Below are 144,179 nucleotides of genomic sequence, written 5' to 3'. Positions count from 1 at the left end.
AGGATCACATAGTTCCCATTGTCTTTCCTGAGAGCTGTGAAATTGAGTTTGGCTTTGTTGGAGTGGATCTCTGTAACATTTCATTAGGTGTGTTCTTTAGAAATAATATTCATGTTTTCATATTGCTGACAATGTACCTATCTGACACACATGTACCACTCAGTGGGCTTCCTGGTATAATTCTGGAGTGGAGAATAACAGTGCATTGCATTTTTTTTTTTAATTTTATTTATTTATTTATTTATGGCTGTGTTGGGTCTTCGTTTCCGTGCCAGGGCTTTCTCCAGTTGCGGCAAGTGGGGGCCACTCTTCATCGCGGTGCGCGGGCCTCTCACTATCGCGGCCTCTCTTGTTGCGGAGCACAGGCTCCAGACGCGCAGGCTCAGCAATTGTGGCTCATGGGCCTAGTCGCTCCGTGGCATGTGGGATCTTCCCAGACCAGGGCTCGAACCCGTGTCCCCTGCATTGGCAGGCAGATTCCCAACCACTGCGCCACCAGGGAAGCCCCATTGCATTTTCAGGTTATTTCACTTGCTACTTTTGATCCAGCAGTGAATTCTGCAGGAGGAAAGAAGAAATTTTCATTAACAATAAATGCCGTTTTCAATAAATATTTTTAGGACTCATTAAAGGCAAAACACTGAACTAAGAAAAGGAGATGGCAGAAAAATATTATTCACATAAAATAAATGTGCTAATTGGCAAGAGTGGTTCAACAGGACTTCTCTGCTCTCCAGACACTTTGAACTTTGCCCATTTTGTCCTTGGCAGTGCAGTATAAAAATGGATTCTGTGAGCCTCTCGATGACATTTTTTTAGATTCTAAGACATATTGCATTTAGATTTGTGATCTGCAAGAATTCCATCTGTACCATTCACTGGAGACAGTGCCACTGATGATGATTCCAAATGGTCTACTTTTATTATTTATTTACCTGGCTAATAAAAGCGAATTAAACTGAAAGAATAGTTTAACTTGATTTGGAGAATTCAGTCAGTTATTTTATGTCTTAGAGTGGTTTGTGTGGAACGAAAAATGGTCCACATTTTGTATAGAAATAGTTCATTTTTTTTTTCGTTCCTGAATCCACCTCAGAGATTTTTAAAGAAACTACTGCCAAAGGACCCTCTTACCAGGTGAGTGGTAGAGGTAAATAGCATAATAAAACCTACAATTATTTTAAATCAATTACTTTTTGCCTTTATCCTAACCCAAGTTAATAATGTCAATTAATTTAATGAGTCAACATTGTACCACTTTCTAGATGCTGGGATTCTTTGAGGGCTGGCCCCCATGAGAATGAAACACAAGTTGCTGGCTCAACCTTGGAGGACCAATTATGTAGATTCAGTTGGTGGCTATTGTCATGGCCACTTAAGTGTCAAGGCTTTTGATATCCATTTGTAACCATAACCTTACATTTAAAAACACTACTACTTTCTTTGGCAGCCATCCTAACCTAATTAGGAACTAACGCAGACTTGTACATTTCTTGTAAACACATCCCGGACCATAGCATCTGGCCAGGGCTAGAGCATGATTGGAGCTTGATTGAGGGGTTTATCTTTTTCCTCCTTCCTATAATGCTCTTACAGGTCTGGACTATATTCAGCAGAGCTGCTTTTCCTTTTATTTCCCAGTTTTGACATTTTAAATTGATTTACGCTCTTGTTCTCATTCTTTTGCTCTCAGTCCTCTTTGGCTTTGCTTCCCCGCCCCCCCCCGCCCCCCACTATTTTGTTTTGCTCTTTTTAAAAAATGTTACAATTTTATCTTTTAAATATTAACAGAAGAGCTAGTCTGACAGTGAGGAACAAGACTTAATGATGACATCAGGGATGATTGTATTTTTTAAAATGAGAATTGTATATTATAAGTTTGATAATTTTTTAAAAACTTATTTTGAGAGGAGGGCTGCTCTGTTTCCTGGATGGTTCTAGCAGTAGTTTGCCGTCCGATGAGCACACAGAGTAAGATACCTATTCTGATGTAAGCCGTGGTGAAATGAGCACTTTTGAGTCAGGGCATACAGTTCTACCCTAGAGATGAGTTTTGGTGGACCGTGTAAATATTTTACATATTGCAGATCATCAGTGATAAGGACATAGTCACCAATCTGGGTTGTAAAAAGTAGTAATAGTATTAATAGCTAATTTTATGTGTCCACTATGTGTCAGGTTCTGGGCCAAGTACTTGACCTATTTTTCATATAATCTTCACAACAATCCTATGGATATGAAAATCATTTTCATCACCATTTTGAGATGAAACTGAATCTCAAGGAAGTTATGTAGCTTTCATATAATCATGCAGCCAGTAAGTCTGATTTCAAAACCTATATTATCAGACACTACCTTTGACTGTCTCCCCATTAATTTGAATATAATTCTTTCTATAATCCTCTAGAAAAAGAGCATGAAAAATGGAATTGATAAGATAGAGATGAGCAAACATTATTCCTGGTAAATGTCTATCTGGACCTGGGCTAAGAAAAATCCTGTTGGGTACTGGTATTGTCTGTGCCTTGTATTACTCCCTGGGTGTACTAACAGGTTTTAGCAAATGCTAAGGGGCAATGTGGCTTTTCTTTCAAGATTTGTTACATTTCATCTGTAAAACTTGTTCTTTGAAACTAGTTCTTCTACCAACTTTGGAAACAGAGAAGTCTGTTCAGCACAGAAATGAGCATAACGTGCAAATAACACCATTTCCTGTGGCCCTTAATCTCTGGAGTGAGTTTTCAGCTAATTGGAGGTGATAAGTAATGGAGCTAAAATTATAACAGTTATTGAACTTCAAATGATGTTGAACTAGATGGTGTTGCTGTTGGCCAGATGATCTTCCAGGTTTTGGCTTTTAAGATGAAAATGCTAAAGAGTTGTTTAGAGATTTGATGTGAAAGTAATAAATGTGGAAAGTTAAAACCAGGGTTTTGTTGTTGTGATATTTACAGGATGAGATGCTCTAGTACAGATAATTAGGTATCTGGTCCTGCGTGCTGCTTGTGTGGCTTGGGAATGCCTGTGGGTACAAGGAACAAGTGGGGGCAAAGGAAAAAGCAGGAAAATAAGAGCTAAGAGAACAGAGCAGAAAAGGAAAGGATGGAAAGGGAAGGGTGACCTGGAAGGAAGTAAGATTGATGGAGTAACAGGAGACCAGTAGAAGAAAGCTGTGTTCATGGTGGGAATAATTAACTGTTGTCTCAGGCAGATGCCAATGTCATGGTCTATAGTTAAATTCCTCTAAACACTGGTATGGGAGAATTTATTCTATCATTGAATGACTTCCGTGTTGGGATAACAAACCCCTTGAAGAGCGATTCTTTTTTTTCCCCTTTTCTCTTTTATTAAACAAAAAGGAAGCATATGATACATGGCTGTTTGCCTCTTGCTTTTTACACTTCATCATATATCTTGGAGATTGTCTATCTCAGAACACTGAAGACCTCCTCAGTTTTTTTGTAAGTAACTTAGTATTCCTTTGGTGATATAGGCTGGTGCATATGATTAGTCCCCTGTGTTTTTTTTAATCTTTATCTTTTTCAAACAATGAGGCGATTACCAATATTGTACACACCATGCTGTGTGTGAGCAGGTTTATCTGTTGGACAAATTCCCAGACTCAGGATTACTAAGTTAACAAGTGAATGCCAAATTGACCTCCACTGAGTGTTACTATTTTGGGACTTCCAACAGCAGTGTATGACTATTCGGTAACCCACTGCATTAATACTGATGACAATAAACATTAAATGACTGCTTACTATTTGCCGTATTTTGTGCTAAGAGCTTTAAATGTATTATTGTATTTAATGTACCCTGAGTTAGGTAGTATTATCTCTATACATAAGGAAAATGAGACACAGAGAAACAAGTAACTTGAACAGAATTGAAGACATTTCAAACTCTGGTAGCCTGACCTCAGAACTTACATTCTCACTGTCACAATCTGCTATTCCACTGAAACTGGGCAGGTCACCAATGGCTATTTGTTTCCAAATCTAACAATTCTCAGTCCTTATCTTTATCTTTTTCAACTTCCTGGCTGCATTCAATGCAAGGGACTAAGTCTTTGAAGAGTTACTCCTTAATTACCCCTCGTTATGGGTGTTTTAGGCCTTTTCTACAAGTAAAAGAGAAAATAAAACATATGTCATTTCCAAAATTATTTAGGAAGAAAATGCCATATGTCAGTTCAGACTTGATGAAAACACCCTTGAATAAAAAATTGAAGTGTCAACAAGAGGTCTTAAAAAGGTTCTGCCATTTAATAATAATGTTAGAAATTTGTAAAAGTCTCTACTAAAGCTAAGATTTTAAAATTTGGAAATATCTTATTTTAATGATTTACATAGTTGGAGGAAATTTTCTTTAGCATTCTTAAATATTTATACTTTGTTGTTCATATAATTACTTAAGCAATATTTATTTGTAAGAGTAAAAATTTTGACACTATACATCAACTTTCTGGCCTGGCCTTGAGAATTCAGGGTAATAAGTAGGATAATAAATTACACTATCTCTGACCCTGATTTAGTCTTGGATAAAAGAGAATATGTGGATAAATACGCATATATTGATATTTTTTAGTTCCATGATTAGGTGGAAGGTAGAGGAAAGTAGAAAATCTAGTTCTCAGCTAAACCATATGTTAACTGGTAATTAAAAATTGCTCAACATCATTAATCATCGGCAAATCAAAACCACAATGAGATATCACCTCACACCAGTTAGAATTGCTATCATCAAAAAGACAAGAGATAACAAGTGTTGGTGAGGGTGTAGAGAAAAGGGAACACTTTTGTACTGTTCTTGGGGATCTAAATTGATATAGCCACTATGAAAAATAGTATGGAGGTTCCTCGAAAGATTAAAAACAGACCTACCATATGTTCCAGCAATCCCACTTCTGTGTATATCTCCAAAGAAATTGAAATCAGGATCTCACAGAGATATCTGCACTCCCATGTTCATTGCAGTGTTACTCACGATAGCCAAGATATAGAAACAACCTAAGTGTCTGTCAACAGATGGAACAAATCAAGATAATATGATACACACAGACACACGCACACGCATGCACAATGGAATTATTCAACCATAAGAAGGAAATCCTGCCACTTGTGACAACATGGATGGACTTTGAGGACATTATGCTAAGTAGAATAAGTCAGACAGAGAAGGACAAATACTGTATGATCTCATTTATGTGTGGAATCCAAAAAAAAACAAAGTCCTGGAAACAGAGAGTAGAGTGCTGGTTATCAGGGGTTATGGGGTGGGGAAAATGGGGAGATATTTGGTTAAAGGATATAGACTTCCAGCTATAAGATTAACAAGCTTGGGGATCTAATATACAGGATAGTGATTATAGCTAATAATACTGTACGAATGTTGCTAAGACAGTAGATCTTAGATGTTCTCACCAAAAAAAAAAAAAAAGATATGTGATAGAATGGAGGTGATATTTAATACCATGGTGGTAACTTGTAAATGTATAAGTGTAATTTATGTTGCAATTTATAAATGTATCAAATGAACGTGTTGTACACCTTAAACTTACACAATGCTTTGTGTCAGTTATATCTCAGTAAAGTCGGAAAATATATTTCCAGGAGAAAAAACCTAAAAACTTGACTGTAGTTTTGAACTAATTGTTCCTTTTCTTCATTTCTGAGAAGGCAATTGAACTCCTCTTGAAAATGTAAAATATGCTTTAGTTAGTTGCTGAGAGTATCTGACCTCTAAATTTCACCCCTGCCCTTCTCTATCCTCCTCTCCATTTTGGGGGCTGAAAGCCGGCACACCACTTTCCCTGGATTCCCTGGTCAGTTGCCTTCCTATTAAGTTCTGCTAATGGGAGACACTGGCAAGTGATTAGGAGTTGGGAAGAGGGCAGGAGCCATGTTCTTCCTCCTGGCATCTGGCAGGTGCGTCTGGCGGTAGATAGACGTCACTAGACAGCGTGGGCTCTGGATTCTTGCTCCAGTGGCAGCTACGGTGGGTGTTTGAAGAGGCACTGGCACCAGGAGCCCCAGTGGAGCATTGCTAGTAGGGGTTCTCAGCAGCCTCAGATGCCCACACTCTGGGTTCTGGTAATACCATTTCCTCTTTCACTCCTCTGGTCCTAGTGGCTCTTGCAGTTACTGATTTTGGAGTGAACTTCTCTCTTCTGGCTCATGGAGCTCTTCCAGCATTTTTGTGACTGGTTTCCTGTATTAAATTCTCTCTGTTTGAAATGCACAGAGTGGTTTCTCTTATCCTGACTGGACACTGACTGATACAGTTTATGAAAGTTTTTCTCTAGTCCAGAAACTAGAGCTTATTTCCTTTAAGGTGATGGTACCCAGATAGGATGGTGTCAAATTTTTATGGCAATGGAGATATTTATGGTACAACTACACGCACGCCAAAGCAAGTGACTGTAAAGCTAAAGTGAAAAGAATCACAGTCTTCTCGTGCTGTTCCTGTGTGTGTGCCAGTGCCCCGCTCCTGTCACTACATTCTTGGATTGAACTTCCAGCAATTGGTAAAATCTTTTATACTGCACAAATATGGAGTTCTTTTTTCCCCTTATCTGAAGGGCAATAAAGTTGGGAGAAAAAAAGACTATTAAGAGTCATATTAATTTCTACCTTTTGTGGCCACATGTCTTATTATAGGAGCTCATCAAAATTATTGTATAAAAGGATTGTCAGCCAGTTTGTAAATGTGTGTATATAAGAAGTTATTGATAAACTTTTAAGGCAGACTTTTGTCTCACTTTTGATTTTATTGTATTTTATGAAATAAGTGGTCCATTCCTGGGCTACAAACTATTATGTGTCCATTAGAAGATAAGACACATCAGAAGGCAAATCAAGTACATCATTAAGCATACAGAATTAGTTCACTAGTTATTATTACTGTAATAAGACTTTCCTGATGAAGGAAGCAGTGTATTGACTTATTTTAAGGAGCACTTCTCAAGAAGACTTTAATAAAAGGTTCAAATTTAGTGCTCCCTTCTCTATAGTTTCATATCATTTTGCATATACTGTGATATAGAATTTAAGGATAATATAATATATAATAATATGATAATATAAATAAGAATTAGTTGATTGTGACTTTGTCTTCCTAATTTATTATGGCATCTTTGAAGATTACCTGTGGCCTAATGATAACAATTTTTAAAAATTATTTATCTTTAGGAACCCTATTAGCATATTCTAAATACTTGTTAAATAAATGTTGCATGAACATATAAAGATAAGTTAGATTCTCATTGTTTTTGAGGGAGTGGAAAACTAGTTAAGGTATAAATAAGGGTAGGAGAATAAAACTAATGATTTCTATAAAGGACCACTCAAGGAGAGTTTATTTAAAAAATGAACTATTTACAAGGGATAGCACAGGGACTGAAGGCTAATATCAGCTCAATTCTTACCACTCATAGGCACAAAGAGATGAAGCAGAGAGCAGTTATTGGAATTAGAAAGAACCACAAAGGAGAGAGAATTATCTTGAGTTGTGTTGAGCAGACCAATGAACTTTGGTGGATGGGCAGGCCAATTCAAGGCAACCTAGCAGAAGGGAGGCAAAGGAATAAATATTTTGACCTAAATTTACCCCTTCCATTTGATTTCTTGGGTGCTCACCATTGATTGAGCCCAACCAGAACCCAGAGGATGGGGAAATTCTGTTGATGTGGTTGGTCCAGGTCAGACTCCAAAGTCACAGAGCAGGGTGCAGAAATATGGCGCGTGGAATGGAAGATTATATACAACTGTAGCTTTCTTTCAAAAGATTTCTCTTTTGGTCCACTGAAGGAAAGGATTTCTAAAAGACATACATGAAAAGAGAGACATAGGGTATTTATTTGAATGGAAATATCTCTCTCTATAGCATTGCCACCTATTCTGAGGCTACTTAACGATTTTTTCATTTTAAGAATTATTTCAGACCTATATAAGAAGGTTTATATAGAGAGCACGGTCATATACCTATCATCCAGCCTAATAAATAACACATTAAGAAAAACAGATGGAAGCCCCTTGGGTATTCTCCTCATTCACTTTCCCTTCCACCTCCACAGAGGTAACCAGCATCTGGAATCTGGTGGTTATCATTCTCATTCATGTCTAGAAATGTTACCATATATTTTTTACCTACCCCCAAATTTATAGAATTATTGTTGAATTGGTTTATAGTCTCAGTTATGCAGGATGAATAAGTTCTAGAGATCTGCTGTACAGCATAGTACCTACAGTTAACAAGACTGTATTGTGCACTTAGATATTTGTTAAGAGGGTAGATTTTGTGTTGTGTTCTTTCTTACCACAAAAGGAAGGAAGGAAGGCAGATGGAAACTTTTGAAAGTGGGGACATATCTATTACTTTGATGTGGTAATAGTTTCACAGGTGTGTGCATATGTCCAAACTCATTAAAATATACACATTAAATATGTGCAGCTTTTTGTTTTTGGCCTTGCCACGTGGCTTGTGGGATCTCAGTTCCCCCACCAGGGACTGAACCCAAGGCTGCAGCAGTCAAAGCCCGGAATCCTAACCACTAGGCAACCAGGGAACTCCCATGTGGAGCTTTTTATATAGCAATTATACCTCAATAAAGCTGTTAGAAAACTATAGAAATGATACCACACTGCATGTATCATTCTGCAACTTGATTTTTTCACTCAATATTTTTATTTTTGGGGATCTTCTCAGGTTGATACATTTAGCACTATTTCTTTTTCATTCACGTTCATTGTTCTACAGTATTCTATGACTTAATGACACAACTTCACTTTCTGTTTTCAACATTAGAATCCTATGATTTTAAAATTCAGAATCTTTACTGTAGCTATGCCTTTGTATTTTCTTAATATTAGTTCATTTCCTTCTCAGGTTGCATTCTGCAGTAGTGAAGATTAGTGAATCCCAGTAATTTTCTTTTTTTAAGTTACTCCATGACAGGGGAAGCCCTAGGTAGATTTTATCTTCCACTGTCTTTATCGTGACTTGCAACCTCAAATGTGTTAACCTGTGCAAAGTGCTTGGAAGGGAATGAGGCACAGAGTAAGTGCTGGAGAAGTATCATCTGAGGAGCTCTGGGAGCATTAGGGTAAGAAACCAGACTGTCTTGGTGTGAATCTCAACTGTGCTACTTGGTACCTGTATGTGACTTTGGGCAAGTTACTCAGCCTTTCTGTGCTTCAATTCCCTGATCTGTAAAATGGGGGTATAATAATAGTCCCTACCTCATAGGGCTGTCTTGAGGACTAAATGAATAAATGAGAATATGCAGAGAGCACAGAACATACCCAGCCAGTAGTAAGTTGTTTTTGTTATTTCAGGTTCCTCGTGCCCTCACTCCAGGCATTGTGCACTCTGGTCCCTGCACTCTCTTCCGTCTCCAAACCTGGATACTCCAGCTCTTGCCAAGGTGCTGGTGAGTTGCTACATCGCTCCTTTCAGAGGTATTGCCCTTTAAGACACTCATGCTGAATGAGCCTGATGGTGAGCGCACCTTCCTGGTGCCACACTTCTATTTCCATCTGGTCTAGACCATCTGCATCCATTCATCTTCCTTCGCAAGGTGTTATGACACAGAGACTTTCAAATATACATTGTTTTCCTTTCTACACGAATGTACATTTTTGTTGAAAAAGCTGCTAGGAGCTGAACTGGTGACATGACTTAAACTTTGAAAAGTATTTTTCCTTTCCTTTCAGCTTAATGCTTCTTACTCATGCCACGTTTCTTTCCTCTAGCTGGAGGTAGGGGGCGGGAACAATGGTCTGAGCCTTGTTTGGTAGGAAATCCAGTCTTTCTCACCTCATTGAGTTTTTCCCAAGAAGTCTGACAGGGTCTCACACATAATTAGAGCTGTGGCCTCTCCATCTGATGCTGTCTGCTTTTGCATTGCTGTTCCACGAACCTTTTGTTTCAGTGAGTCACTGATCTGCTGCCGCCCTCATTGCCCATTTACTGTTAATCTTTAGGCACTCTGCTCCCCTCCCGCTAGGCTCAGACCCAGGCATGGACCCAGATCGAACACAGTCCCTGGAACCCATCTTCCTTGAAGCTCAATCTGCCCACTTGGTCAGGCTGTTGTCTCCATTTGGGCAATTTTTGTTTTTGTTTTTGTTTTCAATGCTGGACTTTCTCTTCCCTCAGTCTGGTTTCTTTCAGGGAACCCTTGTACCATATAATGGGCACATGTCCAAACTCCAATTGCTGGTCAGGTTTCAGTTCTTTCCTACAGAGCTCCGGGGCCTATGCAGAGTAGGGTCCCTGGCCATTCCATGTCAGGAAACAGTCTGACCTGCTTGGAGCACACAGGAGGCATCTAGGGGTGGGGTGGCCTGCCTCTTCAAGTCATCCTGAAGGACCGCTCTTTGTACCCAAGATAATATCAGCTGCTTGAGTTTCTAGGTGGATATGGCAGTCACTTTATAAGCAGAAAGCCCAGAACCTGTAAAGCTTTAAAAAATGACAGTTATTTGAGTATTGAAATAAGAGTGTTCTTGTGAAACCACAAGAATGTAAAATATCAGCGATGGAAAAATTTTAAATCCTAGACAATGTTCTGTCTGTAGGGTATGAAAGGATTATGGGAGTCTTTATGATTGACAAGTACCTAAAGAAACTGATATAACACGGTTCCCTTCATAATGTTGCATATTAACCAAGTACTGTTTTGTACCACGAACATTGTTGAGACTAGAACTGCCCATTGCCAGGCTGTGTTCTGTAAAGCAGGCTACGGTGATGAACACAGGGAAGCTCCCTGCTCTCATGGAGCTTATGTTCTAGAAGTTTTGGATTTGATTAGACTTATATTCTAGGAGATTTGGGAATCTAGTCATTTTATATGCAGAAAAGGTGGCTCTTCCTAGTATGAAAGCATATACTATGAGAGACAGAACTGTCTGTTTGAGGATAAGGGGAAAAATGAATGTTCAGAAAATAGTGAAGACATCAGATGTGAGTATAATTAAAATATAATATGAAAAATGCTATGGTAGCATATAAACAAGATATACCTTAGAATAATGGGCATTAATCAGATTTCACAAGAGGGTAAATTTAGGCTTTAATAACAACCTAATAAACGAGTTTCAGGAAACAGCACCAAGCTGGACCAGACGAGAGACTTCCCTAGCTGAGAATCAAGGAGACATGCAGGAGGTAATTACAGGATAGCTCAGGACATCTGAAATACAAGAGAGGAGTCTCACGAGCAGATATGGGCAGACCTTTCTCCCTGAGGGTCAGAGGTGGAGGCAGGTCAGACAGCGGTTATAATATCTGGGGGAATGGTGGAGGCATGTCTAATATAATAAAATAGCCAGAAGCCCAGATTCATAGCTTGAGAAGCTCTGCTTTCTGGTTAGGCTTTGCATCATTGTGAAATAGAAATAACAGGTTATTAAAATAATTCAAATTCCTACTAAAAGGAAGTCTTAATAACAGAAATCTCTTGCAATTCAAAGTTTATTATATGAAAATTATACAGTAATTGGTAGGATAACATATGGTTCCTTTTCCCAATTTCCACTTAAGAAAAGGAACAGACTTTAGTCACGTTAGATGGGGTTAGAATAGGGCAGGAAAACTTTATTCTCCTCCAGAATACTCTCAATTTAGTTGTAATAATAATATGTCTTTCATATAGAAAGATGAAACTTTTGAACCACCATTAAGAGGGAATATCTTTCGAGGGTTCCCTTAACCACCCCCTCAAAGGTGAGGTAATTGGATTGGTGCCCTGGTCTCACCTGATCACTCAATAGCTAACATGCTGGCTACCAAATATATGTGTGCAAGGTACTAGGAACATAAAGAGGCATGAGATGTGATGTATATTCCCAACCTTCATAGAACTTAAAATCTTGAGAGAAAGACACAAGAAAAAGCAACACCAGGTAGGATAGCGTTAAGGTATAGACTAAGGTCTGGGATCAGAAACCAGCTGTGTTGCCCATACACAAACCTGGAACCTTGACAGAAGAAGAATGTGTAAGCAACTGAGGCTAGACATTTCTCCAAACAATTTCTCAGGACAATTCTCTAAAAATAAATTTCCAAAAAGTCAATATGTCGAAATTGATGAATTATGGACGATTTTTTTCAAAGTTTTAGTTTTGTTATAGTCTTTCCACCTTTTACTAAGGATATATCTGTCCAATTTAGCTGGATGCTAATTTCACACATATTTTACACTCCATATGCCTAGCATTTTTCAAATGCTTAATGCTTTATCTGTGAATGTGTGGTCTTTTAAAAAATATCCGGTTTATTGCTGGACTATTTAAGGCTCATCTGTTATTGGGACGTAAGGGTTTATTTTCTTTCAGATCCCTCCTATTCCTCTTGAGATCTAAGTAAAGAAAGGGGAAGCCCAAATGGGAAAGGGAAACCTATTTGAAGCCATGAAAACACAGACATTACTGAATTGTTTCAGCAATGTTTTATTGTCAGAAAAAGATTCAAAAGATAAATCAGTATGGGCTGCCTGGGGATTATGTTATGGGAATTTTCATTATCAAATAACTAAGATTTACTCCAAGAGGCATATTTGTAGTCATTCCTTGCTAGGGATAAAAGAGGGTGATGTAAGCTTCAAGAGTAAAGTAATGTGTGATATATTTTGGAAGAAGTAACTGGAAAAAAATAACAAGAACTTCTGGCTTGATGTTCCAGGAATACAGCTAAGCAGACCAAGATTTTATTAAAAAAGAAAAATTGCATATTACAGAAAGGAGAAGACAATGTTGCATGGGTAAAAAGGCACTGTGATGTTTTAAGCTGGATGAATAAAATAGAAGATGACAATGGAAATATGAATAGGAGGCATAGAAATGGGGGCTAGAAAAAGCCAGATGTACAAATATTTTTTCTGGGAGCAGAGAGAAGTTCATGTTGATAAATGAAACCACTGTGAACCTGCCTTATAATTGAACGTATGAATTTTGAGGAGTTGGTTGACTTTTGCTCACATGGTTAGAATACTGGGAAAGTTGCATTTAAAATTTTTTTTAAAATTTTATATCGTAGCGTAGTTGACTAAGAATGTTGTGTTAATTTCAGGTGTACAGCAAAGTGATTCAGTTATATATGTATACATGTATCCATTCTTTTTCAAATTGTTTTCCCATTTAGGTTATTACAGAATATTGAGTAGAGTTCCCTGTGCTATACAGTAGGTCCTTGTTGGTTATCTGTTTTAAATATAGTAATGTGTACATGTCAAGTCAGACAGGGAAAGTTGCATTTAATGAAGAGATAAAAAATCTTGATTTGAGGAGGAACATATTTTTTCTAGGCTTTTAACGTATTTGAATAGAAAACATAAGATAAAGAGAAGATGAAAAAATTAGAGGTAACCAGATTTGATCCTGCCTGTATTTTGTAGAAGCAGAGAAAAGATCTCTTGAGGGAAAAAGAAAATATTTTTATTAATTAAAGAGAGAACACTTATTCAGAGGGATTGGAGAACAGAAGGTATAGGAAAAAATTTCCCTGTGTGATGCATCAACCTGATTCTTATTTTGTGACCACTAACCTGTTAGAAGGTACTATCTGCTTAACATGCTTTTACTTTTTAATTTTATTTTTAGCTGTTAGAAGAACCAAAAGGACATTGCTATAATTCAACACTGCTGGCAACATTATGTTGGGACATAAATTCCAAGAACTGTATTATATAGAGTAAGGGCAAGATTGTATGAGAGTAAGATAAGATAGGGAAAGAAGAGAGGAATAATGAAAACGGACACCATAACCATGTTCAGAAGAGAACAATGAAAGTAGAGTGGAGCACTGGGGAAAGTGCTCTGGCTGAGGCCCAAATCGTCAGAGAAAGGCTTTCGAAAATTAGAGAATTCATAGAGAATGTGTCAAGTCTTATTTGATACCCCAATGTGTATCGGTCCGGTGGGGAGTAGAAAGTTGAAGCATCTTTGTATTTAGAGAGAAGAGCCCATGATCGTGTGCTTCCTGTCTAACTTCCTTCCCTTTAAGTGTGTCATTTTGTCCCCTTCAGTGTTATGTGGGATCCCAAGTCAGTAGGTCACAGATTCTGTAAGCCTGTGGGGAACAGTGCAGGCAAGAAAGGCAAACCCATATTAGGAATATGTGTGGATTTCAGTCTAGGTAAATTACTGCATTTTCCAGGGTGAAAAGAGTCTAGTGTAATCAACTTGACACCAAGTTGGTCTGGAGAGCTGGTGCTATATTGGCTGCTCAGAATTTGTCTCTGTTGCTGGCAGGTTTGGACGTTCAGCAGAACCAAAATTGAAATCAGCTCTGGAGAGTGGGAGCCCATGCAGTTAGGCTCATGCCCCTGTCCGGATCACCGTGGCTGTCCTGTTCATGTCCACATTGTGCCAAGACGGGACAGAGGCTGCTGATGGCCCCTGGCAGTCATTCTGTCTACTTCTTGTTTATTGTCTTCTCTGCGATAGGCGTTCTCTGATGGATAAAATGCAGTACATTTCCCCACTCTCACAGGTGCCTCCGTATATGCCTTTCCAGATATTTGTGTCTTCAATCTTACAATTTATTCTTTAAGCCGTATTTATTCTTGACTCAAACCCTTCTCTCTCCACACAAAGTGGATGGCCAGGTGGACTGCCTAAAGCCCTATGTATTGAGAGGATTTCCCTCCCTGCTTCCTTTCAGGGCTGCTCTGAATTGGGCTGTACAGCGGCAACCGTCTATTTTCGGCTTATACTCACATATGGAGTTGATCAGGCTGTGAAACAAACTTGGCCATTTCCCTCCTCCATTAGCTGATCATAGTGGACTCCCCATGGAGCCATAGATATGAGCTGGGAGAGAGGTACTGGTGTGATGGTGGTAGATAACACAAGGGTCTGGGGCAGCTGCTATGCAGCTTATTTACACCTGATCCCAAATGTACCATTTGCATCTTATGGGATGCTGCTGGGCCCACCCGACCTTATGGTTTGGTGGGTCTGGTAGAACTCAGCTTGTGGTGGACATACATGTCCCATATAGTCTGTCACATGTCTTCTGTGAGAGAAGAATCTCTTAATTCACTTAAGTTTCTGTAGTTGGGTCTTTTATCAGCAGCTGAATACAATTTCTAACTGACACAAAACTTTATATCTCACAACATGATACTCGAACTGTGTTATGTAAGCTACTGTCAGTCCCGGACTTTGCTAGCAGTGGCAATAAAATCAGAAACTAGCACCAGAATATAGACCAATTTCTTCACTAAACACACTGTTCAATTCAACTAATTTTTTGGGGGGGGGGTTGCAAGATGTTCTCAATCAATGAAGCAGTATGAGGATTTATTTTCTGGTGTAAGCCCTTTATCTCATGACGGACTGGTAGCAAAGAGTTTGTATACTGCCACCTTAAGAAGCACCGATCTAAGAGATACATCCCAAAGTGTAATTTTGAGACAGATGCACTGGGAGATAAACATTCAATTGTTGATTCCATTTTGAAATTAAACCTGTCATTATTGACTGGGACTATTGAGAAATCTTTTTTTTTTTTTTTATACATTTATTTATTTATATTTATTTTTGGCTGTGTTGGGTCTTCGTTTCTGTGCGAGGGCTTTCTCTAGTTGTGGCGAGCGGGGGCCACTCTTCATCGCGGTGCGCAGGTCTCTCACTGTCGTGGCCTCTCCCGTTCCGGAGCACAGGCTCCAGACGCGCAGGCTCAGTAGTTGTGGCTCACGGGCTTAGTCGCTCCGCGGCATGTGGGATCTTCCCAGACCAGGGCTCGAACCCGTGTTCCCTGCGTTGGCAGGCAGATTCTTAACCACTGCGCCACCAGGGAAGCCCGCGAAATCTTTTAAGGAATCCCTTAACTACCTCACTTGGAAGCATGATAGTGAAAAATTATTACACATGATTTGGTTTCACAGACTTCTGTAATCACAGCAGCGCCTGACATTTTGTTTACTTGAAAGCAAAATAAAAACTTTTCATTACATGCTTCTTAGTATGCCATTTGTCTGACAGCAAACTTTGCATACCATAAAGCAGTTGTTTTACACGTAGATTCGGCTTCACTTTCAGAGCGGAGATTGAATTACATGGTTTGCCAATACATGTAGTAAGTGCTAAATATATGGCAGCTATTATTCTTATTTGAACTTGGGTTAGTTCAACACTATTCGACCCCCATCCCCCAGATCCAACTGTGTTTATCAGAATGTATTTTGTATGGTTAGAAATAAATGGACAGACCTGTGTAAACCTTTAAGGACAGACTTTATTACTGCTAAAATTACTTAGCTAAGCCCCAACCTGAACCACTACACTTCTATCTTTATCTGTAGAAAATCATGGAATAAATACCAATAGCTACTCACTGCTCTAGATCCCATAACTCTTTCAACTTTCTAGTGAGGGTTAAAATGCTCTATTTCAAGATCATATTATTCTTGGGAAGCACTTATTCTGACTGTATGCACAACTTTTCTTTCCATATGAATTCAATTGGCATTAATTCCATTAGAAATTCTGCCATAGAAAATCTTTCCTCATTGCCAAATGATTGAATGGTATGATTCTTATCATCTTTTTAGTCTAATGAGGTCAGCTTTCTGGATATCGTAAGGATAATGCTTTCTTAACTACAGAACTCAATTTCCCTAGTCTGCCTTTCAAGGAAATGTACTCTTTGAAGAAATTCTATGGCCAAGTAGAAGACATTTCTAGCTAAGTCATCTGCAAATCAGCGGAGCATGCTCATATAAAGAGGGACAATAGCTAGAATTTCTACTTTTGAACAAAAATGGTCTGTGACAACTGGGTATGACCAGGTTAGCATCTTAAATTTTTATGAGATTAGAAAGGGAAGAAACTAATTTTTCTTCTCAACAGTGACTGAAACTGAAAAAACAAAAAAACAGGAAAGAGAGAAGGTCCAGGTGGGAGAGGGGTGTTGGAGAGGGTGGAATGCAACAGAGGAAAGCATCACCGGTGGGACTCGGAATGGCTCAGGTTTCCGAGGTCAGTCCTTGGGGGGTGAATTAGGTGCTCTCCTGTCTTGTGTTACTTCTCACTTTTCTTATTCTAAGGACTTAAAGTATTTGTATTTAATTCGACTTATAGGAGAAGAAATCATGCCACTGTTCTATGCTTTAATTACCTCATAAGCATATCTGATACTAAAAATATTTAACAACTGGTATGGCATGGGCACTGACCAATTAGAAAAAACACTGTAATCAATCAGAAGGTTCATGAGCCACAAGTAGAGAGGCCATATAATTAACTGTCCAAATCAGGACACGGTGGAGGGTGAAATGAGCATATTAAAAATTATGCCAGAATGAGAGGCATAAACAGGGGCCATCCCAAGCAAACTTGGATGTATGGTCACGCCAGTCATAAATAAAGAGTAATGTGTGTACTGGCTGAATAAAATTAAAAGTTTGGCTTGGAGTCTTTTTCAAATCTGTAACATTTTATGTATCCAGTGAACATATTTAGTCTTAAGAGTATTTGATACATTTGTCTAACACTGGTTTCTAGAGCACATTTCTAAAAGAATCCAGCCTACATGAGGGAGCAGCCTTTAGACACGCCTGCAGGAAGAGTGACAACCGGGTTTAGACTCTGCTAATACCCTAGGCAGATACACAGATTTACATGTAGCTATAGCTACAGATATAAACAGATACAGATATTCAAAACTATCATCATATTTTGTAATTTTTAAAAATTATTTGGTTGCACCGGGTCTTAGTTGTGGCAGGCGGGCTCCTTAGTTGTGGCATGCAAACTCTTAGTTTCGGTATGCATGTGGGATCTAGTTCCCTGACCAGGAATTGAACCTGAGCCCCCTGCATTGGGATCGCGGAGTATTAACCACTGCGTCACCAGGGAAGTCCCTATCACGTTTTGGAGTGTTTACTGTTAGCCAGGCTTTTTCAGTTTTAGATGAATGCTGAAATTGATGATGAAATTGAGGTCAATTCAGGAAGGTAAATGGTGTGACCCCCGGACTCATAACCTCTTATCACTTGTATGTGATGGGATCAGAGCTATGTGAGAGCACCTCCCACTACCAAAGGCCTCCCTTATTGCTGATACTTTGCTTCCTTGCTTAGGGTCTTGTAGAGCAGGGGACAGACAAATAAATCTACCACTTATAATTCCATATAAAATTTGCTGTGATACATGCAAGGCAAACGAAATCATATGGGTAAGGGAAAACTTCCTGCTGAAGGACTGCTCGAGGTGAATTTTTAAGGATGGGTAGAAAATAACCAGAAGCAAAGGGATCTGTGTGTGCAAAGACACCTAGCACGAAACCCTGCATGACATGTTTGGGGAATAATAAGTATTTGGGGATAGCTGGAGGTGAAGCAGTGGTCTTCATGCTCAGTTGATTAAGGTGACAGCATTCTTTACACCTTCAGGAATCATTTCAAAAGGCTTCCAGTGTAGTAACAATGTGATTTATTTGCACTTTAGGAAGAACTTTCTGGCAGAGGTGTGGCAGACAGATTAGTGAGAGGCCAGCTTGGTGGCAGAGAGATCAGTTAGGAATTATAGGAATTTAGATGAAACGTTATGGTTTTGAAAGACCATCCATTTCCCCCTTCCTTAGTTCCAAAGCACTCTGAGTCATAAATAAAGTGTGAAAATAGCAGAAGAACGAACAAGAACAGCCTAAGGATCTAGGTTATTAAGTGGAGGATAGATGCTTGGAAGCTTCAAAGGAGATGAAGAGATCAAGCATACGGAAGATGAGAGGAAGGGAGGGAGGGAGGGAGGGAAAAAAGAGGGAGGGAGGCGTGGGGAGGAAGAGAGAGGGAGGGAGAGAGGGGGAGGGGGGGGAGAGAGAGAGAGAGAAAGAGAGAGAGAATCCCTTCTGTTGCTTACTTCCCATCTTTGCTCTACTTTTTGTTTCCTTTGCCCAACTTTGCCCTTGCAACTACTCTCAATAGTTTTTCCTTTGCTTCCTTCTCCTAAATATAACTACCTCAGTTTCTTTGTATTCTTAAAAAGGGAAGAGTACTGCAGTAAGACAAATGAGATCAAACCAGAAAAGTCTTTGCCAAGTTGTGGACTTGTTGATAAGTTCTTCTTATCTCCTTTACTTCTTACCTTAGACGTCCTCCTTGTCATTGAAGAAGGTGGTAAGTGACATTGAGACAAGGAAAGACCCAGAACATTCACTAATGAATGTTCAATCATTAGTGATTTAGTTAAACCCATTAACTTATGACTGATTCAGTGTCATGTGTATGAAGTGATTCACCCTGAACCACTTTAAAACTGTTTTTGCCCTTCTCTGTGCTTCTTGAATCATCTTCCTTCTCGCCTCATTGCTACGTAAGCTTTCCTCTCTGACTGTCATTGCTTGGGATTTTATCTATCACATTCCTACCTTTGCTCCCCGTTTAATGTAATGAAAGCTGCCACCTGTACACTAGCCAGGCTGTTCTCTTTAGCACAGAAAGCAAGAGTCCACTTTTAAAAAAGAAAGTAAGCTTTTACCCTAAATGTAGTGAAAATGTAGTGCTTTACTATTTAGGTTGAAGTTAATGCAAATAAACAGAAGAGAGAAAGAGAATGAAGAATAAAGAAAGATGATTAAAAAAAAAAAAAAAGTAAGACTACAGAAAGTGACCAGGAAATAGAGTAGTTTTGTTTGTACATTTATGTCTGTGTTTTTCTAATAGTTGTTGGAATTGCTCCATGTAGTTCTATTTATTCTATTAATAAAATCTGATGATTTAAGACATAGGGAATGGAAAAATAATGTATTTTCCAGCCAAACCAAACCCGGCGCTTAGCTCTTATTTTCTGAGGTTGGCCCCCTATAGACCTTACTTTTACCAACTGCTAGCATCACAGAAGCCACGAAAACCTCAGGTAAAAAAAAAGAGCCCTAATGATTTTAAATTAAAGAAAATTCAAATTTGAGAACTAAATAACTTTTTGAATTATTATTGGGTATAGACTACTTATATTTCTAACCTTTCCTCTTGTTATACATTTAGGATAACATTCACCACACCAAAAAAAATCTAATTTAAGTGTTGGAAATATTGAGCAAAACAAAAGTTCTAGGAATAAAAGCAGAAAATAAGCACATCCTTTCATCTAAGTTTTGGACTCAAAAGACCCCACCATAAGGTAGAAATAATGTATGAGGGACTTTTTCATGCTTGACACACACTTTTAGTATAAGATTCTTCTGCAAGAAGCTTCTAAAGAGTAGAAATATTCATAAAACAGCTTATGTAAGTACCATATAACTAATCCATGAACAATTTAGTTCCACTCAGGCATTTAGAAGGTAAATGTTATCCATTTCTATATATTTAAAATTTTCAGCCAAAACTATTTTAGCCATATAACTTTACAGCATACAGAAAAAAAAATACACATAAAAGTAAAAAATGTGTTTTGCAATGAATCTGCCACTGATATGATACGAGTGTGCAATTAAATGGGCCATGCTGGAGAAAGGAAAGATTGGCTACTGGGTGGATGCCAGTGGTATCCTTTGACGCTTCTTGGCCTCATGTGGTCCTGATCAGGCAGCCAGGGATCTGGCAAACCCAGGCCAGGAAGGTAGAAAACAGAACAGATTTTACTTTCAATTATGGGGTTGAGAGGGAATGGGACATAGAACACACATTTGATCTGCTGTCAAATATTTTATTTCAAAGCCGAACACTAAATTGTAGCATAGAATTGTTACTTTTAAAGACATTTTTTTCTTATTTGCTTATTCTGAACTTCACTGTGGCATTTTATGATGGTGTAGTGTAAGGAGTACCAAATTCAAAGCCTAAAAACCTGACCAGGTGTGGTTAGCTACGTGACCGTGGGCTAGTTACTTAAGCACTTGAAACCTCTGTTTCCCTGTCTAGAAAATGACGTGATTGGCTTAGATGATTATAAATTGTATTGAGTGGCCCTTGAGTAAATCTGGCTTGCAGATGTACTTTTGGCCTTTGCAGTATCACAAGATGTGTTAACTAGTAACCAATATTAAAAAAGCAGGACATTTCACTAAAACATAGATTTCTGGCTTCTCTTGAAAAATTGGAAGGTCTGGTAACTCAGGACCCACAGTTTTATGGAGCAAAAATATGCTGGTACTGAGTGCATCAGATACCTTTTGATCTAATTGGGAATGTTCTGTTTAGGCTGTCCCATTGCCAGCCACTGGACCCACTCAACTCACTACATTTATTTACTTTACCCACCTGACCTTTTTAGACATTTCAGTTTTCCGCCCCTTGTCTAGAGCAATGATTTCTAAATGTGTCTTACAGAGCCCTAGTCATTAAAGGAACCTTATGAGGAATCAAGAGGCTGGGAACAGGGGTCCAACCTCTCACCACCTTTAAGCAAAGAGTTCAGTTTTTATTTGTTTTATATATTAGGATCTAAAATGACCTCTGGGGCACAGACTTTTAGCTAATCCTCTCAAATATCTTCTGTTCTTCCATAGTAATTGAATTTTAGCTGAGCATGTGAATGTTAAGAATAAACACTACAACTCCCAGCATCCTTTGCATCTAGGTATGGCCATGTGACTGATTTCTAGCCAATGGGATAGGAGCAGAGTGATGTGTACAAAATTCAGGTTGTGCCTGAAATAGGAATTTGGTGATGAGCAATCTAGGACCATGTGGACAAAGATATCACGCTAGAAATGACAGAACAACATTATGGAAGAATCCTGGGTCCCTAGATGACTCTATAGAGCAGAGTATCCCTATTAGCAGTTCGCTACTTCAGTAGTGTTACATGAGAGAAAAATTAACTTCCATCTTGTTTAAGCCAATTTTAATTTGGGTCTCTATTACACACATGTAAAGCTATACCTGAATTAAAACAACCTCTTGGGTCTTTCAAGCTCCAAAATTCTCTGATTGTTTTACCCCTAGTTGATTTGGAATTTGAATATGTTTGAGTAATTTTGACTTGAAAAAGGCAAATCATTGTTTTAAGCTTTTGGAATTACTTCCTTGAATGCTTTTTTTTTTTTTTTTACTGAGTGGAACTTAAATTTATTTTCAGGCATGCACATGGTTATATTTTTATGAAATCATTATGCAAAAATACCGATGACCTAATGTATATTGACCAGGGAGTGTATGTTCTATTTCCTTCTAAATGATCAAGTGTTACTAACACCCTTTGCAGTTCCATTTCATCCAGAGAATGAATTTGCCCCAAGGGAGTGGAGTCAAATGTGCAAAATAAATGACGTGAGTTTGCTCTGTTTAACTATGTAGATGGCTAGAGTAAAAAAAGATAAAGTTACTAAGCTGCCCAAGAGAGGTCTTTGAGGTAGGCTGTTTCAGGCTCAATTTAAAATCTGGCAATGATGGTCCCTAAAACTTGGACTGCTATAACTGTTGCTATAAATAAACAGAGGATTTCATTTTTCAAAGTCTGGGGAAAGAGAAAATTTCTATGGCAATGAATTTTATTTTTAAAATAATGTACCTGAGTGGAGATTACTAATGTCGCTCATCATTTTGAATCCATGTCGCTGCCTCATAAAACTTATGGATTGTGGAAGATAAGAAAAACAATCCAAGACAAACCAACCTTGGATATCATTCAAGTGATGCCTTGGAAATGATGTTTTTAGTAAGTTTAACATACATCCCTCTCCTTGCCCCAAAACCTGTTATGTAATATTCAGAAGATCCTGGGAAATATTTAAATCCTAACATTTGGAACTAAAAGCAGCCACCAATAGAGATGATAAGGTTAGAGCTGGTTCTGATGAGACTCATATGTTGGGACAGATATGTTCTTGATGTTTGGAAAGTAAAATTCTTTCTTCATGATGTTTATGGGATTTGAAGTGATATAAGCATCTCACATCAATAAACTACCCCTTGAGCATAAACAAATTCTTTTTGACAAATAGACCATCATAAAGAAAGATATAGCTATTTTGCATTAATGATTTAATTCAGCTTTCTAACGTCCTCATTTTGCTCACTTCAAAATTTGGCTTAATAAAGTACAAGGGACCATTCTCATAACAGTTGGGCAGAGTAAAACATTTATTTTTAAGGTTAATTTGGGTCTTTACATGCATAGAATTAAAAGAGAAACCTGTTTTCTATGTGGATCGGAATATTTGGCGCTAGGAGTTGTTTTAAAGGCCTTAATTAATTTCTTTGTGCCCGATGGCCAGAAGGACATGTTAGGTTCTTTTCCTTTGGTTGAATTTCAGAATTGAGTATGTACTCTCAAGACTTATTTTGGAAAATATTAATATTTCTCCCTAATTTGATGACTCAAAAAATGAAATAATAGGTGAAAAATCATTTCTCTCAGGAAAGTTTATGAATAGGCACTGAGCCCTTTGATTTCATTCTGAAATAATGTACTTAACTGTGAAATCTCCTTTCTTATGTAACAGTGAACTAGAGAGCCATGTGGTCTTGGATGTTTACATGTTACCTATGCTAACATTCTGAAATTTTTATTATATTTCTACATATATGAATATAAAAGAGAAGGAGCCTTCTTATAATAAAATAACAGTGATTTGGGTTCTGGTTTGTTACTTATTTTGAACTTTGGTAAGTCCTCTTACTTCTCCATGCCTCAGTTTCCCCACCAAAACAACAGAGATGTATGCTTTCCTAATTATCTCCCAGGCTGTTGTCATGAGAAACTCATGGTCATTTTACATCAAAAAATGCCACCAAATAACTAGGTGGCTACTTTGAGCAAACACTGAAATAGATGCTCTGTTATAAAATAAGATGCTCTATTTTGAGTGTGATTAAATACTACCTGTGCAGCCATGAAAAAGAGCCTCTCAGAGCTCCTATTGCAGAAGGCATAATTAACAGATGGTCCCAGCTGCCTCACTCTAAATCCCCCACTGCTGTCACATTGGAAGCCACACTTACCACGGGTTGCTTCAAGTCTGTGATTGAATACGGTAGGATTACTAAGAGAGGGCCATTTCTTGAAGAGAAAGGACTCCTCTGGTGGGAGACTTTGTCTCAAGGACTTCCCAGCAACCTCGCTGAACTTCCTTCAAATTGCATTGCAGTCTCAGATGCCTTTTACCCAACCCCACATCCTTTCCTCTTTCCTTCACAGGGGTCACACTTGCATTATGGTCTGACAGTTCTCTGAGCCTCCCCTGGAGCCCTTCATCATTTTCCCTCATAGATGTTTCCTCCATTAAATCTTTTGCATAACTAATCCCATCTTGACATCTGCTTTTACACAATACCTTTTTGAAGGACAATCCCTTTGAGAATACATTGTGAGATTTTTCTGTGGTTTTGTAATTTGGTAGCTAAGTTTCCCTATCAATCTGTAGTATCCATTTACGTGGGCATAAGCAATAACCTATTTTATACCGTATAACAATACAGACATTTTCAACTGTTAAATATTTTCTTTAAGAATTATAAGAATGGTTTGTCAGGAACACATCTGACGCTTTTTATGATACTATTTCAAAAGAACTTGAGTAACTATCCTCCTAAGAATAATAAGGATAACATGCAAACAAAGGAAACATGCATACATGGCATGGTTTCGAGTCATTGTGACTATTTCCTTCTCTTATTCCTCCCAGGACACCCATCAAAATAGCAAAAGCAAAGCCAATGGAAAGTATTTTTTATTTCTTTTTAACAAAGATGTAATTAGTAGACCAGCTCACATGAACAAAGTAAAGTGGAAATTTAAGGCTAATTAGGGCACAAGTTCTGTTTTCACTGAATTAGCAGAATAATTATGACTGCTAGTTAAATGAAATATTTTCAGCCCTTTTCTTATACATAGCTTTTATGTACTTAATCATACTGTACTTAAAATTTTATATTTCTTATTTTTTCACTTATATCATAAGCTATTTTTCTATTGCTTCTTAATCATTCTCACAAAATTATATAATAATCTAACTAGAGGATACGTCATGTCTTACATTGTCTATCTTATTGAATATTTAATTTGCTTCTAATTTTTTACTGCTGAAAATAATGCTGCTTTGTGTAGTTTTATAAATCTCTCATATTTATAATTGTTTAGGATGAATTCCTAAGGGTGTACCCATTAAAGTTACACATTAACTAATTTGTTTCAAAAACATTTGGATCAATTTATACCTCCCACAGAAATTATATGAGATTATTCCTTTCATCACACCCTTGCTAGGATGCTAGCATTAGAAAACAAAATCTCCAAGTCAGTTGGCATGGAAAAGTGGATATTTCACTGAAGTGTGGTTAAATAGTTGCCTATATGTTTATTATTGAGCCCTATTTACACTTTTGTGAACTATTACACATTTATACATTGAGCATTTTCCTTATTTGTATGAGCCTTTAGCTAATAAAGAAATTACTCTTGATCTATGATATTGGCATCAATTATTTCCCCCCAGTTGGTTGTACCTTCTTTTCTGTTTCTTTGTGTTTTGCCTTATTCATTCTTTCTTTTTTTGAATTTTATTTTATTTATTTTTTTATACAGCAGGTTCTTATTTGTTATCCATTTTATACATATTAGTGTATATATGTCAATCCCAATCTCCCAGTTCATCACCACCCACCCCCGCCATTTTCCCCCCTTGGTGTCCATAGCCTTATTCATTCTTAATGCTCAGTAAGCATCTACTGAGCACTTACGTTTTGTTAGGCTCAGTACTGGAAGCTGAGGATTCAATTTTAAACAAAGACAGACGCAATCCGTGCTCTCTTGTAGCTTCTACAGCATATCAGGAATAACGGAAAATTAAACAAGCAGTTATCAAAAATATATGATATGTGCTAGATTAGGGAATCAGATAACAGGGAGCTATTGGTGTTCTTTACAGGCCATCTAACTCAACAGAGAGATCAAGGAATTGTAGCTGGATAAAGAGGTGGAAATGGGAGAATGGAGCCAGCAGATGAGACTGGAAAGGGCAGAAGAAGGTAAAGTTGGAGGGTTTTAAGCCATGTTAAGGAGTTTGGCTTTTATTACAAGGACTATGGGAGGTAATTTAATGGTTGTTCAGTAGAAGAGAAACATGACGATACTTATTTTAGAAAGATCATTCTGGCTGCTGTGTGGAGAATGGCTTAAAGGAGAGCAAGCCTGGACACAGACCTGGTGGAATAACACAGATAAGGGCCAGTGATGGCCTGGATGGGCATTGTATCAGTGAACACATTCCAGAAGTATTTAGGGGATAGAATCCAAAGGACCTGGGAATGAGATGTGGGCAGCAAAGGGAGATGGCAGACTCCCAGACTTCTGACTTGAGTAGCTAAAGTGAAGGTGCCATTTTTTGCAGAAACTAGCTGGCAGGAAGGAATCAGTTATAGATTTTTAAATGCTGTATATTCATATAATAACATTCTTGGCAATTTGTTATTATGTAATGCTAATTAATTCATTGCCATCTTTATTTTAAGTAAATTTTTGAATTTCTTTTGGCCTTAGTTAAATGGAGATTTGCGATTTGCTTTAGGAGAGAAATTTCAGGCATTCTAAATAACAAGAAGTTAGGTTATCCATTGGGATTCCCCAGATGGATGAAAAACGGTTGGGTCTAGTTATGCAATTCTAACAGCCCTAAAGTGAGTTTCAAGATTTAGTTGATAATCATGAGAAAGAGGTTTTAAAAGAACAAACAATTACTTATTATCTCCAAGGGATACACATAAATAGATGACACAGAGATGATTTTAAATTGTTGCCAGTTTGAAACATCTTTACTATCTTTTAAACATAGTGACCCCTAGCAGATAAATGAGTTTATGTTCCATTCTTACACATCTTTCGAATTAGGTGGAAGAGAATATATGTATGCATAAGATGTTAGCCTCTTTGTTGGAGGGGAGAAAGTTTCTTTCTTGGAGGGCATGTTTCTCTCCATTTTTTTTTTTTTTTGGAGGGGAGAAGTAAGTGCAGAAAGCAAAGAACCCGGGCAATTCTGAAAAGTATGGTTAACAAAATAAGACATAAATGATCTTGGCAAAAGGTTCTGGAACACAAAACTTTTATTATAGTTATACACTAGTGTCTTTTGGGCTCACCTACAAGTACTAAAAATTTTGTTTGCTAAACAGTAGTTGGGAACATTTCTTGTACTTTATAACTTTCTTAATGGATCATTTGGAAGCTAAATAAATTCCTGCTGGGAGTATCATGTTCTCAGGTACACTAGACCCTCAAGCATACCGTATGCTTCTGAAACTGGTTGTGATAACTTTAAACTCCAACAGTAGTAAACTAGCTCGATCATTTCTCTCCCTCCCTCTCTCTCGCTCTCTCTCTCTTTCTCTCTGTAATCATGTAGTCTTGTAGAATACTGCTATGGTTTTATTTTATGTCCCACAAACATCCTCATTAAATAATAATTTAATATTCCTTGGATTTAATATTCAGCCTGTTTTCAGTCTGTGCTTTCATAAAAGCAAACAAATGGCTTTGGAAAGGGCATAGAGCATGCCAGTGAATGTGGGTGACTGGAAGGGTTCTTATTGCCTGACCATAGCCCACAATGAAACATTTCTCTAAAAAAATTATTTGGTCTGTCCTGTCAAAACTAGAAAAGGCTTATATACGAAGCATTTGTTTTCCATCACATGGACAGCCCAGATTACCGGCTGGCTAAAGTAATTACGTGACTAGTACGTCTGGTTTGAAGGCTGCATGGTCAAACCAGAAATCATGTCTTAAAGACAGGAAATTGAATTGTATTTATTAACCTGATTTTTAATATATATTATATTCATTTATACTATACAAATTTATATTATATACATACATAATATATATGAATATATATTCATAATATATACGTTGCAACTAATTTTCTGAACACTAAGGTTCTTTGAAGCTCTTAGTTTTCTTTCTGTTTAACTGTAAAATAATGCAACAGTGGGTTTGCCCAGTTTTTTCAGCTTAACTCAACTCAATAGGCAATGGGCAATAAGCCATGGGCAATCCATTCTGCAGAGTACAGTGAGGTCTTCTAACATGGTACAAAACGGACTTCTGATTTTTAGAACAAAGTTTGTCCCTAGTTTTTCCCTCGTGATAAGGCAATTGTGAATAGTACCATGACTTCTTGAGCCAAATGACTTGTTCATTATGTTTCAGGGGTTGGGGTAGGGTAGAGTGGTGGGGAGGAACCTTGTCTCATGTGCAATTGGCTCCTGTTGAATTAGTTTTTAATTTAGCAATATAACTGATTTTAATCTTTCTTGGAATTTTGCTTCTTTATGTTATTTCAGTGCTTAGACTGAAAACAGCACACTATTCTGGTGACCTTTTGGGAAGTGATAGAAAACTCATGATAGAATCTATTCTCAGCAACTTTGTAATCAGAATCGTGATAGTGTCATTGATGGTTTGAAGTTTCTAAGTTTGTGTTTGCATCCAAACAATTATCTTCCCTACCTTTATGTATATGATTTCATAATTGAACTGTAAATACTGTGGAGAGGGAGCTTTTTGCACTTAAGGTAGTTGAGATAGGAAACAGGCATGTTGTCAAGAAACAGAAACTCGAAATGATTGTTTGTGTAGTTAAAAGGTTACCAACCAAAGATAGGCAAGACAAAAACCCTTTTTATTAATCAATACTAACCAGAATTCTGGATCCCAAGAGAAAGGATCTTTGGGATATGTGAAGAAGGACAAAACAGCTTCTCTTCCTAATTTTGGATTAACAAAACAAAATTTTGAAGCACATGAAATTTAATTTTGACATTGCCTCACCTTGCTTTCTATAGCCCTTTCCTGCCATCTAGTCTCAATCCTTAGTACTTCTATGTTACCCTCAGTGCTCCACTGCAACATGCTATTAATATTTGATCCCTTTCCCCCCCACCAATGCCTCCATATGCCATGGTTATCTGCCTTCCTTTATCCCCAATCCTGAGCCCAATTCACTCAACCCATGATTAAGAGGAAAGCAACTGGGTCAAGCAAATCATTCTAAAATGTAATTGGAAGATAGTAACCTTCAAAATGGTATTTACAGTTTAAAGAGAAGGTGATTTTCTAACCTGAATGAATCTAGGATTAATGTCATTCCGATGAGGAAAACAGTTAGGGTCAGCTCCCCTAAGCTGGTTTTATTTATTTTTTTCTCCACTTTTTCCCATAAGGTATTTAAAAGCCACAGATTTTTTTTCATAATGGCTCCAAAGCAGTAGTTGAGGGGGATTCTGGTTCAGAAGGTAGGGCAGGGTGGGATAGTCATTTCTATGTATGGGTGAAATATATGGTATGTGTTTGTAAGTATGGCAACTGTATGTAAGTATGACATCATACATCATAACAGAGTAAAGGGGAAAGCTGTTTACCAAATCAGGAACCCCTACAAAGAGGTTTAAGTTTAACTGATTTGTTACGTAAGTATTTTATATACTACAGCATGCTTATAAAATAATAAAGCATGATACGTTTGATTAAAACTCAACATAAAAGCTATCTCTTTGTATGTGCAATTCATCCAACATGTTTCAGTGGGGGAGAGGGTGCTATGATTCTCTCTTTCTTCTATCCCCTTTTCTACTCTGTTGAAAGCTGGATCACATATTTAATCATTTTTTAGTCACGTTGAATGACCTGGAAGTAATGTCACATCATGTCCCAAGCTCCCCAAGTCAGTAAATATTACCTTAAGATCAAAGAATTAGTTTAACAGCGATGGAACATACCAACCCCCTGACACCAACTTCAGTTGTGCCTGGTAGCAGTAAAGCAAATTCAATCTTGTTTATATAAGGAGAAAGGCTGGAAATCAAGAGATGTGATGGATGGTTATAGAAGAATTGGCTAGAAACTACATTTCTCTCTATAAGACTTCTCACAATATGCAGGTTTTTCTTGGCTCGGAGGAGATTCTGCAGGCAGTAACACCCAACGCTTTCCAGTAATGATAATGGGAAAATCATAAGGTTCAAATTAATTTTAAAACTTTTCTGAGACTGTTTAAGATTGCTAACAATTTTTCTCCTAGCAAAACACATGACAAACATTAAAAAAAATAGAATGAATGTATATAGAGTTCCCTATATAATAGCCTTATTCATAGGTAATGTAGGAAGTTCAATGTTTCCCACCAAAAATATTTTTCTTCTGGCTTCCTCAGGGCTGGAAAATCCACTATTAAAGATTTATAGTTTTGGCTTAAGCTTTTTGGTTATTCCTGTTGTCTTCTTTCAAAGACTAAATGCATCTAAGTGGGAAAATTTGTGAAGGGTCATGGCTTTAGGGAATCTAAATCTATATTCATTTATTCATTAAGTCAGCAAAAAGCTACTGAACACCTCCTGTGTGTCAGGTATACCACGAGCACTGAGGATGGAAGAATAAGGGAAGGTTCCTGCCCTCACAATGCAAATGGTCTTTTGATCCTTAGCCTGAGCTGCACTAAAATCATGCATTTCCAAGTGTCAGTGATATGAACTTTCTTTTGGTCCATCAGTCCCTCTAGCTCAGTATATCTGTGATGAAACATATCATCTTTTCTTACAAATTGGCCATACTTTCTGCCTTTCTCAATTTCATCAGTGTTACCACCTTTCCCAGGCAATGGAACTTTTCCTGACAACTCAACTCCACATTAATCTTTCCCTTCTCAAAACTCCACTGCATTAAACTCAAAATCACATAGATTAGCACTCAACTGTTCTCTAATTATTCAATGCATGATCAATTTGCTTCCCAGCTGTTATAAAATGCTTAAAGGCAAGGATTTCTTTTATGTCATCTAAACCAGAGGTTCTTCAAATATAGACCTCATAACAAGCCGCCCAGATGAATGTGATTAAGCTAAAGTTTGAGAACCTTTGCTCCAGACCACTGTCTCAAATTTTAATGTGTTTACAAATCACTTGGAGATAATGTTAAAATGCAGGTTTCAATTTAGTTGGTCTGAGATTCTGCATTTCTAACAGGGTTGCAGGTAATACTGATGCTTTAGGAGATAGTCTGAAGATCAAAGAAACAATGCCTGTAGTCCCAAGTACAGAGTTTGATCCATGGGGAGATGTCCAACAAATATTTAGAGATTTCAATCAAAATTACTCTAGTGTGAATTAGTTTATACAACTGATTGAAAAAGTGCATACACAACTGAGAGAAAATAACATTAAGAAGGATAAGGAGAGCAAAGGAAGACAAAATTTACTTATGTAACAATTTTACCCAAAGACTTACCTGAACCCCTAATTTGAAACACTTGTAAAGTTTTATTTTGTTTTCTAATTTCTTGTATATCTTTTTTCTAAATATCCCTGTACTCATAGGCAAATATACAAATCTTATCTTTGAAAAAAAGTATATTTACAGGATTTACCACAATGCCAGTCACTTAATTTGACATAAGCTTATTAAATTGAATTTCCTTAAGCAGACCCTTCCTTTTAGGTACAGGAAAAAAGTTATCTTTTTCAGAAAAATTTTAAAGCTTAGCGCTAAGAATTATAGAATATCTACAGTATATGTTCTTGAAACAATTGAAAAATGTTCTAAACACTGCCTTTAGCAGAATGTAGCAGTTGAACGGCAAATGGAAGAGAAGAAAATACATATTCTTTTTTTTTTTTAAACTGTGATTATTTAACAATTGTTGGTGATTCTTTTTTTTTTTTTTTTTTTTTTAAATTTATTTATGACTGTGTTGGGTCTTCGTTTCTGTGCGAGGGCTTTCTCTAGTTGCGGCAAGCAGGGACCACTCTTCATCGTGGCGCGCGGGCCTCTCACTGTCGCGGCCTCTCTTGTTGCGGAGCACAGGTTCCAGACGTGCAGGCTCAGTAATTGTGGCTCACGGGCCCAGTTGCTCTGCGGCATGTGGGATCTTCCTAGACCAGGGCCCGAACCCGTGTCCCCTGCATTGGCAGGCAGATTCTCAACCACTGCACCACCAGGGAAGCCCGAAAATACATATTCTGAAAGAACAAACATGATTCATCATTAAGGCTTTTCAGGGATACACGAATGAAATAATGAACATCAGTGTCCTGGCCCTGATGGGTTTTGTATTAAACTATGACAACAGTATCCTTGGTTTTCTGCTATTTCAGAATTACGCTTTCTTAGCACAAAACACTGTCAACGCCTGGTATATGGTACGTTCACCAAGCAGTCAAAAGCAATTAAATGAATGGTTTGGACAAAGTCAATTTTTATACATTCCATGCACATTGAAAAAACAAGTTCAAATAAACCTCAAACAAGACAAATTTAATAATGAATGGGTTTTATATTTCATGAGACTCAAGTACAGGCAAGTAACACCTACAGCATGTTACTCTACATCTGTGGCAAAGTTGGAATAAATAGTTACTTAAATGATCCACTTCTGGCAAGATCCATCAATTTTATGACCTCCTTTGAAATTATGGCAAAAACAATGCTTTTATTACAATTTTTTTTAATCATAAAGAGGAGGACAGAAGTCACACGGTTTCCCTTCAGTGACTCAGATTTGTGGAAGCCTCTCCAATATTTTCACCTCTGACTGTGGTGGAACTTGTTCACAAGGGCACAGATGAACATTCAGTTCAGGAACCAGCTGTATGATTCAGAGAAAAAAAATAAGTGGGCTAACTTATACCCCACATCAAACCAGAACTGAATGCTTTCCAGGGTTTTAAAACATCTGGAAAATCTCTTTAATACTGTCCCTTCTTTTGGTTCTATCTTTTCACTTATTTCTATCCAAGATGGGAGGGGAAAAAAAGGCTGAAATGTCATGAGAAAGTTATATTCAGCTGAAGTTTATGTAAGAAGAACCAATGCTTTTTCCTACTTGACTTCCATTCCAATATCGCATACTTAAGGGCTAGTCTTCTAAGGGTGCCAGCATTCCCCTGAACCAAAATAAGCAAACATCCAAGTACTTTGAATTCTCTTCCTCAAAATTATGTTTCATTATTCTGGGGTCTTGACAGAATAAAAGAACACTGCTGAATTCTAAAAGGTTTTCACATTTATCTGTACATGCAATAATGTGGAAGAATTTATCCATTGGATTTACCTTTTTTCCATTTGAATCCTACCCTGCAAAATTCCCGACAAATCTGAATTATCCTCTGTGAAAAGAAGAGGCCATCAAAGGAAATGTTCCTCTTATTTTCCCAGAATCCCCCAATCCACAGCCTAGTCCAGAAGCTTAAAGAAACTTAGTCAAGGGAGTTCTGCTACAAGACATTGTCCCCACTGACATGGTCTTGTTGTTGGAAATCACTTTGAATGAAGGCATTGAAGGCCCCCGTGAAAACAAATTTTACTGCTTTTGTATGTAAGAGACCCAAACAAATTGAGACTGGAGAATTTTCCACTTTGGCCTTTACAAGTCCTTGTATCCCCACTCTCACCCCACAGCTGTTCCTTCCCATCCCCTCTCACATGTGACTTTAACCCCTAATTCTTCCTTTTTACCTCGCTCAGTAAAATCCAGCCTGCCCGAACAATGACTCTTATTCCGCAAGAACAATCCCTCTATTCCCATTTCCAAAACTAGCTGGACTTCAGCCAACCCCTTATCCTGCTAGGTCTAGCTGAACTTCAGCCAACCCCCTCCTGCTAAAGCCATGCAAAATTTTCCGTTGTCCTTCTCCAAGTAGAATGCTTCTTTGGAGCCTTCCTTCAGAGCCTTATGCTAATGGCTCTCTAGTTGATTTCTTCCACAGTTTTGCTGCTGAGATTCAGGCAGGATTGGCCCCTTTGCTGCTCAGCCCAGGCCACTTCATAGAGGAACAAGTCCTTCTATGGACCACACCAGTGCCCAGCTCTCTTGGTGTTGAAGCACTGCCTAAGCCTTTATTCTTCCTCTTTATTCTCTTTGGTATACATCTCTTGGTTTGATTCATTCTACTAATAGAGGTCCTCATAGTCATGGTGGGGCCATAGTGCCAAGGAGGTTTCGTTAGTTTGTTCAGGCCACTTGAATATAGGTTTAACATTATAAAGCCAATAGCAGTAAACATGGGAAGCTTTGGGAGTAGTTTAGAACTTGGGATATGAGTAAGACAATGCCTTTGTATGGCACCTTAGCATGAAAAGATTCAAAGATTCCAAATATTCAATGGTCAACAAAAATTTAACTGGTATGAAGAGGACTTTTAAAGACAAAAAAACCTCTAAAAGACAGCAAAGTTATAAAATTACTTCTCTTAAGGACTCCTTAGGAAAATCTAATAAAAATGTGAAGGATCTAAAAATCCAAACTTAAGCTCTCTTTTTCCACTTCTGCTCCATCTTTGGATTGGCTTTCCTCCTGGCCCCCTGTGTCTCAATTTCCTCCTGTCCCTGCTCTGCTCCTTCCCTCCTTCTCTTGCACCATATCTCAACCCCCTTCTCTATCCTCCACTGCCCATTCCTAAATATAGTCCTCTCACTGGAGAATATCTCCTCATAGTATCTTTTAATGTAGATGGAAATGATTCTGCAGCTTTAAATCTTGGTCAAGATCAGATTTTCATAATGTAGCAAGGGACTTTCTGATTCCTCCTAGGGAAAAATGGAAGTTAGTTGAAGATTTTAAACATTGTCTTAGGAATTTAGAGTCTGGGCTTCCCTGATCTCTATCAGTTAGTTCATCTCTTTGTGGGAAACCAGAGATGGTAGAACTTCATTTGAAAAGCAGGATGGATTGATTACCAAAATGAAACAAAAAAAAAAAGGGACAAATTTTAACTGTAAATGAATGTAAAAAGTATAAAAATAGGATCAGATCTCTTAGCAGCTATTCCTGAGGTATTTCCTGTCAAAATTCATTGGTGAAAAATCCAGTTATGTAAGGAGGGAGAAAAATAGATCCATCCCTGATTTCAGAAACAGCTTAACTACCACATTCTAGAATATTCTTTTCTCAATAGGAATGAAGATATCACAGCTGCCCTAACTACCTTCTTTGTTGATGGTCTTAAACCTGATGTGACAGATTTAGTTAGAAAACAGAATATAGGATGGTAGACTGCTTTCCCTCTGAATTACAAGAGCTTGGTGAGCGCTTTGAAGATACTTTGGCTCAGAAAAAAAAAAAAATTACAGATTAACTTAATAACTTTTCAGATTAAGCACTTAGATAAATCCAGGAACAAAAACATCTCTATGGCTAGTCTAGACAAAGATACCTGTGGATATCATAAGGAAAAAGGACCCTGAAAAACACTTGCTTTGCCTTAACTTTCATTGAAAGACAGACTCTAAAGTGACAAAGTACCAACTTTGTCTAACACAATGACTCCTCTTTGAGTAAGTAGATTCTCTGGTTTTCTAAAATTGCCCTTAAAACAAAAAGAAGAAATTTCCATGCCATCATGAAAAAAATCTAGGATCTTCCTTTTTTGATACCAGATGTACACATTTCTACCATCAACCCAGCTTTCCATCATTCCTTCCTTGGAGTAACCAAAACATTTCAGTGGTAGGAATCTCAGATATTCCTCTCACTAATCAGCATTCTCTTCTGGGTAATGAATCTGTTGAATGAATATGGTGAATCTGTTGGAGTGAAAGCTACTTTGCTAATGTGGTGCCACTCTTAAATGTGCCGTGGCTGGACCACATCTTTCTGGAATTCTATAGAAGAGAAGAATCATTTGGTGTTAATACAGATTGATTTTCCAGTACCTGAGCCCCTGTCTGGGATAGACTCACCTAGAGCCTTGTGTAACTTTAAAAATGCCTTTCAGAAGCTCCTATGCTTCTACTCCCCAATTACCATAGACCTTTCTTTCTGCTTGTATACAAAAGATCCAAAGACAAGCTTTGAGGGTTCTAACTCAACAGCACAATGGGTTTCAAACGCCCATCACTTAAACAGCCTCTCATTTTACCCTACACCAAAAGCCTACCCTCTTTGTTTGTGTTCAGTGGCAACAGCAGCAAAGTTAACTGAGCCTTCTACTGACAGTCTTAAGATCTCCACTTAACCTTATGGTCCTTCATGTCACGCAGATCTTACTCTTTATTGAAAACACTCAATGCTTTTCTGTTTCTAGACTGACCTTCTATGAAATCCTCCTCTTCTCATTCACACATATTTCTATCCATTGCTATAGTCCCCAAAGCCCTCCAACTTTTTTCCTCTCTCAAAAGAAGGAAAACCTCACCACTGTCATGCACGTATTCAGGAATTTTCCTTGCCTCACTCTGATCTCCTCGAAACTCTTTTAGACAACCCAGATTTAGAACTGTTTTTGGAAGGATCCCATTTGAGAACTGAACAAAGAGGCTATCAAGCTTAGTGTGTGATTGCAGCCCACTCAGACTTATGTGAATATTGTCTTTTCCCAGAGGCAAAATCTATACAAGTTGCTGAAATTGCAGCACTTACAATTGCAGCCTGCCAGTTAGGTAGAGATGAGAGAGCAAATATCTATACATATAACAAATATGTGTGTGGAGTAATTCATGATTTTGATATGCTTTGGAAGCAGTATGGCTTCTTAACTGCATCTGGTTTTCCAATTAAACATGGCAGTCACTTAAAAGTCCTATTAGATGCCTTGTTTTGCCAAAGGAATTGGCTATATTAGGGTTGAGCCCCACAGTAAAAAGCAGACTCAGGGAGCAAAGGGTAATGCTTTAGCAGGTTACTACACTAAATGAGCTGCTTTAACACCTCCAAGCTGTCCAGCAAGTCCAAGAGTCAAAGCCAAAACTGACTCCTAACTATTGGCATCAGGTCTTGAGGTAACGCCAGTATTAAGCATTTGATTCTGAAAAAGTGTATTGAAAAAAGTCAAATTGTTTTCTTCTCCCAGAAAGCTATAGTGGCACCAAGATGATCTCTTGGTCTGCCCCAAGATGCTGAAATGAATCTTCTCAAAAAGTGTTACATGTTGTGACCCACTATGGAAAGGCAAATTTAAGAACCATCAAAAAGAAACGTTGGTAGGGACATTTCAATAAGATCTCAGAGTACATGTCTGACGTATTTCCCATCTGTCAAACCTACCATCTTGAGAGAATTGTAAAGCTGAGGCATAAAGACAAGCCAAAACCTTTAGGACCTTTTGGAAATCTATCTACAAATGGACTTCATTCAGTTACTCACTTCATGTGGTTATGAATATGTCCTTACTAATGTGTTTTGTGTTTCCTGGTCTTCTAGAAGTCTTTCATTGCCATAAAGCAACTCCTTTGATAGTAGCAAAGAAACTTTTAGACTTTGTTTTTTCCACTTGGCAATACCCACCTATTTATCTAGTGATTGAGGTACTAACTGAGACTTGTAAAGCTATCTGAAGAACTTTAGTTGCCAAGGCCAAAGGCTTTGCCCCTAGTTCTCATGGCCATTAGGGCCAGTCTAACAGGAACTCATAGACTATCCCCATATGAACTTGTCACTAGATGCCCATTGCCTTTAGGGTTCTCACCCGCTCTCTTGACTGCTCTTTTATAGTCCAACATGGCAAATACTGTAGAAAATGAATGCAGCATATTCAAGTTCATAATCAAAGGTCCAAGCAGCTTCTCTCAATCATAAAGCACAGGAACCCCTGCATGACCTTCAGCCTCAAGTCTTGGATTACAGGAAACAACCACAACATAAGACTCTTCTCAGACTTCATTGGAAAGGATCATATCAAGTGTTGTTAGCCATAAACACTGCAGTAAAACTCTAGGGAATCAACCCTTGGATCCTTGTTTCCAGTAAAAAAGTTATCATACATTTATTTCCTAGACTTCTATATCAACAGGAGATCCAAAACAGAATCCCTTGGAATCTTCCAGAAGACGACATCAAGAAGGTGATAGCTTTTCCAAGATCTTTGGACAAAGCAGCAGGCTGCTCAAAATGGATAGCTTCTATCCAAGATCTTCAGTTCAAGACCTCCTGTACCCTAAAAATAACAAACTACCACATCCTTCTTCATCTCCTTTTCATAACCATCTGTGAGATTCTTAAACTTTCTTTCCATAGTTTTGTTTCTCTGGATAAATCAGGAGGATGAACAAGTATTATACAAACCTATTTAGGTCAAACATCCCTCCACTAAAGACTCAGGGTGGAGATGGGATTTGTTTCCCTGGATAATCCCAGATGAGGCAGGATCTTGGCTAAGAGGCATTGTCCAAGGCCTTCTAATGATTCTCATGTCAATACTTGTCTCCACAGTCATTTGCTATATTCTCTCTAGAATTTTAAATACTTCAGCCACTCACTTGACAAATGATAAAATTCAATCACAAAAGCAAAATTTACCAGGAAGACAGGAAAAAGAGGTACAATGTTAAGAAAAGCCCCAATGGCATCATTACCAATGAGTCTGTGACTATAACTGCCTCAAGTGATATAGACCTAGAAAACTGAACAAATCAAGATTTGGTTGAATGAGACTCAGTCTCCCCACTGACCTAGAGGAAGGACTGTGAGAATTTTCCACTGTGGCCTTCTTATGTCCTGGTCTCCTTTAGCTGTTACTCTGTACCCCTCTTATGCATAACTTTAGCTCCTGTTTGTCTTCATCCTTCTTGAGAACATCCAGACTGCCCAAAGAATGGCTGCTAATCCACAAGAATAATCCCGCTTCTTCCCATCTGAATTCTGCATTGGGGAGTCTGGGAAAATATCGCAAATAAACCCAGGCACAGCTTTGCATGAGGTAGTAACCATCCTGGAGAATCATGTTTGGAACAGAAGGTATTTGAGGCTGTGACATAGAGACCTCAAAAAGAAGTAGCTTTATAGAACGAAGAAGCTCTTATCTCTTTCTCATAACAGCCTTGGATTTAACAGTCCAGGTTTGGCCATGTCTCTGATCCATGTAGACGTTTAGAGATATGCCGTCTTGTTGGTCCATTATCCCCTAGAGCGTAGCAGAAGCTGGTCACAGGCACTAGCTTTTAGACTGTAGGAAGGGGAAGAAGCTGCATAGGAACACATGTCCTGTGTCTTAAGGCCTAAACACAGGGGCACATACCTCTTCTACTCACATTCAGTTGGTGAGAAGATGGGCAAACGTTCACATCTAGCTGCAGGAAGGTCTAAGGAATGTGTACTAGCTGAGCAGTCATGTGCTTAATTTTATATCTCTCTATCTATCTATCCATCTATCTATCCATCTATTTATCCACCTCTCCCTCTCTCTCTCTTTCTCTCTCTGAGTGTCTATAAGTCTCTTCCTAGATTTGATTTCCAATGGCCTAAAGAGTTATGGGAGCAGAGCAGATTTCTAATATAGATAAAATGTTAAGTATGTCAGGCACCAATAGCTGCCTACCCAGTATCTATTTTCTTTCCATCCTTTTGAAGAGAACTCGAATTCTCCCAACTAAAGACAATTGCTGGACACATTCTCTTGTAGTCCAAGGGTTCAAGGTGGTTACATGACACTATCTGGCCAATGAGATATAAATGATACATTTCTGGGGGGCTTTTTCTTCCTCTTTTTCCTTTATCCTTCTTTCTGCCTACTACACAGATGTACCGATGTGCTGCTTGGAGCAGTAACAGCCATCTTAGAACCATAAGACAACCAGAGTGAGGATGAAAGGGAAAATGTCGATGATGGTAGAGCTGAAAGATGGGTTCTCGATGGCTCTTTGGGTCATAAAACTACGTATGTGAACCACGTAAACCGTTTTGCCTTTAAGCCAATATATGGCAGACCCTCTAATATTGGCAGTTGAATGGGTTTCTAAGAAATGGAGAGGGTGAGCAAAGGGAGAGAGAGAAATTGAGAGAGAGAGAAAAGAGCTTCCTTTCTGCTCCTGCCAGCTTTCTGAATATATATATATATCTGTCTGTTTGTTTTTTACCTAGACTGGGGAGAGAAGAGAGGGAGGAGGAGTGATAAAAGCATAGATATCGGTAAGCCTATGATGGACATTTTCCATTTTACCCCACAGATCCACTTCCCATCCTTCATCCTGCCTGGTGCCCTGGGTGGCTGTCCATACGGAATGCATCAACAATTTCCTTTCCCTCCATTCTTCCATTGGGTTTGACTAGTAGAAGACATTGGCAAGAGATCTGGAGAGCAGGAGGAAAGTAAGGTCAGGATATTTATTCCTTCGTCTTCCCAGCTGTGCTCCTCAACTAAAGGCCACAGATCCTCTCAGATGGCCTTCTCCCCACAACTCACTTTCTTGGTTCCTGTAACCACTTCCTCCCCTCATTCATTCAGGCTGGGGTGTAGGGTGGTGATGGATCCCTGTCCCATTCTCTGTTGCTTTTCCTGAACTCTTCCCACATTTTTGTAAACAGTTCCTTTATGAGTTCTCCTTAAATTACCCAATTTGAAAGTGCCATTTGATTTCTGCCCGGATCCTGGCTGACCCATTTCTGGAGAGTGGGATTAGAGCCCTGCTTCCAGGATTAGATTCACATGGAAGCAGGAAGCTCTAGAGGTAGAGACAGCCTCTTGGAACTTCCTGTGCACCAAAGCAGCTCAGTTTTATCATGTAGTGGTAGGATGAGAGGGACCAGGAAGACAAGAAAGAGAGGTATAATGCAGAGGTTAGAGCACAGAATCTGAAGCCAGACAGCCTGAGTCCAGCAACAGGGAGATGCCATTACATCTTTTTTTCTTTTTTTAACGTTTATTTATTTATTTATTTATTTATTTATTTATTTATTTATTTATTTATTATTATTTTGGCCACACCACTCGGCATGCGGGATCTTAGTTCCCCAACCAGGGACCGAACCCGTGCCCCCTGCAGTGGAAGCACAGAGACTTAACCACTGGACAGCCAGGGAAGTCCCAGATGCCATTACTTCTGTGCCTCACTCTCCTCATCTTTAATTGGGATAATAATAGTACTTGTCTCATAAGATTGCAGTCAGGATTAAATGAAATGTACATGTAAGACACAAGAGTTCCTGGGACTTTGTAATTAATCAATAAATATAACTGTAATAATAATTATTCTTAAATACCAAGGATCAGACGAGATGCTGGTTGCTTCAGAGGATTTCTGTGTGGACAAGTGAAATCAAAGACAAATGCCCTTCTAATGAAGAATCTGATTTCATATTTTGATATTTGACTGCCGACACCTTCTAAGCCTCACCTTTTCCTCTTCCCTTTCTGCCCCACGTCTGGACAAGGTGATAAAAAAGCCTGGGTGCTCACCATTTTGGCACCAGCCAAACCACAAGACGTTGCTGCATGGGGACTGTCATGCCCAGCCCCAAACCCTAACCACAATAAAAACCCAGGCCAGTCTCATTTCCTTGCTTTTTCATTTCAGACTTGCTTAAGAAGCCTATCCTGCTCACCCCAGACACAGACACCAATTATGTAAGTAATAAACCTTTCTATACCATTTTGGTGTGTAGGTGAGGCAGCATCAGTAGCAACATCTGAACCAAACTTTGGGTGTGGATCCATCTGCCTCTGCAGGTGACATAGTAGCCTTCCATTCCAAACACATTGGCACTAAAACTACTGGTCCACTACCCTACTTTTGACCCACCTTGGGGTAAGAGAAGGAAAACCTTGAACTGACTGAGCTTATTTTCCTTCCTACAATGAATGGGCATCTCAAAAATAGAAAATAAGTTGAGTCACAGAAAATGAACTTCTATTTCTTTCCCACCTTGAGTTGTAGACTGAGATTCACATCTGCTCTATCAGGTTACTGACAATTTAGTCACTGAGCAGGGCACCATCTTGCCCAGCCTTAAAAGTCTCCCCCAAACCAAGCAAAGCAGAACAAGGACCAGAAAAGAGGGAAGACTCAGTAGTGCCTAAGGATTGAGAACTTAGACTCTGAACGGTGCTGCTTTACTTCCATCTCCTTCTCTTGACCTCCAAATGGACGACCACTGCCTGTATGCCTCTTATATCTTTACCAGGACCTTCCAGTGAGCACACCCATCCACTGTTTCTTGGCCACCAGCAGTTTCCTTTTCCTCCTTAATGTCCTTTTTCTCTTTTTTGGTAAGTTATAAAACTATTCTGACATAGGCTCAAGTGGACAGCCCCCTTCTGGGTATGGCTTAGCCCAGAAGACTCCCATGGATAGACATGAGAATCATTAGAGGAATTAAGAAAAAATTAAATAGCTGCTGGGAGCCTATCTCAGACATGTAAAGTGAGACTTTGCTGACTTGGGGCAGATAGGGATGGAAGAGGTGGGTTAGGAACCTGTATGTTTAAATTTATTTATTTATTTATTTATTTATTTATGGCTGTGTTAGGTCTTCATTTCTGTGCGAGGGCTTTCTCTAGTTGTGGCAAGCGGGGGCCACTCTTCATCGCGATGCACGGGCCTCTCACTATCGCGGCCTCTCTTGTTGCGGAGCACAGGCTCCAGACGCGCAGGCTCAGTAATTGCGGCTCACGGGCCCAGCTGCTCCGTGGCATGTGGGATCTTCCCAGACCAGGGCTCGAACCCGTGTCCCCTGCATTGGCAGGCAGACTCTCAACCACTGCGCCACCAGGGAAGCCCAGGAACCTGTATGTTTAAAAGAAGTTCCCCAGCTGATTCCAATGATGAATCAGGTATAGAACACATTGAACAGATTAATTTTGTGACCCAGGATTATATTGACCCGGGGACGTTTGACCCAAGGATATGATAATCCCACCATTTGCTCATTGCTCTGCCATCAACATGAGTGGTTAGTACAGAATACCCAACTTGACTGGAAATACGTTAAAGAATTAAGTCATCAATACAGAGAAATTCCAGACAGTAGAACAACTTTGAAATAGCTGAGGAAACTTCTCACAGTTTTCTCATTAAAAAGAAAAAAATGTCCAACTATCAGTCCTTTATCCATTTCCTACTAAATATTATTGGCAGAAATAATCAGTACAAAAGAAAATGACAGTGGTGAAAACTGCACATGATAAAATTTGTTAGAGATGAAAATCTGAAGAATCGTGCCTTAATGCTCACATTGAAACATGCAAACGTTAAACAGGGAAAAATTAGACTTGGCAGAAGTAATCAACACTAAATAAAACTGCCAACAACTACACTGGCACATGTTAAAATTTATTATTGCCTAAAAATTGACAGAAGAATCCAATTTTTTGACTAAGTTTAGGTATGAATAATTTGACCTGAGACAATTGGATTTGGTACAAATAATGGCTATAAAAGAAAAGCTGCAATTGCAGAAACCATAATCAATAAAAATTTGATATGAGCAATAAGGAGAAAAACCACATTGAATAACATTTTCATTTAAACCTTATGTGGAAAATAATTGATTCCAATGAAAAGAATTTCAGTAAATTAACAATTAAAATGGAAAAAAATTAGAAATATCTTAATGCCTGGGAATAAAAATTTTATCAAGGAATTATTGTAACTTAATAGAAATTACTGTGGCTCTAAAAATACTTTCTTAATGAGTATTTTAATCTATGTATGCAGAATTTTAATGTAAAGTTTTAACTCCCAAACACAGGGGTCAAAATATTCTCCGATCAGAAAGTCCACAGGGTCGACATGGATAGGTCAAAACAAAAAGGCTTAAAACTTTCTGCATCCAATTATTTATTGCGGGGTGTCAAGAAAGGAGTGAGTGGTCAGGAAAAGTCTGGAATGTGGGGCAAGAAGGAACGTGCCCAAGAAGGGCAAGCATTCATGGAGTGCCACCACTTCAGGTTCCTGGGCATCCAGATGGCGGGATAAGGTATGTGTACCTAGGAGAAAGAGCACAGAAGACAAATCCTTTCAAATGTTTCCTAAGCCCCTCTCTCCTTATCTAGTTTCTTACTGAAGGAACTGAACCATAATTCTAAGTCTTGAAGTTGACCGAAGTAGTCATCTCTCAAAATGCAAATCCCACTATAAAAAAGAGGAATAATAACAAGTGTGGGGGGAGGATGTGGAGAAATGGGAACCCTCTACACTGCTAGGGAGATTGTAAAAGGACACAGCCACTTTGGAAAGGAGTCTGGCAGTCCCTCAAAAAGGTTACACATGGATTACCATATGACCCAGCAATTCTGTTCCTAGGTATATACTCAAGAAAAATAAAAACATATGTTCACATAAAAACTTGTTTACAAATGTTCATAGCAGCATTATCCATGATAGGCAAAATGGAAACAATCCAAGTGTCGATCACGTGATGAATGGATAAACAAATTTGTGCTTTATCCATTCAGTGCCATATTTTGGGGCAATAAAAAGAGATAAAGGAATGATCCATGCTACAACACAGATGAACCTTGAAATCATGAAGGTGAGTGAAAGAAGCCAGTCACAAAAGACCACACATTGTATGATTTCCTTTATATTAAATGTCCAGAATATGCAAATCTGTAGAGACAGGAGGTAGATTAGTGGTTGCTTAGGGCTGAGGGGGCTGAGGAGAAAATGGGAAGGAAATGCTAAAGAGTACAAAATTTCTTTTTGGGGTGATTCAAATATTCTAAAATTGATCATGGTGATGGTTGCACAACTCTGTGAACATACTACAAACCATTGCTTTGTACATTTTAAATTAGTGAATTGTATGGTATGTGAATTATATCTCCATAAAGACTATATTAAAAATGCAAATCTCCAAAAATGGAGTCACATTCTAAAGCCTCAATTTTTATCTCTGGGTATCAGTCTCCTTCTCTGTATAGTAGGAATGATCTTAATAGTTTATGAAGATGTTGAAAGAATTAATGAAGCAATGTATGTGAAAATGCTTACATATCATGCAACACGCATGGTAGAAATAGCTAACTGCCCAAGATCTGTGCTTTTCCTTCTATGGCATAGAATTGGCACAGGGAAAGAGTTGCCCAGGCAGAGACTGCAATTTCCATGGCTTCTTGCATCCAGTTATTCCGTGATCTAGTTCTAACCAATGGTATGTGAGCAGAAGTGATGTGTGTGGTCAAGGTGGTTAGGCAACTGCTCTGTCTCTTTCATCCTCTGTTTCCTCTCCTAACTGGATGCTGAGTAACTGACAGGGAGGGTGGAGCCATAAGATGGGACATGCCTGGGCTCTTAAATCCCTCTGTGGGTAAAACCCCACCCACCAGCCACCCTGGGTTGATCATCTCAGTGAGAAATAGGTTCTATTTGGTTGAAATGTTTTTGTTATAGCAGCTAGAATTACCTTCACTAACACAAAAATTTGAGTATGTATGCCCTCAATAAATTTTTGATAAGAAAATAAGACATCTTTGTCATTTATTAGTACCTTTGGAGTTTTAAAATAAAAGCCAGTAGAGGCTGAGAAGAGGACAGTTATGGAAATCTGAAAAGTGGAGGACATGAATGGATGTGGGGTGGCCTGTTACTGACTTGATTCCACCCCAAATCATATGAGGTGATTATTGTACCATTCAGTGCTCATCCTTACTTAAGGCATTGATGCACTTCATTGAATCCCAAAGTCATGGAGCAGATACCATATCAATTCTGAGTCCTCTGCACTATTTATCAGCCCTAATCTCTACAGTGAACCTACATTCATGAGGAGGGAAACAGATAATAAATCAAACAAATAAGCAAAGCATATGATATATTTGATAGTGTTGATTGTCATGGATAAAATAAAGCAAGAAGGGAGTGTGGGAGCTCAGGAGTCATGTTCAGTTTTAAATAAGACGGTTAAGGAATGTGTAAAGAGAAGATGACATTGGAACAAAGGCTTGAATACAGCGAGGGAGCAAGCCATGACTTCCAAACAGAGGGAACAGTGGTACAAAGACCCTGACGTAGAAACATGCCAGGTGCATTAAGGAACAGCAAGGAGATTAATGTGCTTGGGGAAGGCTAGGCAAAGGGAAGAGTGACAAGGAAGAGGCCAGAGAGGTAATGGAGTGGGACTAGATTGTTTGGAGGTCTGAGGACTAGTCAAAGAACATAATGGGGGATATGAAAGAGTTCAAGACCAGAGATAATTGGCTGCTCTTATTGACTTCAGCAGCGAATGCCAGCACAATGCCCCAAAGACAGATAGGTCCATTTTCACTTCAGCAGATATCAGTTCAGGACCTAGATATAGTCCCACAGCAGGAACCAGCAAGAACTCAGATGGTGAATGGGATCCAAGATCCCCCACCCTCCCAACACTTGCCATAATGAAGTCACATCAGTGCCTATGTACCCCAAGATGACACTTCCTGTAGGAGCAAAGAGGGAGGAAGTTTGAAAGACTGAGCATTTACCAGACATAGATTGTTTAATCTGGAAGAGACTGAGTTATAAGGATAAGAAAGTAAAGATGCTATATATTTTTTTGCACATCTTAGTTTTACTGGATTAGATTTATGGTGTCCCACAGGTTCCTTGGGCCTTGTTCACTTGTCTTCTTTTAATTGGTGATGGTTATATTTTATTTTATTATTATTATTATTTTATTGAAATATAGTTGACTTACAATATTATATTGTTTCAGTTGTAAAATGCACTAATTTGATATTTTTATAGATTATACTCCATACAAAGTTATTATAAAATATTGACTATATTCCCTGTGCTGTACAGAAATAAGTGTTGGAGAGACTGTGGAGAAAAGGGAACCCTCCTACATTGTTGGTGGGAATGTAAATTGATACAGCCACTATGGAGAACAGTATGGAGGTTCCTCAAAAAATTAAAAATAGAACTACCATAGGATTCATCAACTCACTTCTGGGTATTTATCCAAAGAAAAATGAAAACACTAACTTGAAAAGTTACCTGTACCTCCACATTCACTGCAGCATTATTTACAATAGCCAAGATATGGAAGCAGCCTGAATGTCCATCAATAGCTGAATGGATAAAGAAGATGTGGTACATATACACAATGGAATACTACTCAGCTATAAAAAGAATGAAATTTTGCCATTTGCAATAACATAGATTCGTTTGCTTTCCCTTAATCATTTTTCTTTCTGTTCCTCATACTTAATAATTTCCGTTTTCCTATCTTAAAATTTGCCGATACTTTCTTCTGATTGCTCAAACCTGTAGTGAATTTTTTCATTTCAGTTTCTGTACTTTTCAGCTCCAGAATTTCCTTTTGATTTCTTTTTAGATCTTCTGTCTCTTTAATAATATTTCCAGGGCTTCCCTGGTGGCGCAGCGGTTGAGGGTCTGCCTGCCGATGCAGGGGACACGGGTTCGAGCCCTGGTCTGGGAGGATCCCACATGCCGCGGAGCAGCTGGGCCCGTGAGCCACAACTACTGAGCCTGCGCGTCTGGAGCCTGTGCTCCGCGACAAGAGAGGCCGCGATAGTGAGAGGCCCGTGCACTGCGATGAAGAGTGGCCCCCGCTTGCCACAACTAGAGAAAGCCCTCGCACAGAAACAAAGACCCAACACAGCCATAAATAAATAAATAAAAATTTAAAAAAAAAGAATATAAAAATTTATTAAAAAAAATAATATTTCCATTTTGTTCACACATCATCTTCTTGAGTTTTTCTATATCTTCCTTTAATTCTTTGAGCATTTTAAAGACAGTTGTTTTAAGTCTTTGTCTTGATATCTGCCATTAGGTCTTTACAGAGAGAGTTTCTGTTGATTTATTTTTTGCCTTTAAATGAGCTGTACTTTCCTGTTTCTTTGTAGGCCATGTGCTTTTTTTGCACACTGGACATTTGAATCTAATAATGTGGTAACTCTGGAAATCAGATTCTCCCTCTTCCCCAGGATTTGCTGGGTTTTGCCATTATTCTTGTTTTTTGTTTTTGTTTGTTTATATGTTTGTTTTTAATTGTGTCAGGTGTCTTTATGCTGAGGGTCAGGCTGAGTTGTAAAGTTAAGGTCTTATCAGCTCTTTTCTGAGCCTTTCCCTGGTCATGCATGGTCACTTTCTAATTTTCCCCGTATATGTAGTTGTTTTTGAATGTCCTAATCTTTAATGTCTGGCTTCTGAAAGAGGGAAAAGTGAAAAATGAAGGGGGTAGGGGCAGAAGGCTGGCCCTTTAAATTCCCTGGAATTCATTTCATCTGGAAGGGCTTGCAACAATGGCTGCCTGCCTTTTTGTCTGCACCTCTGTGATCAGAAACAGCAATCAGTGAGCAGTGCATAGGTTTCCAATATTTAGAGGACAGGATCCTTTTTGCCTGCCCTGGCTCCCACAAGCTGTGTGCAAGCTGCTCCAGGAACATCAGCACAGCTGCCTGCCATGGGGCTGGGAGTGGGGGATGGATAGCTGCTACTGTGCTAAGAGCTGAAATTGACTAAAATTAACTGCAATTTACCATCCAAGGCTTTCCCTAGAAATTGCAAGCCTTCAACAGATTCCAGAGTTCCAAGTACATCAGAGAGATTCTGCCAATTGTTGTTTGCATGGCGAGACGGATTCCTGGTGCTCCCTCCTCCACTATCTTCCCAGAATCCTCTGTCAGTGGACAGAATCTTCCATGTTGAATAATATGTTGATTCTTATGTGTTCTATTAGTCAGTGTTCTCAAGAGAAGGAAAACCAATAGAATGTGTATGTAAAGAGACAGAGATTTATTGTAAGGAATTGGCTTGTGTAATTATGGAGGCTGGCAAGTTTCAAGATCTGCAGGGTGAGTGGGTGAAGCTGGAGACCCAGGAGAGCTAATGGTGTAGTTCCAGTCTGAAGGCCAGTAGGCTCACGACTCGGAAAGGCCCAATGTTTCAGTTCAAGTTCAAAGGCAGGAAAAAGTCAATATACTGGTATGTAGGCCATCAGGCAGGAAGAATCCTCACTTTGGCGGGGAGTCAAGACTTTTTATTCTATTCAGGCCTTCAACTGACTGGATGAGGCACACTCACATTATGGAGGGCAATCTGCTTTACTCAGTCTACCAATTTAAATGTTAATCTCATTCAGAAACACCCTCACAGAAACACTGGATAACGTTTGACCAAATACCTGGGCATCCCATGGTCCAGTCTAGTTGACACATAAAATTAGCCATCACACTTAAAATACAGAAATTATATCTGGAAACAACTGGATGTTATGGTCCCTTTAGAAAAGTTTGATAAAAACCCAGTGGCTGCATCTTCTCAATGTGTTACTCAAATATCTGTGGAATATGCCCAGTACACTATGATCCTAGCCCTGGATAAAAAAGGCACTTTACTATTTTGGTGATGATGATGATGAAGTGCAAGTCACTTAAGTACTTGACAGTTATATTTATGGAGCGAGACATTTCCTTTAATGCTATTTTATAGGCAAGAGGGAAATGCTGCAAACATATTTTGGAAAACATACAAGTTTGTCACGGGTCTTGAGTTACTCCACGCTCAGAGTGCAAGAGTACCTTATGTTAATAGGGAACATTCACACTTTACATAAGCAGGGCTTGGGGAAGTTTCAAAATATCCGGAAAACAGACTTTGTATAAAGATGCTCATACTGTAACGATGAGCCTATCACAGTGTCCCCAGGGAACAGCTGAATAGACGAGGCTGATTCAGAGGCAACTTTGACATAGTAAAAAGTCTTTAAACTTTGGAGTCTACTGTTGCAGGAGTACGCGACGGGAAAATCAAGAGTGGACGACATCTCATGTTTTTTCCACCTTGTTTAAAGCTCAAGCACTTCTTTCAGTGCCAGACCAGGGAACAAAGCCTGGACCTGAGAGGTGAGCTGTGGATAGAAACATTAATCTACTTTGCTTTGAGGAAAGTGACTTACCTGGATCGCAAAACATCTGGGAACTTTGTCACAGGCCATTCTTGGTTGGTAAATCAAGGGCCAGGTGGTTGGGACACTAGTCCTTTGGTGATTACTCTCTCTCACTTTTCTCCTAATCCAGGTTGCAGAATCATATCTTAAGAGTTGGAGGCATATTTAGAGACTGGCTAATTTCTCTGTCTCTTCCAATTCAGAATGTGGGAACTCAGGGCCACATGTATCACCAAGGAAGAGCCAGTTTCAAAACACTGTGAGTGCATGCCTTCTGAGATGTTTCTCATTGATCCTTAGAGTAGAGCAGGCCTTCTTTTCTCAGTCGCATACGTGCTATTGGTAGAAGTGATTTCATTCTTTCTTCTACAACCATGGTTTAAAAATGTAGCTGATTCACTCATTTCATTTACTTCTTCACTTAGCAAATACTTATTCGTGTTTAGGCACTGTGGCAGGCATTGGAGATAAAAAGTGATCAAAAACAGGGAAGGACCAGGTTGTTATGGAGCTTATAATTAAGTGATTTTATTAGTAATTTTTATAATAATTTAATTATTATTTAGATCTTTTATATTATATATAATTTAATAGCATAAAGAGAAAAATAACAGAAATGAAATAAAAAATTCCCTCTCTAGTATTCTCTTTTGACTTCCTCTGTTTAAAAAATTTCCTTTTGCCAGGGCACATATATACAATGGAGTATTACTCAGTCATAAAAATAAACGAAATTGAATTATTTGTAGTGAGGTGGATAGACCTAGAGTCTGTCATACAGAGTGAAGTAAGTCAGACAGAGAAAAACAAATACCGTATGCTAACACACATATATGGAATCGTAAAAAAAAAACAAATGGTCATGAAGAACCTAAGGGCAAGATGGGAATAAAGACACAGACCTGCTAGAGAATGGACCTGAGGAAACAGGGAGGGGGAAGGGTAAGCTGGGACGAACTGAGAGAGTGGCATGGACATATTTACACTACCAAAGGTAAAATAGATAGCTAGTGGGAAGCAGCCGCATAGCACAGAGAGATCAGCTTGGTGCTTTGTGACCACCTAGAGGGTTGGGATAGGGAGGGTGGGAGGGAGGGAGACGCAAAAGGGAAGAGATATTGGGACATATGTATATGTATAACTGATTCACTTTGTTATAAAGCAGAAACTAACACACCATTGTAAAGCAATTATATACTATGATAAAGATGTTAAAAAAAACACACCAAGGTATCAATAAAAAGGTAGACATAGGACAACAATACAAAAGGAAGTTTTTTGTTTTTTGTTTTTTTAACATCTTTATTGGAGTATAATTGCTTTACAATGGTGTGTTAGTTTCTGCTGTATAACAAAGTGAATCAGCTACACGTATACATTATATCCCCATATCCCCTCCCTCTTATGTCTCCCTCCCACCCTCCCTATCCTACCCCTCTATGTGGACACAAAGAACCAAGCGGATCACCCTGTGCCATGCGGCTGCTTCCCACTAGCTATCTATTTTACATTTGGTAGTGTATATATGTCCATGCAACTCTCTCACTTCATCCCAGCTTACCCTTCCCCCTCCCCGTGTCCTCAAGTCCATTCTCTACATCTGGGTCTTTATTCCTGTCCTGCCCCTAGGTTCTTCAGAACCATTTTTTTTTTTTTTTTAGATTCCATATATATGTGTTAGCATATGGTATTTGTTTACCTCTTTCGGACTTACTTCATTCTGTATGACAGAGTCTAGGTCCATCCACCTCACTACAAATAACCCAATTTTGTTTCTTTTTATGGCTGAGTAATATTCCATTGTATATATGTGCCACATCTTCTTTGTCCGTTCATCTGTCGATGGACACTTAGGTTGCTTCCATGTCCTGGCTATTGTAAATAGAGCTACAATGAACATTGTGGTACATGACTCTTTTTGAATTATGGTTTTCTCAGGGTATATGCCCAGTAGTGGGATTGCTGGGTTGTATGGTAGTTCTATTTTTAACTTTTTAAGGAACCTTCATACTGTTCTCCATAGTGGCTGTGTCAATTTACATTCCCACCAACAGTGCAAGAGGGTTCCCTTTTCTCCACACCCTCTCCAGCATTTATTGTTTGTAGACTTTTCGATACTGGCCATTCTGACCAGTGTGCGGTGATACCTCATTGTAGTTTTGATTTGCATTTCTCTAGTGATTAGTGATGTTGAGCATCCTCTCACGTGTTTGTTGGCAATCTGTATATCTTCTTTGGAGAAATGTCTATTTAGGTCTTCTGCCCAGTTTTAGATTGGGTCGCTTGTTTTTTTGATATTGAGCTGCATGAGCTGCTTGTATATTTTGGAGTTTAATCCTTTGTCAGTTGCTCTGTTTGCAAATACTTTCTCCCATTCTGAGGGTTGTCTTTTCGTCTTGTTTATGGTTTCCTTTGCTGTGCAAAAACTTTTAAGTTTCATTGGGTCCCATTTGTTTATTTTTGTTTTTATTTCCCTTTCTCTAGGAGGTGGGTCAAAAAGGATCTTGCTGTGATTTATTTCATAGAGTGTTCTGCCTATGTTTTCCTCTAAGAAGTTTTATAGTATCTAGCCTTACATTCAGATCCTTAATCCATTTTGAGTTTATTTTTGTGTATGGTGTTAGGGAATGTTCTAATTTCACTCTTTTACATGTAGCTGTCCAGTTTTCCCAGCACCACTTATTGAAGAGGCTGTCTTTTCTCCATTGTATATTCTTGCCTCCTTTATCAAAGATAAGGTGACCATGTATTCGTGGGTTTATCTCTGGGCTTTCTATTCTGTTCGATTGATCTATATTTTCTGTTTTTGTGCCAGTACCATACTGTCTTGATTACTGCGGCTTTGTAGTATAGTCTGAAGTCCGGGAGCCTGATTCCTCCAGCTCCATTTTTCTTTCTCAAGATTGCTTTGGCTATTTGGGGTCTTTTGTGTTTCCATACAAATTGTGAAATTTTTTGTTCTAGTTCTGTGAAAAATGCCATTGGTAGTTTGATAGGGATTGCATTGAATCTGTAGATTGCTTTGGGTAGTATAGTCATTTACACAATGTTGATTCTTCCAATCGAAGAACATGGTATAGCTCTCCATCTGTTTGTATCATCTTTAATTTCTTTCATCAGTGTCTTATAGTTTTCTGCATACAGGTCTTTTGTCTCCTTAGGTAGGTTTAATCATAGGTATTTTATTCTTTTTGTTGCAATGGTAAATGGGAGTGTTTCCTTAATTTCTCTTTCAGATTTTTCATCATTAGTGTATAGGAATGCAAGAGATTTCTGTGCATTAATTTTGATTCCTGCTACTTTACCAAATTCATTGATTAGCTCTAATAGTTTTCTCGTAGCATCTTTAGGATTCTCTATGTATAATATCATGCACCTGCAAACAGTGACAGTTTTACTTCTTCTTTTCTGATTTGGATTCCTTTTATTTCTTTTTCTTCTCTGATTGCCATGGCTAAAACTTCCAAAACTATGTTGAATAATAGTGGTGAGAGTGGACAACCTTGTCTTGTTCCTGATCTTAGTGGAAATGGTTTCAGTTTTTCACCATTGAGAACAATGTTGGCTGTGGGTTTGTCATATTTGGCTTTTATTATGTTGAGGTAAGTTTCCTCTATGCTTACTTTCTGGAAGGTTCTTATCATAAATGGGTGTTGAATTTTGTCGAACGCTTTTTCTGCATCTATTGAGATGATCATATGGTTTTTCTCCTTCAATTTGTTAATATGCTGTATCACATTGATTGATTTGTGTTTATTGAAGAATCCTTGCATTCCTGGGATAAACCCCACTTGATCGTAGTGTATGATCCTTTTAATGTGCTGTTGGATTCTGTTTGCTAGTATTTTATTGAGGATTTTTGCATCTATGTTCATCAGTGATATTGGCCTCTAGTTTTCTTTTTTTGTGACATCTTTGTCTGCTTTTGGTATCAGGGTGATGATGGCCTCGTAGAATGAGTTTGGGAGTGTTCCTCCCTCTGCTATATTTTGGAAAAGTTTGAGAAGGATAGGTATTAGCTCTTCTCTAAATGTTTGATAGAATTTGCCTGTGAAACCATCTGGTCCTGGGCATTTGTTTGTTGGAAGATTTTTAATCACAGTTTCAATTTCAGTGCTTGTGATTGGTCTGTTTATATTTTCTATTTCTTCCTGGTTCAGTCTCGGAAGGTTGTGCTTTTCTAAGAATTTGTCCATTTCTTCCAGGTTGTCCATTTTATTGGCATATAATTGCTTGCAGTAATCTCTCAATTTCTGCAGTGTCAGTTGTTACTTCTCCTTTTTCATTTCTAATTTTATTGATTTGAGTCTTCTCCCTTTTTTTCTTGCTGAGTATGGCTAATGGTTTATCAGTTTTGTTTATATTCTCAAAGGATCAGCTCTTAGGTGTATTGATCTTTACTATTGTTTTCTTCATTTCTTTGTCATTTCTTTCTTTTTTTTTTTTAAAGAAATTCACGTTCTTTTATTTATTTATTTATTTATTTATGACTGTGTTGAGTCTTCGTTTCCGTGCCAGGGCTTTCTCTAGTTGCGGCAAGTGGGGACCATCCTTCATCGCGGTGCGCGGGCCTCTCACCATCGCGGCCTCTCTTGTTGCGGAGCACAGGCTCCAGACGCGCAGGCTCAGTAATTGTGGCTCACGGGCCCAGTTGCTCCGTGGCATGTGGGATCTTCCCAGACCAGGGCTCGAACCCGTGTCCCCTGCATTGGCAGGCAGATTCTCAACCACTGCACCACCAGGGAAGCCCTGTCATTTATTTCTGATCTAATCTTTATGATGTTTTTCCTTCTGCTAAATTTGGGCTTTTTATGTTCTTCCTTCTCTAGTTGCTTTATGTGTAAGGTTAGGTTGTTTATTTGAGATGTTTCTTGTTTCTTGAGGTAGGATTGTATTACTATAAACTTCCCTCTTAGAACTGCTTTTGCTGCATCCCATAGGTTTTGGGTCCTTGTGTTTTCATTGTCATTTGTTTCTAGGTATTTTTTGATTTCCTCTTTGATTTCTTCAGTGCTCTCTTGGTTATTTAGTAGCGTATTGTTTAGCCTCCATGTGTTTGTGTTTTGTACAGATTTTTTCTTGTAATTGATATCTAGTCTTATAGCGTTGTGGTCAGAAAAGAAACGTGATATGATTTCAGTTTTCTTAAGTTTACCAAGGCTTGATTTGTGACCCAAGATATGATCTATCCTGGAGAATGTTCCATGAACACTTGAGAAGAATGTGTTCTGTTGTTTTTATTTTTTTATTTTTTTTCACACACACACACTGTATTTTATTTTTACAAGGGATAAATAGACTGACACCAAGCATTGTACATGGATGACCACAACAAAAGCAACAATGATTGCAATTACCAACCATGAAACACACTCATACTATGTCATAATATTGACATTCAGTCCAGTAATCCTCCACTGTAACAGCTCCTTTACTTTGCAGTGAAAATTGATTTGTATATTCTTTGCCTCTGAGTCCTTGTGGGATTTTTTTTTTTTTAAATTCAGACAGAAAGTCACAAAAATTATACTCATCCTCATCAGTTCACTCAGTCCCATGTAATTAATTTTTTTTTTTTTTCATCTTGATCTTTTGTTAGCACTTTTATGAGTTCATCAGTTTTTCATTAGAGTTCTGAAAATGCTTATTCATTCAGTTCAGCAGTACAGTCAGTTACCAGAAACCTGTACTTGTCAGAGTCTTTTCCATGAATTTCTTGAAGATGAAACCCTTTTATAGGAACATATTTGCAAAATCATCAGAGTACACCCAGAACTGTCTGTAAATGACAAAAGACTTAAAAATGACCACGGTTAAAGATTTGATGAAAGTTCATAATAATGCAGTTGACAAGAAAATTAGTTATTTCTGAGATATACATTTTAAAGTAATAACTAGGATTATTACTTATAACATTATACCAGAACATATAAGATTTTTAGAAATTTCATGTAATGTCTGAAACATTTATATTAACATATTTCCATACATATTTCCATACAAATACAAATATAAGATTTTTAGAAATTTCATGTAATGTCTGAAACATTTATATTAACATATTTCCATACATATTTCCATACAAATACAAATATAAGATTTTTAGAAATTTCATGTAATGTCTGAAACATTTATATTAACATATTTCCATACAAATAACCCAATGAAAGTTTAGTATTAGTTGTTTTCTTTGTTTTTTTATACTGCAGGTTCTTATTAGGCATCAATTTTATACACATCAGTGTATACATGTCAATCCCAATCGCCCAATTCAGCACACCACCATCCCCACCTCACCGCAGTTTTCCCCCCTTGGTGTCCATATGTCCGTTCTCTACATCTGTGTCTCAACTTCTGCCCTGCAAACTGGCTCATCTGTACCATTTTTCTAGGTTCCACATACATGCATTAATATACGATATTTGTTTTTCTCTTTCTGACTTACTTCACTCTGTATGACAGTCTCTAGATCCATCCACGTCTCAACAAATGACTCAATTTCGTTCCTTTTTATGGCTGAGTAATATTCCATTGTATATATGTACCACACCTTCTTTATCCATTCGTCTGCTGATGGGCATTTAGGGTGCTTCCATGACCTGGCTATTGTAAATAGTGCTGCAATGAACATTCGGGTGCATGTGTCTTTTTGAATTACGGTTTTCTCTGGGTATATGCCCAGTAGTGGGATTGCTGGGTCATATGGTAATTCTATTTTTAGTTTTTTAAGGAACCTCCATATTGTTCTCCATAGTGGCTGTATCAATTTACATTCCCACCAACAGTGCAAGAGGGTTCCCTTTTCTCCACACCCTCTCCAGCATTTGTTGTTTGTAGATTTTCTGATGATGCCCATTCTAACAGGAGGGAGGTGATACCTCATTGTAGTTTTGATTTGCATTTCTCTAATAATTAGTGATGTTGAGCATCTTTTCATGTGCTTCGTGGCCGTCTGTATGTCTTCTTTGGAGAAATGTCCATTTAGGTCTTCTGCCCATTTTTGGATTGGGGTGTTTGTTTCTTTGATATTGAGATGAATGAGCTGTTTATATATTTTGGAGATTAATCCTTAGTCCGTTGATTCATTTGCAAATATTTTCTCCCATTCTGAGGGTTGTCTTTTCGTCTTGTTTATGGTTTCCTTTGCTGTGCAAAAGCTTTGAAGTTTCATTAGGTCCCACTTGTTTATTTTTGTTTTTATTTCCATTACTCTAGGAGGTGGATCAAAAAAGATCTTGCTGTGATTTATGCCAAAGAGTGTTCTTCCTATGTTTTCCTCTAAGAGTTTTATAGTGTCCAGTCTTATATTTCGGTCTCTAATCCATTTTGAGTTTATTTTTGTGTATGGTGTTAGGGAGTATTCTAATTTCATTCTTTTACATGTAGCTGTCCAGTTTTCCCAGCACCACTTATTGAAGAGACTGTCTTTTCTCCATTGTATATCTTTGCCTCCTTTGTCATAGATTAGTTGACCATAGGTGCGTGGGATAATCTCTGGGCTTTCTATCTTGTTCCATTGATCTATGTTTCTGTTTTTGTGCCAGTACCATATTGTCTTGATTACTGTAGCTTTGTAGTATAGTCTGAAGTCAGGGAGTCTGATTCCTCCAGCTCCATTTTTTTGCCTCAAGACTGCTTTGGCTATTCGGGGTCTTTTGTGTCTCCATACAAATTTTAAGATGATTTGTTCTAGCTCCGTAAAAAATGCCATTGGTAATTTGATAGGGATTGCATTGAATCTGTAGATTGCTTTGGGTAGTATACTCATTTTCACAATGTTGATTCTTCCAAGCCAAGAACATGGTATATCTCTCCATCTGTTGGTATCATCTTTAATTTCTTTCATCAGTGTCTTATAGTTTTCTGCATACAGGTCTTTTGTCTCCCTAGGTAGGTTTATTCCTAAGTGTTTTATTCTTTTTGTTGCAATGGTAAATGGGAGTGTTTCCATAATTTCTCTTTCAGATTTTTCATCATTAGTGTATAGAAATGCAAGAGATTTCTGTGCATTAATTTTGTATCCTGCAACTTTACCATATTCATTAATTAGCTCTAGCAGTTTTCTGGTGGCAGTTTTAGGATTCTCTATGTATAGTATCATGTCAACCGCAAACAGTGACAGTTTTACTTCTTCTTTTCCAATTTGTATTCCTTTTATTTCTTTTTCTTCTCTGATTGCCGTGGCTAGGACTTCCAGAACTATGTTGAATAATAGTGGTGAGAGTGGACATCCTTGTCTCGTTCCTGATCTTAGAGGAAATGCTTTCAGTTTTTCACCATTGAGAATGATGTTTGCTGTGGGTTTGTCATATATGGCCTTTATTATGTTGAGGTAGGTTCCCTCTATGCCCACTTTCTGGAGAGTTTTTATCAGAAATGGGTGTTGAATTTTGTCAAAAGCTTTTTCTGCATCTATTGAGATGACCATATGGTTTTTATTCTTCAATTTGTTAATATGGTGTATCACATTGATTGATTTGCGTATATTGAAGAATCCTTGCATCCCTGGGATAAATCCCACTTGATCGTGGTGTATGATCCTTTTAATGTGTTGTTGGATTCTGTTTGCTAGTATTTTGTTGAGGATTTTTGCATCTATATTCATCAGTGATATTGGTCTGTAATTTTCTTTTTTTGTAGTGTCTTTGTCTGGTTTTGGTATCAGGGTGATGGTGGCCTCATAGAATGAGTTTGGGAGTGTTCCTTCCTCTGCAATTTTTTGGAAGAGTTTGAGAAGGATGGGTGTTAGCTCTTCTCTAAATGTTTGATAGAATTCACCTGTGAAGCCATCTGGTCCTGGACTTTTGTTTGTTGGAAGATTTTTAATCACAGTTTCAATTTCATTACTTGTGATTGGTCTGTTCATATTTTCTATTTCTTCCTGATTCAGTCTTGGAAGGTTATACCTTTCTAAGAATTTGTCCATTTCTTCCAGGTTGTCCATTTTATTGGCATAAAGTTGCTTGTAGTAGTCTCTTAAGATGCTTTGTATTTCTGCGGTGTCTGTTGTAACTTCTCCTTTTTCATTTCTGATTTTATTGATTTGAGTCCTCTCCCTCTTTTTCTTGATGAGTCTGGCTAATGGCTTATCAATTTTGTTTATCTTCTCAAAGAACCAACTTTTAGTTTTATTGATCTTTGCTATTGTTTTCTTTGTTTCTATTTCATTTATTTCTGCTCTGATCTTTATGATTTCTTTCCTTCTGCTAACTTTGGGTTTTGTTTGTTCTTCTTTCTCTAGTTTCTTTAGGTGTAAGGTTAGATTGTTTACTTGAGATTTTTCTTGTTTCTTTAGGTAGGCTTGTATAGCTATAAACTTCCCTCTTAGAACCGCTTTTGCTGCATCCCATAGGTTTTGGGTCGTCGTGTTTTCATTGTCATTTGTCTCTAGGTAGTTTTTTATTTCCTCTTTGATTTCTTCAGTGATCTCTTGGTTATTTAGTAACGTATTGTTTAGCCTCCATGTGTTTGTCTTTTTTACGTTTTTTTCCCTGTAATTCATTTCTAATCTCATAGCGTTGTGGTCAGAAAAGATGCTTGATATGATTTCAATTTTCTTAAATTTACTGAGGCTTGATTTGTGACCCAAGATGTGATCTATCCTGGAGAATGTTCCGTGCTCACTTGAGAAGAACGTGTAATCTGCTGTTTTTGGATGGAATGTCCTATATATATCAATTAAATCTATCTGGTCTATTGTGTCATTTAAAGCTTCTGTTTCCTTATTTATTTTCATTTTGGATGATCTGTCCATTGGTGTAAGTGAAGTGTTAAAGTCCCCCACTATGATTGTGTTACTGTCGATTTCCTCTTTTATAGCTGTTAGCAGTTGCCTTATGTATTGAGGTGCTCCTATGTTGGGTGCATATATATTTATAATTGTTATATCTTCTTCTTGGATTGATCCCTGGATCATTATGTAGTGTCCTTCCTTGTCTCTTATAACATTCTTTACTTTAAAGTCTATTTTATCTGATATGAGTATAGCTACTCCAGCTTTCTTTTGATTTCCATTTGCATGGAATATCTTTTTCCATCCCCTCACTTTCAGTCTGTATGTGTCCCTAGGTCTAAAGTGGGTCTCTTGTAGACAGCATATATATGGGTCTTGTTTTTGTATCCATTCAGCCAGTCTATGTCTTTTGGTTGGGGCATTTAATCCATTCACGTTTAAGGTAATTATCGATATGTATGTTCCTATGACCATTTTCTTAATTGTTTTGGGTTTGTTTTTGTAGGTCCTTTTCTTCTCTTGTGTTTCCCACTTAGAGAAGTTCCTTTAGCATTTGTTGTAGAGCTGGTTTGGTGGTGCTGAATTCTCTTAGCTTTTGCTTGTCTGTAAAGCTTTTGATTTCTCCATCCAATCTAAATGAGATCCTTGCCGGGTAGAGTAATCTTGGTTGTAGGTTCTTCCCTTTCATCACTTTAAGTATATCATGCCACTCCCTTCTGGCTTGCAGAGTTTCTGCTGAGAAATCAGCTGTTAACCTTATGGGAGTTCCCTTGTATGTTATTTGTCGTTTTTCCCTTGCTGCTTTCAATAATTTTTCTTTGTCTTTAATTTTTGCCACTTTGATTACTATGTGTCTCGGCGTGTTTCTCCTTGGGTTTATTCTGTATGGGACTCTCTGCGCTTCCTGGACTTGGGTGGCTATTTCCTTTCCCATGTTCGGGAAGTTTTCGACTATAATCTCTTCAAATATTTTCTCGGGTCCTTTCTCTCTCTCTTCTCCTTCTGGGACCCCTATAATGCGAATGTTGTTGCGTTTAATGTTGTCCCAGAGGTCTCTTTGGCTGTCTTCATTTCTTTTCATTCTTTTTGCTTTAGTCTGTTCCGCAGCAGTGAATTCCACCATTCTGTCTTCCAGGTCACTTATCCGTTCTTCTGCCTCAGTTATTCTGCTATTGATTCCTTCTAGTGTAGTTTTCATTTCAGTTATTGTATTGGTCATCTCTGTTTGTTTGTTCTTTAATTCTTCTAGGTCTTTGTTAATCATTTCTTGCATCTTCTCAATCTTTGCCTCCATTCTTATTCCGAGGTCCTGGATCATCTTCACTATCATTATTCTGAATTCTTTTTCTGGAAGGTTGCCTGTCTCCACTTCATTTAGTTGTTTTTCTGGGGTTTTTTCTTGTTCCTTCATCTGGTACATAGCCCTCTGCCTTTTCATCTTGTCTATCTTTCTGTAACTGTGGTTTTTGGTCCACAGGCTGCAGGATTGTAGTTTTTCTTGCTTCTGTTGTCTGCCCTCTGGTGGTTGAGGCTATCTAACGTGTTCTGTTGTTTTTAGATGGAATGTCCTATAAATATCAATTAAGGCCATCTGTTTAATGTGTCATTTAAAGCCTGCGTTTCCTTATTTATTTTCATTTTGGATGATCTGTCCATTGGTGAAAGTGGGGTGTTAAAGTCCTCTACTATGATTGTGTTCCTGTCGATTTCTCCTTTTATGGTTGTTAGCATTTGCCTTATGTACTGAGGTGCTCCTATGTTGGGTGCATAAATATTTACAATTGTTATATCTTCTTCTTGGATTGATCCCTTGATCATTATGTAGTGTCCTTCTTTGTCTCTTGTAATAGTCTTTATTTTAAAGCCTATTTTGTCTGATATGAGAATTGCTACTCCAGCTTTCTTTTGATTTCCATTTGCATGGAATATCTTTTTCCATCCCCTCACTTTCAGTATGTATGTGTTCCTAGGTCTGAAGTGGGTCTCTTGTAGACAGCATATAAATGGGTCTTGTTTTTGTATCCATTCAGCCGGTCTGTGTCTTTTGGTTGGAGCATTAATCCATTTACATTTAAGGTAATTATCGATATGTAGGTTCCTATTACCATTTTATTAATGGTTTTGGGCCTGTTATTGTAGGGTCTTTTCCTTCTCTTGTGTTTCCTGCCTAGAGAAGTTCCTTTAGCATTTGTTGTAAAGCTGGTTTGGTGGTGCTGAATTCTCTTAGCTTTTGCTTGTCTGTAAAGGTTTTAATTTCTCCGACAAATCTGAATGAAATCCTTGCTGGGTAGAGTAATCTTGGTTGTAGTTTTTTCCCTTTCATCACTTTAAAAATGTCCTGCCACTCCCTTCTGGCTTGCAGAGTTTCTGCTGAAAGATCAGCTGTTAACCTTATGGGGATTCCCTTGTGTGTTATTTGTTGCTTTTCTCTTCCTGCTTTTAATATTTTTTCTTTGTATTTAATTTTTGATAGTTTGATTATTATGTGTCTTGACGTGTTTCTCCTTGGATTTATCCTGTATAGGACTCTCTGTGCTTCCTGGACTTAATTGACTATTTCCTTTCCCATATTAAGGAAGTTTTCAACTATAATCTCTTCAAATATTTTCTCAGTCCGTTTCTTTTTCTCTTCTTCTTCTTGGACCCCTATAATTGGAATGTTGGTGAGTTCAATGTTGTCCAAGAGGTCTCTGAGACTGTCCTCAATTCTTTTCATTCTTTTGTCTTTATTCTGCTCTGCGGTAGTTATTTCCACTATTTTATCTTCCAGGTCACTTATCTGTTCTTCTGCCTCAGTTTTTCTGCTATTAATTCCTTCTAGAGAATTTTAAATTTCATTTATTGTGTTGTTCATCATTGTTTGTTTGCTCTTTAGTTCTTCTAGATCGTTATTAAACGTTTCTTGTATTTTCTCCATTCTATTTCCAAGATTTTGGATCACCTTTACTATCATTACTCTGAATTCTTTTTCAGGTAAACTGCCTATTTCTTCTTCATTTGTTTGGTCTGGTGGGTTTTTACCTTGCTCCTTCATCTGCTGTGTTTTTCTCTGTCTTCTCATTTTGCTTAACTTACTGTGTTTGGGGTCTCCTTTTCACAGGCTGCAGGTTCGTAGTTCCCATTAGCTTTGGTGTCTGCCCTCAATGGGTAAGGTTGGTTCAGTGGTCTGTGTAGGCCTCCTGGTGGAGGGGAGTGGTGCCTGTGTTCTGGCAGATGAGAATGCATCTTGTCTTTCTGGTGGACAGGACCACGTCCAGTGTTGTGTTTTAGGGTGTCTGTGAACTTATTATGATTTAAGGCACCCTCTCTGCTAATGGGTGGGGTTGTGTTCCTGTCTTGCTAGTTGTTTGACATGGGGCGTCCAGCACTGGAGCTTGCTGGCCTTTGGGTGGAGCTGGGTCTTAGTGCTGAGATGGAGATCTCTGGGAGAGCTCTTGCCGATTGATATTACGAGGGGCTGGGAGGTCTCTGGTGGTCCAATGTCCTGAACTTGGCTCTCCCACCTCAGAGGCTCAGGCCTGACACCTGGCAGAAGCACAAAGATCCTGTCAGCCAGACAGCTCAGAAGAAAAGGGAGAAAAAAAGAAAGAAAAAAAAATTTTTTTTAATAAATAAAAAAAAATTTTTTTTTGTTAAAATAAATAAATAAACGAAGAGACTAGCCAAACCAATAAACAAATCCACCAATGATAACAAGTGCTAAAAACTAAACTAAGATAAACATGAAAATCAGAGGGACTTCCCTGGCGGTCCAGTGGTTGAGAGTTCACCTTCCAGTGCAGCGGGTGTGGGTTCGATCCCTGGTCGGGGAGCTAAGATCCCACATGCCTCATGGGCAAAAGAACAAAACATAAAACAGAAGCGATATCATAACAAATTCAATAAAGACCTAAAAAAAAAAAATCAGAAACTAATCAGTCGCAGACAGCAAACTCCAATTCCACAGTTTCTCCCAAAGTCCACTGCCTCAATTTTGGGATGATTCATTGTCTCTTCAGGTATTCCACAGATGCAGAGTACCTCAAGTTGATTGTGGGGATTTAATCCGCTGCTCCTGTGGCTGCATAGAGAAATTTCCCTTTCTCTTCTTTGTTCGCACAGCTCCCGGGGTTCAGCTTTGGATTTGGACCTGCCTCTGCGTGTAGGTCGTCCTCAGGCTTCTGTTCCCCACCCAGACAGGATGGGGTTAAAGCCGCGGCTGATTAGGGGGCTCTTGCTCACTCAGGCCGGTGGGGAGGGAGGAGTATGATAGTCATAATTGGAATGCGGGGCGAGCCTGTGGTGGCAGAGGCCGGCGTGACATTGCAACAACCTGAGGCACGCCGTGTGTTTTCCCGGGGAAGTTGTCCCCGGATCACGGGACCCTGGCAGTGGCGGGCTGCACAGGCTCCCGGGAGGGGAGGTGTGGATAGTGACCTGTGCTTGCTCACAGGCTTCTTGGTGGCGGCAGCAGCAGCCTTAGCATCTCATGCCCGTCTCTGGGTCCGCGCTGATAGCCGTGGCTCATGCCCGTCCCTGAAGCTCATTTAGGCGGTGCTCTGAATCCCCTCTCTTCGCGCACCCCGAAGCCATGGTTTCTTGCCTCTTCAGTAGTTCCAGACTTTTTCCCGGACCCCCTCCTGGCTAGCTGTGGCGCACTAGCCTCCTTCAGGCTGTGTTCATGCCGCCAACCCCAGTCCTCTCCCTGCCATCCGACCAAAACCTGAGCCTCAGCTCCCAGCCCCCGCCCGCCCCGGCGGGTGAGCAGACAAGCCTCTGGGGCTGGTGAGTGCTGGTCGGCGCCGAGCCTCTGTGCGGGAATCTCTCTGCTTTGCCCTCCACACCCCTGTGGCTGCGCTCTCCTCCGGGGCTCCGAAGCTTCCCCCCTCCGCCACCCGCAGTCTCTGCCCACGAAGGGGCTTCCTAGTGTGTGGAAACCTTTCCTCCTTCACAGCTCCCTCCCACTGGTGCGGGTCCTGTCCCTATTCTTTTGTCTCTGTATTTTCTTTTTTCTTTTGCCTACCCAGGTATGTGGGGAGTTTCTTGCCTTTTGGGAAGTCTGAGGTCTTCTGCCAGCGTTCAGTAGGTGTTCTGTAGGAGCAGTTCCACGTGTAGATGTGTTTCTACTGTATCTGTGGGGAGGAAGTTGATTTCGATGTCTTGCTCCTCCGCCATCTTGAAGGTCCCTCCTGATACCTTAGTTGTAATCACAGTGCACATTTTGCATTCAACTTTTCACTTATGAATCATCTTAGCAGAATCTTCTCCATGAATGTTATATCACAAGCATTTTCTCCATCACTATCTTCAAAATGATTTCTTTAAATATGTATAGATTGCCATATAATTTGTTTATTCTTTTACTTGGGGCATGTAGTTGTATATAATTCAGTAATAAATAACATTGTGCAGTAGCTTCTTTTTTCTTCTCTTGAACTGTGCCTTTCAGAAACTAAAGAGTTGAAATTCTACAAACTGGAGTGGTGAGATGCTTTTCTGCTGTGTTGAGGAAGGTGAGAAATAGACTGACATACTTTTGGGTCACTCAATTTATCCTAGAATCACAGCTGACTAGAAGAACCAGTGTGAAGCAGAAAACCAAACTCAACATTTTGTTTCCCAATGCATGATACAAAGATGTTATCCTCTTCATTTTACAAAAAATAAAAAAGAAAGTAGAGGGAAAGGTTTCTATGTATACACATTCATAGGATTATATATACACAGAAAAAGAAACATTGAAACTACTGACAGGGTTTTAAAATATATTTTTTGAAGTATAAATTATGCTTAAGTTATCACATATTTTTGTTAGCCTACTGAATTCTACAATGTGAGATCATCATCAAAATGACCACAACCTCTTGTAATATAGAAAGAATTCTTTTCGCACCATTTTGTGATAGATCCATCATCGGTTAGTATTCTTTCCCCTGCCAACCATAGACTCTTCTTCTCGTAAAAGTAAGTATGGACTTACTGGAAGAAAAGTCTGTGCCATTTTAACTCTCTTGCTTTGCTTCTCCAAAGGGTTATGGATGGGGAGCTGGGGGTTGATATTCCTGCTGGGAGCCCTCCTGTGGCTCTCATGGCAATGTCTCTAACGAAGGACAAGTAGGATCTAATGAAGAGCAGGATACAGTAAAGCAGTTAAGTCGAGTCTTGCATGCTTCTTCTGGATTTCAATTATTCTGGGCAGTCTGGTAGATTCTGAATTACCAGCAGCTGCTCACTTGCTCACTTTCTTATCTGCCACAGCTGTTCTCTCTTTCTTACCCCCCCATATCCAGATGCAAACAGCTGTTCTCTCTTTCTTTACAATTGTCAAGCAGTGGCTCGTTTTGCCCCAAACACATGGACACCTGCAGCAATAGGAATTTTATTTTTCAGTTGTGGTGAAATACTGGACAGCTTCAGGAAGGTTTAATGGAGAGAGGGAAGGAGGGAATGAGAGGTGGTTAGATGTAGAAGAAGCCTGTGTTGGCAAGCTGGAAGGTAGACAGGACACTTCTAGTTGTTTTTCGGGGTGAATAACTCAGCGATAACAGATACCCATACTTCTTCCTTGGAAAGCAGGGCATCATCACTAAGCACCTAGGAACAAATTATGATGGTGCTTTGAGGGTTTAGTCTTCATTCATTTAAAAAAAATATTTATGGACATTTACTACATGGCAAGCACTATTCTAGACACACAGTAGGTGCTAAATAAATGAGCATGCTTTTTATAAATGAGCATATAGACACATACATACACACATTTCTCAGTCTAGTCTCTGTTAATGATATCAAAAGCTAACATTTTAAATGAATTTTCGCTGTGGAATTCAGCCTCTCCCACTCCCAACATTGGGACTGGGGACTTGGTCCTTGACCAAGAAACATTCCTAGTTCTCATGTTTCTCTCTTTTAGAGAGGGAAGGTGGAACTAGAGAAGAAGGAAATTCACATTTATTGAGAGTTTACTATATTCCCAGTACTATGCATTGTCCTTTTACATAGATTATTTCATTTCATCTTCATCAGAAACTTAGGAAATCAGCATGACTATTCCCATCCAGCTGATGAGGAAACTGAAGTTGGAGGCATGAAGCTGCTTACCTAAGGCCACACAGCCAGGGAATGTCAGAGATAGATAGGACTGGACACAGACTCTCCCACTCCCGAGCACAAGCTCGTTTCATCACAGCCTACTTCCTTACATGCTTTTTCTTTCTGCTATTCAGAGAATATTAATGTTAGTATTAGAGAATACTAGTGATAATTGGGTTTAATACTGTGATTGTAGAAGTTGATGTATAATTGGCCCAAAGCCTTTATCCTCAATGGGAAATTGGTCCAAACGTCACTTAACCATTTTAAGCTGTGGGGCACTGTCATCAAGGGTGAAATAAAAGATGAGATACCGAGGGCGCCTAGATAAAGTTGTTATCACAAACATCATCTCTGCACCCCAGGCTGTTCTCTGTTAATAGTGCGTTTTGAAAGAGTATTTGGTCAAATATGGGGGGACTCAGTACCCCACATTTCACACCCTAAATCCATCCATTAGTGTCCAAACAATGTTAGTGATTATCCTCTGGGATACTGAGTGGGAAAGAACTGGCTGAGGCTCTAAAGAAACTTCCTATCGTTTAGGGATCCATTAGGAAAAACTCCTTATTCTTGTAAAAATTTCCTGAACTTTCAGGGCCAGGTTTCTGTGGCTGGCCAAGAGTCAGCCTCAGTTAGCATGCTGCCAAATTGAGCATTGGCAGCTCATTTGGCTTGGAAGACAAAGAAATGAAAAACAACTGATATTTGTATACTTGAAATTATGAGCTGTTTCTCTAACAAAGAGACCAAACACTTTTGGCTTGTTTTACAGTAAACATACACATTGAACGATCTGGTTGGTTAGCAGCTGGCTGTGCATATGTAGGGCATATGTGAACACATATGGATGTATAAAACTCACATATGTTCACTTAAAAGGACACTGTCAAGTCACTTTATGACTTTTTTTTTTTTGTTCTCTGGGCTCCATTGTTTATAAAATCTTCTTAGAAGCTTAAAAATACAATTTCTTTCCCTACTGATTTTTGTTCTTTTCTTTTTTTAAAAACACGTAGTTTGAAAGACACTTAAATAAATGGGGCTGGTTCTATTTAATAACAAATCCTACTTAAGCATATACAGTAATACATCATCCAATCAGAAATGAAGCACTAAGAGGGAGACAATCCCTTATGAAAAAAAAATAATCATCTTTGGCCCTCAGAGTAGACATTCCAGAATTGAATAGTACTCACAAGATTATTTCTGGGCACCCCAGGGCTTTTAGTTAGTGTTAGACATTACATATAGATACTGGTGACTATGATAAATCCTATTTTTCTATTTTCTAAAATATTTTAGCAATATTTTTCTAGCGTCTTCACTAAGCAAAGATCCTTTTAAAATATTCTTGCTTTGGGCAAAAGCTGTGAAGAATCAAATCAGAGTGGCCAAAACACCTGGCAAGATGCTCAAAATCATAACTAGTGCGGAAAACAAAAAGTAAAATAATGATGAGTTATCCCTTTACATCCATCAGGCTGGCAAAAAGCAAAAAGCAAAATCATAACATTGCTAGTGGAGATATGAAGAAAAGGGCACTTTCATATATTGCTGGTGGAAATGGGAATTTTTAAACAGCTTTTTTGGGAAGTAAATCTGGCAACATTTTTTTTAAAACTAAGAATACATCCTTAGCCTTCAATCCAGCATTCCCCTCTTGGGAATCTAACTCATAGGGACAAAAGCACTAGTACATAAGATATAGGCCCAGGATTTCTACAGCAGCATTATTTATTGTAGTGAAACAAACAAACAAAAAAAGTGAAACCATGTGAATACCCTTCAGTAAGGGACTGTTGTTGAAAAAATTAAGGTATGCCTATACCATGGAATATTATGTAGACTCACAAAGAAGTGAATTGGAGCAATACTAGTTGCTTAGAAGGATTACCACCAGATATTGCTGAGGGAGAAAAGCAAGATGTATAGACAAGTATATTACGAGCCCATTTTATAAATCACTGATCAAAAAACTTTTATAGGTATACGTTTAATCTGTGTATAATTTGTCTAGACACACATTTGTATACGGTCCTGTGGTGATGGAAATGGATATGGATGGACACACACTAGGTTAAGATGGGTTTTCTGGAAGGAGGTGGGAGGAATTGCAGTGGTGACATGTGAGAAAGATAAAGGAAGAGGCTGATATAAGAAAATTAGGTACGAAAGATATGGTCACATTTATGCAAAAGTATACGTATAATACATGCAAAAGAATTTTTGAAGTAATAATAGATCATTATCAAAATAAAATATACTGTCTTCCAGTTTTCAGGATCTCCATAGATTAAGATAAAGGAGGATGTAAATGTTCTGGAAGAAGTCAAATAATCATGAAAAAAAATTTGACCTTGAAGATTGGCTGAAGACCATTATGAGTCTAAAGTTTCCAGTGTAAGATCAAGAGCAGCAAGTTGCATTCAATCATTTCAAGGTACTGGTGCCACCAAGTGGTGTCTGAAGCAATTGTTGGTGCCATTTTATTACCCTGCCAGTGAAAGAAACTCTTGGCTTACCTATGCCGTGCATAGTAACAAGAGGTCAATGGAGGGCTTCAATTCTCCTTGGGATGAAGCACACACCTATGATCCTGGTACTGACATGAACAGAAAGTATGAAAATGGATAGGGAGCAAAGGCTTTTGCTCTAGAATCTGAGCTCCTATTGACAGGTGCTCTGCTATGCCCGACCTTCACCTGTCAAGACCCTTGAGAGGTGTTCAATAAGTTATAGCTACTTGGACTAGTTTACAACCTGTCTGACTTCTTTAGCTGCCCTATCTCTTTATATAGGATTGCCACCATCCTAGCTTGGCCTTTCATTATTTCTTTCCTAGCCATAAGAACGTCTTCATGGGCTTTCCTATCCTCAGTCTGTCTGTGCTCCAATCCAGCCATAACCCACTTTTATACTAAGCTCCCTAAAGTCTTGGTCATTTATCAACACTACTCAAAAGCCTTCAATTGTTTCTCCCTGTCCACGAACAAACTCTGACCTCAGCGCACAAGCTTTCAATAGGGTGACTGTATGTCTCTGTTTGCCTGGGATGGTCCCAGGTTACTACTGCTATCCCAAAGTAATTGCTGTGACTTTATTCATTCCAAAAGTGCTCTGGTTTGGATAACATATTATATGGATACCCTAGCTTTTAACCACTTGGTTCTCCTGCCTCTAATACATACAATAACTAAACTAACAGAAGAATGTATAAAGTTCCTGGTGGATGGAGGAATTGGGTACAGGAGGAGAGTATATCTTTTTCCTCAAATATTCAAAAACTAAATATAAATGACTTGGGATTTATTACCCTATCTAAAATTTGTTTTCTTCTGCCATTTAAATGATAAGTGAGGTTTTTTGTTCTAACTCTAGTAAGAAAATCTACCTTTGTATTTTTTTATGTAGCTCTTTTTGTTTCTAACAGATGAGTATAGTCCTATCTGGGACCTGATGAATATCACATTCATAATTTGTTACTCAATGTGAGAAATCTTCAGCTAAGTAATAATATAGAAATTTAAAGAACTCTGAAGAGGTAGAAACACTTATACTGTGAGCTCCTTCAGCAAAATGTCATATCTTTTTTAATCCAGCAATTAGTACAGTGCTTGTATATAAATGCTGTCAAGTAGAAATTAGAGCATTCTCTGCCAGGTTATAGAAATGAAATTTGAGTACTGTATTCTGGTTTAAATATTTTTTTCTTCCAGTTTTATTGAGATATAATTGACATACAGCCCTGTATAAGTTTAAGGTGAACAGCATAATGATTTGGCTTACATACATCATGAAGTGATGATCACAATAAATTTAGTGAACGTCCGTCATCTCATATAGATACAAAATTAAAGAAATAGAAAAGACTTTTTCTAGTAATGAGAACTCTTACGATTTACTCTTTTGACAACTTTCATATATAACGTAGAGCAGTGTTAATTATATTTATCATATCATACATTACCTCCCTAGTACTTATTTATCTTATAACTGGAAGTTTGCACATTTGACTTCCTTCATTCAATCCCCCCTCCCCATACTCCCCACCTCTCATGACCACAAATCTGATCTCTTTTTCTATGAGTTTGTTTGTTTTTGAAGTATAATTGACTTACAACACCATTAGTTCCTGTTACACAACATAGTGATTTGATAATTGTATACATTCCAAACTGATCACCACAATAAGTTTAGTTATTCCCTACACTGTACATTTCATACCCATGACTCACTTACAGCAGCTGGAAGTTTGTACATCTTAAACTCCCTCTTTGAGTTGATCCTATTGCGGACTCTCCATGCTTCCTGGACCTGGATGTCTGTTTCCCTTCCCAGGTTAGGAAAGTTTTCAGCTATTATGTCTTCAAGTGTGTTCTCTGCCCCTTTCTCTCGCTCTTCTCCTTCTAGGACCCCTATAATGCAAATGTTAGTATGCCTGATGTTGTCCCAGAGGTCTCTTAAACTGTCCTCATTTCTTTTTTTTCTTTTGTCTTCTTTCTGTTCAACTTCAGTGATTTCCACTACTCTGTCTTGCAGCTTGCTGATCTGTTCCTCCGTATCATGTAATCTACTGTTGATACCTTCTAATGTATTTTTCATTTCAGTTATTGTATTACTTCATCTCTGTTTGTTCTAACTCTTTGTTAAAAAATTCTAACTTCTCACTCTGTTCGTCCAATCTTCTCCTGATTTCTTTGAACACCTTTATGATCGTTACCTTGAACTCTTTGTCGGGTAGACTGCATATCTCCTCTTTACTTAGTTCTTCTTCTGGGGTTGTATCTTGTTGCTTCTCTTTGAACACGTTCCTTTGTCCTCTCATTTTTATTTCTATGTGTTTAGTAGGTTGGTTACATTTCCTGACCTTGGAGAAGTGGCCTTTTGTAGGAGACATCCCGTGTGTCTCAGCAGCACACTCCCCTCTGGTCACCAGAGTTATATGCTCTAGGGGTGCCCCCTCTGTGGGCTGAGTGTGCCCTTCTATTGTGGCAGGCTGACTACTGTGGGTGGTCTGGTAGGTGTGGCTGGCCCTGGACTGGTTGGTTGCCAGGCTGTGCCTTGTATGGAGGCTGTTGGCCTCTGGTTGGCAAGGCTGGGTCATGAGATGCCTGGCTGTGGAGCCCAGGGAGGAAATGGGGTGATCCCAGGGCTAGTGCTGGCCCACTAGTAGGTGGAGCCTGGTTTTGGGGTGGGTGGTTACAGGGCTGAGGTTCCTGGATCTAGTGTTGGCCTGCTAGTGGGTGGAGCCAGTTCCTGACCCAGCTAGCTGCAGGATCTGGGGTGTCCCAAAGCTGGTGCTGGCCCACAGGTGAGTGGGGCTGGATCAGGGCATGGCTGGCTGAGGGGTCCAAGGTGTCTTGGAGCTAGTGTTAGCCTGCTGGTGAGTGGGCTGCGTGCTGACATGGCAGGCTGCAGGGCTGTGGTGGTCCTGGGACTGGTATCTGCCTACCGGTGGGCAGAATTGGGTCCTGGGGTCTCTAGCTGTAGGACCTGGGGTCCCAAGGCTGGTGCCCACTGGCTGGTGGGCAGGGCCGTGGCCCAGGGTGTCCTGGGGCTGTTGCTTGCTCACTGGTGGTTGAGGCTGGGTCCTGGGGTTAGTGCCAGCTCACTGGTATTTGTTACAGTTTCCAGAGTAGACTCTCGTGTTCCAGAAGAGAAGTGTGGATCATCTCCATCTTTATACCTCCACGGGCTTCCCTCTGCCTATGGACAAAGTCCAAACCCTTTGGCAGAGCATGCGAGACTGTTGTGCGTCTCTTTTTGCCTGTGAAATATCCGTCCTCAGCTTTCCTGGGAGCCGTACAACTCCAGGAAATACCCAGATCCAATGCCCGCAGGCTTGCAGGGCTGTTATTCAAGAAGCCCTCTGCTCCCCTGGCCAAGTTAGACCAATTCTCTCCTGACATTTTCGATTTTGAATACAGAGGAGGAAGGATTGAAAGTAGTCGGAAGCGATTTGTCTCAGGTACATATTGTAGATTCTGTTGCTGACACGTATTCTAGAGTAAGACACGCTAAGAAGATTGACCATTTGCTCCTGTTACCTGGATTCCCTTAGTTGTCCTGGATTCTTTCAAAGACCTGCTTATTCAATGTTTTCTTTGCTTCTGTATGTTATCCGCAACTTTTCAATAAATTGTCTTCTCCTTTTCCCTGTTTTCTTTGGCTTAAGTTGACAAAACTTTGTTTGTCCTGACTAGATGAAACTGCTAACCAAACAGAACTGACAGAAAATTCTTTGGTAATCTGACCCAGAGGTAGTTTGCCAGATGCCATCTTCTGACTTAGGTTCCTAAAATGGTTCATGTTTTCTCATAAAACATAAAAGACTCAGAAAAGTCTTTCTTATCTGCCGAATGAATTCCTATTCCCTCAATGCTGGGATCAGGCACCCGTATGGTAAAGCTTCCCTGGCGCCTTTCCACACACAGTTATAGGCTCTTCCTTCCCTGATATTTGTGCGATCTTGTGTGTACATAGCAAGATTAGGAGTCAACTTTTATTACCTGTCCAAAACCATGCTAAGCATTTTTAATTCATTAATTTACTTCTTCCTACTGTCTAATAAAGGTAAGTATGGTTATTAACATTCCATATTATGCATGATGAAACAGGGGCAGAGAGGTTAAGTAACACCCTAAAGCCCAGCTAGTAAGCGGCACAGCTAGGATCTTAACCTAGCCAGTCAGACTGTGAACCACTGTGTTCTACTGCCTCTCAGAGGTTCTTTATGATGGTCCTTTTAAATGTGTTCACATGCTTGTCTCCACCTCCAGGCTGAGATTCTGTTGAGGGCAAGGATTTTTGCTTTGTTCAACTTTGTAATTCCAGGTCACAGCGTGTGCGTAGCACATCAAAAGAGTCAGTAAATGAGAGAATGAACCAATGAATAAATTCCCCCCCCCCTTTTAAAAAAAATTTTATTTATTTATTTATTTATGGCTGTGTTGGGTCTTCGTTTCTGTGCGAGGGCTTTCTCCAGTTGTGGCAAGCGGGGGCCACTCTTCATCGCGGTGCGCGGGCCTCTCACTATCGCGGCCTCTCTTGTTGCGGAGCACAGGCTCCAGACGCGCAGGCTCAGCAACTGTGGCTCACGGGCCTAGTCGCTCCGCGGCATATGGGATCTTCCCAGACCAGGGCTTGAACCCGTGTCCCCTGCATTGCAGGCAGATTCTCAACCACTGTGCCACCAGGGAAGCCCCTAAATTCCCCTTTTGATGCATGCAATTACTTTATTTCCTCATTCTAAGATACATGTTTTAAAAACTTTCTGAAATTAGAAAATATCTTACAAATGATATATATATATATATTTAATAGGGTGCCTCTTTGCCCTTCACCATCTTGGTAAACAATATTAAAGTGGTACATCCCACAATCCATGGAGTCAAGGAAATATGAAGATCATTTTGGTGATCCAAAATGATCCAATGCCGATAGCATTTGGTTTGCTATCTGCAAACCATAGCAATTGAGCTCCTTCTTACTGGTGCCTCCCTTCTGAAGCAGCATCTCTATCTGTCTGTCTCACTCTTACTGAATTGGGTTGTTCCTATTCATTTCAGAGAACCTCATGAATTTCCCCCCCAAGAGCCAGGGCTGTGACCATAGTTGGACAATTGTTTGTTACCATGGTGAATTAATATGACCTTGAAAGGGGCCAAGACAGGTTTCAGATATCAGAGAAAATCAGTTTGGAAACAGTTTTAATCTGGGACAGGGCCTGGGCCTCTGTTGGTAAGGAGTCAAGCGCATAAAAAAGGGGCCATGCTTTGATTACCTTCTGTACCTGACTCAAGGTGTGATCGCAGAATGTTTCAGTGACATTGCTTTATTTTCTCTCTTTTCATCACAGTTTACCTGCCCTTGCATATGGGCTCCTTTTTAAAAAACTGAAGTACAATTGATTTATAATATTATCATATGAGCCACTTTTGAAGAATATACTCAGGAAGGCTAATCATTTTTCTCTGTCCCCAGTTCTAGGTCTGAATAACAGGATCAGTGTGGTTTTCTTCACGTGCCTATTCCTTTCCTCTTAATCGTGACCTATATTAGAATGACAACTGCATATTTTAGGTGCTGTTGCTTAAATGTCTCTCGGATTTGCTCCGATTTTTTTTCGGTCCCAGAGAAATAGCCGCTAAATTGCTGACCTTGTTCACTGCTCCTGCTTGCCCTCTCTAGTCCTTCCTCTCTACTAGTTTTGACTAGTTACTATAGTAAAACCAATCCAGTCTACTGAGTCACTTGTTTAAAATACGTGTACTGCTTCTCCCTTACTTTCCAAATGGAGACCCTTGCCCGTAAGCAGATATTCACAACCTGGTTTCTGTTGGGATTTTTTTTTTTTTAGAAATTCACGTTCTTTTATTTATTTATTTATGACTGTGTTGAGTCTTTGTTTCTGTGCGAGGGCTTTCTCTAGTTGCGGCAAGTGGGGACCACTCTTCATCGCGGTGCGCGGGCCTCTCACCATCGCGGCCTCTCTTGTTGCCGGAGCACAGGCTCCAGACGCGCAGGCTCAGTAATTGTGGCTCACGGGCCCAGTTGCTCCGTGGCATGTGGGATCTTCCCAGACCAGGGCTCGAACCTGTGTCCCCTGCATTGGCAGGCAGATTCTCAACCACTGCGCCACCAGGGAAGCCCTCTGTTGGGATTTAATGGAAAGACTCTATACCATATTTTTTCAGTGTTAGGATGTCACGGGTATCAAGTTACCCTACCAATTTAATGTAACATTTTCAAGGAGAAACAATTAACAAACAAACACAAAAACAGGCTTTTTTTGGTTTTGTTTTCAAACAAGTATATTAAAATGCATGGTGAGACCTCAGTAGCTAGTACTTGGTTAGTAATTTTCCAAAATTGAATTCTTTCAGGTCAGCTGGAGGCCTCTTTTAATTGTTGTGAGTGAATGCCTAACCAGAGATCTGCAGAGGTGACTTTTTTTTTCCTCAGAGACTTTGATTGTTATTTGCAGGAGAGAAAATGAACCAAATGTTCCTTATTCTGTGCAAAACATTTAATTGGTTTACCTCAGTTATATAAGTGTGAGAAAGTATGAATCATTTTCCTGATGGAAGGGTATAACTAGCTCTTTTATATTTCGACCTGTTTAAACCAAAATCCAGGAAAGCTTCCTTCATCCTGGGGGAGGAGGTGGTGTTGGGCACGGTGCTGTCTACTTATGTGATGAAGGAAGGCCCGGTGCTCTGGGAAGTGGCTGTACAGGTCACCAGAAAGCAAGCATCCGATGTAGGACAGCTGGGACCTCGGCTCCAGCTGCGACCACAGGGCAGAGGAGGGCGAAGGGTCCTTTATCAGTGGGACCTTAGAGTGCGGCTCTTGCAGTCCCAGAGCCTTACATCCAAAGAAGCCTAACTCCAGAGGGTTCTATAATTAGGAAACCAATAAGCCTCTTGACCCCAGAACATTTGTTTTTCATATTTTACTTTTTATTAGTCATCTGGCAAAAAAGAGATATTTTAAGGCTTGAGTACTGATTTGAGTCGCACATACTATAAAGCCCCTCATCTCCACCTCTCCCCATCCCTGAAAAACCAAAGTGACAGCTTCTTTAAAGACTTAGCCTGTTGCTGTTATTTCATATCAGCTGGAGTTTATACTCCCAGCATGAGTCTATCATCGTAAGTGAGGACTGGGTTGGAAGAACTATTTCAGTTTCTTCTTGGCCCATAGCTACCTCTTGCCTTAAATACAGTATTCATAGAAAGTACATTTAAGTGCAGCTTCCAAGTTCAGGGATTCCTTTAATGGGCTGCATTTCATGTGACATAGCAAAGATGGTGCAACCTCCACTCAGAAGCCAAGGTGAGAGGTGATAGAGCTCCTGCAGACCTAACCAAAGACACACATCTATAATGGGACCAGAACTACAGAAAAAATCGCAATGGATTGAATTGTGTTTCTCTTCCTTCAGATTTTAGGAGAAAGAGGCAAATAGCCGTAGCATAACTTTACAAAGAGATTTATTTAAAAATTTTAAAACAAGCAAATAATTTTGAAGCTATATCTTATATGTGTCTCTCATCACCTAGAAGGAAGGTAACAAGAAAAAAACAGTGCCTGGCACATTACAGTACTCGATAATGATTTTGTAAATGAATAATGCTTGCTCTCTTTATACATTTAGCTGACTCCCTGTACCTTTCTCAGTCTTTTAGCATCACTATTTTTTTCCATATGTACTTATCTTTAATGTGAATGTTAATCATAATGGCTAATACTTACAAACTTACATAGAATTACTGTTATTAAGCTCTCTCTCTCCATGTATATATACATATATACATATGTGTGTATATGTGTGTGTGTATGTGTGTGTATATCTCCACGCAATAACCCTAATAGTCTAAGAATTAGGTATTATTATTCTTCTAACCTTAAAGACATGGGACTGAGGCATAGAAAGGGTTAAAAAAAACTTGCAAAGTCACAATAAGTGACAAGATTCAAATCTAAACTGAGTCACTGCTAGGTCCTCAGTTACCAAAAAATCCCCTAAATCTGTTCCTCCAGGCCTGCTTACTTGAGGTAGGAAAGTGAGTCCAGGTCTCCCAGTGACTGGGGACAGGAGATTGTTGTATAACCTCAGTTTACCAGGAACCCAATGATTATGCCCTGGATTCTGGCTTTGCAGGGTTTTTAAATTGAGACTAGCATAATCTGGTCTCTTCAGAAAAGTTGACACTGATTGGAAGCCTGCTCTGTGCCTGGTGCTGTCCTGAGCCCTCTTCTAGACAGCGTGTCATGGTATTCCCACAACAAACCTACATGGGTAAGAATTCCTACACACGTTTCACAGATGAGGACTTTGAGTCTTGGGAAGAAGACATCACTTTCCTGAGGTCACACTACTGTTAGATGGCTGAGCTGGAACTCAAATCTGGAACCATCTGACTCTAGAGTTTATTTCATCTCTGTTGTTACCCCCTATTTTTTAGGCATTTCCAATCAATCTGCCTTTCCAACACTGTTAGTGGCAATATGGTAATTAATGTATATTTTAATGAGCTGAATGTCCCACAGAGAATTTCTTGAGCTTTGTTCCTACCACAAAGTATTAGTGAAGCAAATGGTAGGAAATCTTATCAAACTCAAATTGGGATTATTCCTTTTATGTATTTTTCTTGCGCATGGTTCATTAACCATTACAACCATTACATTAGTATTGAATAACCAATGTATTCTGGTTACAAATGTGAGAAAAAATATATAAGCAAAAGGATCTGGTAGGCAGTCAGCTCAGTGTATCATTACACAGCAGATTTCATTATGGGGTATTTTGAATGAAAATGGATACTTCCGAAATTCCCAATTAACTTTGGCTTTGTTGCTAGAGTACAGATGACCTTTTAGTTTTAATGTTAGCTATTATTAACACAAGAAGAATGCTCAATCACATTTCTGTGTTTATAAGCATTGCAAAGGTAAAGGTTCTGGTTTCCAACTTTGAATTGAGGGGGAGTGCAATAAATGCTATGGAATGAATGGTAAGAATCCACTTAGCCTGAGTTATGAAACTGACAGTTTGGGTGCTTCCTCCTTGTTGACCTTCTTTCTCCTTCTTGAATGCCTGATCCCCCCCCGCCCCCCCCCCCCCCCCACCGCTTGCTCCAAGCTCTGAGTGAAATAATCTGATCAACATGAACATTGGTGACTTAACGAGTTATTTTTTTTTTTTTAATTTTATTTATTTATTTATTTATTTATGACTGTGTTGGGCCTTCGTTTCTGTGCGAGGGCCCCCTCCAGTTGCGGCAAGCGGGGGCCACTCCTCATCACGGTGCGCGGGCCTCTCACTATCGCGGCCTCTCTTGTTGCGGAGCACAGGCTCCAGACGCGCAGGCTCAGCAGTTGTGGCTCACGGGCCCAGTCGCTCTGTGGCATGTGGGATCCTCCCAGACCAGGGCCCGAACCCGTGTCCCCTGCACTGGCAGGCAGACTCCCAACCACTGCGCCACCAGGGAAGACCACGAGTTATTTTTTTGAGAAGTATTTGCAATTTCCAGAGGGAGTTAGCCTGAGTGTACATGTAGAATTTTTCTATCCACAAGGGGCAGGGGGCCTCTAAGACCTGTCAGACCAGTTTGGGAGCGGGTGACTACTGAGGTACTAGATAAGCTGTTAGCTGGGAGAACGCTGCGTTTCATGTGCAGACATCAACGTGGCATTGCCTGTATCGCGTGCTGGCTCCCGCCTTTATCTTTCCTTTCATCTCACGGTGATTCTGTGGCAAGGGCAGCATCAGCGATCAGAGATCCTGCCACCTGGCTTCGGACTTGTCACAGCGATCAGAGATCCTGCCACCTGGCTTTGGACTACTGCTTGCCTTTGTCTCAGTGCCACATGTGAGATGTTTGGTTTTGGTTTTTTTCCCTCCCTCAGTGTATTCACTTTGTGCAGTGTCCCTGATCCACGGACACAACTACCATACCTTGCCAAGGGTTATCAGTGCTGAGAACATTTAATAATCACACAATGTAACTCAAACAGACATCTCAACAGAGTCCGGATGAAAAACCTCTATAATTTCCTAACATTTATCTAGAGATTGGCAAACTAAGGCCCTTGAGCCAAATTCTGGAGAACTCTTGCTTTTGTACACCGAAGAGCTGAGAATGGTTTTTACATTTTTAAACAGTTGGAAAAGAAAAGAAAAGAAGAACAATATTTTGTGATGTGTGAAAATTATATGAAATTTAAATATCAGTGACCATAAAGTTTCGCTGGAGCAGAGCCACACTCTTCATGTATATATAGTCTGTGGCTGCTTTTGTACAATAATGGTAGGGTTGAGTAGCTTTGACAAAGGCCTGCAAAGCTGAAAATATTTATTATCTGGCCTTTCCAGGGAAAGTTTGCTGAATCCTGATTTAGTCACTCATCTGGCATCTACCAGGAGAGCTGCCTGGAAATCATTGTGAAGCAGATCCGTGCCATTTTCCCCTTGTAGGCATTTGTTTTCCCTGGAAGTTCTGCCAGCTTGATTAGTTGCGTCAGTGGATATTAACACTGGACAAGGAAGCTCATATTTGCCTGTGCTGCTGAGCTATCTAGGTTGCCTAGTAATGGTTGTGTGTTACCAGTTGCCTGGGAATAATGAAATAGAAATAGAAGGAACTATAACTGCAAGTTAACATTCTTAGTTTTACAATGTAATTTTTCTGTTCTGTATATATTTCAGTAGCTGAGTTTAAAAACCATTATGGTTACAGAACCAAAGCAAGACAAAGATAGTTCCTACTCATTTGGAAAACATGAACAAATGAAGGCCCAGAGAATTTAGACAGCCTTTCTAATATCATACAGCTACTGAATAGGTCTAGAAACTAGATATCTGACACCTCACTGCATTATGCTGCTTCTCATGAATGGAACTGCCATATGTACGACATTGTGTAGAATACGCTTATAGATTTCAGACTGAGGTTCTTCTTTTTACTCATTTCCCTGGAAAAGCAATGTACGGGCATTTAACTAATTAAATTAGGCCTAATCTATTCACTTTCTTCATTAGTAGGTAATTAAAAGATTCTTGGGGGAATTTTTTTCCAACTCTTTCACTGGAGAGGGCGAGACTGTTATTAGATGAAGCTTGGAACTAATACTGAATGCATCTATGGCCTCTAGATTCTCACCCCCAATCAGTGTATCACAGATGCATACACTTCTGATCTACACAGATTTTTAAATTTTTTTCTGGAGACAAGACCCTCTTAAAATATAGGATGTGCTTATGTGGTGATATACCTGTGATCCAGGGTGCTATGTACATATACTTTGCTACCAGTGGTTGTAGCAGTGTGAGTTAAGAGTTAATGGTTTTTGACACTGTACTTTTTGCACTGCTAGGTTTTTGTAACTATAAACGTACCTCCTGGAGATGCTGAGTCTCTACTCTTTTGAATATTTTGCCCCAATAAAGAAGCACGTTTGCAAAGTTGCATCCTAGGGATTTCAAAGGAACAATGCCAAGCTTCTGACCTTAGCTAGTATTTCTTTATATATGGAAATTCACAAGGAAAAAAAGAGGACCGTATGTGTGAAATTAAAAAGAATTGAAAGATTAATGCTATGCATCCAAAATGTGTGTAAATTTAGTGTCAGCATTTCCTTTAATTGATTTTCAGGATTCGGTCTTGGCAGTTCTGCTTTATTGATGGTGATTCTATGTCTAATGTATGGAGGAACATCTGATTAGTTTATTAAAGCAGAGTGTATTTATGCTCATCTTAACAGCTAAAATGTTTTCTTTAATTTGTTCTTTGACTTTTGTCTATATGTCTTTGTTTTTTTGCATTAAATAGTTTGTTGAATCCTAACCAATTTGAAACGTAGTGTAGTGAAGTAAGGTTATTCAAATAATGGTGGAGCGGGGCGGAGCAGGCGGGGCGGGGCTGCGCAGGAGGAGGGCGCGTGGTGGCGCTTTACGGGTTCCAGCCTGAAGAGTGTGGGCTCGTTGGCCAAATGATGTCACAATAGATAACGTGAGTAAGATACGTCACTTTATTTCATATACTGAAGCCAGCAGAGCAAATGGATACTTCCTGTCTCTGCACCAACTCCTGTCCCAGGGTAACTGACTTATGCTAATGATAATACAGCTATTATGTTGATTAGTTATGCCAAAAAAAAAAAAAAAAAGGACCATGGCAAACCGTTATAAAAAATTCTCAATTGATGACTAATAAGAACCTGCTGTATAAAAAAATTAATTAAAACTCAAAAATCCTCCCTCCCTTCCTCCCTCCTTCTTTCCTTCCTTTTTAGTTGTTAAAGCTTGTTTGTTCTCCCTATAAAAAATACACTCTTGTTGTTCATCTACTCATACTCACCTGGGAGAAACAACAATTAACTTTGAACATGGAGACAGGTGGCTGGGCAGACTTAGCACAAATCTGGTTAATCAAGTCTAGTCTGGAAACAAAACAAAAAAGAACACTCAGTATTAATGTGAGAGAAGAGACCTGCATTGCAGCTGTTCTCACTAAGCTCATTGAAGATATTTTAAATGAAACAAACTGTTTGCTTTGATGAAACTGTAACATATGATGTAGTTTGAAAAGAGAGAAGAGTACAAATCTCTGAAAGTCACACAAGTGATGAGATTTTTAATTTTGAGTGTTTTCCTTGGGTGTGACAGCCTCATATTTGGGATGTTTAGCATGATTATGAATGTGGAACTGTTTTGTATTTTAAAGTCGATTCTGGGTTTAGCTGGTATCGGTGTGCAAATTTATTCTTTATTTTCTAACAAGGTAAGCTTGAATAGTTTCTAGAATCTTCCTTGTGGAAAGAAAAAAGTCTGTTAAAGTAGGCAGGGCTTTCTGAAGATGGTGTGTATAGCATGCACAAACATACTCTATTTTTTGATGTCCTTAGTGTATCTGGGTTTGGAGTATACAGCAAGAGAACCTTAGAAGGAAAATATAATTTTATATGATTTTTAAAAGAATTGAATTATCCTTTTCTAACTCCTGAGGGTGTGACTTATTAAAATGGCTCTGTGCTATGCCAGTCCTCTGTCTGCTCCAACTGAAATAAACAAACAAGGGCTCTTTCAACAGCCAAAGAATAAGATGTGAGGAAAGTAAAAACCATGATTAAACAGTTCAGGTAGTGGAAATTTCTTACAAATTTTTTTTTGGGGAAAGGAGGTCCCAAGGACAGTTTTCACATTGATTCTACTTCAAAAAATCTCAAGGTCGGGATAATTTTGTAAGGCAAATTTTCCATAGAAAACAGAGTATTGTTTCCTGGTTCTTTGGGAGAAAAGGTTGTCCTTTGAATATTGCAAGGCAGAGAAACTCATGATTAGCACTACTGCTTTAGCGGGAAAGAAATGAAGTTGTTCAGGGAAATGCCTTTGTCTTTTAAAAGGACCAGGCATATCTATTTGCAGCATCCACTTGGGATTGTTGAACCTTGTGTGGTACAATGTGAGACTTATGAAGGAGTAATTGTTGTATGATCTTATATTTATGCGCAATGAGCATTCTTGTTCTGTTCCTTTATCATAAAAAATGAGCTGAGTTTAACCTGTCAACTCTTGCATTTACATTACGTGGGAATTAGGATGCACTTTGTGTGTCTCCATATGATAGTATGCATATATAATTTCCTAACTTGAAGCCATCGAGTGTCTTTAAAAAAATTAATGAGAAATATTTACCTATCACCTTTGGGCCACATACATAACAGCAACAGATAAGGGGAATTCAGCTCTACACACTGTTATATTCCCAGCTATAGTATTCAGAGCTGGTTTTATTGCTGCACTTTCTCCCAAACTCTTAGTCAGTTCTGAGCTGTTTAAAGCAGGGCATGTCACTTAGCCAATCTGAATCCCAATTTTTTCCATAAAACATGGATAATCGTGTATAACTCGTGTTATTGCTAAATTTGATAAAGTAACATAGAGCTCTGGCATATAAGCACACGTACACACACATACGTAGTCATCTCCAAACCCTAAAGAATTCAGGAAGAATGTTTGTAATAGGAGGGGGGTTTATATAAGCTTTGTAGTGGATGTCAGCTCTATTAGAGACTTGCATCAAATGTGCCGTGGAGCAAAAAGGAGAAATGGTCTTTTCCACGGACCGTTGTTTAGGGTTAAGCCCTCATTCTTTTGCCCTTACACCTTGGGAGCAAGAAAGGCAGTAGCACTTGCTGCTATTCTAGGACTCTGGAGGGTGACACGCCTGGGTTGGAATCATAGCTCAGTCACTTCTAATTCCTTAAAGTGAGGCTAATATGTATCATACTTCTGCTCTAGGGTGGCTGTTAGGAGAATAACAGAAGTTAATGAAATGTAAAATGCTGACACGAATATACCAAACATAGACAGTGTCTGACACACTGTAAATTGTCTATTAATGATAGTCCTTTCTGTTTGAAATGCAACTAGGAATGACATTTGACAAAGTGCATTAATGTGGGAAAACTGAAATGAAACTTTAACACCGTCTAAGAGGATGGAAGTAATTGATTACATATTGCTCCAGGGCTATTATTTATCATTTGGAAGATGTGATCTTACAGGACAACTGTTGGTGGCATGACAGATTTACGTGGCTCTAGAAATGCATAGAAAATGTAATTTGGTGAACCTGTTGTTGAACTGCCGTCTCTACGTTAAGTGTAGAGTTAAGCTGGTAGCCACCACAAGATACCGCTGCTGCCTGTCTCCTTGAGAGATGCAAAAAGGAAAAGATTTCTTTTAATTATAAGAAAATACCAAAGCCTTCTTTGCTATGCTATCAGCATAGTTTCTCAGGAAGCAGGTGCCTATCAGTAAGTAAAAGAGGTGTGTGTGTGTGTGTGTGTGCGTGTACATGAACACAAGCCAACATTTACTGTTGCAGGAGTGGCTTGAAAAGGCCATGGATCACTGAGTGCATTGACTTCACAACATAAAAACAAAAATAGTGGAGACTGATTTTGGAAACGAGGAAGAGTATCTCAAATGTCTAGTGAAGATTCAAATTCCATAGTTCATTGAGTTTTGAGAATTTGGCGTTAGAATGTTGTGTTTTTCCTGCTCCTCCCTGCCAAGATCACTTCATTTTTGTCTGTAATCACATACACTTCCCCCCACCTCAAATTTTGGAAGAGGTTTCCCCTCTTATTTGCAAAGTTGTGCTTTCCAAGTCAGTTCTCCCCACCCCCATCAAGGGGAGGACCCTGGTCCTTTACAGTTTCCTCTGTCATCTATATTTGTAGCTTCTCTAGATGTTCTGACTCTGACATTGCAACTCGTATAATGCTCAAGCATCTCATATTTTTTAAAAACTTCTCGTGTCTTTCTTTACCTACCTACCTATCGCTTACCTTTTCTTCCCCACCAAATTCATCCAAAACTCATGTGTGCTTATCTCAACATCCTCAACTCCCATTCACTTTTTTAAAAATTTAGTTTACATTTTTACCAAAATGTAAAATTTGATTAAAAGTTCAGCTTAAGAGGTCAGATAGTTTTCCAAAACTTGTAACAAAACCCCTAGCTTTGCCTCTCTGGCAGCCCATAAGCAATACACTTTTATTTCCTTTATGTTTTACTCTTTATATCTCTGTGTAACATACTACTCCTTGATTTTTCCATTGTAAGCAATATCTATTGACCACTTCTATTCTATGAAAGATGAGGATTCTTCTATTGCTAACACCATCCTTCACACATACGTTTCCCAGAACTCCCTTTCCTATATAGTTAAATACTAATCTTGTTGTCACGTGACTATAACTTTAAAATGTCATTCGTAGGTGAATCACATGATTATGTTTCCTTTCCTGCACACCTCTTTGTATTTCCTAGAGTTGACAATTCTTCTTTCCCTCATTTGCTTAGTTTTTCTATGAAATGATTTAATCCCTCAATTGTCTAAATTTGCTCTCATGTTCACATGCACCAGGGATTCTATCAATTTCACCTTTTGCAGACTTCTTTGCTGGACCTTCTGATCTGCTTCAGTTTGGGCTGGTTGTTACCAATGCCTGTCCTATTGTAATCTTTCTTCATCACTCAGGATTTCCTCTGCCTCACCCTTGAGGTGGATTCCCTGTTTCCATACCCTCATTTTGGTAGGGTATTCACGATAACTTCTGCAGAAAGGGTACATAGGGGAAGTGTGTAAATATTTTGGTTTCCTGCATGTCTAAAAGTGTGTGTAGTCTTATCACACTTAATTAGTAGTGTGTTTGTATGTAGAATTCAGAGCCAGAAATCACTTTCCATCAGAGTTTTGAAAACATTCTGCCATTGTTCCTGTGTTGCTAAGAAATCCAAAGCCATTCTAATTCCTGATCTCTTGTATGTGACTTAATTTTGCTTATTTATTTAGTTTTACTAAAGAATAGTTGATTTACAATATTAGTTTCAGGTGTACAGCACAGCGTTTCAATATTTTTATAGATTATACTCCATTTAAAGTTATTATAAAGTATTGGCTATACTCCCTGTGCTGTACATTATATCCTGTATCTTATTTATTTTATATATAGTAGTTTGTACCTCTTAATCCCCTAACCCTATATTGCCCCTCTCCACTTCCCTCTCCCCACTGGTAACCACTAGTTTTTCTCTATATCTGTGAGTCTGTTTCTGTTTTGTTATATTCATTTGTTTGTTTTATTTTTTAGATTCTACATATAAGTGAAAACATACAGCATTTGTCTTTCTCTGTCTGTTATTTTACTAAGCATAATACCCTCCAGGCCCATCCATGTTGTTGTAAACAGCAAAATTTCATTCTTTTTTATGGCTGAGTAATATTTCATTATATACATTTTTTTATATATATGTATATCTCACATCTTCTTTATCTGTTCATCTGTTGATGGACACTTAGGTTGCTACCGTATCTTGGATGTTGCAAATAATGCTGCTATGAATAGCAGTTGTTTTTTTTTTCCTGGTTCTTTCACTTGAAGCATGATCCTCTATCTTCTCATTTTGTTTAACTTTCTCTGTCTCAATGAAATTAGGTAAAACAGTTACCTATCCCAGTTTGAAGTTGTGTCCTTGTGTGGGAGCATCCCTATGTAGTCTGTGTGTGCCCACTGGCTTTGGTTGGAGATACGGATCTGAAGTGAGAAATGTCACATCTTCCTCAGGGGTGTGCTGGCAGCCACGACCTTGGTGAGAGTAAGGCTGAAAATGGAGGGGCTGGAGCCAGAGCCAGGTGTGAGCTGAGGCTTCTCCTATCCTCAGTGCCATTCACTGCCCTATTGGGGGTGGGGTCGGAGTCCAAGGGGTTGGAGCAGACGCCCTGAGGGAGTTGGGTAGTGTGTGTGTGTGTGTGTGTGTGTGTGTGTGTGTGTGTGCGTGTGTATGATTTCAGTCTCTGACTTGGGTGGGGGGTAGTGTCAGTGGCCTGAGGGCCTGGGGCTGCACTTCTGTGCTGGTTTCACTTTTCTCCCATTGTGCGCACCTTGGTTAGAGCCTGAGTCAGGGCTGGAGGTGTTGATGACTCGCTCCTGCTGGCAATGTCAGTCTCCGACCTGGAGCTAGTTTTGCTCCTCCTAAATGTGGACAGAGTCGTGTGAGCTGGCAAAGGCTGCCTCTGCCCTTGTCAGAGGCAGGGTTAGGTCTGAGCTGATTTCATTCGCTCCGAGTGTGTGCGTTCTCCTTGGCAATGGCAGCATCTGCCCTGGTGGAGAGCAGCACCAGAGCAAGAGGGGCTGGAGCAGGCACCTGGTGTGGGGTGAGGTATGCTCCGGTTTGGTCCTGGCTAGTGGGCCAGAGCCACAGACAGTTCTCAATCTGCTGCCTCTGCACTGTGATTGGGAGCAAGTGAGTGTGCGCACGTGCTCTGCACGAGCAGTCTCGGCTTCTTACAGACCACTGATTTTCAAACCAGCTAAGGGGACTCAGTTTTCAAGGGCTGGACTCCAGGGCTGGGGTGCCTAATATGTGGCTTGAACTTCTCACTCCCCAGGGAGGATACCTGAGCCCATTATATTTCTTTCTTTTTCTGTGTCCCCTGTTAGGAGTGTGGGTCCTGACCAGATTGCTTCTCCATGCTTCCCACCAGACTCTGTGTGGATCTTTCCTTATAGCCTTGGGTTGTAGAAGAGTCTTTCTGCCAGTCTCCAGGTTGTTTTCAGGAGAGCTACTCCACATGTGGTCATATTTTTGCTGTGTTCACAGGGGGAGATGAGCTCAGTGTCCTCCTACTCTGCCATCTTCATCTTCCCTGCTTATATTTTCATTTTATTTTTTCCCCACGGTTACTTTTTAGGGCCACATATTTGTGCACAGTGTCCTGAAATTTCTCAGGTTGTGCCTTGATATGGATATATTTTATCTGTTGTATTTTGGGGGAGCGCTCTGTGGATGCTTTCAATGTAGGAAGTGTTCTTGAATTTGTTACTTTATGATTTCCTTTCCTCCATTTTCTCTATTCATTCTTTCTGAAACTTCTACTGTTGGACTTCTTTGGTTGATTTTCCAATTTATTTTCTCGTTATATTTTGCTCTACTTTTTAGGAGATTTCCTCACTATCTTCTAACCCCCTTTTTAGTTTTTCATTTCTGCAAACATATTTTAATTTTTCCAAGCGTTCTTTCTTATTCTTTGGTTGTTCCCTTATCAATAGCATTCTGTTCATGTTTCAAGCGTAACACATCTTATTTCTCTGACTATATAAATACCAGTGTTTTGAGGTTTTCGCCTCCCTGCACAGGTGATTATTTGCTGCTTGTTTTGTTTTCTATCTTTCGTGTTAGAGGTTTTCTTTAGTTGTTTGGGGATCCTTGACTGTATGTTCATGTTTAAGGTTGAAGAAGTAAAAAGCTGATGGAGATTTCTGATGGGGTAGTGTGCGTTCTGCATTGTTGACTGTGAGCTTGATGGTGGAGATGAAGTTGGCTGTTTCTGCAGAGAACCCCTGACGTCAGTATTTCAGGTCTTTTCCCTTATGCTGGTTAGAGTCTGTGGAGAAGACTCTTTTAGTTTCCTGCCTGGAAGGTATAATTCCAGCTGCCAGTTTTCTGGGGGCAGAGTTAGGGAGGAGGGCTGAGGATTTCAATATTTGGTATTAAATTGTCCTTTAAATTGCAACCTCCACTGTCCCGGAATTCAGTATGGCACACTTCAATGACTTGGTGTCTTCTAGTGCAAGAACTTTTTCACTCTCTGCAGACTATTAATTTCTAGTCTTCCATAAGAGGTGAAGTCTACCTGCCAGAGAGGGCTGCCATCTTGGAGTCTGTTCTGTACAAATTCTCAAATGATTCTTCTCTTTTTAACCCCACTTTCATTCAAACTTCCAGCAGCATCACAATCTGGTGCCACTACTTCCAGAATATTTGATAAGGGATTTGTGGTACGAATTGGTTGCCTTCTTAACTTTCCTCACTGTTGATTTAGGATTCTGCTTTCTTGATGTCATGAAATCATCTACCACTCATCTGTCAGTTTTCCAGATTCCAAAATTTTTTTGTTGCCTCCTTGCTTGTTGGCTTTGTCTTCACAGGTTAATGGATTTCAAAAGCTCTTTACTCTTATCTTGGTGGATTCAAAAAAGAACAAGAGTACAGGAATATTTTCAATCTGCTACCTTTAACCAGGTATTCCTACACACCTTTCAAGTAACTTTTCCAACCACACTTTTCACTACTGAAACCTCTCCGGCAAGGAAGCTGATGACTCAGGCCTCAGCAGGACTTGTCTTATAAGTAGCATTTTATCATCCTTGAAACCATTCCTTTCTCTAGGATTTGCAACTCTCTCACTCTTGAATCCCCTACTTCTCCTCGTTACTAGTCCCTTCATGGGGTCCTCCTTCTTAGTCCACACTTTTAATGTTAGAGTGTCCCAACATTCTTATCTCTGTCTCTTCTCTTTTGACTTTTCTGCCTACCTGGGGTCATTTAATTTCCTCTCATGGTTTCACCTACCTCCTTACGATGAGAGATTCATGAATCTCTATCACTGCTTAGACTTTTCTCCTGAGCTCTAGTCCTTGGTATACAACTCTCTTCTGGATGTTTTTAACCTCAACTTCAAAATATTCATAACTAAGCTCATCTTTCCTCCAAATCTGTCTTTTCTTACCTTCCTTCTACCTCAATGGATGATTTAACGTCTCCCCAGTAACTTAAAATAGAAACTTTGTTATAAGCTACCTTAAAATCATTGGTCTCTAATAGCCCTATATCTAAGTTATGTCAACTCTATTTCCTTTACATTGTGTGTGTGTGTGTGTGTGTGTGTGTGTGTGTGTTTGTGTGCATTCCTCCTTTACTTCTCCAGTATTACTGCCTTAGTTTAGGTCTTTATCATCTTTTGCTTGCTCTATTCCCATAGTTTCTTAATGATTATCCCAGTCTCGAATCCATTTTCCATATTGCCATCAAAAGAATAAAGAGCATAGTTCTTTCTAAAGAGCATAACGGATCATGACTTTCCCCAGCTTTAAACTCTTTGTCAGTTCTCCATTCACCATAGATAAAGTTAAACAGGTTTAGTTTGGCCTAAGAGGCTCTTCGTGATCTGATCTCTTCCTAGCAATACATATCTCGGTATGTTGGTTCATGTGGCTCTCTTTCTTTCTGGAAAGGTCCTGTCTAAATCTATAGATGCACCCCGGTCATCTTTCAAAATTCAGCTCAGCTGTCTCTCCAGTGTTCTACCCGTATCCCTTACCCAAGGTAGAATTAAGTGCTCTGATCTTTGTGGATTGTATAGAATAGAGATTGGAGTATGGGCTCTGGAACCCTGCTTAGGTCTATATTCTGATTCTACCACTTGTGATCTATCACATTTTGGATACATGTCTTATTTCTCTGTGCCTCAGTTTCTTCATCTATAAAATGGGGATAGTAATTGTGTCTACCACATGACACTATGAGGCTTGAAAGGAAACACTAGTGTAAAAGCACTTAGAACAATTCCAGGCACTTACTGAAGTTTACTCATTATTTCTGTCCCCATAGTGTTCTGTATAAACCTTTATTATAACCCCTGTGGCACTTTTTTGCCCTCAATTGTTTACACATATGTCTCTCCCTGTGATATTTGAAGGTATTTGAGGACAAGGATTATGTATAATTCACCTCTGGGTCCCCAGAGATTAGCACTCTGTCTGGCATATAGGAATATTTCCATATACATTTGGGGTTGAATGAGTATAGGAATGACAGACAGTGGAAAGCATATGTACCATTTACACTGTAGGGAAAATTTTGTGCTTCAGTGGAAATCTCTGCTTTTGTTAGAACATTTCTTTCTGGGTTATCCAATTCTGATTTTATGAAAGCACTGGGCCTTTTATTGCCTTTGAATTATTTTACAATTCTGTAAATTATAGATAATTGATAGCAATGAATAATAGTTCTTGTTTTAGGCATGCAAATAAATTCAGCACAGTAGAGACTCAGTTGATTCCTGTCCCTCACTATGAAAGCAGCTAACTTTTCCTCCATTTACACATTCATTTCAATACTCTCGACCTACATATTGTCTTTGGAGTCTTCTTTAAGCGCTTGTAACCTCTTATCAACTCCTTCATTAATGACTAATTAAATACAATCTTCAACACATGCTTATTTGATATCTACATGAACATCATGACTTTATCTTTTTTTTAAAAAAATCCTTTAACAGTACCCAAAAGTTGTCTTGCATGATTGTCTTATCTAATGATTATCTTGGATATTTTAAAATATTTTATGAGATGGTTTGAATAAAACACACTCTAGAGGTGATCTGAAACCATCCTTCCTATAGGACATCAAGATTATCATTCAACACATTAGTCATTTAGGGCCAAGTTTAAAACTTTTTGTCTAATGAGAGGCCTGACTTCAGGATCTTGGTGCTAAAACTTGCAAAACTTTTCTAACAATTCATCTCCTCCCATGAGGCTGAGAACAAAGGCAATTTTTTAAAAAGTATGTAGAGTATCATATGGGGCCCTTATGAGGCTCTGGACATATGGAGTTAGAGATGTGGGAATAGTCTTGAGGATTATAGAAAGGAATATTTGGCAGAATAATAAAGGAAGGAAAATTACATCTTGAACACCCTTTCAGTCTTTATCAAATTATAATTATTATAAAAATCATTTAACCATAAAAGAGTACACCTTAATTGGATCCACTAACTTCTGAAAAATAACAAAGTATGAATTATAAAAATCTACTAAAGGAAAGCAGGTCAATTTAGGACTGGTCACACAGAGAACTCTAATTTGGACTAACTGAAGAAAAGAATCTGTCTCAGTTAGTGGTATACCTTATTTATGGCAAACTTTGACAAGAAATATAAGTTTATGAAGGTCAAGTGTTACAGAGTAAGATCTTAACGTGTCTTGCTTTCATGAAAAAATCCATCATTTGTAATCACATTAATTGTACGCAAATGTATGTGGTTAAAAATGTTCGGAAACAACAGGTTTCCTTAATTAAATGAAACATTCTTCCTCCTTCCATTTTGATTACATTATTCATTTGCTTCACAGAACAAATGTAAAATCCCTAATTATCAGCATGTGAATTAGTGAGGTTTTGTCATAATACAGAAATCCAGAGAATGACTAATCAAGGAAAGAACAGAGAAAGGATACTGAATTTCTCATGAGATTTTCTTTGTTTTGTAAAATTTTCTGTATATTTCCCTCTTATCTAAGTATGTAACTGCTGATGCTTATTATTTGAGTGTCCATTAGGGTTTAGAAGATCACTCAGTGTTCTGTAGGCTTTTATAGACTGGCTACCAAGAATATAAGGTCAACAGTCATAACAATTACAAGAATGAACACTTGCTGAGAATTTACAAAAAGCAGTCTTGTGCCAAACACTTTATATGTAACCATCTTGTGAAAGAAGTAAAACACCTTTCCTCTTCCTGAATAATTTTTCCCCCACACTCTTAGTATGACTGACTCCTTATTTTTCACATCAACTAAAATATTACCTCCCAAGAGGTACCTTCAAAGTATCAATAGGTTCTTACTATCATTGACATTCTCGACACCTTGTCTTTTTCCTTCATGACACTCATCATAATTTTTAAGTTAAAATTGATTTGTTTATTTGCGTTGTAACTATGCCCTGCTAGATTGTAAACTCTACCAGGGCTGAGACTATATTTGCTCTAGTGACTATCATGTACCCAGAATCTAGCACTTTATAGGCACTTAGAATATTTGTTGAATAGACAAAAGAACAAAGTTCTCTGAGTTGGTAAGAAGCAGATTCTTACTTTCCAAACTCAGGACTCCGTGAAGGCAAAGCCCATGCTTTTGCCAACAGCAAGTGGTTTGCACCTCCTTCTCTTCGGATCGCTGTGGTCTCCCTTTTTTTGCCTCTTTACCTCACAGTCTCTCTGATGGAGCCTTCTTATCTCCCCTGCAAGCTAGGCTGCCTTGGACATTCCTGTTTCTGGGAAAAAAAGTTGTGAACTTTTCGTTCTTGAAAACATTGTGTTATTCTGATGTCAATGGACACTGTTTTCAACCTGCTGTCTGTGAGCTTAATTGGAACCTGCCTTCCTCTTGGGAGGGCTGGGCTGTGCAAGTTGACTTCATGATGAGCAGTGCTAGCATGAAAGCACTCAAGGTGTGTCAGATAGTTAGGAAAGTTGGAGGGGATTTTAGTTAAGAGACTAAAAGGAATAAAAAGAGAATAAAAGTCAAAATGCAGTTTTTAAAAAAAATTTATTTATTTTTTATTTGTTTATTTTTGCCTGCATTGGGTCTTTGTTGCTGTGCGTGGGCTTTCTCTAGTTGCGGCGAGCAGGGGCTACTCTTCGTTGTGGTGCATGGGCTTCTCATTGCGGTGGCTTCTCTTGTTGCGGAGCACGGGCTCCAGGCGCGCAGGCTTCAGTAGTTGTGGCCTGCGGGCTCAGTAGTTGTGGCTCGCGGGCTCTAGAGCGCAGGTTCAGTAGTTGTGGCGCACGGGCTTAGCTGCTCCACGGCATGTGGGATCTTCCCTGACCAGGGCTCAAACCCGTGTTCTCTGAATTGCCAGGTGGATTCTTAACCACTGCACCACCAGGGAAGCCCAAAATGCAGTTTTTAATTTTGCTTTGTTACTCTCACATTAGGTTAAATTATTGGGTTGGCCAGAAAACCCAAACGAAATTTTTGGCCAACACAAATATTACAGCAGATTGAATAAAAAGAAGCAGTGGGTTTTGTGACAAAACCACCAGGAAGTCTAAAAAGTATCTCTAATTATGGTGATGGTGAGAAAAAGTTGGTGACTTGGGAAACAGTTGTTTCATTGACAAAAGGGGATAGTTTTTCAAAATCATATCCTCTTACAGAAATTATTTAGGGAGAAACAATAATCACAATATTTATTTATTCATTCATATATTCAGTATTCACTAGATATGGGTCATAGTATGAGAGACACAAAGTTGAAGAATATAGACCCTGTTGCTTGCACTCTAGTAGAAAGAAAATGCAAATAGATGACTAACTTTAATAGAGAATGCTTAAATTGAGTTATGGGGGAAATGCCGTAAGAGATGAGAAGGAAGAGATCTATTTAAAAAACATGTCATGTGAGAGGTATCATTTGAGTTAAGAGTTGAACAGATCTGATTGTATCAGTGATTGTTGTTATGGGGAGAACATTTGAGACGGGAAGAATGGAAGGAATAAAAGGGTAGATAGAGATGGTAAAGGCAAAAAAGTCAATATTGGTTGGCATGGATGGTACACGTTGCCGAGTTTTAGGAACTAATATTAAAAGGGGAGATTGGGAGACTGGTGTTGAAGGGCCTTGAATGCTCTGCTAAGGAATTTATATTTTGTTTAGGAAATAGAGAACTATTAAAGGTGTTTTTGTTACACATAAGGAGTTTTTAATTGAATCCTTATTTTGATGTCCACCATGAACTGGAGAGATGGAAGACTATTTGGAGGAAAATTCTCCATGGGTCACTCACACTTCTGCATATCTTCTGAGCAGACATTGAAAGCTTTCATTTCAGATAACTTTTCAAGAATATCCTTGGAAGCTACTGTATTTCCCTTGTGGCAGAGGGAAGATTTTAAAGGGGAAGGAGCCCCTTTAACACATCGGAGCTTCCTAACCTCAGAGTTTCTCAGCGTGATACAAACTTACTGTGTGTTCGGCATCTGCCTGGGCTGCTGGGCATCTCTCCTTTGGCACTTGGGGAACAAAAAGAACCAATACAAACGGGGTTCATAGAGCTTGCTGTGCTGTGGGTTATACAGACGCTCGTCTCTGACCCAGGAGTTTCATGTCTTCTGACAACAGCCATTAAACTGCAGCAGGCTAACTTGTTAGTTTGGAAGTAGGGTAAAATCTCAGAGCCTTCACAGCTCTTGACAGACTGAAATCTTGAAGCCCTAGGAGACTGTTAATGTCGTAATGTAATAACGTATGATATAAGGTATTGGCAGTGGACATGAGGCTAGAAATTTCCAGAGATGGAATTAACAAAATGTGTCTGTAAATTGGAAAAAGAATTAGTCAAGAATAATGGATTTTGAGTCTCAGTTTCCTATGGAATGATGCTTGTCTCATTAGAAAACAAACGTGATTAAGAGAATGAAAAGACAAGCCACAGAATGGGAGAAAATATTTGAAAAACACATTATCTGATAAAAGACTGTCTCCAAAAACTTAGCAATAAGAAAACAAACAACCCAATTAAGAATTGGGCAAAAGATCTGAAAAACACCTCACAGAAGAAGATATACAGATGGTAAATAAGAGTATGAAAAAAGACTCAAATCATATGTTATTAAAGATTGCATGTTAAAACACAGTAGGGTACCACTACACGCTTATTAGAATGGCCAAAATCCAGAATACTGACAACAACAAATGCTGTCAAAGATGTGGAGAATCAGCAGCTCTCAATCATTGCTGGTGAGAACATAACATGGTAGAGCCACTTTGGAGGACAGTTGGCAGTTTCTTACAAAACTGAACATACTCTTACCATATGATCCAGCAATCATGCTCCTTCGTATTTAACTAATTGAGTTGAAAACTTCTGTCAATATAAAAACTTGTACATGCACGTTTATAGCAGCTCTATTCATGCTGCCAAAATTTGGAAGCAATCGAAATGTCCTTCAGTAGGTAAATGGGTAAATAAACTGGTACATCCATACAATGGAATATTATTTAGTATTAAAAAGAAGTGAGTTACTGAGCCATGAAAAGTCATGGAGGAAACTTAAATGCACATTCATAAGTGAAAGAGGCCATTCTGAAAAGGGTGCTTTGAACTGCTTTTACTCACAACACTTCTGATCCCAAATATGTGGTTTTTTTCCCCCGCATATCAACCAGTTCTCCAACTTTTCAGACACCAACTAGATGTCCTACAATTCAGTTCAGTCCTGACACTAACGGAGTTAACACAAACCCCAGGGGTTAAGGGCTCAGTCCCACAATGTTTCCCCCTCCCCACTTCAAATGCTGGTCACTTCTGAGGGACTGGCTCTAAATTCGGGGGTTGCCACACTCCCCCTTCAGGTTCTGTAATTTGCTAGAGTGACTCACAGAACTTAGGAAAGCACTTAACTTAAAATTACTGCTTTGTTATAAAGGATACAACTCAAGAACAGCCAAATGGAAGCAATACATAGGAGAAGGTATGGGGGGTTGCTGTGCACAGAGTTTCCATGCCCGCTCTGGCCGTGCCACCCTCCCAGCACCTCGATGTGTTCACCAACTCAGAAGCTCTCTGAATACCATCATTTAGGGGTTTTTATGGAGGTCTCATAAGATAGGCATGATCGATTAAATCCTTAGCTCTTGATGATTAATTCAACGTCCAGCCTCTCTTCCCTCCCAGAGGTAGAGGGGTGAGGCTGAAAGTTGCAATCATGCCTTGGTCTTCCTGGCAACCAGCTACCATCCTGAAGTTATTTAGGGCTCCCCAGCCACCAGTCCTTTCATTAGCAAACAAAAGACACTGTTATCCTCTGGAAGTTCTAAGGGTTTTAGAAGTTGTCTGCTAGGAACGGGGACAAAGACTAAATATATATTTCTTATTATGCCACGGATACAAACTGTGTAGTTCCAACTCTGCAGCACTTTAAAAAAGGCAAAACTGTAGATACAGTAAAAAAAAAAAATCAGTGGTTGTCAGGAGTTGAAGGGGGTGAAGGAAAGAGGGATGAGTCAGTGGAACACAGGAGAATTTAGGGCAATGAAACTATTCTGCATGATACTTTAATGGTGGATATATGTCATTATACATGGGCCAATACCCATCAAATGTACAACACAGAGAGTGAACCTTAATGTGAACTATGGACTTTAGTTATTAACAATGTATTAATATTAACACATCAATTGTAATAAATGTACCACACTAAAGCAAGATGCTGTTAATAGGGGAAACTGTCGCAGGGTCAGGGGTTTTCTCCATTTTCTCCATCTTGGTGACATCACTATCCACCAAGTTGTTCACATTAAGATCTGAGTGGCAGCCATGATCCTCTCCTTCTCTCACCCTCAACATTGATTTCACCTCTAGAGCGTATCTTGAATCCAGTTGCTTCTCTTCCTCTCTACTCTCATCCTAGACCAGCCACCATCCTCTTCTGCCTGGATCACTGCATCATGTCACTTTAACTGCTTAAAACCTGCTATATTAATTTGCTAGGGTTACCATACCAAAGTACCACAGACTGCGTGACTTAACAGAAATTAATCTTCTTACAATTCTGGAGGTTAGAAGTCTAAGCTCAAGGTGTCGGTGGGGTTGATCTCTTCTGAACCCTCTCTTCTTGGCTTGTAGGTGGTATTCTCTTTGTTTTCACATGGTCTTTCCTCTGTGCGTCTATCCTAATTTTCTCTTCCTATTAGGACATTAATCATATTGGATTGGGGCTCACCTTAATGACCTCATTTTACCTTAACTACCTCTTTAAAGAGGTATGACCAAATATAACCACATTCTTCTTTTTTTTCCCTTCTTTCTTTCCCTTCCTTCCTTCCTTCCTTCCTCCCTCCCTCCCTCTCTCTCTTTCTCTTTCTCTTTCTTTCTTTCTTTCTTTCTTTCTTTCTTTCTTTCTTTCTTTCTTTCTTTCTTTCTTTCTTTCTTTCTTTCTTTCTTTCTCTTTCGTTCTGTTTTATTGTGGTAAGAACACTTAACCTGAGATCTATTCTCTCAATGAAATTTAAGTGTACAATACCTTATTATTGAATGAATGTACAATATTGTAAAGCAGATCTCTAGAGCTTATTTATCTTTACTGAAACTTTATGCCTGTTAATATATAACTCCCCATCCCCTCCTCCCCCCCCACCCCCAGTTCCTGGTTTTGATTTTATGAATGTGACCTCATGTAAGTGGAATCGTGCAGTACTTGTCTTCCTTTGTCTAGCTTACTTCACTTAGCAAAATGTCCTCAAAGTTCATCCATGTTGTCCCATATTGCACAATTTCTTTCTTTTTTTCAGACTAACTAGTATTTCATTTTATGTTTATACCACATTTTCTTTATGTATTCATCTGATGATCAAAATTTAGGTTGTTTGTACATCCTAGCTATTGTGAATAGTGCTCCAATGAGCATGGGAGTGAAGATATCTCAGTGAAATCCTGATTTCAGTTCATTTGGATATGCACCCAGAAGTGGGATTGCTGGTTATATGGTAGTTCTATCTTTAATTTTTTGAGGAACCCAATACCATTTTCCATAGTGGCTATACCATTCTCCATACCTATTTACAGTGTGCAAGGGTTCCAATTTCTCCGCATCCTCACCAACACCTGTTGTCTTTGTTTTTTTGTTAATAGCCATCCATACAAGTGTAAGGTGATATCTCATTGTGGTTTTGATTTGCATTTCCCTATCTTAGTGACCATAAGCGTTTTTTTGTATGCTTGTTGGCAATTTGTATGTCTTCTTTGGAAAAATGTCTATTCATACCTTAGCCAATTTTTAAATTAGGTTATTAGTTTTTTTGTTATTAAGTTGTATAACTCCAAGTCAGGCAGGGCAGAGGTCAGTCCCTGGGGGAGCCCCCTCAGAAAAGTAGGGGTGCTGTACACACGGCTCTACTCTTTCCCTCCCTGGGGGAAGCTGAGGGCTGGGCTTTTTCATCCACACACTCTGTCCTGAGCAGGAGGTAGGGCTATGATGTGTCTGTGGTCCCACGCTGCTGTTTCCATTTTCCTTCAGGCTGTTTGTTAGGCTATGGTGGACCCATCTAACCTCCAAGACTGACAGGACTGAGGTCAAACTTCTGGGGAGGAGCACTGGATAGGCAGACCAACCCCTCCCCTCCCCTGGGAGAAGGGGAGAAGTCAGGAGCCAGGAGGTCTCTTTCTGACCATATGACACTGCACCAGGGGAAGGGACTCCAGGAAGAGGATATCCTGAATCCCTTTTCTGGTTTCAATAAATCTGTTTTCATGGTCACCCAGTGTTTAGGAGCCTTTCACTTAGTTTCTAGATGCCTCATAAAGGGAATTTGTGAACTATTGCTTATTTGGTGTGTTTGTGGGCAGAAGGATGGTCCAGGGCCCCCTACTCTGACATCTTGCTGATGTCACTAACACAGTCACATTCTGAGGCAATGAGGGTAAGGGTTTTACCATATGCATTGGGGCGGGGGGATACAATTCAGCCCATAAAACTTGCCTACACTTGCAATAACACGCAAATACATTACATTCTTTTCTCCTGGCTTACAACTCTCTGCAGCATCTGACCTGAAGAACTGCCTCTGATCTCATCTCAAACCCTGCTCCCCATAACTTTTGATTCTACCTACACACCAGACTTTTTTCTCCAACATGCCAAGTTTGTGCTCACCTTAGGGCCTTTGTACGCTCTGTTACCTTTGTCTGGAATTCTCTTACCCTAGCTCCTGGCATGGCTTGTGTCTTCTTATCATGCAGGACTCAGCTTATTTGTTTGTTTACAGTATATTAATTTTTAATAGTAATAGATATTGCTTGAGAGCTTACTTTGCATGAGGCATTATGCTAATATACTCTATCTTATAGAAGCAACATGGTTGAAGACACCTAGTTGGGAGCTAGACTGCCTGGGTTCACATCCAGGCTTTATCACATATTATGGGACCTTGGGAAAGTTATTTAACTTTTCTGTGCCTCAATTTTTCCCCCCACAGAGGCCGTTTATTTTTATTCTAAATAATTTCAAACCTGCAGAAAAGTTACAAGAACAATGTCAAGAATCTCTATATATCCTTGCTTAGAGACCCCATTCACATTCACTAATTTGGTCAGTAGCATCTTTTATATAGCAAAGGATCCGATTCAGGGTCATGCATTTCACCAAGTTGCCATGTCTCTCTCTAGCCTCTCTTGAATAGGGATTAATTCCTTAGTCTTTCCCTAACTTTCATGATCTTAACATTTTAATTGATTTAGGCCAGTTATTTTGTAGAATGCCCTTGATTTGGGCTTGTTCAGTGTTTCTTCACGATTTGACCCAGGTGCAGGACCCAGTTTAAGTGTCACCTCCTTAAGCATTCCATCTCATGTGAAATAAGTAGTTCCCTTGGTCACTCTGTAGCACAGGATCCTGCCATTTTTCTCTGCCTGGTGTTTTCTTGCATATTTATTTGCGTATTTGTTTGTTTGGTGGAATATAAGGTCCCTACAAGCAGCCTCATTTTTCTTTTGCAATGCTGTATCCCAGCACATACGGAGATTATAATTGGCCAGTCACTGTGCTAGGCAGTGAGAATGTAATGGTGAACACAACAGATGCTCTTTGTTATTATTAAAAAATAAATTAGTGTATTCAGATAACTTGCTGTTTAGTCATTCATTCAATAAATATTTACTGAGCACCTACTATATTCTGAGCCCCAGGGATAAGTAATGGACAATACAGAAATTGTTCCTGATCTCCTGAAGTTTACACTCCAAAAGGAAACTGACAGTAAGACGAACAGACAAATGAACGTGCAATACAGTGAGCGGAGAGGATGAGCCATCTCCTCTGTGGATGAAGCCATCTGCAGATGAAGAGAATTCCGCAGGGGAGAGAGGAGATGGAAAGGCCCCTGAGCTGGGAGTACACTTGGCAAGTCCAAGGGCCAGCATGGAGTCCACTGTGGCTGGAGCAGCATGAGTGAGGGAGAGAGTAGTTGGAAATGAGGTCAGTGAGGCAGCCAAGGGCCCATCTTGTGTGGCTCTGGATTTCATTTTAATTGTGATGGGAATCCATTAGAGGGTTCAAAGCCTGGGAAATCTCTTAAATATCTATTAAAGAGATATCTATTAAAGAGAGATTAAAGTGATATCTATGACTGTTATTTAAATTTAAAGTAAATCTCTTACTGCATGGAGAATTGCTTTATGAACGATTTCTTTCTCAGAAAGCTCTTCAGGGGATTGGCTGAGACTCACTGATTCTCGAGAAACTCGATATTTCTGGCTGGTACTTCTTATACTTCAGGCCCTGTACTGGTAGCTAGAAATCCTGGAATGTGTTCCCAGATTTGCACATTCCTTTTTGTGGGACTTGGCTAGGCCAATATTTTTGGCTTAACAATACCTCTTCACACTCATGTATTCAAGAAAGCATGAAGAGTGAAGAGGAAAGAGAGCAGAGCACTTACAGGAATTCTCTGGCTCGATGAAGCTTCAAGTACGAACTTGTATAAATATATTAGCATGCAGAAAAGTGTTGGGTTCTTTCCACAATTAAAAAAAATCAGTATGTTTTCCCTTGGAATGTTTCCTGAAGGTTTAATGATTAGTGTAGGCAAAATTAGAGGTCAATATGACTCCATGTAAAGAAAAACAATCCCTTGGTTTTGTTTTACCCATAGGCACTTGATGACCCCAAGAGTAGCTTATTTAAAAATGTTCTGATCTCCTCACATGACTGGTCTATGGCTGAAGCATTTTCTGAATCAATCACATTGTTAATAAATAAGAGAATTACTTGGAAGTTCAGGGAAGGATACATTAATGCCCGAGTATAAATGAAGAAAGGAGCTAGAGGAGATTTCTAGGAGAAATGGTGTATCCCATGCCCAGTTTCTGGAAAAATTTCATTTGGATATTGTATCTTTAAAGATTGCATTTGGAGAGTGTACTTTCATTTCATATGGATTGAAATTAGGGTGATCCATTCTTATGGCTTGACAGTGAGGAAAATGCAGCCAGACCCTCTTGTTTCAGGAACGATGGTCTAGGTGTTAGACCACAGGCTTCCTGGGGTATCTGCTTCTTTTGCCTTCTCGCATTAAGAGAGGCCTTCCAAGTGCTCAAGGAAAATCTAAATAAGACTCTCTGTGCTTAAAAAAAATTCAAACCAGAGTCTGAGTTCTTTTCTACCTGAGCTTATTTGGGATACATTTTGTCGCTTCTTATAAAGGTATAAAATGGAAGTTTGGGATTTCCTGATAAATGACCTTTTATCGTGACTTCCTGTTATTTTATTTTCTCCTGGGAACCAGAATAGCCATGCAATTCATTCCCACTCTGTGAGGTTGAATAAACCTTTATAATTTGGAATTAGTCACTTGTGAGATCCTAATTCGCATTATGAGTAAAATGTCTATGTTTTTTCCTGACCAGTCATGGGAGAAGCCTGTGTTAAATTCTGTGTCACATTTTCTTGGCTCCTTTAGTATAAGAATCTGGTGTCTGATACAAGCATTAAATATCCCCGCCCTATTCTATTTTTTTTCTTTTTAAATTCTGTGTTGGTGGCCTCCACTTACTTCCCTACCTCTTAATCACTGTTACCCCACAGCCTAATCATACTGGCAGCCAGTGTGTACCTTGTGAGCTGACCAAACAAAGTCTGATTCAGAACGAACTCACAGGAAAGCAGGCTGGCATTTAAACTTTACACTTAAAAGCAAACAACCAGGCAAATATTCAGCACAAAAATGGAGTATCCAGTGATTCTGGGCTGGTGATTACAAAGCTCTGTTTTGTATCCTTCATTCTCTTGTTGAATATCATTGTCTGTACAAGGGCACACATCCCAATTTGGAGAGAAGGACAATAAGATTGACCTCTGAGAAATCAACTAGTAAAATCTATAGGAATGGATCAAGAAAGCAGTCATGTTTAAGTGAAGTATTTTGGACATATTTAAAATGCAGTGAAAAGGCAATCTTGGAAGCAGGACTGAACTGTAATTACAGTTTGGTAAATGAATACCTAGTGAATTTTGATGTCCTCTTATCTAGGGTTAGACTGTGATCACAAGAGGGGGCCTGGACTGAAGAGAGTACAGGGAAAGCAGCCTGGGGGAGAAAGAATAAGGTTGTGCGTCACAGCCATATTGAGGGACAAGAGCATCTTTTGGAGGGTTTAGCTTTTGGATTCCTGGGATGGTTCTAGACTCACCAACAGCCTATCAACTCTTGGCAATGTATCTACTACCTCCTTTACTGAATTTACCATCCACTCCCTCCACCAAGAAACCATCTCTGTATGCTCTGCTTCTGTGCTGCTTTCTTATAGGAAGAGGATTTTCTTTCTTTATATTATTATTTTTTGAACTTTTGAAATTGAGGTATAGTTGATGTACAATATAATACGTTTCAGGTGATTCACAATTTTTAAAAGTCATATTCCATTTATAGATATTATAAACTATTGGCTATATTCCCTGTGCTGTACAATATCTCCCTGTAGCTTATTTATTTTATGTATAGTAGTTTGTACTTCTTAACCCCTTACCCCTCTACTGCCCCTCCCCCTTCCCTCTACCCACTGATAGGCACTAGTTTGTTCTCTATATCTATGAGTCTGTTTCTTTATGGTAGAGGATTTTCTGATCTGCTTTTATATTATGCTGGGTGGCTTGATGTGTGCATTTCTCATGATAAACTAAGAAATTGACATTCTGGCTCCTGTGAGATACTTGAGGAAAGGCTGGCAAAGCTGAGCTTAGAGGGCCGCCAAGCCAAGGACCAGACCCTGGACCCCACCCAGAAGCTGGCCACTTTTTCATTTTGCTGTAATTGTTGCAAATATAAAAGGAGTATAAACACGGCAGTGAGGCTAATAAGAATTCGTGAGCATCTCTAATCCATCATGGTCAGAATACACATTTTTAATTACTGCACCATTTTGCCTCGATCTTTACTTATAAACACTTAACAATAGATTTTGGTGATCCAGAGTCTATTTTCTTATACATACTTTCATGTTTTTCTTTATATGACCTTTATTGGTTATTAACTTTATGTCCAGGTAAAAATTGTGAATATTTTAGAATAAAAATATCTATAAAAAGAGGAAGAATATCGGTACCCATTCTTCATAAGCACCATATTGCTACTTCACAATGACAATTCCAAGCACATTCTTTTTTGAGCTGGAATTAACACTGCAAGTAGATATGGTGGTTTCAAAATGTCCTGCAAAGCAGGAGATGGCTCATTCTCATACCAGACGCTTCCCGTTCCCAGTGGGAACATGCAGAAGGTTTTTATGAGCCAGGCTCCATAAGCACACAGGATAGGAAGCATAGAGCATTGTGTTCAAATGAAAGCATAAGAGGAATGTCGGTCTCAGGAATGCTGGAATCGGACTGGAGGACAAACGCCAAGCTTCTGCTCCTGTAAAAGGGATCATAAAATCCACAGATGAGCAACCTCAAGTTTCCTAAAATAAGAAAAAAGATTTTTGAAAATGAGAAATGCTAAAGAGTACCAGAGCTTTCTCTTCACTCTGCTTAGAATGCATGACCTCATGACCTCATGCACCCACACACCCACACCTAAGCAGAGTCATAGGGAAGAGAAACTTCAGCATCATTTTTCTTGCTCCTGCTACCAGCCTTTGAGAAAATGAATTGAATATTCACAATGCCATAAAAAAAGCCCCTTTAGTATATAGAGTGATGGTGATAATGGGAGAATATATAAGATGAAAGAGAATGTAATCTTTTCTCTAAAACACATGGTTTGGTTTTTCAGTACACACTCCACTGACAAATATATTGGACAACTAGATTTTCGAAGCAAAAATACAAAGAGGAAGTTATCTTCCTTTCTGGAATGTAAACTTCAAGAGATCAGGAGTATTTCTGTGTTGCTGTTTACTGCCATATCCCCAGGGCTCAGAATATAGTAGGTAATCAATAAATATTTGTTGAAAGAATGACTAAATAGCAAGTTATCTGAATACGCTAATTTATTTTTTAATAATAACAAAGAACATCTGTTTTTGTTGACATTATAATGAGAAGATAACTTCCTTTTTATACTTTTGTTTCCAAAATCTAGTTATCTAGTTACCTAATATATGTGTGTGTATGTATGTGTGTATATATATATATATATATATATATATATATATATATATACATACATACACACACATATATATATTAAAATCCTCCGTGAAGGCAGGGGTTTTTATCTTATTTTGTTAAATGCAGTATTTCCAGTTCCTCGTATCATGCACGGGACATAGAAGGCATTCAAAACATTTGTTGAATGAATTATTGGGCATATCTTGTAGAGGGAAACATGATATAGTGATAAAAATATGAACCTCCTATCAATGCCTGTTTTCTGGTTCAAGTCCCAAATGTGGGCCTGATTTGCCTGATGACCTAGAGAAAATGCCATATTTTACATAGGGTATCTGACGGTTCTGTTCGTGCCCTTTCCTCTACTCTGAGCACAGAGCGTCTCTCTCTGTCTTTTTTCTGTGCCAGGGTCCCCCGTACTGCTATCAAAACCTAGTTTAATGTGACTGCCTCGTGGAGAGTCTTCATGATTAATCAGATTTGAAGCCTCATCCTGCTCTGCCCTGTGCATTCACTGAGTGTGATAATAATTGACATGATGGCAGCATTAGGAAAACTTTATCTAAAATTATTGAGACTTATCTTCTACTCTTTCCTTCAGTTATTGTTTCTTGTGATATCCCACTCTTCATTGCCTCTCCTTCCAGACTTGGCCTTTTTCACTGGGCCTAAGAGTTATTGCTGACACTCTCTAGCCCTGCCCTACCCGCTTCCCTTCACTGTTAACTCTGTTATATGACAATTTCTCATGATCTAAGGTGGTAACTGACTCATCTTACAATCACACTACGTAACCTAAGAGATAGTTGATGCAAGTGGACAGAATACTGATCTGATCATCATAAGACCTCATTTTTAGAAAGAGCTCTGCCACTAACCAGCTTTGTGAGCTTGGGCTACTCAGTCTCTCTGGGATACCCTTTTCTCATGTATAAAATGTGTGGGCTTCTCTAGATCAGTGTTTCTATAAGTAAGTGCTATAGCACTGATCCCTGTATATGTCTTTCAAAAATATGTTCTGGGGTCACATGCATTTGGGAATCGCTATGTACTTTGTCACCTTCTTAAACATTTGCAAGTTAAGGTGCTGACAAGTCCCAAAATAAAGGAAATATTTTTCTTTACCCAAAAGCTGACTTTTATTGTGAGGAGAGGAAACACGTTGGTAGTTGCTTGGAAATCCATGAGGGAATCTCGGTTGAACTTTCTAGAAATCTTGGCTGTAATCGCACATCCCTTTATCTTCAATGCCAGCTGCTGTGGGTATAGAGACAAGTAAGTCAGGATCTTGGCCTTTCATGTATTAAAAAATCAGAGGGTGGACACAAAAATCAGTGTTGTAAAGGATGGCAATTTTAGACTAAAGCTTTGTTCAAATTATAATGGGCATAAGGATTGAGAAGCAAGGAGGTCTGCCCAGAGTAGGGGCAGTGGATAAAGAAGGGGACGCTTCCGCCGGTGAGGTGCCATTTGAGCTGAGCACCAAGGGGTGGTTGCAATAATTCACTAAGTAGAGAAGGTGGGAAAGGATAGTCCAGGAAGAAGGAACAACATGCACAGAGGCATAAAAGCCCCGGGTATATACTAGGCCTGTGAAATAATTTTGTGGTTATGGAATCTAAGAGTGGAAGCTGTCTTGGGAGAGAGGAACAGGAGAAAGTTCTGGGAGATGAGTAGAGGCCTGTTTGCCATGTGCTTTAAGTGCCATTCTATGGAGTCTGAATTTATCCTTTAGGTAACCGGAAACCATCCTTAGATTGGTTTTTAATCAGGGGAATTACATGATCAATAAGTATTTTATAAAGGGAATTGCGGAAAGAAAAGAGAAAATTCTGGAGTGCTAAGATGGATAGGAGGGGGAAAATGTTGGCAAGAAAACTAATTATGGTTCTATTGAAATGGCTCAAGTAAGAGATGATAAAAAGCTGAAAAGCAAAAGGATGAGACGGAAGAAACAGGTTTGAAGGAAATGTAGGGGCTCAACACACTCCGGGAAGTGATTGGACATAAGGCAACAAAGAAAGAGGAATACAAAATGACTCTGCAGCATTTAGCTTGGGCAAATGTTGTGTGATTATAAAATTTACTGAGATAGGAACTTAGAGGAGTGAACTGTTTCATATAGATTTGAATTGGACTGAGTGTTCTAATACACAGAGTAATTTTGCTGTAAAAGCACATCCATCGAATTTTACGTTTTTGGGTTCAATAATGATTTAGCTAAAGACTATATTCTTCTTAAGGAGATTCAGCATCTACAAAAAAATCTATTCCAAACTGGAATTCAGTAGGTACTCAATATATTCTTGTCAACAAAACAGCATTGTAATCTATATATTTCTTTTGATTTTATCTCTAAACTATAAATAATCAATTCTAGGTCTATAAATCCATTTGTTTTTTCATTTAAGCAAAAACTCTCTTCTTTCAGCCATGGATAATCCTATATACGTTAATGTCTCAGTAGAAGTTTGTGAAATTATTTCCATTTTCTAGGAGGAAACAGCATAGAGCACCAACAATTTTAGTGATTATTTAAATATTAAGCGATTATTTTTGAACTAATCCTAAATTTGGTCTTAACACTAGATATTATCGTCACTATTACATTAAAAATATATTATGTTTAGTAGTCAGGTAATGGGATTGTTTCAAAGACACCTTTGTCAGTGTAAATTAGAAAAATATTCTTTTAGCTAATCAAATTTTTAAGAAGTCCATGCTTGCTTATTGTATAGAACTTCACAGAGATTTTAAAGAATTATTTTCCCCAACAATTTTTGAAGTATACGGTTCTTTTATTTGGGGGAAAAAGAGCTCCCTTTTAGAGGCAGGATGTGGAAACTAGCATGACCCAAACTGTTTACAGAAAAGCAGTCTACACCTCCCTGATTAGGTCAGGGAATTTTGCCTCTACCTGTGCCAGCTGCCTTCTATTAGCACGAAAAACAAATTGTACAATCTATGTTCACTGAACTATGACCACCTTCTCATTCTGAATTTTTTGTCCAAGAGGACCAGAGAATCCAGAAACTGAGTTAGTGGAGAGGAGTGTTGTTAGATACAATTTGTCAGAGGAAGAGGAGTAGAGGGCCAACCTTAAAAACAAACTGAGCTCTCAGAATGGCTACATGTTAGAGAATGAACACAATAGGGACAGTCAGAGAGTAACTCCTGAGAATTTTTTCCCTTTTACATCATAAAGAAATAAAGATAAAAACTAAATGGTCTTGTGATGGAGAGGGCAGCCTCTCCCTCCCCGCTACCCCCAGCTGCACTGCATTGAAGGCAGCTCCATGGAATTGTTTTGAAATAAATTTAGAAGCTTTGGGAGGCAGGTCCATGTTATGGTTGTTCCCACCATTCTGGGGTTAAGGATAAAAGGTTGCTGTGTCTTAAGCCTTCAGACTTTGCAGATTTCTAAATGCATTTTGTTGTATCTAGAAGAAATTTTGCACTCTTGAGAAAAGGCAGTGCAAAAATGAGTTGAGACACAATGTCCCTTTATCTCAGGGCAAAACAATCTTATTTCCCTGTAGTTGAAATAGAGGCAGGGGAAGTCGGGTCGTGGTATCTGAAATCAACAACCTCCTATCGCTGTGCCATTCTCTCCCTGCTCTAGCACCACTCCCTTAACTTGGTATCTGTTTACTTTACAGAAGGCAGTTTTGGAGAAAGGATCATAAATATTCTGGCCCAGTACCCTAGGGGCCACGACAAGCAAAAGAACACACCTGCCTAGTGATAGACCTTGTGATATTTAACTGTGTGTGTTACTTTTTTAATCCACTTTAATAACTGGATTATCCACCCTCCACACCCCCAGCCCCAACTTCTTTGCTTTCTATTTCTGCTCGGAGGCCGTGAACACAGAAGTCTCTGCAGGCAAATTACTCCAGAGCCATTGCAGAACAATCCTAGAAGGAACGGTTAAACTCACAGCATCTGGATTCCTGATCCTTTTCCGACATGGCAGGTGTGAGTGTCTGTATAAAATATTCTATGTTTATCTTCAACTTCGTGTCCTGGGTGAGTGTTTTTCTTGTAATTATCAATTTTATGCAAGAAAGGGTATCTTGATATAAATATCATAAATGAGAACAGACTCTGCACGAGAGAAATAGGAGAGGAGGAGAGGGTATTTTCCATTTACTTGTTTGGATGTGTTTGTTCTTTCTTTGGTTATTTCAGTAATTGAAAATGAGCCAGTGACTCAAAAAAGTGCACTTCAGGTTCTGTGGGGGTAAACATTTCATAAATGTTTTGATATTGTTACAAAACAATCACAGAGGAAAAAAAATACCCCTTAACTAAAAGACAATTCTTAGTTGTATATCATTCAGGCCTCCCTAGTTTAAGGACCCTGTGGGAAAAATCTGATTTGATTCCATTTGGTGCCTACCTCCTAAATTCTAACCTTTACCTCTGGGTTTGAAACAGGTGGATGGTGGGGTGTGATGAGAAAGACGTGAGAAGAGGATCATTTTCAGAGATCCAAAGAAGAGACAATGGTCATGCTAAACTTTAAAGAGTAACAGTAAAATTGCTTAATCATGGAAAGATTAAACTAAGGCACTAGTTTTGTATCAGAAATTTAAAGTTAGTATTTTGATGTGTCATTGCCCCATCTTTTAATCAACAGGGTTTGTGTTTTAGCCAGCTCTTATGTTTCTCTTGAAAGTCTGCAGACATAAGAAATAACAAATAAATTGATAAGCAAAATCTAACATTGGAAAGTTGAAAAATGAAATATGGAAAGGCAAAATGGTTAAGGGATGTTGGATGTTGGGATGTTGGAAAGTTGATGTTATCATTTGTAATATAAATGATGCAATTAAAGATTGTTCAAAAGTAAGTCAATAGAAATAGCCCAAAATACTTAAATGAAAAAATTATTTTGTGTACTGGATTAAAAAATGGCTTATGCAGTATGAGCAGGAGAAAGTTCTGGTTTTGTTTTTTTACCTGGTTATCTTTAGTAAATAGGCAGCTGGTATCTACATGTTGGTAAATTTCTGTCCTGTTAAAATAATGATGTACCTAGCTAAACTTAAATAGATGAATATAGTCTTATTGTCTAGAATGACTTTCCATTCAATGTCAGTAGCCCTAATGAGTACAAGTGATATATATTGGTAAAGAAAATAAGTAAGTGAGACTATAAATGAATAAAATAAAATAAGAAAGGTTTGTTCTTTGTACTTCCTCTTTTCCTTAGAAGAATGGGCTGCTTTTGCAAATACTAAATGAAGCTCATGAATATACGCCAGATTTTAAAAGTTTGTTCTGATAAATTTCTTCCCTTGAAATATTTAAAATTGGTTAAACATTGAGATTAGAATATAAACAAAGAAATTCCTATGTACTTTGGTTGGTTTTGCTTTTAACTTTTTATTGTGGAGAACCTCAAACATTCACAAAATAGAAAAGGATAATCAAGCCCATCATCCAGCCCCAAAAGCCATGAAACCATGGCCAATCTTTCCCGATCCATATTCTCATCCACTTTCCCCAGGCCATATTATTTTGAAGCAAATCCTGGATATACTATTTCATCTGTAAATACTTTAGTGTATATTTCTAAAAGACAAATAATTCTTTTTTTGAAAAAATGCACCCACAATGTCATCACACTAAAAACTTAATAAGAATTTTAAAATTGATTATCAAGTATCTATCCAGGGTTCAAATTTCCAATTGCCTCACAAATGTTCCTCTTTGAATCCGAATACAAACAAGGTCCACGCATTGTGATTGATTGGTTGATATATCTTTTATGTCAACTTTCATCTTTAGGTTCTCCATCCATCTTCATCTTTCCCCCACCCTGGAAGTTTTATGTACTTGTGTGTTTGGTTTGTCCTATTGCATTTTCTGTGATCTGGATTTTGCTATTTGAATACCCATGGTATAGTTTAACCTGTTCCCTTGTCTTCTGTGTTATCTCTAACTTAGTAGTTGCACTTGGCAGTTTGATAAGATTCAGGATATTATTTTGGGGGATGGGGCACAACTAGCTTATAAGTGATATTTTGTTCTTTCATCAAGAGGTGTATACTGTCTGACCATCTCACTTTTTGTGATGTTAGTAGCTATTGATGCTTAAGAACCTCACCCCATCAGTTCACTGAGTTTCAAACTGGTGACATACTATTTCTATCATTTTCTTCATTTACTAGCTGGAATACTTTCAATAAGGAGAGAGTTAGCATTTACTAATTGGTTACCATTCATGCCCAGTTTTTATTTTTTAAGAAAGGCAGCATAAATGTTTCTTACTCTTTACTCAGCAGATTTCAAAGTGATGAGTTTATTTTCTGGTATCATACAACAGTGATAAGCAAGTATTTCTTTAAATATTCTTATGAAATAATAGATTTAAATACCATCACAGTTCTTATCCTCGTTGATGTGCAATTTATTCCATTTTTGGTCAGTGGGAGAGTCTTCAAGTTGGCTCCTGAGTCCTTTTGACCTGACCCTAATAACTTTGATAACTTCTTCACTATTTGGGATGATAAGATGTTCCAGGCTCACTTCCCTATTTCCTGCCCCAGACCTGGAATTAGCATTTCTCCAAGAAGTCTTGATATCTGTTTCTAAAAACCTGCAACCATTGTCTCTTTATGATGCAGAATATATATGAGCCATTTAAACAAGCCGAAATATAAATATGCTAATAAATGCATGGCTTCTACTTTAATAACGTCTCAAAGTCTTCAAACTAGTAACAATCCTCAAATTATGAAAGAGTCAAAATATATCCATGTTGTATAAAAACAGCATACAAAGTGTTGATGGCTGTTTAAAATACATCAGAGGTCAGTATTTCATTAAATAGCTAATGAATAGCTATTCAATAGCTAATAGGAATTTGAAACAGATCTGAATTTTAAACTGAAATGAAAAAAAAGACAGTCTAGGAAAGGGGTATGTTATAGGTTCAGGATTATAAATTTGATATAAGAGTACAAGGTGAGTTGTAGACATCTGTACAATACTGTACCCAGACATTGTTACTGCTTTCCTGGAGAGCTCTGATTATTTTATGGTTACCGTTATCTCTGTTTTTCTGATAATGAAGTCTTTCTGATGCTACGGATTTCAGTTAGATATTTCTAACTTCCCTTAAAAGGCCTTGTTCTTCCCATCAGCATAGTGATGGGACCTATAATCTTTATATGAGACATCTTGAGTAAGAGCAACAGTTGTAAAGACCAATGATAACGTCTCAGCCAACAGGTGACATCAATATTTTCATTCACAAGTTAGAGCAGGAGGAGTCTGTGAGGTTAGGGAACCATCCCTATTTCTACTCTCCCCTCTACTCCCAGCCCAGAGTTCTCAGCTGGAATTTTATAATCCTTCATAGGAAATTAGCAATTTGTCACATTTCTAATGTTTACTTAAGCAAATATTTTACGGTCCCACTGATGTGGTTTTCTTGTAGGCATCCATGGCCTTATGTTTTCAAATGAATTCTTTCTGGTGTAACTTTCGAGAAACTAAGCCTTTGCAAAGTAGGGCCAGATGTTGGAATATCTCTAAGATATGCATATGGTCATTTAAGCTAAACATACCAGTTTCTTTTGTGAGAGAACTTGAGATATGCCACCTAAATATGCAGTGATTTCTATTTGTTAGAATTAGTAATTGAAGAAAAACGTGAGAAAGTAAAAATCATTCCTAATCACTCATGCCAGAGTTTGATGCAAATTAGAGTGAATTAGAGGTGCGGTAGATAATAGGTAAATCATAGGTGCAAAACCTATTTCTCTGAGTCTTGTGTCAAAACAGATAAACTGCCCACATTTTCTTATGCTCCTCTTAGATAAGTCAAGCATGGGAGTGTTGTGGATGCTTGGAGTGTCTTAGGGGTCTGGGTAAGCATGGAACACAGGGCCTTTAGCCCACAGATACAGTGGAACCATTGCCAGAGGCAGAGAGCTGTGGAAGGGCTGGCTCTTTATGAAGGAAAGCAGAGTGATGTAACATTACCAAACCCAAATGGGGGAAGGTGAGAAGGAGGAGCCAAGTTGTAAAGCCAAAGGTGTTAGCAACTGAAGGAAGCCAACACATGAAGAGTTTTGAAGAGAGTACAAGAAAGTCAGGAATTGAGAGAGTTCAGGAACCAGCATTTCAATGTCATCGTTGTATTTTATATGGTACCTGGGACACTAGATTGGTTGTGCCGAGCGCAATGAAGAGAGTTGAAGCAGAGCAGACATAACTATGAGACAGGATAACTGAAAACTAGGGTGCAATTATATTTCATTCTGATTGAAGAAATCCCCCAAGATAGACTTGACTATGGCTGAAATGTGTGAACTTTGTAAATACAGTGGTTGCCTGCCACTATGCAGTCAGCTTGGAACTTAAACAGTGACAAAGACACTGGAGCCCAGAGGCTAAGAGCTGAACCTCAGCTCCTTCACCACCAGCTGTGTGGCCCTGGGAAAATTGGTTAACCTCTCTGTGCTTTATAGTTCCTTATCTGTAAAATCGGGATAGTAGTAATATCTACTTCATGGGTTGTTGTGAAGTTTAGATGGGTTAATACATATAAAGAACTCAGAATAATGCTAAATAAATGTTTAAGAAACAGACGTTTCAACCATCATTACACAGCCTTTTCTATGAGTCAGGAGTATGAAACCACTCTGCAGAGTGATGAGTAAATTCCAATTTGGATTTTGAAACAGAGGAAGAAGTAAAATGGCAAGAATTATGATAAGACAGAAATTCTTCTATCATAAATTAGAAGAATGGAAAGTTGATTTTGAAGAAACAAGCAGACTGAGATTCAAGTCCTGAATCTACATTGCTTTGTGGCCTGGAACATGTTCCTTGATTTTTCTTTGCCTCAGTCCCTGCACTTGTTAAACGAGGATGGTAATTTTACGCAGCAGGATCAATGGTGAAGATTAACTAAGATACTTTATGAAAGCCTGTGACCAAGGACTGACACACAATAATAATTCAATTAATGCTGTTTTCCCAGTTCCAACAATCATATTGCTTTTTAATTTAAAAATATTGGAATCCGGTGTGATAGTATTTTAGTCCTACTCTTTTCCTCCTCTGGCCTCGTGGGGCAAGGAATCTGTGTGGCTGGAGGGAGATGCTCTGAGTCTGGCCTCCACTTTGGGTACTTATCTCAAAATACAGTCACACTGGGGATTAGGGTTTCAACATATGAATTTAGGGGCACATAATTCAGTCCATAGCGTATTCATAAGCAAACATCAATTACATAATTTCTTAGAATGCTGGCTCAGACCAACTGCATCCGAATTTCATAAAAAGAAGGATGTCCCATGAGAACTGAGTGGCAACAACCGTGACTTTCTTCAAAGAGAAACCAGAAAAGGGTAGTGGGGTGTAGGCCTAGTAAGGTTCTGCAGTGTCCACTGATGGCTAACCTGGGGGCCTAACATATCAGCTAATTTCCTTTTACAACCTTATCAACAGAAAGAAGGACATACCTAGATGCTTATTTCTTAATTCATACTCCAAATTATTTAAAACATTATAAAAAGATCAGGGGCAAACCCTTAAAGCCAAACTGGAGAAAGGGCTCAAAGAACAATTATGATGATCAATCTTGTAACAACTGGGATAAAACAGGTTAGTACCAATCATGGCTCTAGACTGATTGTTCCTGATAGAAAACCAATTACTTTTAATTAATTTAATTAGCAAATTATGATACAGTTCTTAAAATATTCTCATCGATAGTTTTATAAAAACATCAGATTAAGAAGATAATCATAATAGCTATTCAGATAATGTTATTTTCATTTAAAGCTGAAAGCCAGAGTGACTATTAAGACAAACAATGTAAATCTACCTATGAAAGGAGAAAAAAGAGAAAGAAAAATATCAGTGAACAAATTGGAATAACAAAAAATCCAACTGCTATAAAATTACTGAAAATCACAGAGGGTCTCATTATCATTTGATATAAATTCTTGCAGGTTTATTTATTAACAAAGAACCACTAAAATGAGCATTTATCTCCATCTGCAAATGAAATTAGGATTTAGTGGAAAAGAGGAAAAGAAATAAGGAGAGTTTTCAGGCTCTAAAGCTGTTTATTCAAAGATGTGCAGTTTATAGTGTGTGCGTGTGCACACCTATAAGATAATTAAATTGTATAGGTTATTTGGTGATTTGGCAAAGAGCTCTTTGGTAAAAAGCTTTGGTTTTCCATTGCATTTGTTGTTTTGCAGGAGTTGAAGCATGTAGTAAGGGTGGGGCTAGATTAGGAGTGGTGCTGGATTTTTACCATGTGACCGTTGTTATCTCTTGGGATTCCAGTTTCTTTAATCTGAAATGAAGGGCTTGAACCTAGATGAATTTTGAGATCTTTTAGGGAGCATAGGTTCAGCTGCTGTTTGCACTGCCTACTCCTTTCACAAAGCCCGGACTCTACTCCCAAAGCAAACGTAATGAGAAGCCCTTAAGTGAAACTGCTGTTTGGGGGTTTTGGGCATATGGCCCAACCATGCATGAAAGCAATGATACTACAAAGTCATGGGGTTTGGAGGACTCAGGCATTTCTCTGTCAGAGAACCCTCAGGCCAGAATAGTCTAGAAACTCCTCCAAGGTCTACTGCTGTGTCTGGTATGTTACCAAGCTTGTTCTCAACATCTCTATCTAATAATAGATCTTGGATTTTTTTTTTTTTTTTTGAGGCCGCAACATCTATACCTTAAAAAACAAAACAAAGCTGAAAGACAAGGTTTTTTTCTTACATTAAAGTAAAATGTGTTTCACATTTTATGTGTTGGTCTTGGTCCAAATTAAATAATCTGGTAAAGTCATTAAAGGAATTTAAGACTTTAAATACTGTTCCTCATTGTTCCTCTTCTCTGGGTAAGCTTTACTACCTAAAAGAGCTTATTTTTAAAAGAGCTTATTTCGGTACAAAAAGTGTCGTAAACCCTTGTTGCTTAACTGCAAATTTTGTCAAATGTTCTGCTGTTCCCTGTACATCCTGACTTCTTGAATCTTGAAGGAACGTTTGGTGATTAATCAGTTATTCCCTTCCTTTATGGTCTAAGACAGCTTCTCAAAGACAAACCCAGAGACCCAATAAGGATATTTTGTCTTTAAACTGTTATTACCTATCTTTTATATGTTAAAATCTAGCAGAAACACAGTTAAGAGTTGAAACATGGAAAACCATCTTTCCCCTCCCCTGTAGTGGATGGAAAACAGATTATTCTTATCAAACTTTCCAATTACAACAGAACATTTTAGCAATTATCTACACATAAATATGCCTCATTTATGTCTTTTAGGTTGTAATGGTAGAATTAATGATAAACCATTGTTACCAGATGGCTAGAGGCGTGTGGAATTAGAGTTGTAGTTTATCTTAGGCGTACTCTAACATTTTTTTCTTTTTTCTGCAGCTATGTGGTACCTCAATCCTGGCAGTAGCAATTTGGCTACGAGTAGGCAAAGATGGTCGAGAGGTAAATAAATACAAGTTTCTCCGCTGCTGAAGTAGTTTATTTCTCTTATAATGATGAAAGTAATGACAGTAATAATAATAATAAAATATTTCTATAGCATTTCCTTAACTGCCTCATGTAATCATTTGTGCTGATCTGTGATTTTATAATTTAATTAAATTTAATCAAAATTACTCACTATGTGCCTGACCCTGTGCCAGGCATTGATCAATCCTTCTAGAGAATGGAGAAGATGTTATTCCCCAAATAGGAAGATTGCAATGAAAGAGGAGGTGGGAAGGGGCCAAAGCAGAAATTAGCCTCCTTCGTTATTTGCTGAAGTGCAGCCTGAAGTTATCTAGAGGATATAGACCACCTTGCCTCCCCACCAAGAGCAATTTTTGTACAAGGTATTGACAATAATTTGGCTGATTCCCAAGGTTGGGTAGTGATCCAAAAGAAAAGAAGGTGAGAAGTTCTCTTGGAGAAGAAGAATTTGAATCTGTGTTTTAAAGGCAGCAAAGTACAAAGATAGTTGGTAATTACTTGGGGCACTTGGTATTGAGGGTAACCCCTTGTAACAGTAAGATGCCGGTCACACCGGTGTAACTCAGCAGTTGACTGGCGATGTCCAGCCTCCTGACACCAAGATAAGATTAGCATGATCCCCTGTGCCCCACCGCACACCGTTCCATGGGTGGCAAAGGTCTTACCAAGATTTCTGTGGGTCTGGAGGAAGTTTAGTTTCTACAGTTAATTCTAGCTCTGGTCTTTGGATTCCACACACACTGTCTCTGTTCTGTACCACAGTGTCACAAGTGTGGAAAGAGTGTGTGTGGGGTGGGAGAAGGGTGAGCATGTGGGAGGGTTGGTCTGTCAGTTTCACTTAACACGGTGCCTGGCACCATTTCCTGGCTCCCCTGCTTCCATTCTCCCAGCTCGCTTCTTCCCAGGGGTGTTACACCCCGCAAGTTATGATTCTTATCTCACGCAGGGCAGTTACCTTGTTCTTTGTTATCTGGGCTCTTGGCACTATTCAGGCTCACATGTACTCCTAGGGCCCTTTCAAAGTGTTTGCCTAAATGAAGTTCCCCCTCTCTAAGAGGAATGTTGATTCCTATTTAATAATTATTAAGATATTATTAAAACAGAAATTAAGGTAATGCATTTCCTATTAAAACTTATACCACGGTGCAGTTACATGCCATTGGACATAGCCTAGTTGAAAGAAATATTAAAAGCAAAAGCAAATTGACATCTGTTCTGATTCCCTTTTTAAAAGGATTGGTGTTTTTGGACTTTTTTTTCTTGCTCTCTCACTCTGTTTCTCTCCTTCTTTTCCTTCTTTCTTTCCTTCCTTTTTCCCCTTCCTTCTCTCCTTCCCTCTCTCTCTTTCTTTTCCCTTTCCTTTCCTTTTTCCCTTTCCCTTTCTTTTATTTTCTCTTCTCTTCTTTCCTTTCTTTTATTTTCTCTTCTCTCTTTCCTTTTCTTTTCTTTTCCTTAAAATTTGCTTTCTACCACTAGAGAACCCAGAGAATCACAGTGGCAATTCGCTGCCTCTTCATTCTGTGCCTCACCATGGTGAAGAAATTGAATGGGGGATAGGTGTGGCGATAGTTGGTAACATTCTAGTCCATCAGGATTTCATTTGTTGTTTTATAGTGATATAAATATATCTGTGACTTCTTGATGCCCTTGGACTCTGGGATTTGAGTCGTAGAGGAGTATTTGAAGATTCTTAGAATCATTTAGAAACTGATGTTTGACTTTGGGGCTCATAATTAAGCACAGAGATTAAAAGCTATTGATTTAGAGGGTGCTTTGGCCTTTTTAAGATGTGTATGCAGCCTGTATTCTATTTTTAAATTTTATTTTATTTGTTTGATATGGGAACATTTTACTTCCCCCCAGTGCTTCTGGTAAACAAACTTGGTGTTGAGCCTAAGAAATCACACACATTGACTGTATTAAAAAACTGTTGTCCTTGAGAGGGTGTTACTGTGAATCTGGGGATAAGAATGACTTAATAGAGCTAGGCAGCATCTTTAGTTACATTTTGACTCTTGTGCTCTGTAAGCCTCTAACCCTAAACAAAAGTCAGTATCTTCCAGGACGATTTTAACCAGCTTGACTTACGTGAAATTGGCTTGATTTATTTTTATTCAAAGTCAGTGACAAAGAATCAAGACTGTGCAGAAAACTGAATTTTACTAGTGGAAAAACAGAGGAAAAAGTTTTAGAAGGAGAAACCTGAGTGCAAACACAGAAAACAAGGATGTCACGATGTCTTTATGCACATCTTTTAGCAAAGCTTTTGGTGCTAAAGTGTCTCCTTAGGGATGCCTTGTTCTCCATCAGGATGAACTCAGCCCTGCATGAGGCAAAATGTATGCACAACCATCCTTGTCCCAGGAGATCCTTTATAATCCAAAGAGGACCCTGAGCCCTCTTCTTCAAAGTTCAGCCATGTCCCTTCCTGTAGAAATTCTCCCCTTGTTCTAAGACACACACAGACAGTGTTCATCCAAGACAGCTTTTAAAACTCTCCTGTCTCTCCCCCAGAACAAATACCTGAACTCAGATTTCTATTTCTTTTCTGAATAAGAATAGCCACTTGTTGAGCTGGACTTGAAACAGTGATCCTCAGGTAGCCAACACATTGCTTTCTGGCCACTCTGGCAGTGGGTCACTCTGCCCAGATCAGTCTCAGAGAAGTGCCTCATTACCTGCCAAATAAGTGCTGGCCGCACTATCCAGGTCTCACTGGTAGATATTTGACCTATTGTTTCTATATCTGGACTGACTAACCAAGTCTTCATAACTCAGCCATTGAGGCTTAAACTGTCTTAGATACCTTAGGGTTTTCCTGCATTGGCCACAATGTACTAGTGAAGCAGTCTTTGATGGTGAGTAGATAGAACGGGGTTTCTAATGCTGCTTTTTTAGGGTTTTTTTGGTCATTATCTATTTTGACTCAGTTACCATGCCTGTTTATTAACGAAACTGATTTCTTAGCTCCAATCTTAACAAGCAAACCAACAACAACAACAAAAAAAAACAGAAAACCTGAAAAAGAGACAAAAAGAAAATCTTTAGGACATAACCCAGCTTTCTAAATATGTAAATCGAAACATTATCTGTAAGCATAGACTCTTAGAGACAAAGGAAGCCTTAGGTATCACAGAGGCTGACCTAATTCCCTTTATAAGTGAAAAACTGGAGCCCAGTAGGGTTAGTTGACTGTTCTATGGTTAGAAACTTAGTTATTTATAAAGATTCTGACTGGAATGTAGATTTTGGGTTTTAGTGCTCTTACAACTTTAGCATATTCCTTCCTCCTGATTATCAAATAAAGGTTTTGTCTAGGCTATGAGTTGATTTTAAAAGTCTTTAAAAATGTAAAGATCATGAATAGTAGTGTGTGTTTGTTTGCTTGTTTTGGTTTTTATTTTGGTATTTCCTGTTAAAGGAGCTGGTCTACATGCTGTGCAGCAGATTCCAAGAGGCAGTCTCTGAGCTAGTGTAAGACCTAGTGGTCTACCTAGAAATAGCCCAGTAGATAGAGGTCATAAGAAGTAGATGGGCTACACATAGCACTCGAATATAACAGAGGCACAAGGTTTCACTTTTTAATTGTGATTTACTTCTGGACATATCTGTAGAGCAAGAGATAGATTGAGGCTAGGTGTTATGTAAGTGATGAAGAGTATACATGTGGGGGAGAGAAGAACCAAATTATGCAGAATGGGTAGCCCAACCCATCATAATGGGCCCTAGGATATTTTCCTCAATATCCCATTACTAAATAGTCAGTCAAAAAAAGAGTCTCTGGAAGACTCTATAGACTATATACTTCCTGGGAACAAGGAGATAGACTTGATATGGAATATTAGAAACTAGACTTATTTTATTTTCTTAGTTTAAATTTTTGTTTGTTTTGGCAAATGTATAGACCTATGTAATCACTATTACAATCAAAATGCAAAGCATTTTTATTAACTCATAAAAGTTCCTTCATATCCCTTTGCAGTCAGTTCCTTCTTTCCTTCATACTCTGCTCAAAGGCCACACTGCTCTGATTTCTATCATCATAGCTTAGATTTACCTATTCTTCTTTATTTATTTCCCAAATGGATACTTTTTAAAATTGAAATATAGTTGATTTACAATGTTGTGTTAATTTCTGCTGTACAGCAAAGTGACTCAGTCATGCATATATATTCTTTTTCATATTCTTTTCCATTCTGATTTATCACAGAATACTGAATATAGTTCCCTGTGCTATACAGTAGGACCTAGTTGTTTATCTATTCTATAGATAATAGTTTACATCTGCTAATCCCACACTCCCAGTCCTTCCCTTCTCCACCCTCCTCCCCCTTGGCAACCACAAGTCTGTTCTCTATGAGTCTGTTTCTGTTTCATAAAAGTTCATTTGTGTCATATTTTAGATTCCACATATGTTATGTCATATGGTATTTCTCTTTCTCTTTCTGACTTACTTCACTTAATATGATCATCTCTAGGTCCATGCATGTTGCTGCAAATAGCATTATTTCATTCTTTTTGATGGCTGAGTAATATTCCATTGTGTGTGTATACACACACACACACACACACACACACACTACATCGTCCTTATCCATTCATCTGTCAATGGACATTTAGGTTGTTTCCATGTTTTGGCTATTGTAAATAGTGCTGCTATGAATGTAGGGGTGCATATATCTTTTTGAATTGTAGTTTTGTCCAGATATATGCCCAGGAGTGGGATTGCTGGATCATATGACAACTCTATTTTTAGTTTTTTGAGGAACCTCCATACTGTTTACCATAGTAACTGCACCAACTTACATTCCCACCAACAGTGTAGGAGGGTTCCCTTTTCTCCATACCCTCTCTGGCATTTTTTTTTTTGTAGACTTTCTAATGATGACCATTCTGACCTGTGTGAGATGGTACCTCATTGTAGTTTTGATTCACATTTCTCTAATAATTAGCAATGTTGAACATCCTTTCATGTGCCTGTTAGGCATCTGTATGTCTTCTTTGAAGAAATGTCTATTTAGCTCTTCTGCCCATTTTTTGATTGGGTTGTTTGTATTTTTTGTTGTTGAGTTGCATGAGCTGTTTGTATATTTTGGAAATTAATCCCTTGTGAGTCGCATTGTCTGCAATATTTTCTTCCATTCCATAGGTTGTCTTTTCATTTTGTTTATGGTTTCCTTTGCTATGCAACAGCTTGTAAGTTTGATTAGGACCAATTTGTTTATTTTTGCATAGATTTACCTATTCTTGAATGCCATATGAGTGGAATCATACAGCAATCACTCTTTTGAATATGGTTTATTTAGCTCAGTGTAATGTTTTTGAGATTCACTCATATTGTTGAGTCTATCTGTTTGAGGAACTTAGGCTTTATGATTTAAATAATTAAACTGCCATAAAAACATGCTTTATGATGCTACCTTCAGGTATAGAACACAAAATATGCAAATCAAAGATCACATCATGGGTGAAACTACCAGTCCTTCTAAGCTTTTTAGAATAATTGGTGTTTTAAAAGCCTATTTCATTTCTTCCATCCAACGTCCAATATATCATCTTCAAAAAATATAAAATTGGAAACATTATCTGGACAAATAATACCTCAATAGAATAGACTGTAAGTGCCTTGAAGGCAGGAATTTTTGCTTGTTTACATCCTTGAGGTATCTCAAGGTCCTAGAACAGGGCCTGGCACAACAGTAGGTACCCAGTGGATATTTGTGGAATAAAAAACATCAAGAAAAGGGATTTTCTGTCACTGATCTTTTTCATTTTCAGATTCTCAGTCCTGGGGATGCTACCATTAACCCCTATATTGCTGTGAATATCTTGATTGCTGTGGGTGCTATCATCATGATTCTGGGTTTCCTGGGATGCTTTGGTGCCATGAAAGAAAACCAGTTCATGCTTGTTTTGGTGAGTTTTCCCAACAAATCCCAATACCCAACCTTCAGACTTTAAGGATTATCTCCCATCCCCATTGTCTGTCAAAAGGACTTGCCAAGACTGATGACACTCTCTCACTTTTGTTTAGAGGATTTGGTTGTGGAAACTAATATATTTATCTTAGATTAGAGGATACTGTGAGAGAAGACAAATTTTAGTTATTCATTCAGTCATTCATTCAATTACTAAGTACCTGCTATGTGCCAGATACTGTGCTAAAAGATACATAGATATGAGAACAATTAGAACCCATTAGGGAAGATTGACAAGTAAACAATTAGCAACAGTGAAGGTGGCCCAAGAAGAGAAGGGCAAGGATAGAGAAGGGAACTTTCAAGCCAGAAGCAGAAGTGAATAAGGTGTTTGTATGGGTGAGGGTGTGATGAGCTTTCCAGGGAGAGGACCTGGCAGTACAATGCTAGCATGTTTGGGGAACTGCAAAGCCTTGGGTATGGCTAGAGAGTGCAAGGGCTATTTTCAGTAAATAATGGAAGATGGGTCTGGGTGTGGGCTACAGTCAAATCACAGTCCCTGCTAAGAAAATTGTAAGGGTGTGAGATAATCAAATTTGTCCCTTAGAAAGCGTCAAGGATAGATTGGGTTGGGATAACCCACAGATATTCACTTTTAACACATATACGGTAGAAAACAATAAATGGGTATAGAAAAAAATATTAGAAAAATTCATCAAGTATTTACTAGATAGAAATCTGACATGAGTTTATCAGAGCTCATCCAAACTTGTTTCTCTGATAAAAGTAGTATTGTGTTAGTCCCTGAACAAATAATTTTTAACTGATGGTTGATTATGAGGGAAGGTAAAGATAGAGTTTTAATGGGACTCTAATAGCATCCCTGGTGGTTGCTTTTTGATTAATAAGGCCTCATTTGCAATTTGGGGAATTTAATTACTTGAGGAGCTTGTTTTAACAAAAAAACTAATTTGTGGGATCCTCCAAAAGTAGGAGTCAGTAGATCTGAGACAGATTTCAGGACTCTCTATTTATAACAAGACCCCAGGTGATTCTAATAGTGGTAGAGACGTTGTTTTGTATTCAGTTCTGAAGTTTGTCTTGAAGTTTGACTTTGTGTTTGATGAAGGATGAGAAAGATCATATTCAAATAACTTCATCTAAGTTTTCAAACTTCCCTTCATTCAACATCATACCGATGCATACAGTCCTATCAATCGATTTTAGTTTTAACCATTTTCCTTAGTCAGTCTTTGGAGAAAATGTTTCTGAGTAGTAATGACCCCAACTTTGATTCTTGAGGCAAAGGATGGAGTAAATGAAGGCATGGTTAATACTCCAACTGTAATATGATCCCAACTGCAGAAAGAAGCATGATGCCGAAATGTCCCTAGATGTTACTGAATGTAATGGGGGTAATATATACTCCTTTTCTTTTCTTTCAGTTTTTCATAGGATTGATTCTGATCCTACTTCTGCAAGTGGTGGCAGGTATCCTAGGAGCTACTAACAAATCTAAGGTGTGTAAACGTATGATACTTAATAATCTTGGAAAAGTCTGAAAAATTGACATGCTACCTTCTGGCATGAATAATTTAACAATACTTTTCAATTTTCAGACTGAACGTGCTCTGAATGAGACTCTCCAGACTAATGTACATCTTTTGAGTGCAACAAATGAAAATGGAAAACTATTCCAGAAAGCCTTTTCTGAAATTCAAGAAGAGGTAATTAGAATTTGTAAGTTATCTGGAAAGTTGGACATAGTTCTCTGTTTACTTAAATTTTAACAGGTGTATTCTTTAAAGATTGAAAAATGTCTCTCCCTTCTGCAGATATTGACTGATTATTCTGTCACTATGCCATAAGAAAAATCCAGGAATATTTCTTTTTTTTCCACCTTCTTACGAAGTTCTGAGGCAGCTTAGGACAGAGATTAAGAAGATATGTTTATGAAAGATTAAGCCTCGATTGAGCCAGATCAATAAGGGTTTTAATATTTACCATTTAGAAGGATAGTGTGTTTGGGATGCTTGGAGTTTCTCTCTCTCTCCTTCTCTGCCTCCATGCCCACCCTTCTCTCATAAAATTAATTATAGCTATCATTTATTGCTACTTAGTATGTACCAGATTTACATTCAGTAGCTCATTTAATTCTCACAACAACTCTATGAGATGGATAATATCGTTATCCTCATTATCTTTATTAGACAGATGAGGGGATTACGACTTCTGAGAGGTCTGACAGCTAACAAGTGATGGGGTTGGAATTTGAATGCAGATCTGTCTGACTCACTAATTCTTTTTAATCAGTACAGTAGCCCTTCCCGTATATATGTATGCATGTATTTACTTTGGCTACTTCACTGTCTTCAGGGTAAAGTCAAAATTTGGGCAGGTATTGAAGGTATTCTACTATCTGGATCCTACCTAATATTTTAACTTTACTAAACACTACTCCATGAAGAAAGCAGTCTAGTCCAGCCAGGTTTGTTTTCTCAGGATCTCTTAAACAAATCTGCCTTCCTGCCTTTGCATCATTCCTCATCCTTGGAATGTACTTACTGCTTTTCTTTCTTTACAAATACTACATGTGCTTTGAGGTTTGACTAAAGTATTGCTCTGTGACACTCCTCCCAACCACACCTTCTTTACTCAGAATTTCCATCGTATTAACTACATGTAGCATTTATTTCACGTATGTCATAGAAATCCTCCTAATCTTAGAGGGGAGCTAGATTTTACAGGACATTTAACCTGACTTCTCATTAATTGAAGTATTTTATGTTTATGTTCATCCACCCTCTAATTAAATATTAAAGAGCTGAAAGTTTGCACATTTTTGCCCATTCCATCCCATTCCCTTTACATCTAAGACTGATGATTAATGTGTTCTTTCTTAATTTGAAACAAAATCTTCCTTCCTAGAATTTATATCATTTAGTCTTAGTTCTTCCTTCTGGAATTTCAGAGGAAAGTTTGCACATTTTTGCCCATTCCATCCCATTCCCTTTACATCTAAGTCTGATGATTAATGTGTTCTTTCTTAATTTGAAACAAAATCTTCCTTCCTAGAATTTATATCATTTAGTCTTAGTTCTTCCTTCTGGAATTTCAGAGGAAAAAGAAAATCTACTTCTAAATAGTGCAATTTTTTTTTTGAAAATGGCTTCTTGTATGACTTCTAAAAGCTTTAACTTTGAACTTGTTTCTTGAACTATTTATCAGATGACATTTTTCCCAGAGTATTCCCCAGTTCCTATTTGGATAGACCCCAGCTTGTAAAAATTCTGCTTAAAGCATCATTTCCAGGAGCTGAAAGCTGATATGAGTTAGTCTCTGTTTAACTTCCTCTGCGTTGTGTTTTTCCTAGCTCCCCCAGAGCTGTATTCCTTGATCCTCTCTCCTCCAGGATTATTCCCACTTTAGAGTCCAGATTAATCCAGGTTTAAAAGCAGGAGAATTTAGGCAACTCAGTTTCTCCACTGGGTGGAACCAAACATCCTTGATCTTCCCTGCTTGCTGATCTAGGACAAAATGTACTACAGGTAACCACTGGGTCTCTGGGTTGGGTCCTGCATCACACTTGTTGCACGTTGTCCCTGGTATCCAAGGTCTTAGTGCCAACCATAGGGTTTTAAATGTTCTGTTTGATGTAGCACAATTCTGAATTACTTCTGCTCTTGTACACAAATTCTGTGCCTGAAGCTCCTTGGGTTCCCAGGTTCTCTTTTATTGTCTATTCTGTTTTTGTTTGTTTGTTTGTTTTAAATGTATATCCACAAGGATTTTCTTTTCTTTTTTTTTAGTAATGCCTCTTTGGAAAAAGAATCCTACCCCAAACTCTGGCTGGGTGACCTGGGGCCCCATCACACATAGACAATTTGTAGATACTAAGTGGCTTTCTTTTTGGTTTTCAGGGAATTCCCACAGAAATTCTCTGCTAACGTACTAGTGGAATGTGCCTCTCTTGAATTCTTAGTGATGACTACTTGTCTAGAGATTGTTGTATCATTCGCTGAACAGTTCCTTGTTCATCCAGCTGCTATCACACTTTCAATGCATCCTGACCAACCTCTTCCCCACCTGCTCCCACATCTGATCTGGTGACTAGATATTATACCAAGTTTAGCCTTTCTACCTCCTGCTCTGTCTTCTGTAAGTGTATCTCTATACCTCCCTAAGGAATACTGTATTCCAAAAATGGATTGATCTGTGAGTGTATAAAGTGGGACATATTCTTTTTGATCTGGAGTGTCTGTATCAATATCATTCAATATTATTTAATCAGAAAGAGTGAGCAATTAATTATGTCTACCATGGAAACAAGAAAGGAGGTTGTTTCAAGATTACTCTCTTTGCTAATATTGATTGACCTTGAGACCATCAGAAGTCTCCAGCTCTTTGTCTTGTGAATGTCTAATGAGTCATACGTTTGTGCAAGTAAATCTTTGAGCTAAAGCACAAGACTTTATATCTGCCACAGTTGAACCTGTTAGTTTAAGTCCATTGTTTGAACTACTTTTGGAACTCCATTTAGTTCTCCAATGTATTAATCATCACTCCCAGCTCTGTATCAACTACAGAGTTGAAAAGATACTTCCTATAACGTTATCTAAAGTACTGATATCAATATTGAACAGATCACGTTCATGTGAGAGCACAAAGGAAACAACAACAATAAACACAAAACAAAAACAACAATGATAACAGTTAACATGTGTTGAGCACTTTCTATAAGCCGGGCATTGGGCTAAACACTTCATATCTTCACATGGGTATTCTATTTTTATCTTTCCAACAACTCTATGAATTAGATACTATCATTAGCGACTATTATTATCTGTATTTTACAGATGAAGAAACTGTGGCACAGAGAGGTTTAAGTAACATGGGTAAAGTGGTCACCCAGCCAGTAAGTGAAAGTCCTTTCAATAGCCTACCATTGCAATGCATTTGAGCCTTAGAAAAACACCCAATCTTGGTTCTATTTTCTTCAATTTTTTTCTACCTTTCTGCATGAGAAGTTTTCTCTCTAATTAAAGCAAATAGGACAAGATGAGATAATGACCTCTCTCTTTCATCTAATAGTATTATGTGCCATTACTCTGAGTCATTGGGCTTATCCCTTTCTTGTTTTACTTAACCAAACATGACCACAACTTTCCTTAGTGTTTCCCCATGTTTTGGTTTATTTTGAGCCTTAACCTTCCTGACATTATTCTAAGAGTTTCATTCATCATTTTCACCCCTTAGCTGTTTTACAGATGTCCGTGTAAAATTCAGTCTCATGGAAGGCCCACTAAGCATCTTCTCTGGCCTTTGAGATGCCTCTCATTCTTTTCCCCCTCTCCTCCAAAAGTGATCAAAGGTCATGAGATAGAAATTTCACTTTTTAAACCTCTCATCTTTTTTGAGTAAAAGTTCTTTAAGGAGACCTTGACTCTGTCATGAACTCTCTGGAAGCTTCTTTTCTAAGACCTAAGAAGCATAAATCTGATTCTGCCCCTCTCTTTTGTCATTAAAAACTAGAAGGTGAGTTTTTTATATTCTCTCCAAGTTCTTCAGACTTTTGCATCTGAAACTCTATTTTTTCCTTCATTAATATGAAGACCAAAATGGAAGATTCCTTCATTTTTGTTTCTTCATTCAGGGAGTTAGGTGAGGTGACTTACACGATATTCTAGTATAAGAAACACCTTAATAGTGGTTTCAGAAGAATGTGATTCAATGTATTGACAATGTTTTTGTCTTCTCTCGTGACTTTTTCATATCTACTTTTCATCAAACAGTTAAAATGTTGTGGTTTGATCAATGGAGCTTCTGATTGGGGAAATAATTTTCAATACTATTACAAGTCATGTGAATGTCCAAGTGCATCAGATTCTTCTTGTACAAAGTATGATGGAAAAACTATTTACAAACAGGTGAGAACAAATCAAATTTGGCACAGTAAGTGCTTCTGGTTTTTTTTTTTTTTCCACAATGAAAGTCTCTACAAAATATTAAATTGCAGCAATTACAATGGGAATCATGATATAAAAGTCCCAGGAATTTCCCAAATAAAAAAGAAATCCTTATTTAAAGATAAAAGTAGATATAAAAAATGAAAGTATTTTATTTCTTCTCTGAGTCTGGCATCATTTAAATTCAACTTTAGTAGATCAAAGAAACATTCTACTGCAAGGGGAGGCAAAGTACAAGCTAACAGATAAAAGTTTATTTTGTCCTCTCTTTGGTGACTTTAATCATTATTCTCCTCTATTTTTCTATCTTAACATAGGCCTTAGAAATCTATATTTTCACTTTAATTTTCAAAGTAAAGCTTTCTTTTTCTAATCAAAGTTTCTCTTTCTCAAGTAATTGTGTTGGGTGTAAAGAAATAACTTGGGCTTTAGAGGTTTCTGCTCTGGTTGTTAAGTGTACCTACCAATTTGCCTAATTATTGCTCCAATTGAGAAGTTGCCTCATGCCTTTAAAGTCAATTGAAAAACTTGGGGGACTTCCCTGGTGGTCCAGTGGTTACGACTCCATGCTTCCACTGCAGGGGGCACATCCCTGGTCTGGGAACTAAGATCCCGCTTGCCACTTGGCACAGCCAAAAAAGAAAAAAGAAAAAGAAAAACTTAGGTTTGTCTTTCATGTGTTGTAGATGGCATATTTATGTCACTTGCGAATGTTAATATGTGGATGTTATATTTCTTATTATTGCTTAATTCATCAAATATTTATTGACCACTTCCTATGTATTGGCCTTTTACCAGCTGCTGGAGATCCATTCCTAAATAGGGTGCAATGTCTGCACTCACAGAGTGAATGCTCTAATAGGGAAGAGAGAGAGAAAGATAATTAGGCAACTTCAATCCAATGAACTATTGGTATTTCTTGGATAGGACCAGGCACAAGATATGATGAGACCCCATTTAACTTAGTCTTTGGGGTTCAAGATACAGCTTCCTGCAGGACATGATATGTCTCTTACCATAGGGCTTTACATAATTTGTTCCTTCTGCCTGGGAGGAAAGTGTACAAAAATGACAGTTGATATTAATGTTTCATTTATTTGCTGTTATTCTTCACTGCCTACTAGGTGTCAGACAGACCCTTGCTGGAATCAGACATGCTTGTGGACCCTCTAGGAGATTATAGTCTAGATGAGAGAGAGATACATGAAAGCTATTATAGTTCAGTGAGTTAATTTCTATAATCCCTAAAGAGTATTTTCAATCTAGCATTGGTTTAGTAATGGCTACTTAGGTTAATTATATATTAGGAAATAGAAAGTATCTCAGGGGAAACGTCTCACCTGTTGACTATCACATCCCTTTTACTAATTTTATCAAAATAATGGCGACTGTTCTGAAGGGAAATTGCTGTTACTAGTATTTAAAGTAACACATGGGGGAGAAGTTATCTACCAGATTACAGAGCTACCATGTCTTTTCATCATCAAAGTAATATCACTCAAAGTTTTCATTATTAATTTTTATATTCCTCCCTGCTCTCCTCTCTATGTAATTTTAGTGACACAATATCCACAAGGAGGAGGGGAAGTAACTGTGGTGTAAACAAACATAGTTTCCACTTAGGATAATGAGGAAATTAGTAAATTAAATTGTAGATTGCTATCTGTGTCCTGTTAAAGATTCAACTCAAAGATGTGTTTCCTCAGGATAGATTTTGAAACGCCCTAGCATTATCCTGAAAAATAATAGATATTCCCTCCAAATTCACACATAATTCAGCTGAAGATAGACTTATAGCTGCACCAGCTTCCCAAAAGGAAGATCATAAATTCATGAAAGACTTCCATCTGCCTTGTGTCACTTGCAAGAATTCTGGAAAAATAAGAAATCTGGAATGGCCATAATTCACATTGCTTTTTTCCCCTCCCTTTTGCCAAGATAACCTGGTTATCTAGAGGGGGAAGGGGGGAGAAAACCCCTAAAATATAATGAATGTGACTCAGTAGATACCATTAATCTCATAGTTAATCTTAGATGATGTAATAATTTCCTCTAATGTTTACCACTTTGGATCAGATGAGAATGGAGAAACCCATTACATTCAGGAATGAAGGGGAAGAGACTGTCTTAACCTCACGGAGAACTTTTATTTTATTTAACAAATAGCAATATTTTGTTAGCCCTTTGCACATATAAGACCATCATAGGGATGATATATTTTCTGGCAATACGGACAATAACACTATTACATTGTATATTATTTTTCCATTTTTAAAATTATTCATATAATTTACAATTGTTGAAATTTTTAGGTCTGGTCTAAAATATGTTAAGCTTGAAATTTCATGCCGGTTTGAATAAATTTTTTAAAATGTGGCAAAGAGACAAATTTCTAAAGTCTATTTTTTGTCTAAACTAAGAGCATAACAGTGGACATAATGATTTTTTTTTCCTTTTTAAGGTAAAAATAACCCTGACACATATTAAGGATTTTTGAAAAAAACCTTCTTTTAAAAATGAAAATGTAGGGACTTCCCTGGTGGCTCAGTGGTTAAGAATCCGCCTGCCAATGCAGGGGACATGGGTTTGAACCCTGGTCTGGGAGGATCCCACATGCCACAGAGCAACTAAGCCTGTGCACCACAACTACTGAGCCTGCACTCTAGAGTCCGTGAGCCACAACTACTGAGCCCGTGTGCCACAACTACTGAAGCCCGCATGCCTAGAGCTTGTGCTCTGCAACAAGAGGAGCCACTGCAATGAGAAGCCTGCGCACCTCAACGAACAGTAGCCCCTGCTCGCTGCAACTAGAGAAAGCCCGTGAACAGCAACGAAGACCCAACATGCCAAGAAATAAATAAAAATTTTTTAAAAAATCATTTAAAAAAATGAAAATCTACACTATAATTAGCTGAAACCTCAACCAGGGAACTCTCTGCTGCAGGTTACAAACCTAAAAAATACACAGTCAAGGTGATAACAGCTCTAAAATGAACAATCAGAAGTTAGGATAAAATGAGTATTTATAACTAAATAACCCTAGATTCATTAATTAGGTAGTTGAAGCAAAACTTTGTTCCTCAAATGCTTCCTAATGTATGAACAAACCACAACAGTTATAACCTTTCGGAGGGAGGAAGGAGCTTGGAGTGGCCGGAATAATCCAATTCCTTTCTGTTGAGTATGTTCCTTGATAGCAATGTAAAAAGTTAACCCAATAAATAAAAATTTGTACTGTACTAAAATAAGGTCAAAATTTGACTAAAAGTCATTTTTTAATGTTTTTAACAGTCATGCTTTTCTTTGCTAAGAGGCTTATTTTCAAGACGTCTTTCCGTAGTTATTGGGCTGGCGTTTGGACTTGCAGCTGTTGAGGTATAGTATTATCTTGCATTATTAATTCTTTGTTTATTCCCTTGTTTGCTCATTAATTTTTCTAACAAATATTTGTGAAGAGCCAAATAAAAACCAGGTGCTTCAGAAAAGCACTGGGTACCAAGTGCCCAAGGCCCAGCATCTGCCTCTACTGGCCTTGGGTCTGGGGAGGGGATTATAGTCTTAGGAAATTGGCAGGGCAGAAGCTATTATTTCTGAATGATCTCTCTCCTGGGGGAAGAAGTTGAATTAATTTCCACACAGTTCTTAGTCCCAGATATCCTTTTCCCATTGAAAACTAGCACAAGGGTTAATGTTTCCTGAAGTTAGAAGAAGCACCAAACAAAACGAAAACACAAGCTTTACAAGTTTTTATCTCTCTTTCTGATTTTGAAACAGAAAATAAAAACTGAGCTCAAGAGTGTGGAGAACTGTTTTCCTGCTATTCTAGTCTAGAGAAATCTAACAAGTTCTAAAAACTAGACAGTTGACTTTGATTTTCTCACTGTGAGGACTATGCACTCACTTGGAGAAGTTTTTAAGGACGCTCTGCTTGAGGTTTCTGCATTTACTCTCATCAATTTGATTATTGACTTTGAATAAAAAAATCCTGTATAGGATTTTTATCTTGCTAGACTCTTCTGGCATGGTGTTTTCAGAACCTGAAGGATTTTTTTTTTTTTTTAACGTGGCCTGAAATTCTTTGCAAAAAGATGAAATAAAACGATTTCAGGGAAGTTTTTTGTAATAACCCCAGATTTGCTAATTTAGATATCAAGTGAGTCAAATTCACTCACCAGTCCACGTCAGGGCATTGGCGAGAATCCTAACGATGTGAGGTGTCTCCCTAGTTAATGCCTCTGCGGGCTGGTTTGCTCAGCTAAGTGACTTCTACTTCATTCTCATGAAAATATTGTACAATGTTCTCCTTGGGTTTTCTGGTAGCTTTTACCTCTTACTTGTGCCACATCACTGTCAGAGAGTAATTTTAGCTGAGATTGAAGCAATTTAGTGTCCTAAGTGGTCATTTAGGTTACCGGTGGAATTTCTCAGCCAACCATAAGAGAAAGGGCTGGAACTATGAGCAGCAAATTGGGCTATTAAGCATGACCTCCTTGTAGCCCAAACGAATAGGTCCAAATATGAAGCATTTTCTGTTGGTAGACTTTAAATGAGCCAGCTTTAAATGAGGTATTCAGGGCTTCCCTGGTGGCACAGTGTTTAAGAATCTGTCTGCCAATGCAGGGAACACGGGTTCGAGCCCTGGTCTGGGAAGATCCCACATGCCACGGAGCAACTAAGCCCGTGCGCCACAACTACTGAGCCTGCGCTCTAGAGCCTGTGAGCCACAACTACTGAGCCTGTGTGCCACAACTAATGAGACCCTTGCGTCTAGAGTCCATGCTCCGCAACAAGAGAAGCCACTGCAATGAGAAGCCTGCGCACTGCAACCAAGAGTAGCCCCTGCTCACCACAACTAGAGAAAACCCACATGCAGCAAAAATGACCCAACACAGCCAAAAATAAAATAAATTTATTAAAAAAAAAATTGAGGTATTCAATGTAAGTGTCAGTATAAGTGTCAGATTCCATCTTAGACTCAAATTCAGACAATTGACTTTGGCCACAACCCACAGATGCTTTTAAGAAGCTTCTCAAAAGCAAAGCCGGGGAAAAAAGGACATAATCAGCTGGGAAGATTGATGTCTCTCATATCATAGCCAAAGACATTGCCAAGAATCTAAAGATATCTGATGGAAAATAAGATTACAAGAGGAATAGCATTTCAGTATTTTATGAAATTGGTATATTCCATGTGTTTGTTATATATTTAGATATTCTATTGGTTGTTCTAAAGATATACATATATATGTATGAAAATACCTTACTGAAAACCTTTCATAGAGGAATTTTTAGGTATAGAATTTACATGGTAATATCACAAAATATATCCATTTCAAGTTATGCCAGTTAAGTGTGATTTCTAGACTTTTTGTAGATACGATAAATAGTTGGTTCAAAGAACTGTTTGAAATTTTTTTTTCATTCATTCTCTCAATAGAAAATCTGCCCTCCCTCTGGGATTTGAAGAGAAAGAAAAATCATTTTGTATTCCCTCTCATTTTTACTTAAAAAAATAGCTCTGAAAATAGTCTTTTGATAGCTATTCTATAAAAACGTATCCAAAAAATGTCCATCAGTCTGTCTTACAGTCTTAACACTAGTTGCCTAACACTTAGGCCCGTCTACATTCTCTGTTCCCCCACTTCAAATTCAAGAAAACATAAAGATATATAGACAGAAAAATACTTCTAATAAATATTTTTAAGAAGCAAACAGAAGCAAATATCTCCCTGCAGAAAATACATTTAAACTATCTCCATAGAAAAATATCATATGAAAAAAACCACCCTCTGACGTTTACACCTTTGGCATTAGTCTGTTTAGGCATAGGCTCTGATGGAATGGCCAATAGTTATTGTCAAGGCTCTGTTAAGAACTTATACCTGAGGGATTCTTCTCAAGTAGGATGCTAGAAATCTATGCAAAATGCTTTATTTTGTAAGAAAATGTTATCTATAGACACTGGAATTCTCATTATTCTGCATTAACCAGACTATCATATCTCTCCTTATTTGACTACAGCAACTTACAAGCACAAAAAATGATCAGCACTTTCTCTCCTCACTTTAATTAAGAAAAAAAAAAAAAAAGCCATTGACACTGATAGTCACCACTTTGTAGGATAAAAGTTATCCTGACAGGAGGTCCCAGGAATGGACCCAGGAATGGTCCCAGGAATGGAGCAGTTAAAAGAGAGAAAAAATAATTTTACATTTTTTAGATGGCTTCAGAATATGGGGAGCACGTGTACATTACTTAGCAAGTTTATCCTGAGTCTTAGCATTCATTACTATAAGATGAATCCCTTTTAATTATTACCTATTTTTACGAACAATGATACATTTTCTTTTCAGAGGCAGCGAAATGCAAGAAAGTATGGTATTAACCGTCTAGTCTGCTGATGCATGCTGAGCTTCTATTTCAAGGATGAGACAGTGAAAGATGATAGCTGCCTTATCCCACTGTTTTGCCCATTTTCTTTATTCTTTCCTGGTACTCATCTCCCAGACTTAAGGCTCCGGACCAAAGCAAAAGACTAAATTGTAACATTTTCTCCGGTCATTCAAAAAGAATGACTTTTAGAACATTCTGAATGAAAGTCATTATTTTCGCAAATAATTGGTGTCAGTATTTTTTTTTTTTAAGATTTTTTGATATGCACTATTTTTAAAGTCTTTATTGAATTTGTTACAATATTGCTTCTGTTTTCTGTTTTGGTTTTTTGGCCTCGAGGCATGTGGGATCTTAGCTCCCCGACCAGGGATCGAGCCCGCACCCCCTGCAATGGAAGGCGAAGTCTTAACCACTGGATGGCCAGGGAAGTCCCTCAATATTTTTTTTTTTTGAAGGAAAAAATATTAGGCAGCAGTTCTCACTTGAAAGGCATTTCCGGGAAAGAATTAGTCAGCAGGACATCTCCGTACAGATGACTCAGCATAAATGGCATCTCATCCTCTCCCTGACTCCCCTCAGAGGAGGCTGGTGGAGAGGAAACTTTCTATCTGCAATACACACAGGTTCTGTCATTTCTACATCAAAGCCACAGCATGCCACTCACCAACTTCAGAGCCGATTAGGGCAAGTGCTGGGGTCCCTCATTCTTGGGAGAGCCACTTAATGAGATGGAAATTATGCCCCAGATTTTCAGCTGTACATGTTCACTTCAAAGGAAATTCCTGAATGATGCCATTCCCCTTCAATTTAGAAGCTTTTTAAGAAAAGAGTTCCTTTTTCTTTCATTCCTCTTGGCGATGCCTAAAAATATGGCAAGAGAAATTCTAGACTCCTTGATTTTTATGTGGATGATCTAAACCAGATGATTATAAGCTTTTCATAGAAGCAGTAGGCATCTTTAGACCCAGAGGCCTGAGTTCCCCAGAGTTCCATGGCCATGCCCTACAGAGGGGTGTGTGTATTCCAAAAGGGTGGGTTGCTCCAGTGCCAGCTGCTACTGCACAATCAAATAGGGCCAGTTAGAGGCAGATTGCTAGCTGAAAACCCTGATTGAAACACAAAAATACTGAGTGTTTTCTGAATGTTAGAGTCTCTAATTTCCCAGGAAGAGAGATGACTTAGATAAATAACATTATAATTGTCAGTAGCCAGAATCTTTTCATATATAATGTTCTTTTTATTTATAATATCTCTAGTGTTTTACTTTAAATTCCATGTTAATCCTGTTATTTTATTTTCTAGGTACTTGGTCTGATATTTTCTATTGTCCTGTACTGCCAGATCAGGAAGAAATAAGTCTGTGGATGTGTCAAGTCATCATCGGTCAAACCCCTTTAAAATTTTGCTTCGGATTTGTAACTTTAAATATATGAGTGCTGTGTTAAGAGCAGCTGTCCTATTAAAATGTGTCATTTAGCTAGATCACAGAGATCTTCCAGTCATATTGAACATATTTTAGATTTCAGGGACACAAGGAAATTAGATGAATGTGCATTTTTCCTCAAAATAAAAGTAACATTGTTTACATTGATGCTTTTTCCTGTCTGATCATTGTGTTCAGGTGGGTGCTGTGCTTAAAGCATTCATCTGGAGCCACCCAGTGGAATAATAATCTCTAAGTAACAGGACCACAGTTAGTTAAGGCAGTGCGTCTAGGCTTTTCAGAAGCCACACTCTGTCTTGCATGATGCATCAACCATTGGTGGTAAGATCGAATTAAGCCTCATGTTGGAAGGTTGAGAGTGGCCCAGCTAAAAGAGTCACCGTCTCTTGTCTGTTTATGCCAGTGTCAACTAATGGTGTTTCTTTTTCTCTCTGTTGTGAGGACAAGAAGATCTGAATGCTGCCTTTCCAGCCATTGAATCTCTGGTACGTCTCTGAATCTTCCTCTGGGAAATAGTTATAAGTGCTTTTCTCTTTGTAGCTCTCACAGGCACTTTTACATTTTACTTTATATCAAGGTATACTATACACACAATAAAGTGAACAAATCTTAAGTATTCACTACCTGGATAGCAAGCGCTGTCCAGATCAAGATATAGAGCATTTCCAGCACACCAGAACACCCCTTCATGTTACCCCCCGGGGCGGCTGGAGTTGGAGCTAGGAGTTAGGTAATTTTCCCAGAGCCAAACCATAAGTAATTGGCAGAACTGGGATTCAAACCTTGACAGTTGCCTCTCAAACCCTGTCTGTGGATCATGCTCTATTTGGCTTTCCCAGAATATGTCTGTTAATAAACGTGCCATATTTTATTATGATTACCTGTTTACGTGTTTGTCTCTGTGAGTATACTGCAACTCCTTGAAGACATCGATTGTTTCTTATTTGTCTTTATGTCCCTAGTTCCTATCCCAGGGCTTGGCACATAATAGGCACTCAATAAATTGTAGCTAAAAATAATATTTAGATTTATTGAGAGCTTACTATATGCCTAAAAATATTGTAAGTACATTGCATAGAGTAACTCATTTAATCCAGAATAACCCTCTTAGGTTAGTACTATTATTAGACCCATTTAATAGAGGAGGCTACCAGGGTCTAATGAGATTAACTACCTTTTCTTGGGTCATGCAGCTGGTAAGTAGAGGAGTTGTGACTGAGTCAGGTGACTCAAAACTTGTGCTCCTTATGTTGTATCGTTTTGCCCTACCTTACAGAGTGTTTGGAAGAAATAGATTAGGAAATGAATATGAACATGCCTTTTGCATAGTCAGGCACATATTAAGATAGTTCGTGGTAAATATTTTATGGTATCAATGATGTAAAGAACTGTGTCAGTCAGGGTAGGCAGAGAAACAAAACCTCTCTAGCCATTACAAATAATGGAAATATAACACAGGGAACTGCTGTTTTAGTTAGCTCAGGCTGCTGTAACAAAATATGACAGACTGGTGGCTTAAACAACAGAAATGAATCTTCTCACAGTTCTGGAGGCTGGGAGTCCAAGATCAGGGTCCTGGCAGATTCAGTTCCTGGTGAGGGCTCTCTTCCTCGCTCGCAGACAGCCACCTGCTTGCTTCGTTCTCACACGACAGGGAGAGAGAGTGAGCTCTCTAGTGTCTCATCTTAAAAGTACAGCAATCCGATCAGATCTGGGCTTCACCCTTTGACCTCATTTAACCTTAATTACTTCCTTATTCCAAATACAGCCACACTGAGGGTTAGGGCCCAAACATATGAATTTGGGGTGCAGGGGGGACACAGTTTAGTTCGTAGCAACTGCTCGCACGGGTAGGTGATGGAAGAAGGAAGAAGTCAAATGCGATGGCAAGGTAAACCAGAGATTAGCAACAGTAGGAAGTTGCTACCACTTGGAGGCCTGGAGGGACAGAGAAAATGTTACCAGATCCCAGGATCTAAGGCCACCTGGTGGAAGATGGAACCATGGCAGGGACACAGAAGAAGGACTGTCTAGCAGGAATGGAAGCCATGAAGGTGACTCAGTGGCTACTGTCAGAACAGAGAAAGAGAGACGTGCCGTGGTTTCTTCCTTCTTCCCCTCTCCAATCTTCTGACAGTGCCTTCCATTGGCTGACCTCACCTGGATGCCAGAAAGCAAGGGAGCCTGGGAAAGGCAGTTTCCTCTGATGCAAAGCAAAGCTGAGATAGGCAAGGATTGGACTAAGCAGACCGGGAAGACTGCCATAGCAATTGGAGATTTAGAGAGCAAGCACACAGGTGTTGAACTTTTTGATTAAAGGGTATGAAAATTGTGGAAAGTATAACTAAGATTTAAAATTTTCGTGTGAAATTATATGAAGTTTCCTGGATTCTTTCTGCTTTGATGAATATTCAAAGCAATTTAGAGATAGAGAGGACTTTAGAGCAGTTGTTCTTACCTGGGTCCATTTGCCCCTCAGGGGATATTTGACAATGTCTGAAGGGTGGTCACAGCTGGGGTAGAGGGGCAGTGGTACTGGTATCTAGTGGGCAGAAGCCAGGGATGCGGCTAAACATCCTACAGAACATCTCTTTATCTACCATGTCTACCATGTCACTCTGCCTTGTTGATACTTCTATTGTATCTTCTTTCTTCCTCTTCCCCTAGTCATGGCCCTGGTTACGGTCATCATCATTTCTCTCTAAGATCATTGCAACCATCTCTTGATGAGTTTTCCTACTTTATACTGTCTTCAAATCCATTGCCCATTTTGCCAGAGGAATGATATTTCTAAAATGCAGATGTTATCATGTTATATTGCTCGCTCACAAGTTTGGAATTGACTACAAGGCTCTTAGTAAGAACTAATCCCCCTCTTCCCGGCTCATCTCCAGACACTGCTCCACTAGCACCTCATGAGCCTTCAACTTTCTTTTCTTCTGTTATCTCTTCATATCTTTGCCATGCTGCTCCCTATGCCAGGAATGACCTTGGTAATCATTTGGTTGGATTCCTTCAAGGTCTGGCTCAAATGTCAGTGAAGCTTTTCTGGATCCATCAGGACTGAATTAATTTTTTCCATTCATCTGCATTTTCCCATAGCACTTTATATTTAAATATCACTTATTCTAATGTATTTTGCCTAGTTTTTTTTTGTTGCCTCCATTTTATTATAAGTTTCTTGGGTATTCCTGAGCCCCTAAATTGAATTTGTTCCCCAGACCCTGGCAAGGTACCTAGAATATATTAGAGGCGCATTAATAATACCTGGTCCATTTGAAGAAAGTTATCCATTCTTAGTTTATAAAGATTTTTCATAGATTATCAATATTTTTATTTATAGTAAAAATATTTAATACATGTAGTATTATATGTATTATATGTCAGGTAATGCTCTAAGGAATTCACATGTATTAACTCATTCAATTCTCACAACAATTCCATTATTAAAATTATTATCCTCATTTTATAGGTAAGGAAACTGAGCCACAGGGAGGTTTAGTAAGTTGCCCGAAATTCATGGAGCCAGGATTCAAATTCAACTACCCTGACTCCACAGCTTACATTCTTAAAACACAACACTGTAGTATATCTCTTGGAAAAAAGCTGATTTGTTAAAGAAACAGTTTTAGATTCTTTCCAGAGTAGCTAAATTGCTGAGGGTAATACCTGAACATCAGAGTATGTCGACATATTGCCATAAACCCAAATTGAGTGGTCTCCTTTCCTTCAGCCTTGTGCTTTGTGCACACCCCCATCATAACATGTATCACTCTGTATTTCAAGCCTTTGTTTCCATGCCTGCTGCTTTTGTCTTTTTGGGAACAATTGAGGCAAGAAATGTGTCTTTTTTAACTTTATGTACTACCCACAAGTAGTATGGTACCTTCTGACAGATGCTTATCCAACCAATGTTTATTAAATGAAAGAATAAGAAATAGTGCTTGCATTTTTAAAGACATTAAAATTGCCATATCCATAAATGAAAGTTGACAGGTCCTATGACTTAACAACCAATTAACTTGACTCCAAAAGATACCTGAAAATGAAAATATCCTGTCCTTTTTTCCTGAGAAGAGTTTGTTTAGTACCACTTTGATCTCCTCTTTCTATTACACTAGGTGGTGGATAAGAGCTATAGAATCTGGAATCAGATTTGTTCAAGTTCCAATCATGGCTTCACTATCTAGTCATTGAGTGATCTTGGACATATTACTTACTTTCTCTGTACCTCATCGGAAAACCAAGGATGAAAAGAAATCTCTATAGGGCTGTTGTGAGATTAAATGAGGCAATCAATGCATGCAAAATATTTAGAACATATACTACAGTTAGTACATAATAAATGTTAGTAGCTGTAATATCACCATCATTTTAAGAATAAGTAGACCTAGCATTAGCATTTAAATACTCACTTATCGAGTTTTGGTTTTGATTATGAAGCTTCTTTACACTTCAAAGAAAGTTTGGGGCCATCAAGGAATTCATCTTCAAAGATCTGAATTTTTGAAATGGATTTTGACACCAGCTCCTCCACAGAATGATAAATCTGCTCAGACTCTCTTTCCAAGACTGCTATCCAGAGATTATGTTAAGTTATGGAACAAAAAGACAGAAAAGGAATAATGAGCCAGGAAGTGAGCCGCATGGAATGACAGACAGTAAATGAAAAGGGATGTAATCCAGGAATCATCGTGATGTTAAACAGCACACACCAAATGGAGAGAAAGCTCAGTCAGCTTTGCCGGTAAGGTGAGACCCAAATAAGTCATGTCTATTTAATACAATCTGAGCATCAGTTGCAGCAAAGCCAAGAGCAATAACTAAACGAGGCGAACATGACATTGCACCTGGCTCACGATATCTCCAAGAGTAATTTGTGACATTATTTCAAGTGATTCCAACAAAACATGTTCTCTGCAGAAATTGTGATTTTGGAAAACAGGTTAAGGGTCATGGCAAAATTTGAAATGGAAATGGTCAGGAATGTTATAAATATGCAGGAAATCATTAATAAGTTCATAACTGGAAGCCGTCATAACTGGCAATCGGACCTCTTTTTTTTAATAACCAAAAAAAAAAAAAATTCTTAATCTAGAGACAGTCAAGTCAAGAAAACTAAGCCCAATAAGTACTCAGAAGTAAAATGAATATCAAATGTGTATGATGAGCATTAGGATGCGGTGAATACTTGTTGACCTGGGAAAAGCAAAGTCTCATGGGTCTGGCAGCTGGAGCTGTCAGGCTGTGGGCCTGGCTTTGTGCGATGCTGGCTAAACCCCCAATACCTTTTTTATCCTCATTAATTATCCCTCAGTGGTTTAAAATTCTGGACTTTGGAAAGTACTTTCCAAAGATCTGAAAATCCTTAGATAGAAAGAGCAAATTTCTGATGGAAGAACCAACTTTCCTGGGAAGAATCCAGCCATAAAAAGTCTAAAAATATCTTGGAAACAGCATATATTTGAAACATATAAAGCAGAAATTCTATTTCCCTACTGTTCAGATTACTCTTATATGTAATTATCCTATATCTTTATGGTTGGTAGTAATGTGTGTCCTGGTTAAAGAACTGAGAAACTTGTATTTTTTAATTCAGGGAAGGGGAAAATTAAGGAACAATGTTGGGATTATGAGACTACTAAGTCTCCAAAGAAAAATAACTGCTTTTCTGAGATGGCTGCATTTAAACTGCAGTGTTGGATTACCTGTTGTGAAAAAAATGTTGGTAAGACCATTTAAATTCTTTGGGTAATTTACCCAGTCGTCCTAGGAAAAGGAAAGACCACATTGTGCAGAGGAGGAAATTGGGGCAGGCACCAACATCTATTTAGAAGATGCCAGCTACTTGCCAGGTTCAAGGCTAGGCACTTTACATACTTTATTCCAAGTTGATATCTCAATACCAATGCCTGGCTCCTATGCCTAGAGATATTGAATTAATTGATGATTATATGTGCTGTGCAGTTGAGAACCATGTGTTTAGACGAGTCCAGTGAGAACCAGTTTCTGCTCCACAGTACCTATTTTTGGTGTGCTGTTGAATTTCATAAATTTTCTCAAACATGTTCCCTCAGAGCACCTGCATGCCACCTACAATAACGGGATCACCTTGAAACACACCCAATCATTCTTAACTATTTTCTACTCTTGAACTTCATAAATTCAATATTAGGCCTTCCATAGATTCCATCTCATCCTTATTTCAGAGTGAATTTGGGGCAGCTGATCAAGTTCTGCCTTCGTAAAGACTGGCTCTGATAATTCATAGCTATTATCTCCCCAGTGTTCTGGAGCATGGAAAGGACTCAAGAGTCTTGCATTGAAAGCAGCAAACATTATTCTTTCTTCTACTGTCTAATGTGGAATGACTGTCTTTTAGTCTTGAGTCTCTGCCTCAGGTGTGCCTGTGGAGTAAGATGCAACAGCCTGTGTTATAAAGCCTCCAGCATTTGGCTTAGGGTGGGCTAATGGCACACACTTTTCCTGAGATTAGAACTGCACCTCTTCAACCCACCCCAGGTCTCTTTGCTGAGGCCTACATGGTCCAAAGACTTGCATGAATCCACCCATGTGCGCAGTTCTGCCTCTATGAAACAGCCACTAGCCTGTGGACAAAATTGCCAAAAGTAGGAATCACCTGCCAAGGTCAAGTTGCAGCAGTTAAATTCCAATCACACCATGGTAAACCCCCTCTTGGCACAGTGTAAGTCGGGCTTTATGATCTGCCAAAGGGTCATTCCCTCCCCACACATTCAAGTCCATTGTCCATAAATCCAAGCCCTGCAAGAATACTCTTAACGTGTTATTTGGGTCTATAAATTCTACTCTCAATTTTATTTCTGTGTCAAAGCACATACACCAAAAGTTGGGTTTGAGATAACACTTCACAAACTATAAAATTCAGCCATGAAGTGAGCTATCTGACACACTTGCTGGCTTCCAAAGGGGAAAAGGAGGAATTAAGCCCAGTTTATTCATCTTCAATTTACCATCAGATGAATCCCTCTACCACCCCTGGGGAGGGGAGGCCCCTAGGATAGTCTGGTGTTGAAGAGGGGCTGAGAAGGGCACGAAGAGAGCCTTCCAGAGCTAAACTAACAGAGCTCCCTGAATATGGAAGAAATATCACATATGGGGAAGAAGAACTCCCTAACAATGCCCATTTGAAAGAATATTTATTTTTAATTTTTATTTTTTTTAGGCTTAGATTCTTTATTTCCAGTTTTATTAAAGATATAATTGACATACAGCACTGTATAAGTTGAAAGAATATTTGTTTTAAAATTGCATTCTTTGATAGGGGGACCTTCAAGCTGGTGGAGGAGTAAGACGTGATCACCTTCCTCTGCACAAATACATCAGAAATACATCTACATGTGGAACAACAACAGAACACCTCCTGAACGCTGGCAGAAGACCTCAGACCTCCCAAAAGGCAAGACACTCCCCACGTACCTCGGTAGGGTAAAAGAAAAAAGAAAAAACAGAGACAAAGAATAGGGACGGGACCTGCACCTCTGGGAGGGAGCTGTGAAGGAGGAAAGCTTTCCACACGCTAGGAAGCCGCTTCACTGGTGGAGACGGGGGGTGGGTGGGGGGGAAGCTTCAGAGCCACGGAGGAGAATGCAGCAACAGGGGTGCAGAGGGCAAAGCGGAGAGATTCCCGTACAGAGGATTGGTGCCGACCACCACTCACCAGCCCGAGAGGCTTGTCTGCTCACCCGCCGGGGCGAGCGGGGGCTGGGAGCTGAGGCTCGGGCTTCGGTCGGATGGCAGGGAGAGGACTGGGGTTGGCGGCGTGAACACAGCCTGAAGGGGGCTAGTGCGCCACAGCTGGCCGGGAGGGAGTCCGGGGAAAAGTCTGGAGCTGCAGAAGAGGCAAGAGACTTTTTCTTGCCTCTTTGTTTCCTGGTGCACGAGGAGAGGGGATTAAGAGCGCCGCTTAAAGGAGCTCCAGAGACAGGCGCGAGCCGCGGTTATCAGCGTGGACCCCAGAGACGGGCATGAAACGCTAAGGCTGCTGCTGCCGCCACCAAGAAGCCTGTGTGCGAGCACAGGTCACTATCCACACTGCCCCTCCCGGGAGCCGGTGCAGCCCGCCACTGCCAGGGTCCTGTGATCCAGGGACAACCTCCCCGGGAGAACGCACGGCGCGCCTCAGGCTGCTGCAATGTCACGCCGGCCTCTGCCGCCGCAGGCTCGCCCCGCATTCCAATTATGACTGTCATACCCTCCCCCACCACCCCACGCCTGAGTGAGCAAGAGCCCCCTAATCAGCCGCGGCTTTAACCCCGTCCTGTCTGGGTGGGAACAGATGCCTGAGGGCGACCCACACGCAGAGGCGGGGCCAAATCCAAAGCCGAACCCCGGGAGCTGTGAGAACAAAGAAGAGAAAGGGAAATTTCTCTGTGCAGCCACAGGAGCAGTGGATTAAATCCCCACAGTCAACTTGATGTACCCTGCATCTGTGGAATACCTGAATAGACAATGAGTCATCCCAAAATTGAGGCGGTGGACTTTGGGAGAAACTGTAGACTTGGGGTTTGCTGTCTGTGACTGATTAGTTTCTGATTTTTTTTTTTAAACTCTTTACTGAATTTGTTACAATATTGCTTCTGTTTTATATTTTGTTATTTTGGCTGTAAGGCATGTGGTATCTTAGCTCCCTGACCAGAGATCGAACCCACACCCCCTGCATTGGAAGGCAAATTCTCAACCACTGGACCACCAGGGAAGTCCCTCTGATTTTTATGTTTATCTTAGCTTAGGTTTTAGTGCTTGTTATCATTGGTGGATTTGTTCATTGGTTTGGTTACTCTCTTCTTTTTTATTATTATTTTAAAAATTTTTAAATTTTATTTATTTATTAAAAATTTTTTTTATGTCTTTCTTTCTTT

The 144,179-nt window shown here is 38.8% G+C and overlaps 1 protein-coding gene across 2 annotated transcripts; it reads left to right on the top strand.

Annotated features, from left to right (window-relative positions):
* The first annotated feature begins 41,166 nt into the window (after nucleotides 1–41,166).
* TSPAN8 (tetraspanin 8) lies at nucleotides 41,167–135,302 on the top strand. Of its 2 annotated transcripts, none has more exons than XM_068561417.1 (9): nucleotides 41,167–41,218; nucleotides 107,874–108,025; nucleotides 115,469–115,531; nucleotides 121,337–121,474; nucleotides 122,922–122,996; nucleotides 123,096–123,203; nucleotides 127,269–127,403; nucleotides 130,734–130,817; nucleotides 135,138–135,302. In XM_068561417.1, exons 2-9 carry the CDS (start codon nucleotides 108,017–108,019, stop codon nucleotides 135,189–135,191), a joined length of 666 nt encoding a protein of 221 aa, XP_068417518.1. In that variant the 5' UTR covers nucleotides 41,167–41,218; nucleotides 107,874–108,016; the 3' UTR covers nucleotides 135,192–135,302. The 2 variants fall into 2 exon arrangements, with proteins under 2 accessions (XP_068417518.1, XP_068417517.1); XM_068561416.1 differs by having other exon boundaries at nucleotides 107,874–108,076.
* The last annotated feature ends 8,877 nt before the right edge of the window (nucleotides 135,303–144,179 follow it).

Source organism: Eschrichtius robustus, chromosome 13 (assembly GCF_028021215.1).
Source record: "Eschrichtius robustus isolate mEscRob2 chromosome 13, mEscRob2.pri, whole genome shotgun sequence".
Lineage (NCBI taxonomy): Eukaryota > Metazoa > Chordata > Mammalia > Artiodactyla > Eschrichtiidae > Eschrichtius > Eschrichtius robustus.
The sequence above is the reverse complement of the archived record's forward strand: the minus strand, read 5'-3'. Positions and strand labels throughout refer to the sequence as shown.

What these genes read in the sequence shown, in the direction of transcription:
- TSPAN8 (XM_068561416.1), top strand. Translation starts at nt 108,017, where the DNA reads ATGGCAGGTGTGAGTGTCTGTATAAAATATTCTATGTTTATCTTCAAC. An exon ending in ACCAGTTCATGCTTGTTTTG is followed by an intron (nt 121,475 to 122,921) that starts GTGAGTTTTCCC and finishes CTTTTCTTTCAG; the next exon opens with TTTTTCATAGGATTGATTCT. An exon ending in TTGGACTTGCAGCTGTTGAG is followed by an intron (nt 130,818 to 135,137) that starts GTATAGTATTAT and finishes TTTATTTTCTAG; the next exon opens with GTACTTGGTCTGATATTTTC.